Genomic DNA, 121,896 nt, shown 5'->3' with positions numbered 1-121,896 from the left:
GGTGTAATTAATTAACCGTTCCTCCGGTAATTGCCCGGTCCCGCCGCCTGCCCGGGGTCCCCTCAGAGCGCGGAGCCTCCGCGCCGCCAGGGGGCGCGCCCACCGCGCCCTTCCCGCCTTGTGGGCTCTCCAAGATGGCGGCCCCGGGGCCGTGGTTGTGGCCGGGGCCGTGGCCGGCGGTGACGGGCGCTGTGGCGGCTCTGCTGTTTCTGCTGCTGTGGCGGCGGCGGCGGCGGGCGGGCGGCGCGGGCCGGGTGTGCGTGGCCGTGCTGGGCGACCTCGGCCGCAGCCCGCGGATGCAGTACCACGCTTTGGCGCTGGCCCGGCACGGGCGCGAGGTCGCTCTGCTGGGCTACCTCCGTGAGTGAGGGGCGGCCGGGGGGCCGCGGGGCCGGGCGGGGCGGCCGCGCCGCTGACCGGGCTCTCCCCTCGCAGAGACCCGGCCGCACCGGGACGTGCTGCACAGCGAGAACATCCGGCTGGTGCCCGTGGCGGAGCTGCGCGGGCTGCGAGGTGCGTGCGGGCCGGGCCGGGCAGCGGAGGGAGCGGGGGACGATAAAGAGCCCGCAGCGTGTGCGGGTCCAGCCGCGCCGCACGCACAGCTCCACGCTCTTGTCTCCATTTCTCTGTTGAACAGGAGCCGCTGGGATTAAACACCTGCCGGTACATTGCTGCTGTTCATATACAGAGTGAAATGTGGAAATTATTTTCGTTCTACCTCTTCCTCCCCAGCCTTGTGTTTACCCCTGTTGCCCCGAGCAGCTGTGGGCGCCCCATCCCTGGAAGTGTCCAAGGCCGGGTTGGACGGGGCTTGGAGCAACCTGAGATGGTGGAAGGTGTCCCTGCCCATGGCAGGGGTGGAATGAGATGAGCTTTAAGATCCTTTCCAACCCAAACCATTCAATGAGTGTAGGATTTCTTTCCGTACAAAATAGAGAATGAGAATTTACATAGCCTTACAGTGATCATAGAAAAAAATCACAAAGGTTGGAAAAGTCCTCACGGAAGATTGAGTTCAACCATTCCCCCAGCACTGCCAAAGCCATCAGTGACCCGTGTCCCCAGGTGCCACATACACTTTTAAACCCCTCCAGGGATGGTGACTCCACTACTGCCCTGTGCAGCTGTGCCTGTGCCTGATCACCCTTCCCATGAAGAAATTTTCACAATATCCAACCTAAACCTCCCCTGGTACAGCTTTCAGGCCATTTCCGCTTGTCCTGTGGGAGCAGAGCCCGACCCCCCCGGCTGTCCCCTCCTGTCAGGGAGCTGTGCAGAGCCACAAGGTTCCCCCTGAGCCTCCTTTTCTCCAGGCTGAGCCCCTTTCCCAGCTCCCTCAGCCTCTCCTGGTGCTCCAGCCCCTTCCCCAGCTCTGTTCCCTGCCCTGGACACGCTCCAGCCCCTCAATGTCTGCCTTGGAGTGACCCAGCCTGTCCAGATCCCTCTGCAGACCCTTCCTACCCTCAAGCAGATTGACGCTCTCACCCAACTTGGTGCCATCTCCAGACTTGCTGAGGGTGCACTCAATCACTTACCCAGGTCGTTGGTAAAGTTATTAAACAGGTGTCCATTTTCATGTTATTTTCACCCTGTCTCTGCAGAGCTGGCTGGTTCTGATGTTCACATTGCTGTGGGGAGAGCTCTAATATTCTTACTGTTTTTCTGTCGCTTTGCAGTGGGTCCAAAGCTTTTCCAGTATGTCCTCAAGGTGCTTGTGCAGTCAGTGCAGTTACTGTACACGTTGCTGAGGATAGATCAGCCATCCTATATTCTTCTTCAGGTACATTTTGTGTTGGGACTAATTTCAGTAGAAATAAATAGTGCTATATTACAGGATGTTTTTAGGTGGCTCAGACATTGGTCTAATTATTTCACAGCTGAACTGACCCTCATCAATGGTGTAAACCTGTATCGTGGTATTTTTTGGCTCTAAACTTCTTGATTTGTCTGTTAACAAGTCAAGTTTTCTCTTCCCATTAGTTATTTTGCTTTCAAACTTTATTGCCATGGCTAGTAATAAATAATAAATCTTATTGGGAATGTTGATGTGTTTATTGGAGGGGAATTTTGATCTTGATCCAGGGGTTAAATTTGAAGTGCCTGCCGGTGTTTGTAAGTGAATATAGACATTCTCTGTTCATGAAACTCCTTTAAGGGGGTGCATTTTCAATTTTGTTTCTGGTAGTTGCTTTGTGTTTGTCACCTGCTCACAGTTTTTATGCTATTTTGGTTTTGTTTTTGAGCAGAATCCCCCAGGCTTACCCAGTATAGCTGTTGCCTGGGTGGCAGGGCTGTGGTGGGGGAGCAAACTCATCATTGATTGGCACAACTATGGATACACCATCATGAGCCTGAGTCACGGGAGGAGCCACCCACTGGTCCTGATTGCAAAATGGTTTGTACAGTCATTTCTGCTCTTTATAAATGACATGCCTTGGTGGAATTCAGAATGGAGGCCAGTGGGGAGAAGATAATTGGCACAGGGAGGGGTTTCTGGGCTTCGTTGTGTAAAACTGGTTTCTGTTCTGCAGCTGCTTTGTTGAACACGTGGGAGGGGGGTAGCAGGAAGTAGGCAGGTTGGTTTTATGTTCATATGCAAATGTTGATCTTTTTACAGGAATTTCTTTACATTTCCTGGGGTTTTTATTCTCTAATGCTCCTTTACATTCCATCTCTTCTTTGAATAGCTCCTTGCTGAATATAATTGGTTATGTGTAGTTAAAGGCTTTAAAGGCTTTGGAGAATAGGAGTCCCTCAAAAACTGGCAATCAGATTTCCGTTCTGGGGGCAGTTGGGTTTCTTTGGGTTTTGTTTGGCTTTCATCAAGCATGGGCACCGGTTTCTGCAATTGCCTGCCTGTGGTTTCTGACTGACATTTTATTTTTGTCAGGTATGAAAAGCTTTTTGGGCGCTTGTCTGACTATAACCTGTGTGTCACTGATGCCATGAAAAAAGATCTCTGGGTGAATTTCAAGATAAAGTAAGTCAGACAATTTTGTGTGTGTGTGCTAAATAAATGAAAGAATAGTTCTCTGAGGATTCAGGACTCAGAGGGATCTTGCAAAAGCAGCTCTCCTGAGCTCATCTGTCACCGCTGCACGCATCAGCTCAGTTTTGTGATGGGCCAAAGCAGTGTGGGCATTCAGGAATCTCCACTGTCCTTCTAAACTAACACCCATTGACTGAGGTGGCATTCCAGGATCCATAGAAGTTTGCTGCAGGTTTCCTGTGGAGTCAGAGTGGGACAGATATCACTGGGATTTGAGCAATTACTCTGGCCTGCCAGCTTGTCTTGGGGCTTTATGGAGCAAGTTTGAAAACCGGGGCAGTGATGTCTGCAGTTTTTACCAGGTGCATTTCACCCCTAGAATATGCGCACGAGAAAGGGGTTCTTTGTTAATTGTGTCCACCTTGGTGTGTTCCAGCAAACCTCGGGAATCCAGGAAGTTGTAAGAGTCAAAAAATTAATTACTTTCCTGTATTGATTTAGTTATTTTCTTTGTGATTACATTGTTGCAGCCTGCCACTGTACCATGTGCGTGTTGTTACATCTGTATCTTGTTTAAGCTGTGCGTTTTTTTTCTCCCAGGGCTGTAACTTTGTATGACAAACCAGCATCTTATTTTAAGGAAACACCATTAGACCTCCAACACAGCTTGTACATGAAGCTTGCCAAGGACTACGAGCCTTTCAAACCACGGTATGTGCAAGTGCAGCTGCCCGCTACAGTCCTTAACCAAAGGACTTGGAGCTTTGGCGCTTAAGTTACCAGGAATACTTGTGTGGGGTCCTCTGACCCCCAGCAGGCACAGGGGACACTGACTTGCCTTAATTGCCGCTAGGAGAGGCCAGAAGAAGTGGAATTATTGAGCTGTGGTAACACAAGCAGTAGAAGTGTTTTGTTTTTAAAGATGTTGGCATAACCACTGAGGCAATCTGTGATGGGTGTCTAGGGTGGAACTCTGCAGTTGTCTGCTTCCCCCTGACCCACACTGCAGTGGTTGGATGCTTCTTTAATAGCATCCCTTCCTTAATTACTATGGAGAGTCTTCAGGATCTTGGTCCAGGTGTTGAACGCTCACCTCTGGCTGTGCAGGATGTCGCCTGTAGCAGATGTGCCAGGGAGTTTACTTCACTAAACTAAGGCTTGAAAAAGAAGTGAAATCCAGTGTAGGGTGGGGATTTTTTGGAAATGCCCAGCTCGGAATATGTATGTTCTGAGTTTAGTTGAATAAATGTGCTGTTGGCCTCCATGCTGTGCTAAGGGTGAGACAGACTGTGCAAAGGGAGGTGACTCTGCTCAGCTTGGGAAGGAAAACATTCGGTTGGAAAGTGGAATTGTGCCTATAGCAGCAGGAAAGAAGCGAAAATGGCCTGCCCTGTCCTGGTATTTTTGTAATACACTGATTCTGTTTCTAGACAAGTTGAGCAGCAAGCGTGAAGCCAAATGTGTGGAAATTGGTGCCAGTTAAGCAGAGTGTTCCCTGCTGTCGCTGGCTGTGTGTGTAGCTCATGCTCAGGAAGTTGTGTTTCCATAGTACAGAGCTGTCAATCCCAGTGCTGACAGATCGGCCTTCACGGAGAGGGATGGGAAAAGTGGGAACGTGGTGAAGACCAGGGGCCGGCCGGCCCTTCTCATCAGCAGCACCAGCTGGACAGGTTGGGAATCAGTTTTATTTTTCCTATGAAACAGGGCTCTTTGTACTTTCTCACACCTGAAGTTACGCTTGTCCTTTGTTTTCCTGGGAGAATTTGAAGACAAGGTGTGTATGATGCAACTAAATGTTGTGTGACTTACATAATGCTACAAATGAATGATTTTTTAGAAGTTATATTTTAATTATAGAGCTCATCTTTAAGAATGATTAAAAAAGGTTTCCTACTTGTTTTTCTTTAGCTTTCATTCTAGATATACTGTCTTGCATGGTGGTGTAAAACAGATTAAAAACCTCAAATATTTACCTTTACCGAGCACTCTGCACCTGAAGGTGTGTGTGTCTGCCCATGGCAGGGGGCTGGGATGTGAGGAGCTTTAAGGTCCCATCCAACCCAAACCAATTTGTGATTCCATGATTTCTTATGATGTTTATTACATAATCATGTAGATTTTTTACCTCTGTATGAGGAAGGGAACAGAGACTGGAAACAAATCCATTGCCAATAACCATGGGCAGGTTGTCTTTATCTTTAAATAATCAGGACAGTTTTTAGACTTAATTCTCAGTTTTAGAAACTAGAACATTTTAACTTGATAGCTTTGAAGATGTACAGTATTTGTAGTTTGTCTGTCATGTTGCCAACAAGGGAAATAAATGAACAAACACTGTGCATGATTATGCATTTTTATTTATGAAAATAAAAAGGGCTTTTTTAATAGCACATTTTAGTAAATAGTAATTTTTAAGTACAGACTGTGTACTTAACCTTTGAGTTCATGGTCTGTATTTAAATTGTGTAGGTGAAGGTGAGGAAAATCTCAACTGTTATTTAAAGACAAAAATTAACAGTGGTAGAAATATGAGTGTCACTAATAAAGCCTTCTCTTTCAGAGGATGAAGACTTCTCAGTCCTTTTAAGAGCTTTAGAAGGTTGGTATGAAGGAATTCATTTTTTAAAGAGGTCTTCTGGGCATTTAAGGCAGGTTTTGCTAAAGAGCAATGCTTCTATATTCAGATGAAAATGCAGTTGTATTTGATTAATTAGCACTAATTTCTGATTAGTAATTGAAATACAGCTGTGCAACATCTGAATTCAATTAGAGGAGTTGTCAGAGAAAATGAAATCTCTAACAGGCTCCTAAACTGCAGTTTTATTTTCTGAGCTATTACACCTACTCTCCACAGGTATCTGCTAATGAGAAGGGAGGGAATACATTGTCTTATTCTGTACACTTCACAGCTGCAATTCCAAATTGATCTACTGAAGCAGCTGACTGGGGAGCAGATGAAGAAATGCTTCGTGCATAAACAGCCTGATTTATTTCTGTAGAAGTCTTTAAATGTTAACATTGCTGAATTTACTGCTGTGTTACTAATACATGCTTGTAAGGGAATTGCTTGTAGTGGGAAGCTCAATAATTAATGCACTGTCCCCACTCTTCAACCAAGCACCCTGAGATTTGTCAGCTCTGACCAGTGTTTTATCTTCTCCAGATTATGAAAGGTTTATCAAGGAGGGAGCCAAGCTTCCAGCTTTAGTGTGTGTGATAACAGGTAAGAATGTTTGTGCCACAATCCTTTCAGTGCTAACACAAGTTTTAGTTGTCAGGTTTGTTCAGTGGTGACTGTTCTGTTGCTGGTGGGAGGGAGGAGGGACTGTTGCCTTTGTGTCCGGTTATAAGGACAGTGATTTATAGCTGAGTTATTGCACCCTCCACCAGTCATGGCACATCTTTAAAGAGCCTCCCTGACTGCTCCAGCTCTGCATGAAAAACAATCTAAGGTCAATGCTGAGATGATGCTGCAAAAGCAATGTCAGAGGAAGCAGCCCCAAGCTCTGCCAGGGGAGGTTTAGACTGGATATAGGGAGAATTCCTTCATGGACAGAGTGGTCAGGCATTGGCACAGCTGCCCAGGGCACTGGTAGAGTCCCCATCCCTGGGGGAATTTAAAGCCATGTGGATGTGGCACTCAGGGCCTGGGTCAGTGTTGGCCCTGGCGCTGCTGGGGAACAGTTGAACTTGATCTGAGAGGGCTTTTCCAGCCTTAAAAGCTCCATGATTCTACATTGATGGAAAACACATTGAAATAACTGAGTAAGAGAAGTCCAGATGCACATTGCTTCCAGGGGAACTTTTTTCATGTCTTTTTAGGGTACCACAAATGTTGTGTCCTGTTTGTGCGCCTGATCCAACAGGAGCTTGTATTTCACAGACCAAACTGTTTTCAGTCACCTCGATAAAACTTTTTTTTTTTCCTGTTTTAAACAGGTAAAGGACCTCTAAAAGATTACTACAATGGACTGATCCAAAAACTGCACTTGAAGCATATCCAGATCTGTACACCATGGCTGGAAGCTGAGGATTACCCTCTTCTGCTTGGTAAATAGTGGATGATGGAAAAGGCTTGAGGAGGATGTGTGGGAAACAGCTCGGCACAGTTGCAGGGGGCTGATGCAGACTGCACAGGAGCTGGGAGAATATAGTCAGGGATGTTGCTGGTTAGTGACAGGACATTCATGGATTTGACTCATTCCAGCAAAGCTGAAGAATTCCTCTTGGCTGGCTTTTCCCTGTTTTCCCAAGAAGTAGCTGTGTTGCCATTTCAGGCTGTTCTTTGCATTCTTTGTTTCTTCCAGCTGTGCTGAAATACAGGTGCCTGTGTGTGTTCTACTTCACTTTCGGGGTCACTCCAGTAAATGAAATGAAAAAGTCATTGGTTGAGCAACCAAAAGTAGCTGAAATTCCAAATTAACGTGTCACTGGAATGTTACTCCCTCAGCATCTTCATTGCAACAGCATTAACTGGGAGTAATAGAGTTATAAAATACATATTCAATGTGATCTTCATTCTGCAGGGTTAGAGCCTGATGATCTATGTGGCTGTAAAACAGCTTATTTGGTCCTTTTCAAATAATGAACATAATGTCTATAAAATCACACTGTAATTCCTCTGTTTGAGCTGACTTCAACTGGGAGAGGTCACTAGTAAGCCATGCAGTGTATCCTGATTGGATTGTGATGGGATTTTCCTTTACTTACTCATTTTTAGCAGATTAAGAGGCAGAAAGGCTGTTTTAAGATACATAAAACTTCAAAATCCCCTTTCATTTAACATACACTCACTTAGTACTTTTCTAAAACGTAACTAATTTGAGTCCCAAAACACCATGTGCTTTATTTTTTTCCCTGATTGCTTGAAATTGTGTCTGGATAGTTGAAAGTTTCACTTGCACCATCCAAAGCAGCACAGAAATAAAGGTTTCTGGAGCACAGAGGAGCTGCTTTCAGAGAGTTCAGACTGTTTGTGTTGGTTTTTCAGGCTCAGCAGACCTGGGGGTGTGTCTCCATAAATCCTCCAGTGGTTTGGATTTGCCCATGAAGGTGGTGGATATGTTTGGTTGCTGTTTACCTGTGTGTGCAATACATTTTGAATGGTAAGAGCTTATTCTGTTACAGCTCAAGGGAATCACATAAAACAATGTTCCTACAAAGCCAGAGTTCAGCAGCTACTGCAGGAATTCAATGAGATTCCTGTATTACGCCATTTAAAAAAATTCAGTGAGATAGAAATCAAGGTTGTTTTAACTTTTAAACTTAATACTAGTTTCTACAAAATTGTGAGCATTTAATGCAAGCACTTGCCTTAAAAAAATCCCTGTATTCCATTGTTTTCATATTTTTAATTTTAAAAAAAGCTTTCTTCTGCATAGATACATCTGTTCAGTGAAAGGCTGAGTGTATGCATGGGCATTCTTGGAATTTGTGGTCCTTTGGGAAAACAGTAGCTTTATAAAAGAAGATAATTTCTCTGTGAAGATTTCATGATGGATCATGGACAGATTTTCCATGTAGAGAAAAAAAATCTAATTTTAAAGTAGATCATTGCCCTGGTTTTTAATGGATGTCCAGATGAGTGGCACAAAGACAGAATGAGGGCCCTTTGGTACAGTTGTCAGATTTGGTCTGACATAGAAAGGAGAAGAAGTCTTTAACTGTTTAAAACTGCCTATTTAATTCCATTATGTCAGGTGTGGAGCCTGTGACATCTGGAGCCATTACAATGCAGCTGTCCTGGTTTGGTCCCTTTGGATGTCACTGTTCAACACTGGACTTGTCCCACGCACTGCTTTCTGTCTCACTTTTCCTTCCATGACTTTTTTTTCACAGTTTACATGAACTGGTGAAACACAATGAGAACGGTCTGATATTCAGGGACTCGAAGGAACTTGCAGAACAACTGAAGGTAAAGGCTCTGAGTGATTTCTTTCCCCCCCAGAAATAACCCCAGAGGTGCCACTGTGTGGGCAGCCTTTTCAGATCTGAGCATCACCCGTGTGTTTTACGTTCTCACAAGGTACTGCCTGGCCTGGTGAGCACTGTTTGCCTCACTGCTGTTTAAATGTGAACCTGACGCTGGCAAAAGCATTTCCAGTATTGTCCTTGTTCTCTCTTTGTGGGGCCAGACCCCAGAACTGCAGCTGTACTTGAGGGTTAACACTGGGAAGGCTGGAATGAGCCTGAAATGAAACATGATAGTTATTTTTCTGTGGTTTTGCTTTTTAAATTCCAGATGCTTTTCTTGGATTTCACTGCCTTAGAAGGGAAACTTCACAGCTTCCGAGAGAACCTGCGAGCGTCCCGGCAGCTGCGCTGGGACCAGAGCTGGGACCAGATTGTCCTTCCCTTGCTGGGGAACAAGGAATGACTGCGGAAGGAAGGTGTCAAACGTATTCCTGCAGCTGCAGAGATTTGGGAAACAGTGAATAAACACTTTGTATTGTCTGCACTTAGAGTTTCTAAGTCCTTTGTCTTGGGACGGGGCTCTCACACTCTTCCTTTAGTTTCAGCTTCCTGGGTGAGTAAGAGTTGCTGAAGGTGCTGAGGCTGTTTGTTGTCTGAGAACCTGTGCTGCTTGAAGGTCCCTTTTTGGTGAAGTTCCTTTGGTGATAGAAACTATCACCAGCTTTACCTCCTGGACAGTCAGCACTTTAATAGGTGATTTGGGAATGTTTTTTTGACATATGGCAGATGCTTTTCATTGGAGTTGTTTCATTTCAGCTGGTCAATTTGATGGCCAGTTAATTACCCAAGCACTGAATATCCTCCCGTGTGGTTTTATTGGGACAGAACCATTTTGTTCCCAAGTTGTTTCTCCTTTTGACAGCGTGTGCAAGAGTGTGGAAGCACAGCACTGGTGTGTGACAGCTTTCCTGGGCACTTAGAGCAAAGCAGAGCTTGCAGTGAGCGTTCTCCTTGTACTCAATGTGCCCATTTTACTTGGGAAAGAACATAAAATTCATCTCTTCTTGAACAGACGAAGAGAAAAGGGAGAAATAAACCCAAAATATATGAGCAAAGTATATATAACTTAATCAAAAGGCACTTTGTGGGTGCTTACTCAGGTATAGCCTTCAGCGTTTTATTGAGCTCAGTATTCACATGCAAGCCTAATGCTTACAAGATTTTTTAAATCACCTTTTTGATGATAAAATAGATGTCAGTCATTGATAAATGAGCTTGGTTTGGACTTGTTTACTGCTCCTCAGAGCTCCTGCTTCAGGGTGGGAGGTGGACAGTGGGTCCTGCACCAGCAGTTTTAAACCCTGACTGAGCAACTATTGACTATCTGCTTTTGTCAAAAGAGAAAAGGTGAAAATAAGAGTCAGGTTGCTTTACTGCAGGAATTCGGCAAAACCTCCAGCTTATTGATTGAAGAATGATCCATAAAGATTGATTTGCCAATTTTTTAGTGTTTTTTCCCCTTTTCAGTCAAAATCCCGTCTAGGGGGTTGGCCATTTCTATGCACATGGAGGTAAATTAGGCACTTCTCTAATTAAACAGTAATACCAAAAGCTTTAGAGAGGTTTCCTCTTCCTATAACAGATCTTTTTAGATCCAAAATGAGCTCTGCACAGAACTTTTGACTTGAATGCTGAGTAAGGGGAGATAAAGGAGCTCCTGTGTGGGCTGCCAGTTTGTGTTTATTCTGGAAATAACACCTTTGAGTTCATTCTTTTTGGGGACAGGGAACCAGAATCTGGGCCAGGGTTATTTCTGCTTGATCCCAACAGTTCATGATCTCCTTTAGCTTGAAGAGTAAGAAGATTCTTCAGGTTTCAAGTTAGGTATCATCAGTTTTCTCTCCATTACTACAGAAGGAGGAGGTTGAAGTGTTTTCATTTCCTTTTGTTTTTTAATAGAGAAAAGGAAGTCAAAAGAGAAGAATGAGCAGAACTTTGATTTTTCTGCTTCAGGACCCATGCTGCCTGTCAGAATGATTAATGGATGATGGAAAGTTTCAGAGCAGGGGAGCTCAGTCCTTCCTCTTTGCAGGATACCTGGAGCATTGCTATGGAGAGTGATTCCTTTTTCATTCCCAGCCCAGCCTGAGGGGATGAATTCCCAGCAGCCACTGTGGAAGTGGCACTCCTTATGTGAGAGAAAGAGACATCAACTCAGAATTCTCCTCACTGCAGAGTCACCCTGGGACACACCTACAGGTATTACACTGTTTAATTGGGGGTTTTTAACCTAACACAAACTGCAAGTATATACAGACAGAAACAGAAAAGACCAGCGCAGACAATTACAGCTGGTTTTTGTATCAAAACCCATTGATTACTCTGAAACATTGTTTTGCACCTTTGTGTGAGATCCTCATCCTGTGATCCTGCTGGTTGCCCTCAGTACTTACAAATCACAACACACTTGGGAAAACATCCCACTTGAATTCTGTTGTCTTCTCAGAATCTACATGGAGTGTGATTGGGGCTTTTTGGTTTCTGTTGCTCGAGGTTCAGTCACTTCCCAGGGGCAGCAGCTGCCTTGGATCCATGCTGGGAATTACAGAAGGAAGGATGTGTGTCCACATGTCCATGGGTACAGTTGTATCCTCAGAACCTCTTGTTTCCAGAATTCAGGATAATCTTGTTACAAGGCTGAGACAGCTCCTGTTGGTCCCAAAATTCCAGTTCTGTTTGCCAGGCCTATATAAATAGCTGTAGAATAGTTACATCTGGCTGCTCATCGTAGAGAAAATCACAGCTGCTGTGGGCTGGAATCATCTGCCACCTGATGCCAACTTTATCTGTGAGGAGAAACACTGGGAATCATATTTCTGCTTAATCAAACCAAGAGCAAAAGTTGCGTGACAAGTTCTGTAAGAAGAGAACTTTAGCATGCTGTGATCGACAGGGAAATGCTTAGGAGTGTATTTTTAAAAATCCCATTAATGTCTCTGCTGAACTCTCAGTATCACTTTGTGATTTAACCAAAATTTCATAGAATATCCTGATTTGAAGAAACCCACAAAGAATCATCAGGTTCAGTTGGTGAACACCAGCTGAACAGCAAAAAGATTGGAAAAGATAGGCTTTAGAAGTGTGTATGAAGAAAAATCCCCAAATTTTATTTAATCTCTAGTTGGGAGTTTTAACCCTCAAAGAACAGGTAAGATAAGATAAAATAAGATAAGATAAAGGGTTTAGGCTGCATCTCAGGTGTTATCACTGATGGCTCCCTCCTTTAAGCTTAAAGCTTTTTTTTAACTTTCCTACTGGCACCAGACTTACAAATCATCCCTCACAGATGTGAGCAGTGATAGCCAGGATGTACCTAAAGGTGAGTTACAAGCTCCTGATGAAATCCATGTGCAAAAGCCACTGCTCTTAAATCCGGCTCTAGGATACGATCCTGCTCTTGGACAATGCTCCTGCTCCTCTCTACCACAGAACAAGTAATGGGGAAAGAGGCAAAAAGGCAAAAGTATTGAACAGTGGCTGGAACAGGCACCCACCCAGCTCAGCCTGGAACAGCTGATACGTCTCTGGATTTCGGATTGTGGAAGCAATGAACACCTCAGGAGCTTTCCTGTCTGCTCTGGAGGTGGAGAGTTTCCATAGCATCCCAACGAGGGCTGAAATTATCTCAGGATCATACACCACATCTACAAAAGAAAAAAGAAACATACAATATTTATTGAGAATTGAGCAAAAAACCAGAATAAAAACTGCAAAGCAGAAATACAACCTTCACAGTGCAGGAGAATATTGATATTTTATGGGCTATGCCCTCATCACTGAAAATCAGCGCTCCTTTTTGTAAATGGATTGTCAGATATTTTATTTAAGCCCATCCTAAGGGAGGCAGCAGAAGCACTGAGTGTTGGTGCTCCGTTCGCACTGCCCTTGGCAAAACAAAGCTGCCTTGTTAGAAGTGAGTGGTTTAGAGGCTGATGCCAAGGACTTGCGGAGGTTTTCTTCTGGAGTCATTCCCTGGAGAGCAGAAATGGTGGTGAGAGGTCAGTGAACACCAAGGGGAGCGGAATGCTGATGCTCAGAGGGGGCGGGTGTGTGTTTCCTCCCCAGAGGTGTCAGGTGTGCGTACCACTGCAGTTACTCATGCTGCAGGTGCTAAGGGCACATCCTGCTGCAATGAGTAACAGCAAATAGCAAAGAGATGCCAATGCCCCTCAGCTCTTGCCTTCAGAGGGCAGCTGGGGCTGGTTTGGGCACTGAGCAGTGACACTGGCATTAGGAACCACGCAGTGACTTCATTTTATAGAATTCCCGTTCACTGCACCCTGTGATACCTTGGATGCCAAAGTAATTTTTGCACCTGGATTCTCAGGTTTTTCTTTGCAAAGCTCCAAATCAGGGTGTAAGACCTACAGCTGAGACATTCTGCTCTCACTATGTATCACCACTATCATCCTACCGTCACTAGATTTTCCATGGTTGGATTTTTTATAAAACTCCTTCTGAATTTATACACAGACAAGTCCAAAGAAAGCCCGCAGCTGGTTGTCGTTATTCTGTTATTCCTCAAGAGGCTGCCAGGGCTGCTGAGCCCTGCCCATCCCTGCCCCCGGTGTGTGGGTGTGGTACCTGCTGCAATGACAACGTCAGCTCTGAGACCCAGCAGTTGTTTTTCTGTCACTGAGCCCCAGTCAAGCTCAGCAACGATCACTTTTGGGTTTTGGCACCTCTCTCCTTCCACCTCCTGTCCTTGGGACTCTGTTTGGATGCTCCAGGTCGCGTCAGGCTCTGGGATGAAGCCGTTTAGCTGGATGTTTTCTCCCAGCTGTCTGAGAACACGGGGGTGGCAGTCACTAAATATGAATGTCCTGGGTTGGCAGGCCTTGCAGATGGCAATTCCAGTGAAACCAATCCCACTCCCTAATTCCAGGACTGTCCTGAGGGAAACAGAGTAAAAAGTACTATTAGGACTCTACATTGAGTTGGAAACCAAAACATTCTAAATATAATTAAAAGTAAAATCAGTTCCAGATAATTACAATAATTTTTGAGTGAACCATCCACAATCTAACCTTTGTCCCAAGCAACTGGACAGTTGGGAATAACTGAGGGTGGAATTGTCAGCATAAAATTAATTAGCTGAAATGCTGATTTCTGTAAGGCACAAAGCATTCCCACCACAGGGATGAGAGACATTCCCACCTGGCTTCAGCCATCTGCAGCACAGTTGTTTCCACCTGAGCTGGCTCTCCAGTTTTTAGTCAGTGGAGAGAAACACACCCTGGAGCAGCACAGTTCCTTTCTCTGTGAGCTTAATTATTATTAAATAATCTTTCCTCAAAAGTCCTTGCTTGTCTTGACTGCTTATAAATAAAATAGAAATGATGTGATCAGAGCTGCACATTAATCATCTAATATAGACAATCCTTGGTGAATCCCATCATGGAGTGAAGGTCATTAGTTAAATTACTGAAAACTGAACAGGTGACCTCACAGAGCAGGTCAGACTGCACAGTGCAAGCTTTGATCCTAAACCATGTCTTGACACGTCCTCTCCTGGGTTAAAGTTTGGCAGAACAGACAAGAGCAGCGATTACTCAGCAGCAAAAGGATGTAATTTCAGTTATTTTGGGTGTATAGTCTGTTATTAAATTACAGTTGTCTCGCTCACAGTATCAGAGGGCTGGAGCCCCTCTGCTGTGGAGGCAGGCTGGGAGAGCTGGGGGTGCTCACCTGGAGAGGAGAAGGCTCCAGGGAGAGCTCAGAGCCCCTGCCAGGGCCTGAAGGGGCTCCAGGAGAGCTGCAGAGGGGCTGGGGACAAGGGCTGGAGGGACAGGACACAGGGAATGGCTTCCACTGCCAGAGGGCAGGGCTGGATGGGAGACTGGGCAGGAATTGTTCCCTGGGAGGGTGGGCAGGGCCTGGCACAGGGTGCCCAGAGCAGCTGTGGCTGCCCCTGGATCCCTGGAAGTGTCCAAGGCCAGGCTGGACATTGGGGTTTGGAGCAGGCTGGGACGGTGGGAGGTGTCCCTGCCATGGCAGGATATCCCTTCCCAGGCAAATCACTCTGTAACCCTACAGGAATGAACACCTCTGCGCTCCTTAGTCCAGCCCTGCTGCTGCCATACCTGTCCCTGAACAGGCCGGGGTTCTGCAGTGCCCACTGCGCCAGGTGCAGCGCAGCCTCCCACGTGACGAGCCCCGTGGTGCCCCCGGAGATCAGCGCCCTGCTCTCGGAGAGGCTCACACAGTCCCCCGTGGGCTGCAGGACAGGGAAGGCAAAGATGGATCAGCACAGGCCGTGGATTCAGAGCTCACAATCAATAGGAGCACCTCAAAAAGGCAAGAAGCACTCCAGGCCTCAGGGTGGGTGTTTTCAAAGCCAATTTTTGCTTCGTTTGGGTGAGTAAATGTGGTTTAAAACAGTGCGGTGTCAGTTTTTACCAGTAAGTAGTTTTTGTAACAGTGAGTAGATTCTTCTTCTTTTAGAACATCTGCCAGGGCCTCGTAGAGTTCATCCAGGGGTTCAGCTGCTGTGGATTCAAGCTGTGGGGAGGAGAACGGGGCAGCTCTGAGCATCACATTGTCATGAAACAGAAAACAATTGAAGCCCCATTCGAGTACGGTGTATTTACCCTGAATGTTGTAGTTGGTTATTACATGAGCTATTTTCAATGAAAAAAATAAAGAAAAACAAGTGAAAAATAAGCTGAAAAGCAAGAGGTACCTTTTTGATGAGCTCAGTCAGGAAGCACCTCCTGTACTTGGCTGAAGGGGGATATTTCACACACAGAGGGTGAAGAATTGTCTACAATGAGAACAGCCATGGAAACCAATTACCCAGGGCAGGGTTTAGGAAAGGCACTAAGCCCCAGAGAAGGACCATTAATTGGTGCCGGGTGCCAAGAAATACATTGGAATTTAGTCTGTACAAGAGATGCTAAGCCAGAAATGGGACGACTTCTGACAGGTTTGTGAGTTTAACAGATCTGTGGCCACAAACTTCTTACTCTTTGTTGCAATAAAAATCTCACTTTTCAATAGAGTAAAGATGAAAATGGAATGGAAACAATCCAGTTTACTCTCCTCCTTCTTTTGCTCTTCTCTTCCTTCCTTCTGTTCTGGTTTGCTGCCTGATTTATGATCTCCATCTGCAGGGACATTCCCTGTATCCCCGAATATCCAGGAGCGGCTGCGCTGACTGTGCCATCCACCACAACAGTGCTCTCACTTTACATCTAAGGACACCCGAATAAATACCAGGCAGAGGAGGAAATCTGCAGTTCTGCAGGGCCTAACGCAACACTGTGACACCGGGTCACCCATCTCTATTTCCGAGCAATTCCGGCGGCTTTGGGACACGCGCTGGCACCGTCCGTGCACGGTGGTGGCACGGGGGTGACTCCGAGCTGTCCCTCACCTTGTCCAGAATATCCGCCAGCAGCGCAGAGTCCGGCGCAGTCCGCAGGCTTTGTTCGAGTTCCTAAAACAGGATGAATAAATAAATAAACAACGCCGCGGTGCCGCATTCCCCCCGCCCGGCCCACGCCGTACCGGCCAGGGCAGCGAGCGGAGCGGCCGCGCCGCCAGGAACCGGCGCTGGAAGCGCACCGCCAGCCCGGGCCGCGGCTCGGCCATGGCCCCGCAGCGCACGGGCGGACACGCCGCCAGTCCCCGGAGCAGGAACCGCCCGGAGGGAGGAGCGGCACCGCCCGACGGGATCGGAGCGGGGAACGCCCGAGCGGGGATCGAACCCGCAACCCCCGGGACACGGCCGGGCCGGAAGGGGGCGCCACGCCCCCGCTGCGCACTGCCCCGGCTGGGGCCGACCCGAGAGACAGAGCGGGAACGCTGGGAACGGGAAAATAAACACCGGGATCGGGGGAATCACCGGGATCGGGGAAACATGGAATCACTGGAACAATGAATCTTTGGGATCATAAGAATCATGGAAACATTGTAATTATGGAATCGTGGGATCACTGGAAACATGGAAACACAGAATATTGGAATAATGGAATCAGCGGGATCATGGAATGGTTTGGCTTGGAAGGGTGATTAGGGCCCATCCTGTTCCACCCCCTGCCATGGACAGGGACACCTCCCACTGTCCCAGGCTGCTCCAAGCCCCAGTGTCCAACCTGGCCTTGGGCACTGCCAGGGATCCAGGGGCAGCCACAGCTGCTCTGGGCACCCTGTGCCAGGGCCTGCCCACCCTCCCAGGGAACAATTCCTGCCCAATCTCCCATCCAGCCCTGCCCTCTGGCAGTGGAAGCCATTCCCTGTGTCCTGTCCCTCCATGCTGTTGCAAATAGGCTTGCCCCATCTTTCCCGTCCGTTCCCTGCGGGCACTGGAAGAGGCCACAGCTGAGTCACCCCTGAGCTGTTTTTTTCCCCAGACACTCCTGGTTCCCTGAGCCTCCCTCACGGCAGAGCCGCCATAGCCCCGCCACCACCTCGCCTGCAGCGTCACAACTGCGCGCCCGTGACGTCACTGCCGCGCGCCGCGGCGAAGGACACGGCGCCCGAGTGGGGCCGAGCGGGACCGGAGCGGGCCGAGCGGGACCGGAACGAGCCGAGCGAGGCCGAGCGGGACCGGAGCGAGCGGGACCGGGCGGGCTGAGGCGCCATGAGCGGCCCTGTGGAGGATGAGAAGCTGCGGGTGCAGCAGCTCCGCGCCCTGCGGCGCCGCTGGCTGCGGGACCAGGAGCTGAGCCCGCGGGAGCCCGTCCTGCCGCCGCGGAAGCTCGGACCCGTGGCCGCTTTCTGGGAGCGCTTCCTGCAGCCCGGGGACGCCTGGCGGCAGCAGGTGAGCGACGGGACGCGGGCACCGTGCGGCCTTTCCCGGGCCGCTGCCCCAGCCTGACCGTCCCTGTGCCCGCAGGTGCACAAGCTCTACCAGGGCAGCGGCTTCCTCATGCTGCGGGTGCTGCTCCCCGCCTGGGCCGTCACCTACTACGTGAAGTACCACCTCCAGGTGCGTGCGGGGCCCGGGAGGGTTAAAGGGAACCCGGGAAGGGGCGGGGAAACGCTGGAAAAAGCCCAGGGCCGGGGGGATGATGCGAAGAGTGATCCCACACCGGGTGTGTGAATGTGTTGCTTATGTTCGGTTGCAGATGAAGGTTGTTCCCCGTGGCCTGTTCACCACTTGTGTTTCCTTGCTGGGGTAGCACTTATATATAAATTTTGTGTGATACTTCATCACAAGGACTCACCCTTGTAAGACCCCACCTGCAGAGCTGCCTCCAGCCCTGGGGCTGACAGCAGCAGGACGTGGAGCTGCTGGAGAGAGTCCAGAGGAGCCCAAGGAGATGCTCCAGGGGCTGGAGCCAGGCTGGGAGAGCTGGGGGTGCTCACCTGGAGAGGAGAAGGCTCCAGGGAGAGCTCAGAGCCCCTGCCAGGGCCTAAAGAGGGACTGGGGACAAGGGCTGGAGGGACAGGACACAGGGAATGGCTTCCAGTGCCAGAGGGCAGGGCTGGATGGGAGATTGGGCAGGAATTGTTCCCTGGGAGGGTGGGCAGGCCCTGGCACAGGGTGCCCAGAGCAGCTGTGGCTGCCCCTGGATCCCTGGCAGTGTCCAAGGCCAGGTTGGATGGGGCTTGGAGCAGCCTGGGACGGTGGAAGGTGTCCCTGCACATGGCAGGGAGTGGAAGGTTTACGGTCATTTCCAACCAAACCCATGCCATGTTTTATGCTAATGCCCAGCTTTTCCTGTGGTGTGAGCAGAAGAGTTGTGTCTGAATTGTTCCTGTCCTGCAAGAACAGCCCTGGGAATAACCAGAGCAGCTGGGGAGGGAAAAGGGCCAGCCCTGCCCTCCCTGGCAGATGTGACTGTTGTAGCCTGAGGTATTTCTCTAAGTAGTGGAAAGTTTAATAAGACTTGTGCTTAGCACAGTTTGCATTCTGTTATGGAAACGTCACGGTGCCCATTTCCTCCAAGTAACACTGTTCTCTTTGCCCTTTCCCTCTCTTCTCCCTCTGCTTCCAGAAAATGCCGCACGGTGTGGTTGTGTCAAATCCACGGATATTCCCAGTAAGTCTCTTAACAGTTGTTTTACCTTCCAAGCTGTGTCACACAGATGGGAAGGGATTTCCAGGGAGGTTTGTGCAGCATCTGAGAAATATCTAGTGACAACTTTCCGAAGGGCTGTGCTGTGTCCTGTGGGCAGCACAGGGACAGTGGGTTTGGGCACTTTCATCTTGTCCTCAGTCCCTGTTTCAGTTTTACCTCCTCTGTAGCACCTGGCTGTCAGAACTTGGCTGATGCTGCCCATCCTGGGTGGAAAATACAAACACTCCCTTTGGGAATGGGTGTTCAAAGCCCCGGTGAATTCCAACACGTGGAGTGGCTCTGCTTCTCCTCATTGTCAGCACTGAGAATGCTGGTTCTGGCTTGGTTCCAGTTGTCCCTGAAGGTTCCCCGCACTCAGGTGTCCCCAAAGAGTTGTGTCACCTCCCTTTGGGATAAGTTTCATGTAGCAGAGAGTGTGACAATGTTTGGTCTTTCTGTTTTCAGGCTGCTCTGAGCTGTTACTGATTGGTGTAACAAGTCAGAGGGCAAATATTCCCACAGAGGATCAGCTCTGCCCTTCCTGACTGCTGCCCATTTTGGGCATAACACCTCCTAATTGTCCTCTAAAATAAAATTACAAAGTATTCCATCCCAAACAACCACAAAGCAACACACTTAAATTCAAGCTGTTGGCCTCTGTCTTCAGCCTAATTTTTCAGTCGAGTTAGGTCAGCTCAGCCAGCCAGGACTGTGCCTGGAGCTGGAACAAGCGGCACTGGGACAGCAGGTAGATTTTTTGGGATTCCATGGCTCTCTGTGGGCTCTGGGCTGTAGGTTTGGACTCACTGATCACTGCTGGAGGGGGTTATGCAGTGCTATAAGTAATTTTTAAAACAAAATGGGCTCAAAATGTGTTGCTGCTGTTGTGTAGTGAAAACAAGGGGTAAAGCAAGTACAGACTCCAGGTAATTTTGCTGTGACGTTATTCCAGCGTTCTGGGAATGTTGGGTCAATGAGCATGTTCTGAGTGAGTTGTGCTGAGATTGTTGCCTAGGAGTGGGGACAATTGCAGGTTCACTAAAGGACTGGGCTTGGCAGGGGGAGTCTGGATGCCACAGGAAATGCTCACCACACTCTCATCCCACAGGGGGACAGGATTTTAGAGACTGGAGAGATCATGCCTCCCCTGAAAGACGAGCTCCACAAGCACCACTGATGGCCAGGAGCCGATTTCCTCTTTGGGTGAACGTGGCAAGAGCTGCACCTGCTTTGTCTCCTCGATAAAAGAGTCTTTATTCTGCATTGTGTCAGCTCCTCTGTCCTTTACTGTCTCCTTAGTCCATGTCATTCCAGGTGCTCCTTATGTGGGAGTTCATTCTTGCTGGGTCCTGGGGATCCCCCCTACTCACCTTTCAGTGAGACCTGGCAGCTGGACAGTGTGGGCCTTGGGGTGATGAGAGACACTCTGCATCCCAGGGATTTTGGAGCAGGCTGCTCCAAGGAGCAGAGTCACACTGAGCTCCTCACACACACTTGGTTCTCCTCTCCCACTCTACCAAACCCCTTCTACCAACCCGTTCTGACAGACAGCTGTGAAAACAGCTTCCACCTATGTCATCGCACCTCTCTGCCTAGGGAGGGTGGCAGAAGAGGCACTGCTGCCAAAAATCCTTTTTACCACTCTCTCCTCTGCCTTCAGCCCTTTCTAAGGAGAAGTCTTCCAGCCCCCACATACCTGGGGCACTTCGTATTGGGAAAACTGGTCTCCTAAGGAGCAGGGAGCCAGAGGCAGTGATCCCTGTGGTCCAGCTAAAATTAGGGAATGTGAATCCCAGTTCAGTGAATTTCTGACAGGCTGGGAGAGCTGGGGGTGCTCACCTGGAGAGGAGAAGGCTCCAGGGAGAGCTCAGAGCCCCTGGCAGGGCCTAAAGGGGCTCCAGGAGAGCTGCAGAGGGACTGGGGACAAGGGCTGGAGGGACAGGACACAGGGAATGGCTTCCAGTGCCAGAGGGCAGGGCTGGATGGGAGATTGGGCAGGAATTGTTCCCTGGGAGGGTGGGCAGGGCCTGGCACAGGGTGCCCAGAGCAGCTGTGGCTGCCCCTGGATCCCTGGCAGTGCCCAAGGCCAGGCTGGACACTGGGGCTTGGAGCACCCTGGGACAGTGGAAGGTGTCCCTGTCCATGGCAGGGGGCAGAATGAGATGATCTTTAATGTTCCTTCCAACCCAAACCTTCCCACGATTGTAATTCCTAACTGAACACGCTGAAATCATCCACTTTTTAAAATCACTCTCTAACTGGGCAAAGTTTGCTTCATACATTTATTCTCCAAATGATGAGGGCCTGGTGACAATTCCAGCCAGGGCCTCCCTGTCACACCAGAGCTGGGGTCTGTGCCGTGTGGACATTGAAGCCCTCATGAGCTGCAGGGACTCCTCTGCTCTGCTCTCACACTGTTCACACTCATTAATATTCCTGAGCATAACAAAAGGAGCTGAAGCCAGCTCCCCACACATGGGCATGTTTTGGGAGCTTTGAGGAGCCAACTGCTATTCCAAAAGGCTGAAGAGATCAGGGATGAAGACACCCAGCAGGTCTCATGTGACCTGTGGGGCCAGGAACTGGACACCTGAGCATGCCACCAAATGTCCCCAAGTGCCCAAGCTCCACTCCAGTTAATGCTTCATAGCTGGTGACAGATCTTACTGGATACGCCCACCATGGTGGAGTCAGCAGATTCTTTTAAGCCCAAATTCTCCCTTTCCCCAGTGGATCCCGAGAGGTTTTGCCCTACAACGGGCAAGACAGCCCCACTGGCCATGGCAGGATTCCTGGGGATGTCCTGTGTAGGGCCAGCGGTTGGACTTGATGATCCTGGTGGCTCCCTTCCAGCTTGAGATATTCCATGATCCTGTGATTTTGGGAATACCTGCTCTGTGCTTTCCTCAGGCACTGCTGGAGCACTGAGCCCTCAATTTCCCCAGTCCAGGAATCCATCTGTGAGCGAGGGCAGCATGGGGCTGCTTCTCCCCTGGCCCACCCCAAAGAACAGTGGCAGAAATGTGTCTGCAGGCTCTAGAAAAGATCAGTCTGCAAATAAATGTGTTGATACAACTGACAGTCACACCTTACAGAGGGATGAAGGGAAGCCCCAGCCCTTCATAAGCTTTTGATCCCTGCCTTGTCTTACAGAAGGTCTCATGAACATTTCAGCACCCCTCAACTGCCCACAGAGAAAGCCTGGGGTGCCCTTTGGGGAGGGTCGAACAGCCTAAAGAGAACATTTTTCCTCTTTAGCAACTGCCATGTTTCACTTAGCAACCGGTAATCCACCTCCAAGACTGGATTGATGTGCCTGCTGCATCTTAAATGATGTGTCTTCTGCTGGAACAAGGACCATTGATTTCCCATCAGGGTGTGCTGGACCAGCTGGGCGGGGTCCCATGTGGGACCCCCTCCCCGTTTTCACTCGTGGCTCCGGGAGGGAGAAGCCCAGCACGGTGAGTGAGCAGGTGCTGCACGAGCTGCTGCTCCCAGCTCTCATCTCCGTGGGGTGGGAGGGTTTGAAGGTGCTTCTTAACCCGGCCAGTCTGGCCTGGGCTGGGTCTGGACTCCGAGGCGGGGTGGGGGTGCAGGTCGCACCTGCAGCTGCCCGAGGGCCGCGGCCCGGTCCCACTCCCGCCGTCCCACGCCGAAGCTCGGCTGCACATCGCCCGCAGCGCCGAGCAGATCCCTGCCGGCTCCACCTTCGCTTCATGTGCCGCCGGGTCATTAAGAGCTGTAATTACGAGCGGCTTCTGTCCAGGTTGGCTCAGCCGCGGGCTCTGATCCTCACAGGGAACGCCCGGATCCTCCATCCCCTCACGGCGGTACCTTCCAGGGGAGCGGGCGGGGACGCTCAGGGGCGCACGGACCCTCCGTGTGAGGGCTCAGGGCCCCGCACCCGCCTTTTCCAAATCGCGACTCGGGACGAACGGAGCCGCAGGATCCCCGGAACACGCCGAGACCCCGCGGGCCTCTCCAGGACCCTCAGCCCGAGCACGTCCCGCCGCCCCCGAGGGCAGCGCCGCCCGCGCTGCGACCCCCGGCCGGGGGGCGGCGCTCTCCCTCGGGCCGCAAGGCACGCTGGGAGTCGTAGTCCTCGCCTGCCGCAGCGCGCCCGCCGCCCTTCACCGGCCGCTCCGGAGCTCACTGGTCCCTGGGCTCCGAAGCACCGCCGCTGCCCGGGGTCCCGCCGGGCCCGCCCCGGTCCCGAACCGTGTCCCCCAACGGTGCCCGGTTTGGCCGCCGCCTTCCGCTTCCTGCGCGCGGCGCCCCTCGGGGCTGGTAGTCCCGCCGCGCTATTCACGACGGTCCCTGCGCCGTCTCCGCGCCGCACGCCCGCGGCCGGGACGGGGCGCTGCGCCACGGCGGCGGCGTAGGGCGGGCGGGAGGAAGGGCCGGCGGGGCGGCCGGGGCGGGTGCGAGCTGCTCCGCCCGGGGGAACGCGCGGGGCCGGGGGGACAGAGCGGCGGCGCGGCGCCTCCACCCCCAGGTGAGCGGCGACGGGGGCGCGGGGGAGGGAGCGGGGACGGGCCTCCCGCGGCGGGCCGCGGCTCCCGCCCGCGCCGGGGGTCGAGCGGGGCTCTCCCGGCCGGAGGCACCGGCTGGGCCCGGCCGCCCCCGGGCCGGCCCGCACCACCTGTTGCCGGTGGGCCCGAGCGGGGGCTGGAGGCCGTGGCGCGGGGGGGGCGGGCGGTGCCGGGGTCCCGGCTCGGGGCTGTGCGGCGGCCGGGGTGCCTTGCCCCGTGCTTGGGGGGGACCTGAGGGCTGCGGGGGCCCCGCTCGCACCCCAGCCCGGACGCCCGCACAGCCGGAGGGGTTTTAACGGGCTTGAGGGTCGTGCAGCAGCCGTTGGGGACGGGGAGGCTCCGTGGCCGCCCGCGTTAGGCTGTGGAGCCTGACCCGCCTTCCCCCGGTCCTCCCGCGGGCAGGGGAGCCTCGCTTACGGCACCGCCGAGTGCCGGCTCCGGGCTGGAGCACGGCAGAGCCTCCTGCACCCCGGGCTGCCTGTCCTTCAGGTCTTCACTCTCACCTCCGGCTTGGACACCCGTCCTGGGGCTGAGCAGGGTTTTATGCGGAGTTTCTCAAGCCTCTGCGAGTTTGCCCTTTAGAATCAGTTGGCTGGCTCTTACCCTTGGGTCTTGAACATGCTGAGACTGTTGTGTCTCAATGTCTCATCAAGACCCCTGGATTTTGCTGCATGTCGGCTCAGCTGCAGTTGAAGCATCTCAGCCTCCAGGTCCTGGATATAGGAGCCTTAGAGGATGGGATGGAAAAAGCTCTGTATTTGCCAGCCTCTCCATTTACTGAACTCTCTCCTCTCCCTGCTCCTGCTCCAGGGGTATATCCCCCCAAGCGCTAGGAAACAACTGTTCAGGGTGATCATCCGTGAGCCTCTTAGAGGAGATGGGGTAAGGCGTTGTGTTTGAAATGTCATACTGTTTCCTCCAAGCGTTTTTTCAGCTGGGAATCTCACTGAAGCTTGGCGCTCCGTAGGCCTGCAGGCCCAGGATGTGGCTGGGTGGGTTCTCATGGTTGCACAGAAGGTTGTCTGGGAACTGCTCACCGCATGTGGCCTGGGGCAGCGGTGCAGGACAGTGCTGCACTGCTGTGGGTCAGTCAAGAGCTGATGGGAGATGTGTTCGGATGGAGCCAAGGTGGAGGTGAGGGGTGCATATCCCAGACTGTGGCTCTTGTGGCTCTGAGTGCAGAGATCTTGCCATGCTTTCCAAATTGTCACCTAGGGGTGTCACAGGAGCTTGTGCTTCGGGGCTGGGCTCTTCCCTAAACTGGAGTGCAGATCTGCAGTGACAGACTGGCTGCCTGTGACTCTTAGAGTCTGCTGATGGCTTCGGTCTCACTGTTTTTTGAGATCCTGCTGAACAGCCTGACTCTTGCCCCTGAGTGCACCAGAGCAGGGCTGAGCTCTGCCTGAGCACAACCTGTCCGGGGCATGATTCAAATTACCCTGATTTTATGTATGTGGGGATATTACCTGGTTTCAAATTGCATCAGCTTCTGTTTGTGTCCAAGGCTTTAGCAGTTGAAGGCAGAAGGCAAGACCCAACATTGTTCCCTTCCCTGGGAGGGTGTGAATGGCTGGAGAGCCCTTTGAAGGTTTGATGAGACTGGCTGGGTTTACTGAGCCCGATTGCTTTGGCAGGAGGCAGAGCAGCCTCCTCCAGCCTGATGACTTGGTATGTAAGGGAGCTGGAGGTGTGGGCCAGGCACAGTGTCTCCTGAATCAGAATAAATCTTGGAAAACAACCCAAAAGTGCTAAAGTTGCATGTAAAAAAGGTCGGGCTTCGTGCCCAGAGTCAGAGCTGTCTCGTGGTGGTGGAAGGGCTGAGTGAGCCCATAGAGGAGCCTGGATGCCCTCAGCAGATGCACTGATTACCCCTCGCTCTCCTAGCTCACTCCCCCGTTATCTTTGCTCTGGATACCCTTATCTTTGCTTGGAATTCCTTTGGCTTTGCAGAGGCAAGTGGCCACGGCCTTGGTGTTCCCTCAGCCAACTGTGTGCAGTTGGCTTTAACTTGTGGAAAACATGCTGCTTGCTCTCCTGTGTCCCAGAGGTTTTGTGGGAGCTTTCCAAGTTTGCACTGGTTGCATGTGAGATCTAGAGAAAGACTGAGCCTGTGCTATGTGTCCACGGTTGTGTTGATCCCTGCTGGTGGAAACATCATCTGCTCCTAGGTGGAGAAATGCGGTTTTCTTTCCATCTTCCCGCTTAATCTGAATCCAGGCTTGTTTTTTGCTGGCTTCATTCTGACCCTTCCTGTGAGAGAGGCAGGACCTCCTCCTGGGGAGGACCGGGCCCTGTGGCATTTCTCCAAGTGAGGGTTTTTATGAACCAGAGGGAAGCTGGAGTAGCGGACTGTGGCTGCCTGCAGTCAGAGGAGGCAGATTTGGAAAGCCCAGTGTGTCAGCCCAATGTCCTGCCACCATGGCTCTCTCCCAGTGCCCAGAGCTGGGGGGAACCTTGTGAGTTCCCGATTTGCTGGAACTTGGGGCTCTGAGCAAGGTCGCACTCGGTGCAGCCTTGGTGGGAAAGCTGCTTATGCGGGTGGGACAGGTGAGTCAGTGGCTTCCTCCTCATTTTCCGTCATAATCCCACTCTCTGGAGCGAAGTGAGCTGCCTCCCTGCTCCCTGGAAGGAGGGATCTGCGTCCGCCTGTGTTTGACTCAACCTTGCTGATTGTTGTTGGAGCCTTCCTGAGAGGCTCCCTCCACTCCAGACCGGTCACCGAGCTGGGCAGGGAGGAGCAGGCTGCGCCGAATTTCTGTCACATTTGCTGTTTGGAGTGTTGACACTGCTCTTGCATTTAGCAATGGCAGCTGAGGAAGCCAAGAGAGGCAGAGGAGCTGCTGCCTGCTCACGAGAAACATTTAACTCTTGCCCTCACAGCTCCCTTCCCCGCGTGCTGGCAGCTCTCAGGTTGGCTGATAGGAAATGCCGGTGGTGTTCCCAAAATTCATTTGTGTTTGGTTGCTCAAAAGATGAGAGGGTTTTTGTGTGCCATTTCCTCTTGCTCTGGAGGGAAAAAAAACGCTGGTGCCTGGGTAGAATGGAGAAGGGGGAGCCCTGGCAAGGAAATAGGATCCAGAGAAATGTGTCACCAGCAGAAAGAGCAATTGTTTTCCTGCATTTCCATGGCAGATCCTTGTCCTGTTCAGGCAGCCTGTGTTTGACAGCCAAGATAATACATTTATATTGATGTAATTAGCGGGACGTGGAGTTTGCTGAATGGCTCGGGGGCAGCCTGCTTTTCAGACTAACTCCAGCAAATAGATCAGGGAGGATTGGAAAGCTGCCGTGGGTTGCTGGAATTGGCCCGTTGGGTTTCTGGAGGTTGAATACATAACTGCTGATATTTCCTATTGTGCTGTACCCTGCCTATTTGAAAAGAAAATAACTCAAGGGAACATGGGGCTATTTTTGCCAGCTTGAGATGATCAAGTTTGATTTCTAAAAACTGAAGCCGAGTCTTTAGGCTTGCACATTAAAACCAGTGTTGGAACCGTATCTCTGTTCCTCCACAAATGCGTGCCTCCACACTTTGCCGACGGTGTAAACTCTAATGAGTGTTCATAAAAAAAGAAAGAGCTTTTCTGTTCCTGCAGTGCAGCCCCTTTTGTAGGAAATGCTGTGGGCCCGAGCAGGCTCAGCATCACGGACAGTGACAGCGACACTGTCAGGGACTGAGCTGCTGTCCTGCCTCAGCCCTGGCGTGAGCAGCCCTTGCCAAACCTCAGGGTTATCAGTGCATTCACAATTTGGTGAAAGAGAGACAAAGACCTTACAAAAAGGTGTTGTCCCCTCCAGTGATGCTGCCCAGCTGCATTTTTAATGTGATGCTTCCAGTGGTACCAAATTTTCCTCTTCATCGTCTTGTTCCCAGTCCAAGCCCAGGTGATTTCAGTTTACTGAGGATATCACAGCTGTTGGCAGCTTCCCAACTTACGTCCTTCTGCTCCTGTAACAAAAAGGTTTGCAGAGAAAGTTACTCATGGACGGCTTTGCTGACAGCTAATCCCCTCTGTTGTGCTGGTCTGTGGAAGTGGGTGCACAGCACCAGGGTCCTTGTGTGCTGAACTCTGTCCTCTCCTGTGGCCATCCACAAGCCACAGAGGCTGCAGCACTGATGTGGTCAATGTCTTGCTCTCCAGCTTGCCTCTTGTCAGTCTGCTTCCTGCAGACTCTGGCCAGCAGGCAGAGCTCAGGAAGTCCTTGGAATTCCTGCCCAGCCTAGCAGGTCTGTGCTGAGTTGTTTCCCTTCTTATCCTGTGGTATGTGCAAGGGTGTGATGTGGTACCTGGGGGGTGTTGGTCTCGCTCCCTCATCAGCTCTCCTGAATCTCCCACCTTTCCAGTGTGGGAGCAGCTCAGCAAACGCCCTAGGGGTGCTGTGGGCCTGGAATTCCCTGTGTTGCTGCATAGACCCTTGGGCTACAAGGATTAGGGTGATCCTTTTGAACCTGAAGGGTTCCTCAGTCAGTCCCCTATTTACTCATTACTGGTGCCTGAGTGGTGTCCCTTGCCCATTCTGTGCACCCTCCCTCTGCTGCTCTGGGTCTGTTAGCAGCACCTGGCCAGGTGTTCACCACAGGGCAGCTTTTCCTCACTGCCTGGAATTGTCAGTGGTGGGAGTGCTGGAAGCGCTCTTTGTGAGTTCATCATCGCCCAGCCCAGGGGTATCAGCTGCATCTGATGGTGTGGCTGTGGGGATGGTGAGCAAGGTGTGGGGATAGAATGGGGTCTCTTGCTCTGCTCCGAAAGAGGCTCACTGATCACATGGTGCCAGCTGAATCCTTATTTTTGTCTTCCTTCCCCAACCTAAAATAGAGGAAATAAGAGTGCTGGATAGCCAGACACTTATAGACTAGGGTTCTTGTTGCCTCCATCTGCTTAAAAGCCCATCCCAAAGGAGACATCACTTTCCCAATGCAGGAATTTCATTAAAACAGGTTGTTTTGAGAGCAGAGAGTATGAAGGAGGAAGGGGAAATATCTCGGAGGAGGAAGGTTTGCCGAGGCAACTACTCAAACGTCATGGCTTCTGGGGGTGGGATGGGCATGTTTGGCATAATCAGAGGAATTTGTACTTCAGAATCTCCAGGAGATGTAGCTGCTAATGATGTCCTGGCTATGCAGAGTAATTAACATCTGCTTCTGTATTTGAACATTCAGGCAGCGTGCCCCGCCAGACATCGCTGCGTTTCCATCCGGCCCCTCGGGAGATCCTGCCCTGTTGCTAATTGTTGAGAGCTGTCCAGAGTCCTTCTCCAGCCGATCCTGCTGTGCTCCATCCTGCCGTGCTCCCGCGGTGTGGCATTCCCTGCTCTGATGACAGCTCGCACCAGGATGCTGAGCAGCGGCCGCTGGCAGGGAGTGAGGCCAGTGGTGGGCATGGAACTATAAAGTCACAGCCAAAGGTTCTGAGAGCACAAGTGAAGAGTCTGAGCTGACCCAAAAGCTGTCTCCAGGGGGGACCAAGCTCCAGCTGGATGTCGTGGGAAGCACAGAGCCCTCTACAAGCTGGAATTCAAGGGGATACTGATTGAGGGACCAAAAATGTGAGGTTGGTTATCTCTGCTGGTGCCATGCTGACAGGCCTGGAGTCTCAGCTGTCGTTTATTCTTACGTGCCTTTTTTCACTCTCTGTCCAGCAGCTTGGGATAGCAGCTGCTCCTTCCAGGCTTGGTGTGCTCCCAGTGCTTGGTGCAGGGACCTTCTAGCATGCTCCTCCAGCCAGGCCACTCAGCGGGTGCCAGCAGCGGCTGCTCGGGACCAGGGACACCAGGCTGACCCTACACCGACTGGCACTGGACCTGCCAAGCAGGAACTGTGTTGGGTGAGAGGCTTTTCTGACTCAGCTGGGCTGGGCTGGGAGGGGAAGGAAGGAAGGAGACCTTCTCTCCTTTGCTTTGTGAGCACAGTTACCCTGCTTTGTGTCTCTCATGCCTCTCGTTCTTCTCCTTCTTCCTTGTTTGAATTCCTTCTTTGCGTGTTTCCGTGCTGTCTGTGCGAAGGCTATGTGCTCCAGTGGGTAGGGATACCAATGTCCTCTGTTTTTCTCATGGTGAAGAAGCTGTGAGAGTGGAAGAGAAGTTGTGGGGTCTTCCAGCACCTCACAAGCAGTGGAAACTGCATGACTGTGCCAGGGTGTATTTGAGGCAGTGCAAGGGCAGGGCAGTAAGTGAAGAAACCCTTCATAGCTTTGTCTGCAGTAACCACAGAGCTGTGGCAGTTCCCAAGCCACTGGGACAGAGAGGTGACTGTGTTGTGCCTCGTGTGCCTCTGGGCATTCAGAGCCTGGACTGTGGAGGCAGGATGAGGTGGTGGGAAGCCAGTCTGAACTTGGACCTTCAGGATATGTTTGCAGCATGTGATGGTGTTGTCCTGGGATTCAAATGATCCAGGCTGACGTGGCCTCATCTTGGTTGGGGCTTTGGATTAATCAGATGGACAGTAGTGCTTGTTGTGCGTTGGCCCATCTGGTCTGGGTGGATGTTTATGGACTAGCTGGAGTCTTGATGTGTTGCTGATGTCCAGCCACAGCAGAAGGCCTGCAGGAACCTCTCATGGCTTTGGTCAGTGAAGCCAGGCCATGAACACTCTGGTGTTTGAGTGATGACTGTCGTCAGGCAGGTATTGGTCAGATCTCCACCACGGCTTGTTCTCATGGGTGAGAGGGATGAGGTGGCGTTCCTGCTCTTGGAACTGTTTTGATGCAGCTTTGGAATGTCTTCCAAAAGCTACTGCCCTTGTTCCTGTTACCTGACCTTGCCGTGTCTTAGCAAGCAGAGCCTGCAGGAGGGGAGCCTGGGGGTCTGCAGCACCGCACAAGGCTCAGGCAGCTGGATGTGTCTTGCAGGGCAAGTGGGAGTGACTCAGTAACATGATCTCCTCTCCCTCTGCCCTTTTGGTTCAGGATGCAGCCCGCAGCCCTTGGTTAAAGCTCAGCTCCCTCCCCGTGCTGGAGGTACCTCACGTGGCTGACTGGCTTTGCTCCCCCATTAGTCAAACCGTCTGCATTGTGTTTCAGCCCTCTCAGAGTATAACCTTTTCCTCATATGACCATTGTGTTTGTTCAAATGGCTGTTCCCAGAAAATGTTGCTTAAGGTGTGTGCAATTGAGCACATCCTACAATTCCAGCAGTACTGGTGTAGCTGAAGAGGAGCCACTTGTGATGGAGACAGTGAGCCAGTAAAACTACTCTGGTGAGGAGAGGGGAGGGTTGTGGTGGTGTCAGGCACTTTGTTTATGTTTGGTTTGTATCACTTCCTTGTACCAGGTGTTTTCCACACCTATAATTTCAATACAGTATAATCTAACAGAAGCAATGGCATGGCTCTCACATCAGTGTGCAGAAGGATTGATGTGTTTTTCAGGTGTCATCTGGAGGTGGAGGGGGGTCAGCGGTAATGCAGTGCTTTTGCATTAAATGATTGTGCAGAGCTGTGCTTCTCTGAGCCACAACTGTGGCTGCTCCATCCCTGGAAGTGTTCAAGGCCCGATTGGATGGAACTTGGAGCAGCCTGGGCTAGTGGAAGGTGGCAGGGGTGGTAGGAGATGGGCTTTAAGGTTCCCTCCAACCCAAACCGTTGTGTCGTTCTATGATCCTAGATGAGGAACTTCCTCTCTGCCCCCTGAGTCTGTCCCACCTCCTTGCTCTCTCCCTGTGCTCACAGTTCCCTGTGCTCCTGGGGAAGGCAGGAACCTCTTGTGCAGCTCTCAGAAATTCTTGTGCTTTTATCTCTTGGTTGTTTGTGATGGAAATGCCAAATGGCACCGTTGTCTGACAGGCTTCTCCCACCTCTGTGCTTGCCTGAGGCACAGCCAGAGATGTGTTGGCTTAAATCTAGGCCAGTTGGTTGGAAACTGGGATGTGGTGCCTGATGAAAGCCAGGGAAGGCCAAATTGCATTAAAATGGCCAAAGGAGACAGCGGGGGGCTGCTGATTGTGTGGCTTGGGCAGTGCCCTGCAGTGAGGACTGGAGCTATCTCTAGGAAGGGATGCAACTGGATGTGTCTTGGGCAAATGATGAATTTACTGTCTGTCTAATCTGTGTTAGAATTAAAGCTGTGACTGGAGTGTCTGGGAACAGTGTGCTTGGGGGGCGTCTCCACCTCCTGCCTCTGAAACTTTGCTTTCCAAGTCTGTGCCCTGAGCTTTCACCAGCTGTGAGACTGTTTCTTGCTGCAAGTCTCTTCCCCTCCCTTCTGCAGTGGCCAGCCTTTCATCTGCTTATCTGTCAGCTTAGCATGATCTGAAGATACAATCCCTGCTGTCCTTTTGGGAATGACCTCGTGTTTGTGCTGTGTCTGGGCCTCTATGAATTTGGGTTGCTGAGTGACTGGGAGGAAGGAACCTCATGGGTCAGCAAGTCCAGTTCCGTGCTGCTGAAGACGGGTGCTCATCTCATGCAGGTCATGAACTTGTCCAGGAACTAATTGTTGGAACTCACGCTGTGCTTTTTTCCCCAGTGCCTCTGGAGCAGCTGGTCTAGAGATCTGCTCTTGGAAAGGTTAGAAACCCTCCTCACACTTCAGTGTCCACTTTTCCTGGGTTGGTTTGTTGTACCTGTGTCATTGCAGAGTGTCAGCTTGCAGATGAGGTGATGACTTGCACATTTTTTTTCCTTCCTTGGTTCTCTGTAGCCCTTTTGTCCTGCAGCGTTTGTGGCTCTGGATGGAGATTTGTCCTGAGAAATGTGCTGAAGGCTGTTTTGTTTTCCCATTTGGGCAGCTTGGGTTGGCTTGGCCCATTTGTTTTCCTCGTTGTGCTTTTGAGTGTCTCAAGTGCAGGTGGAGCTGTGAGCTGTACAGTTTGTGAATGTTAGTGAGTACAGAAGAGCACTTTTTGTGCTGCTGTCATTTCTGTCTTTTTTAACGTTTGTCCTTGTTACTTGTGCCATCTTGCCCCTTCAGGGGGGAGGCATGTCAGAAACATTTGAATCAAGGTGAACTTGATAAAGCAGTGTATTGAAGAACCAGTGCCTGGCTCTTACTCGTGGCTCTTATTCATGTTTATCTCTAGCTGTGAATGTGCAATAACAACAGTTCTGTTCAGCACAGGCTGGCACAGCCTCAGACAGGAAGATCTGCTGTTTACCAAGCAACACTCTGCTATAAGTGAGAAAGAGGGGAAAAAAGTGGTTTATTGCTGCTGGGTAGCTCAGAGTGTAGTTAAACCTTTCCGAAAAAAGAGGAAACTAAGAGCACATGTGTTACTCAAGATGCATTTTTCCTGGCAAGAGTCCCACGTGTGCGCTCTTCTTGCAAAGCATCCCTGCGTATGCTCCTTCCCATTAAATCCATAGCATATTGGGAGCAGGCAGGCAAGAGCTTCCTGTTTTTATAATGCAACTGGTCTCAGCAGGCAGTCTGTCGAGGTGATTTCTCAGCCTGACATCTCTTGTAGCTGGGACAGCCTGTGAGCTGAGTAGGATGACAGAACTCTGCTGCGAGGATTACAAACACAGGGAGGAAAAGATCTGGAAATAAGATCTGCTGGTAAAGCTTCCCGGGATTGGATGCCGTGGCTTGTGTTGTTTTGTTCCTTCCCCTGCGAGTCTCTCAGTGGCATTTCGTCGCTGCTGGTGCTGGGGGGGCCCTGCACCAGCCCACCCACGCCGTGGTGAGCTCCGGAGCACCCACGACTGGCTGGGAATTGCGGGACACGCGTGGCTCCTTGTGCTTCACTGCAGCAGTGTTATTTGACTTAATAGAGCACCGGGGTCGTAGGGATTTCGTTGTGTGGGTTTTCTGAAACGTGTGTGAGCTCAGACCCTTCTGCAGCAGGGCCCTTGTTGCCATTTTCATGCTTGTTCACAAACTGCTTTGCAGTTGTCAGTGGAGATGAGGTTTGAAGTTCACCTTTGTTTTGAAAAAAACCCTTCCTGCTTCACCTCTTTTTCTCCCTCCAGCTGGTGATTAAGATGCTGGTTGCCCTTTCACATCTGTGTAATCCCGTCTCTCAAAGTGACCAGGATAGATTTCCAGTAGCTCCCTGGATTATCTGTCACTGGTTTACAGTGTCCAGTGCAAGGGAGAAGAGGAAGCTTTGTTTAGACTTTGATGGTAGTTGCTCTGTGGCTAAGCTGCCTCTGCAATGCATCTACTTCTCCTATTAATCTTTCACTTCAGACTTCGGACACCTCTTCCTCTGCCTGCATACTTACTGGGCGTTAAATGCAGTTTAGCCCAAGTCAGCTGCTGTGTTTGAGTTTCTTCTGGGCTAAAGTTGGGCCAAAACCACTTTCAAGGCAGCTGAAAGAAGGTAAAGACCCTCAGGCTTGCCTTTGCATGTTGGTATCTGTGGCCAGAAACATGTGCTGCTGTTCTGGACTTTGTAGCATGGAGCACGAGATCCTGTTCTGTGCTGGTCTAGGGCTCCAGGTTCAATTATCTTGTTACCTCATTAACAGCCCATCTGGAAATCTGCTTCCAGACAGTTCACTTCAGCTAGTGATAGCTCTGCAAGTGGTGCACCGGTCTTATTTCTCACCAAGACCTGGAAAACAGCTCACTTAAAGCTTCCTGTCCCCTCAGTTTCCTGCAAGGCCAGAATATCTGATTCTCTTCCCTCAACCCTCTGCCCCAGCACAAACATTTGGGTGGGTGAGTTTCACCCTTCTCTCCCTTTTCTGTGTTCTCCCACCTGCAGTGCTCACACACTGCCTGTCATCCTCATGCCTTGCCCTGAAGACCCCGTGGCCCTGGCAGGTAAGGCAGAGCTTTCTGAGTCACAGAACCCTGGGCAGCTCTGTGGTGGAGCATGAGGGCTGGAAAAACCTCCCCCATCCCAGCTGAGCATGCCAACCACTGTCCCATCCCTCTGGTTGTACCCCTGCCTTGGTCTGTCCCTGGAGATGCCTTCCCACCCCTCCCTGCTAGAAGCTTTGCAAGGAATTGGAACTCACTGACACCTTCATTTCCTGCCCAGACTGCAGCACTTGGGCTGGCTTGGCAGGTGAGGGCAGGGAGGAAGAACAGCAAAACTTTGTCTTGTCCCCAGCTGTGTGCGTGGCACCTGCTCAGCGCAGGGTGTTCCAGCTCGCTTGCTCCTGCTGCACTTGAGCCGTGGAGCTCTTGTTGGGTCGGTGTTTGCAGCTTGGATTTCAGTGCTGGGTCTGCCTGAGGTGGGTGTCTTGTTGCTTGTCTGCTCCTCCCCTGCTGCCTTGTGGAAAGAGAGGATTTTCACTTCCTCTCCTGGGGCTACTTCTTTTCTCAGGGTCATCTCAGCTTGGTGAATTCCAGCCGTGCTGCTCTTGGTGCTGGTGCCTGGTTTTGCACGTCCTTAGGTCCTTCCGTCCTGCCTGGAGCTGGGGGCTGGCTAGGTCACACAAATGCTTGAGCTCCTTTCTCTTCCTTGGCTAGCATAACCCCATCAGACGCTCCCCTCTGCATTCTTAGCTATCCCAACCTGCTCTGGGACTTCATAACCTTCTTAGGCTGCCACATCTCATGCTGTGCACCTTCCCAGCCCTGCACACCGTTCCCTCTTCCCCTGGCCTACCTGAGCATGTGCCTCCTTCAGGGGAGATCTGCTGTGCATGGAGGCAGGATTGGTGGGGGCTGAGGGTTGGCTATTCCTTCAGGATGTCTGAAGTGGTCTCCTCCAGCTCAGTGCCCCCACACAGCCCCAGCTCCTCCAGCTGCCCCTGAGCTCCTTGGTGTTTAAGGGTGTGGGTCACATCCTGCAGTCTCCAGAGAGGAGGCTGCTCCTCCAGGGCTGTGTGTGGGCACTGGACAGTGAGAGCTCTTCAGGAGCCCTGGTTTCTCCCTGTCAGCAGCAGCTTACGTGGGACTGAAGGCAGAGGGCTTCTCCTTTTTTGCTGGTGATGGTGGTAGCAGGTGCCCAGGGAATGATCATGGCCCCAAGGCTGCCAGAGCTCCACGAGTGTTTGGACAGTGCTCACAGGGTGAGATTGTTAAGGAGTCCTAGTGCAGGGCCAGGAGTTGGACTTACGATCCTTATGGGTCCCTTCCAATACAGGACGTTCTGTGGATCTTAGCCCCCAGGCAGAGGAGCTCGCACAGGAGAGGGAGGAGCAGGGCTGGCACTTCAGCTTCAATCTTAGAAAAAAGTCTCCTGCAGCTTCCGGTGGGCACAGCTTTGAGGGATATATTTCCCTCAGGTACATGCTGAGCCTTCTCCTGGGCCAGCTGCTGGCCCCCACCTGAGACCAGAGCTGTCTGGAGTTCAGTATGTCTGATGGTATTTTCATTCCTGCATCTTCCTGGAGCAAGGGAGTAGCTCAGAATTGACTTGATTTATAGGCTGGGAGAGTGGAGGAATTAATGAAGTGACAAAGTCTTGTCCCTGAGTTTCCAAGGCTGAGGACCAAGAGAGGCTGGAAAATTCAAGCAGGAGCAAAGCCGGCTCATGCCGCATGGATCAATAAATGACTAGGAAAAGGAGTGTGGGGATATCCCATCACAAAGAGGGGCTGCTGCACGTGGGACCAGCTGGGACGAGTCTCCCTCACTGGTTCCCTCAGTGGCTGCAGCAGCTCCAGGCACCTCTGTCTCTTCTTCCTGCTGTGTGCTTGGGGCTGATGCTGGGGAAGGCTGATACTGCAACTTCCTCGATGCATTGCAACACACATGGGCTAGTTCCTTTTTTTTTTTTTTTTTTTTTTTTTTTTTTTTTTTTTTTTTTTTTTTTTTTTTTTTTTTTTTTTTCCCTTTTTTTTTGTGCACTTCACAGCCAAAACCTACTCTGAAACTGGAGGGAAGGAAAGGAGGCTGGGTAGATCCCCACCCTTCCTGCCTGCTCTGCTGTGACACGGGAGCTGGGGCCCAAAGGGTCAGCACTGCTCACTGCTGTGGAGGAATAAGGTTATGTGGAAGCATCCAGGCAGCTGCTTTGCTGTGCTGGCAGCAGGAGGAGCTCCATGGGACAGCTTTGCTGTCCTGCACACGTTGGACATGCCTGCTCAGGGTCTGGTGGAGAATTTGAGGAAGGGTCTGCATCATGTACCACAGATCAGGGCTGCCCAGGCTTGGGGGTGGCGAGATCAAACCTGGTTTTATTTTGGAAGCGATATTTTGGGAGCGGTTACACAGCCTCAGTTCAAACCTGGTAATTATTGCAGCTGCGAGGGGCAGACAACCGAAATCCAAACTCAGCATCTTGCTAAGGTGCTTAACTGTTAATTTCCATGAGTGAGATCCACGCTTCTCAAGACACTTCAATCTGTTCACATTGTTGCTTCCTCTCCAGATTAGATAGGTGGAAGCAGTGCTTTATTAATTAGAGGAAAAATCCTGCTCCCTCCTGCCAAGACAGAGGAACTCTTGGCAGTTTGCTCTCTTTTAGTGACTGAAGCCTCCCCTGTTCAGGCACGTGCTCAGGTCATCTCCTGGGGCATCTCCCTGCCCAGTGGCAGAAATCCTCAAAAATGAGACCGGGTGCTTCCAGGGAGGCTTAGAGGTTTTCTTCTTCTTTAATTGACCCCTTCCCTTGCTGGGGTGCAGTTTCCATTCTCACCTTGACTTCTTGGAGGCTCCTCATTTGCTTAGTGTTGGCCAGAGGAGTTTTGGGGCTCAGCACGGTGAGCACATATGTGCTTTGCATTGGGCTGTAATGCTGCTGCCACTCCTGTTCTCAAACTGGTTCGCCCTCTCCCCACCTTTGGTCAACGCTCCCCCTTCAATATCATTGGCTGCTCTCACCTGGCATGAGGGTGACCCCGAGGAGAAGGATTTACTGCTTTGCCTGGAGAAATCCGATTTCACGCAGCACTCACAGCCAAGCAGCCCGGTTAGACTAGACGGTCTCGGAGATCACTCCGACTTAGCTAGGTTATCCTCCACCTATTTATAGCTCTCTTCCTCTCCCAACTCCACCCACCGTGGGGTTTTACTGCAGGTTTTAAAGCAGGGCTCCCAGCCTTTCCCCTCCCTGTGGAGTGGAGCTGCCTGTTCTGGCTCCCTGGTGCGGAGCTGGTGGAGGAGACAGGCAGGAGAGCAGCATCACATTGGGAGCCAGCAGCGATGCGGGCAGCAGGTGTGTCTGTCTCCTCTTGGGATGAGCTAAAACTGGCGTGGCCATGGGCAGCAGGAGGAAGCAAAGGGTCCTGCTTTACCAGCCAGAGGAAGTGGTCTTGAACCAGGCTGTGGAATTGCTTTATGTGGCGGTTTAACCCAGCTCAAGGGGGGAAAAGGCTACTGATGCTTGGGCATTCTTCCTCTGTTTGGCTCAGCCTGCAGTGAGGGGCTGTTCTACCCATCTTGCCTTTGTTTATCTACTTTATCATGATAGATCTTGAGTATTGAGGTAAGAGGCAATTTGTTCTTCTAGTAGGTGTTAAAGTTGAATCCCCTGTGCCTTTGCTGCTAGGGCCCCTGGGATGGGGCGGAAGAGCCAGAGACGCCTCAGGTTTGGGGTGACTGATGTCTCCTGATAGACTGACTTGATGATGCTTGGAAATGCTCTTCCCCTCACATGGCGTGGCTTTCATTTAGCCAGAAAATCTGATTTGTTACAAATTATCTGCTTGAATGGCCGGAAATGAGAGGGAAGCGTAAGGGACCTACTTTGGTCAGATCTGCAGAAATCAGTGGAACCTTGCTGTCAGGTAGTGGGGGTGTACAGCAGGGCGGCAGCCCAATTAAAACAAGGAGGAGGTAGGGAAAACTGTGTTCTTGGGCTTTTTTCAGATTTATTTGGCTTTGCAGGCTACAGAGACTGTGACAGAGCAGTTAACATTCTCCGGTTAATGACCTAATGCAGGCACATTCTGGTATTGAGTTGTAGCAAAATTACACCTGCTACTTGAGCTGCTGCTTTTGAGTCTATTATCTATCAAGGCCTTTCTTGATCCCTTAGATCAATCCTGGGATTGAAAAGCTGTATTTTAGGACTCCTCATCTCAGCCTTTTTAAGGCAAAAGTAGTTTCTTCGCAAAGGTCTTTCTGTGGTTCATTCATCTCCTTAAATCCTAGTGGGTAATTGAATAAGCTCGGCTGTGCTAATTTTTCCATCTTCCTCGTTTCTTCTTTTTTGCTCTGTTAAGTGTTACCTTGATCCATTGCTCCTGACATGCATCCAGATTGTCGTGCCTTTTCACTTGAAGGAGAGACCTCTGTGTGTTTAAACTTCTTTTAATACAGAGGACATGAAATGTTTCTGGAGTTTAACTGTGAGGATGCTTGAAGAATACATTCCGAAGAGTAGGAAAGAGAGAGGGAGAAAAGGAGGAGCAAAGCCCCAGACCTGCTTCTGTGGGTAGGGGCATGTTCAGGATCAGCTAAAACTTGCCTTGAGCTGAAAGTAAATAGTCACAGAAAATACTTGTGCAGTTCCCCAGTCTGTCCAGTTCCAGTCCTACTGGGGTGTTTGTGGGAAGCAGGAAGAGAGGGACATTTTCTTTTACATGTAAGCACACAAGCTGTCCAGTTTGTAGCTGAGTAACTAAAACTGATGTGCCAGTCAGAGCCCAGACTAACCTGGTGCGTGTGGTCCCCAAGGGCTGCTGGTTTGGGCTCCAGGTGGGCCTGGCTTGTCCCATTTTCTGCTTCTCTTCTGTGTGTGAAGGGCTTTGTGCTGGGCTTTGCTGTGCTTCCCTCTGTCAGTCGGTGCTTCCCTGTGCCTGGGAACCCCTGGTGCTTAATTTGGGGGGAGCCTTTTCTAGAGCCCCCACAGTCCCCATCTCCAGCAGCAGAAGCTGGATTCAGTGACGCAGCCCTTCTCATCCCACCGAGCTCTGGGATGGGGACCCTGATCAGAGCATGCATTGATAGGCTTTAAAACTGGAGGGTTGTTGCTGAAATCGTACCTTATCTTTCTCTCTTTTTCTTTCCTTTTTTCCCCCCTTTCTCTGTGTTTGTTTGTTGTTTTTGTTTTTTTTTCCCCCCAACTCTGATCAGAACCGACCTTCCTTTCTCCAGCGTGCTGGGATCTTTGCAGCAGCCCATGCCGCAGCGCCTCGCCCGTTCCACCCGAGCTGCCCATGCCACTGGCTTGGACCTAACCTAGGCTCAATCTCAGCGTGGCCTGGGCAGGGGGGAACCATGGGGAGCTCTGCCTCATCGCTGGCCGCAGAGACGGAGTCGGACCACGGCTTCGGTAGCTCGCCCTACCCGGGGCACCCGGCCGTGGGCTGGTATAGGAGCAGTCCCGGTGGCCCCGTGTGGGAAAGTGCCCTTATAACGCGGCAGCACCAGCACTTACAGCACCGGCTGCGAAGGTAAGGACGAGGGCAAGGAGCCTGCTCACCCGCTCACCTCAGCTTCAGTCCGGGCGCTGCCTTTGGGACACCTCTTGCTTTGCATCCTGCTCAGTGTTGGGTCCCTTCATTCAGAGGCTCCTCAGGAAGCCAGAGCCAAATTCTCACCTGTTTGAGTGATGCCAAGCCCTGGCTTTACACAGGGTGGCTGATGTCCCCTGAAGAGTGGACTGCAGGACTCATCCCAGCTCTTCCTCGCTCACCTAAATTGTCAAGGTGGCTGCCTGGGAATGGGATCTCAGTTCCTTGTATGCCGTGTTCTCGTGGCTCCTTTTCTTTCTGGCCTCCCAACCACGCTGTAGTGTCACAGGTGGAGGATTGTGTCTCCAGGTTGGGTGGCAATGAGTTGCAAGAGTTTCTGAACTCAGAAGAGCCAGAGAAGCTGTTTTCATGCAAAAGCAGTGAAATGCTTTTGAATAACAGATCCACAGGAATGAAACAAACCAAAACAGATTTACTCTCAAAAACAGATTAGTGTTTCTAGCCCTCAATTCCTATCGCACCTTGATGAAATCAGCACCTCGGATGTGTCTCTGAGCTGTTGCCTCTGCCCCTTCCACATCAGCCACTTGCAGTGAGGAGTTTATCTTGTTTTTGGGGGGCTGGTGTCCTGCATTCAGTCTCTGACAGGTTGAGAGATTTATCAAAAAGCATCCAAAACCCCTCTGCCTGCGGGCTTGGCTACAGAGGCTGCCGTGTTTTGTGCTGATAACGTTTGAGCCTTTGCCTAATGCCTGCTTTGTGTGGACTCCAGCCTGGATGGGTGTCCATACCTGCTTGAATCTGTTTGGAGCTGCTGCTCATTTAGGAATAGCTGCTTGCTCTGAGTGTCCCTGAGCTGTCCTGGCTTTCCCCTGGAGGTATTTGCTGTGATGTTGGTGCAGTATCTGTGGTGCAATCCTCGTTTTCCTGCCTTCCTGCTGCTGCAAGGCCTGGGATGTGCTCTCCAGGCTCTGGTGCATGACTCTAGAGCCTCCCAGCAATGTCAGACTTTGCTCTTTTCAGGCCCTGTCTTGGGTCTTGTTGAGCTGGGAACAGTGTGAAACCAGTAAGTTGTTGTCTTTACTCTGTAGCATAGATTTGAGTACCTTTAAAAAAGATATTTTGTGCAGTTCCCAAATGCTGTTGCTGCGTGTGCCTGTCCTGTGTGGCTGGTCCACAGTGTGATTGGTGATCTGTGCAGTGTGGATTTGTCCCCTCTGGTTTAGAGGGATCCTGCAAACAGAGCTGGGTCCTTCCTGCAGGATCATCCCTTCTGCGCTGCCTGTTTTCCCTGTGTTGCCTTGAGCAGGTGGGAGGGTGTCTCAGCTCACAGATGAACTCCCTGCTATGGCCGTGCCCAGCCAGAACTGAAGTTTAGGAACTTGCAGCGTACACCTGGCCCTGGGCACTAAAAAAGGTGGTGTCTCTGCAGCCTGGTGTGCGGCAGCTGAGGCTGCTCATGACTCCAAGTCTGTATTTGAGGAACTGAGTGAAGTCTTGACATGTGGAAATAAATTTCCTGAAGAACCAGCCTTGGTGGCGGAGCGGATGTTGGGGCAAGAACAGGAACTGCCGGTCTTGGCGCAGATAACGCCGGTGTCCTGTGGGGACAGGAGTGGCTTTTGTGATAATTCCTTATTTCCCCTGCTGAAGGGAGAGCAGAACTCATCCCGACTCAGTGTCGCGCGGTTCCTGGAGATAGGAAAATCAGCGGCCGCGATTCACTGAGCGGAGAGTTGAGTTGCGTGGGAAGAACTCGCTCCAGGCAGTGATTGTGGAAGTGGGTTCAAAAGACCTGAGATCAGCCAGGCTGCCAGGCATCAAAAGGGCCGCCACTCCCAGGGAGCAACAGGGCCAAGGAGCAGCGGATGATTGGTTTCCAGAGAGGAACAGATAAATATATTCTTTGGAAGAATTAAGTAAGTCAATAGAACGAGTCAGGGTAGGTGTCCTGCCTGTGTATGTCCTCGTCCCCAGAGTCGTGTAGTTTAGGAAGGAAGTGGAGTACTGGGGAGTCAATTTGAGGCCAGGCAGGAGTTCTGGGATAGACTTTGCTTTTCCTGCTGATTTTCTGTCCCTGCCTGCAGCTACCTTCAATGCTGATAATGCTTTGGCAGCACAGAGCCAAGCTGCTCTGGGCTGTCTCAGGGATGAACACAAACCTTCCTTGGCAGAAAAACAGGGACACAAATACTTAGCGAGTGACTTTGGTCTGTACTTGATGGGAGAGCTGGGGGAGTCATCCCTCAAGGTGGGATGGGAATAAGGGGAGAAATCAGTCTTTTGAAATTGCTATTTGGCTTTGGAAATTTTAGAACCTGAGAGGAGGCTTCACTGTCTGCTGTTGCCTGGGTGAGGCTGATGGTGTAGAATTCCCTGTCTGCTGAAGACAGGGAGACAAGAGGGAGTAGAAAAAGGGCCTTAGTGGTAGAAGCAGCAGACTTGTGACAACTAGATTTGAATCCCTGGTCTTTTCTGGACAGGGCTGCACTGTCTCTTTCTGTGTGTCAGCATTTAAACAGGAGCCTGTCCCTTTCCCAGCGTGCCAGGAGGACACAGCTACTGAAGGACTGGAAGTACCAGGTATTAGGTGCATGTAGGAGAGATCTGATTGCAGAAACCTCTGCTTAGGGCAAGGATGTTTGGTTTAAATTCACCCCTGGTAGCTGTGTGCAGCCAGACAAATTCTGGCTCAGCTACAAGTTCCCTTTGGGCCCCAGCTTGCTCATGTGCTGGAAGGTGCTGGGCTGTTGTTGGGTGGGAGAGCTCAGCTGAGCCTGGGGATCCATGGTGGCCAAGCTTCCTGACGTGCCAAACCCTTCCTGGAGCTGGGAGCAGGAAGAGGCAGTGGCACAGGCTTGGTGCTGGCAGATTCTTTGGGGGGGAAAAAAACCCCAAAACCTCCTGGTAAAGCATCAGGTGACTGCAGGTGATTGCCTGCTTCTGTTTTCTGTCATCAGGTCTCAGGTCTGGCAGCCTCAGCAGTGCAGGTACCCCAGCAGACCTGGGCTGGGGCAGGCACAGATCCCTGGGTTTTATCAGCAGCCTGCACGGATTTGGGTGTGCTCAGAGTTGATTTTGCACCAGCTGGTCCATCTCCTTTCCTAAGCCTCCATGCAAAGAGCAGAGGTGGCTGTGGGACAGATGGGGATCACCAACACGTGCTCTGACTGTGTATCCAAGAGGAGGGATGAGGAGGGCAAAAGGAGCCACTCATCCAAACCACAAGGGCACTTCCATCAGCTCTCACATTCAGGACATGCCTGCTCATCAGACAGGAGTGAACCTGTGTTCCCCACGCTGCAGTGAGGTGGATGCATCCCTCTGCACGTTGTGCTCCCTCTGGAAGTTGTGTGGAGTTCAGCTGGGATTTGGTGGAGTAAAGATGCTGCAGGATGATGTGGGTACTTGTTTGATGGGAATGTTTGGCTTGTAACTGTTTGCTCACGAGTTCTCACCAGAGCCCGCGGTATCTGGAGCAGTGTCTAGCTCAAGGAGGTGTTGCAGTGGCAAGGAGTTGGCAGCATGGAATGCTGGTTCATCTGCCTGAGGCTCCCAGCCCTGCCCATCCGCTCTCCATGCTGCTCCAGCGGTCACAAAGCCTATTAGTTGTTTAATTAGGGTTATTTATAGCTCTGGAGCCATGGATAACTTGGAGGGTGGTGCAGAGCAGTGGAGACCAGAGTTCTCAATAGATCACTAAACAAACCCTCCCTTTGCTCCCTGTATGTCCTCCAACCTTCCTCATTTCCACATCCCACGAGAGCCATCCTGCCTCAAAGGGGGTCAAATCCAGGGCAGAGGCAGCTGGAGCACGTCCTCATCTTATGTGATTGGCCAAATCTGAGCAGAAATGCCTGACGCCCTTGCCTGGATGTTGCTGTCACAGCATGGAGAGCGCAGCAGAGCTGTCCCTTTGAGAATGCCAGCCTGGAGAAGGAAAAATGCCAGCCTGGAGGAGGGAAAACCTGCTTTGGGGATGCTCCTGTCTACAGGAGCTGAGCACTTTTGCTCCAGGACCATGGGTTCAGGTCGTTCCCCAAGTTTGCAGGTGTTGGGGAGTTTTGCTTTGGACGCTGCATTGCATGAAGTTTAGCACCCAGCTTTGGCTGTGCGTAGATCCAGTCTTCATCTCTTTTGGGAAGAGATGCTGCAGATGCAGTTTTGCTGTGAAGGAAGCTGGTCTCTTGTAAGTGAGAATAAGTGGTTGAGGGCGTGGGAGAGCCCTTTGGTACTCGGTGTTTTTCCAGGTATGTTGGGGGTGGGGAGCAGGACAAATTGGTAGCTTGTGAATTTTGGGGGTTTTTTAAAATTTTTTTAAGAACAGGGAACAGTAAGGGGAGCCAGAGCAGGAATTGTTTTAGTTTTTCTTTCTAGAGTAACCCTTCTGCATTGATTCTTCGGCTTCATAGGGAGGAACGTGATCTCATGTCTCATGGCAAATCACTTGTCCCCCTGAGAGGGGTCACATGTAGCCTGGAGTGGGGAAATGGTCTCAATCCTCTGGCAGAAGCTGGTGGATGGATGTGATGACGGTGGGAAGCTCAGGAGCCTGGCTGAGCTGCTGCAAGGAAGGAGGAAATGTAGGGAAGTGTGTGTTTGGAGGGTTGTTTTTTCTGTCGGGATCAGGATGTGGAAACCGCAAACACATCCCCTAACGGTGTCTGTCCTGGAGGGAGATGGGCCTGCAGTGACCTCATGGTGTGGGCTTGTGAGAGGAGGGGTGGAGGCAGGAATATCCTCCTGCTCTCTGGGTGGGCAGGGAGCTCCCTTCCCTCTCTGCACCCAGCATTCCCTGGGATCACTCCTGAGCTCTTTGCTTCCCTCTCACATTACCAGGTACTGGTTACTGTGAAAGGCACGTGCTGGATTTCTCCAACCAGTAACTTAATCCAGTTTGACATTGGGGCTCTGGGCTGGAGTCTGACTAACAGGAGTCAGAAACAGCGAGGGGGGTGCTCAGAGCTGCACCCATGTCCCTGCAGCCTCTTCCCCTCGTGATCCCCGTGTCCCTGAAAGGCCGCCTTGATCCCAGCGTGGCCGGAGCCTGGTGCTGTGGTGGAGGGGAGGCTGTGCTGAATGAGCCCTCTGCAGGCCTTTGTTCTCTGGGATGAAACAACCCTCGGGCACTGCTGCCAGCAGAAGGGCACAGGGAGGAAAGGGGAGCCCTGCTTGGGTGCTGTTTGCATTTGCCAAGCTGTGCTGCATCTCTCTATTCCTGCCTGGGGACCCACAACCCACCCAGGTGCCTGTCCTTTTTAGCCACTCTCTTCAAACAAACTGCCCTGGGCTTTTCTTTGACTTGGGCACCTTCCCGTGCTTCTCACCGTGCCAGCATTCCTGCTGTGCCTGGCAAGGCACCAGGATCTCAGCCAGCACCCCTTGCCAGCCAGTGCAGCTCACAGCACCCCCAGGCATCACTGAGTCCCTGCGAGGGGCAGGTGCTCCAGGTCACCGTGAGGAGCTGTGAAGAGCTGATCCGAGGAGAAGGAAGCTGCTCCTGCGTTACAGATGGCATTTCTGAGGCTGCAGCAGGACATCCAAACCAGAAGGAAGCTGGAAGTGGAGTGTGAAGGCAGCCTGGAGCCCTTCTGGATGGCGGCAGGACCGGCAGCAGGAGAGCTGGGGCCGTGTGGGGTGGGGAGAGTTCGGGCTGCAGGTGCTTGGAGGCTGCCAAGTCAGCAGCTTGCAGGGAGCTGAAGGGGCCTTGCCTGCCCTTGCCCAGAGCTGTGCAGAGCTCAGCTGGGTCTGCAGACGCTCAGGTTCCAGCCCTGCTGCTCCCTGTGCATCACACACTGGGGCTTGTGCTTGCACAGAGCTGGGCTCTGGCATGTGGGGCGTGGCAGGTTGGCTACAGCAAAAGGGGATTTTGGGAGGCTGGATCTTGCCAGCTTTTGGTGGGAGAGGACAGTGTCTGCACTCTGTGGCCTTCAGCAACTTTCCCCAGCTGTGGAGTGGGGAGAAGGCAGACACAAGCAGGATCTTGTGTCTTCCTTAAAATCTGATTTTAATCTCCCTGCCTTGGAAAAGTGAAGCTATAGCTAGGTAGATGGGTAGATGTGTGTGTATGTATATATACCTGTATTTTCTTCCCCTGCTCCCTTGAGACACCAAGGAGAGGACAGCTTTCATTCAGAGCCCTGGTGTTGGCAGCCACGTGCCCCACGCAGCAGAGGGACATTCCATCAGACCCTTGCCACCTTCTGTGCCCAGGAGCTGGGTCTTCTCCTGCTGCCTTACCCACAGCTGCTGTGTCTGTCCGTGGGTTAGGGACAAACATGGAAGCACTTGGTATTTCTGGAGTGTGGAAAGACTTCTGTTCTGCAGGAGCTTTAGGCTGCAGCCCGTGGCACAGAACGGGCTGATCAGTGTCACTGCTGCTGTCTTGCCCAGCGCTGCCCCTGTGGCACGTGCAGTGACTGGCATTGAGCACTTTGCACACACCCTAGCAAACCTCCAGCAGAGCTTCACCCAGTGACCTGTCTTCCCTGGGTTGTGTTTTCCTACAGGAAATGTGTCTTCTGGGCACACTGGTATGGGCACTGCAGCTGTGGGTTGCTCAGGGCCTGCTGCTGGTGGCAGTGTGGTGGGGAGGGCACAGCAGCTGGCACAACTCTGTGTCTGGTGCAGCATTTCAGTCTCCAGGACACATGTGCTCCTTCCTCCTCTGTCCTGTGCAGGTCAGCGGTGATGTCCTTCAGGGTGTCCTTGAGGAGTCCTTGTGCTGGGCTTACCCAGGGCTGTCTGTGAGCGTGTGTATGACTTGATGAGGTGCAGGAGCTTTAAACAACAGCAGGAGCTGCTCTCCTTGGTAGAAAACACGGTGTTGTGCTGCAGGGAAAGGACACTGAGCTGTTGGCCTTTCTGTGCTGGCAGGATGCTTCCCTCTGGCACGTGGACTCGGGAGGGTTAATGGCACGTGCTCCAGCCAGGAGCATCCTCTAGATTCCAGCTGTCAAAACAGTGAGTTAAGTGTGTGTCGTCTGTACAAGACAGTAAACAGTGCTACAGTCTGAATTACCCAGCCTGGAGGCCTCCAGGGTGCAGTATAACTTGTAAGGGCTTCCCTGGTAATTCCAGCCTGTCTGCCTGCTCCTGGAGTCAACCAGGTGTGTTGCTGGCTCAGTTAAGGTGGCAATAGCTCTAGAGCTTGGGATATGAGCAGAAGGAGCAGGCTGGGATGCTGGGTGGTTGTGTGGCTCAGTCTGCCCCAGCACAGCGTTGTTCTGCTCTGTTCCTGGCCCTTCCATGTAACCCACCAGATCCTCCTCTCTGTCTCCAAGAGCCCATTTGGAAAAGGCACAGTGATGCCAAACTGAATCTGAAATACGGGTTCCTGTGTTGAACCTGTGTTTGATGGAGCATTGAGACTGTGGTGGGCTTCTGGTGTGCTGCAGTGCACCTGTGTCCTCCTGGAGCCTGGTGTTTGCTGATGGGATCCTGGAGGGTGATCTGTGACTGCAGCTGCCTGGGATGGCCTCGAGGCACTGTTGACTTGGTGCTGATGGGGCAGGAGGTGCATGGAAGGGTTTTGTGCTGAGGGAACCCCTGCTGCTGCCTACACAGGATGCTCTGCCAGAAGGTGCACACTGCACAGCCAGAGCTATTTCACCTGTACACTGCCTCTGAATGTGCAGGCCCAGGACTGTCCTAGAAGCCACCAGTGCCAGGAAATGAAAATGCCAAGTAGGCTGTGCATGATGAAGCATTCCCGGTCAAACCACAGGAAAGTCAGTGTGTTTTATCCCACTGAGCCTCTAGGGAACTGTGGCTAATTGTCCCCTCTAAAGTTCAGGCACATGAGGAAGAGGAGTGACCTTTGTAGGTCAGGAGCACACACACAAACAGATCCATTGCTGTTGGTGGGACTCAGCCTGTGCACGGGATCCCATCCTCTCCCATCTCCCTTGCAGGAAGGAGCTGCGTCAGTTGCTGGCTGAGTTGCTGGCTCAAGAATGTCCTTCAGTGGCAGGGCTTGAGAGCTGAACTGAAACCCCCAGCCCAAGGGTGGTTTCTGGAATGAGGAATGAGCCTGGCCTGGCTTTCTGCAGGGATGCCCAGGGGCTGAAACGCCAAAGTCTCCTTGGCTGTTCTTCTGAAATTCCTCCGTGGTTTTGGCAGCACAGGACAGAGGGCTGGCTCAGGGCATGGGGAGTTTCCCTGATGTCAAAGGAAAGCTGTTCTGTTGAAGTTCACTAACTACAAAGGCTTTACTTTTGATTTTTCGAAGATTGTGTGTCGCCCAGTTGTGCAGAGCAGAGCCAGGATTCCCTGGGAGCTGCAGGGTGCTCTGACCCTTCCTTGGCTTCTCAGGGGAGGGGGCAATGGGAGCCTCGGTGGGGGAGCCCACATTGCACGTGCAGGGACATCGATCCATGACTTGACAGCCTTTTCCCTCCAGACCTAGTGTGCAGAGCTGGCCGGTGCCCGGAGGTGCAGGGGATAATTTAGCTCACCCCTGACCTCAGCAGGTAGGGGTGATGTTTAACCAGTGCCAGAATGGGCAGGCAGTGGCTGATGTTTGGGATGGGGGTGTCTCTTCTCCTGTCCTTGGTGGCTGCGCTGGGAAAGTCATGTGAGCAGCCACCAGCCTGCAGATGCCCTGTCCCTTTTGTGCCATTCTCTGCCAGCTGTATTTATTGAGCCTGACAGTTCAGGGGCTGTGGAGATGGACGGATTTCTATTAGCTGTACCTTGTGTGTGCCCCGCTGTGAAGCGAGCCCAGGCATTGGCATTGCAGGGTCTGAGGGCTGGAGCACAGCTGCTGGAAATGCAGAGTGATCGGTTCAATGGAGATGTGAGAGATGGAGCAAACAGCTTTGGAGCCGTGGTGTTGCTCCTGATCCATTTCCCCTCCCTTCTCTTTCATTCTCTCTTTCTCTTCCCCTACCACTCTTCCAATTCTATTTTAACAGCACTACAAATTGCAGCATAAATCTTTAGCTGAGCAGCAATTTGGCTTGGCAAGCACCAGTAAATCTCCTCTTGCAGCCTCCCCGTGTGAGGGGAGTTGCAGTGAGAGGAAGGGGATGTGGGTGAGTCCTGAGTTTACAGGCCCATCAGGTTTTCCTGGCTCTTTCCAGCTGTGGGCCCATAGCCTTAGTCCCACATCTCTCTAGTCCTGGGTAACAGGAAAATTCTTCTCCCATCCCACCCAGCCTTCAGTTCAAACATCAAGTGTGTTGGGAGGTGGTGTGAAACAGCCTCTAACATGGAATTAGAGGGGTACCGGCATAAGTTCCAAATGCTGTTGTTCAGGTGTGATCCTAAAGTTGTTCCCTGTTCTTGAAGACTGTACAGGGTGGTCTTCATCAGAGCAGTGGACTTGTCCCTCCAAACTACCCTGCACACGCAGGTGCTTTTGTTACCTGATACAGAATGCGTGTGTCCTCTGTGCGTTGTGGTGGGAGGAGTGATGGAAAATAGCTCTGGGTGGTGTGTGAAAAGCAAAACTTTGACCCTTTAGTCCATGCAAGGCCTCTGTCTGCAGTCTCACACCAGGGGCTGTTTGTCCCAGCAGATGTTCTCCAGCTGCTGGTTCTGTGTCCTTGGATATGTTCTGCCTGTGTTTGTAGCCTCCTTCCATCCTGTTTGAGCTTGACCACCGTGATGCTAGGAAGGAATTGTTCCCTGTGAGGATGGTGAGCCCCTGGCACAGGGTGCCCAGAGAAGCTGTGGCTGCCCCTGGATCCCTGGAAGTGTCCAAGGCCAGATTTTGGATGAGGTTGGAGCAACCTGGGATAGTGGAAGGTGTCCCATGGAATGAGATGGACTTTGAGGTCCCTTCCAGCCCATTCTGTGGTTCTGTGAATACGAAACCAGGATAAAATACAGACCATGCCTTTGTCTTGGCTTCTTCTTGTCTGAATGTGAAGCTTCAAAGGCATTTTCCATGCTGGAATCTTCAAACACTGGGCAAGTGTTGAAAGACACAGGGAGAACTCTGCCTGTTGTCAACAGCACTTGCTTTTTGTGTGATATACCAGTGAGAAAACCGAGGTGCAAAGGGGAGAGGCACCTGCTGCAGAAGTGTGTTAGAAAACAGAGAGATTCTGGGGCTTTAGAGCAGGGTTTCTTTTTTTGTAGAGAAGCACAAGTCCCTGCAGTGCTGGCTCCAGATGGCCACCTCGCCCCTCTCTGTTCTCTGGGGAGCACAGGCTCTTTGAGGCAGACCACAGACCCTCACTTAAAAAGAAATTCCTTAATTGGCTTAAAGACAGAGAAACGAAAACAGCGAGTAGAGGTTCCTCTTCATCCAGCCAGCTTTCCTCAGGGGTTGCTTTTGAAGTGACTGTTCAAACATACGTCAGGTGTGGGGAGCTAAATGGATGGAAACAAGTGTCCTTTTGTCCCATGAGTCCACCCTCCTTGCTGAAGCTGTCCCAGCACCTCAGATGAGAGAGAAGCTTAATGAGTTCAGCTTCTTTCTCCTTTCCTTGCCTCCTCCCCTTCGTGCTGAGAGCAGGTAAGGCAGCATTGTGAAACGTAACTGTGGGCATCAGCCCCATCAGTAGTTCCCTTCCTCCCCACGTTCTCAGCTGGAAGATCTCCCTTCCTGCATCCCTGTCCTTCCTTCAGAGGGCAGCCTGTGCTACTCTTGAGCCCATTTCGAATGGAACCTGGAGAGAGCTGATCAAAGCTTATTCCAAGGATCTCTGTGCCCACATCTGTGAGCTCCTCCTGTGGTACCCTGGCAGCTGGGGTGAGGGACACAGCAGCAGCTTTCCTTTGGGATCCTCTTCTCTCCCAGGAGAAGCTGGGCTCCTGTGTTGTGGGATCTTTATTCAGCTGTGCTAACCCAGCTCATGCACAGAGCTTTTGTTAGTGGTACTGGGGTGATGGAAACTCTCTATTAGCTCCTGGTCCTGTCCTGAATATTTGGCTTTCATCCTGTTCAGGGGATGACAGCTGTCCTAGAAAGGGGACAGCAGTCCTGAGTATCTCCTGAGCTGGTATAAACCTCCTCACTAGCACTGAAGGACCTGGTGTGATGTAGGTGAGCTGGAAACTCATTCACAGCCCTCTGGCTCTGTTCCTCTGGGGCCAGGCACCGATGCCTGGCTGCTCAAAGGTCCTGGGAGCCCTCTGGATCTCAGGATCAGATTCCCCTCAACATACACACACACCCCCTTCAATAAACCATATGCCCGTGTTACTTAAATAGAATAAATTTAAAAATGGAAAAGCCTCCAGGAGCATCTGGAAGTTCAGCACCTGTGGAAAATGGGCAGCTGAAGGAGCTGTATATGAAGTGAGAGCAGGGAGAAGAGCTCATAAAGGGCTCAGTGGAAAAAGAGGAGTGTTTGGAAGTCTTTCATCTTCCCATTGCAGCGTTCAGATGCGACTCCAGCTGCTTTCTATTCTGGGATGCAGGGAAGTGTGTGCTCCCACATGTGGCTATTGCAGCTCGGAACGAGCAGCACCGGGTTTACCCAAAGGTTGGGAGATTACTCTGCTGTACAGTAAGAGGAGTTCAGAGGATGCTGAATGTGCATTTCCAGGACTTGAGAGATTCACATTGCATTTCTGAATTTGTCTTAGACTTAGTGGTCTGTCAGTGCTTTGGCTGCTGACTAGTCCCCATGCAAGGAGAATCCAAGGCTCTCCAAAACAGCACTGTTTGCTGCAGGGAGGCACAGAGCTGTGCAGGTACGCACAGAGAAGTCTGTGAAGTCATATTCTTTTCGGGTGCTGGTGCTGTTTCTTAGGTTGCAGTGGGAAAATCAGTCCCAGTTCTGTCTGGAACCCCACCAGATACTTTGTGGGAAAAGGGAATGTGGCAGCCAGGCAGGTGTTGCAAGCTGAGGAGGACGCAGCTATCTCTCTGTATTCACTAGAGGCCAAATGGACACTGGAATGCCTTTGCTTCATCAAGGGCTTCTCCCTTTTCTCTCCTGGCTAATTCAGATCACTGGCATCCCAGATTCTCCTTGTTTCAGCTTCCTTAAAAGTTAAGAATGTTATTCCCTGACCTTCTGGACTGTGAACTCTCCACAGTCAACAAGAAATTCCCTTATAAGTGCGAGATGAAGATATGAACATCCCACTTGTGCCCTGTTCCTGTATGCTCCCTAACCCCGTGTCCCATCCCAGACACTTCTGCCCAAAACTTCAACCCCTTTTAGAGGCTGAAGGGCCAAGGCAGGACCCCTCTGGAGCAGGGGACACTGACAGGTGGCAGTTCACAGCCCCGAGAGTGGGGGACTAGCAGTGGTGGCTGGCTGGCTCACACGGTGCTCGCCAGCATCCCAGGGATCTCTTGGTTCTCCTGATGGTTTCCCCCCCAGGAGTGATGCATATCCCACTTGACTGCCAGGCCCTCCCCTTTCCTGGTGTGGTTCACCAGCTTTGACAGGAGGGGCCAACCCCGCTGCAGGCTTTCACCATTTGTCACAATAAATTGCTTCTTCCTCCTGCTGTGTGGGGGAGATGCTGGTTTGTTTGCCCTGAGTTTGAGCAGCACCTGAGGTGGCTTCTCCCACTCCTTGCTCTTCCTCCCCCCGAGCCTCCAAGGAGAGCAGAGCCTGCTGCAGCTGGCAACAGGCTCCCCAAAGCTTGCCTGGTGCAGCAACGAATTTTGTGTGCTCTTGCATTCAGCTGCTTGACCTGACATGACCTGGGATGGGGAGCAGAGCTGGAGAAGGTGCTGATGCTCCAGGAGCAGGAAAGGCAGGAGCTGTCTGTGAGGCTGGTGGGGTTTGCTGCTGTTCATGGTGGTCCCTCTCTAGGGAACCACCTCCAGGTCAGTACAGCAGCTGTACCAGGCCTTGGTGTGTCTTTTCCAGCAGCTGCCAGGGAGTGTGAGTGCATGTGAAAGTTGTGTGTGGAGCCAAGTTCTCAGTGGGGAGTGTGTGAACAAAGCGCAGTACCCCGTTCAACTGGGACTCGGTGCATCTTCACATGGGGTTCCTGATGTAGGAGAGGGGACATCCAGCTTTGCCCTCTGCCTTCTGACCTTCTGTCACCAAAGGAGCTGGTGACGTGCCCAGGCATTCGAGAGCTGGCAGGGTGTGCTGTGGCTGTGGGGGAAGCTCCAGCCTCGCCTGTCCCTCGCTGCTGGGTGATGTCTGTAGCGTAGCCCGGTGGCTTCATTGCTGTGCCCTGATCACTGAACTCCAGGGGTGCTGGGAGCTGCCAGAGTTCCCCTCTCTTCCTCTGGCTCCTGGCAGTCTTTCTTTCTCTCTGCAGATCAGTGCAAAGCTTGTTGGCTGAGATATTAACCGTGAGCTGCTTTCCTGAGGTCCAGGGCTGGCTTAGCTCTTCATTAAGGCCTGTTAATGATGCTGAGGAGCCTGACAGCTGCTGGCCATGGAGCACAGTGCCCTGCTGCCTTCCAGCTCTGCGGGATGGTCCTGCCCGGGGTGCCCAGTGTCGCTGGCAGCCATGGGAAGGGCACTGCCTGCTCTGGCATGGGACAGTGCAACTGCAGAGCTTGGCTTGAGAACTTTCCCCATTTGCAGCAAGAGTTCCCAGCAGCAGCTCTGCCAGGAGCTAGGAGGGTGGCCAAGCTAAATCCCTAGGAGAGGAGGAAGAGAAGGCTGGAGAATCTGCTTCCACCTGCCAGGCTGCAGCCCCAGTCTCCTTAGTCTCAGACCTCATGGAAACATGAGTCTTCCTCTCTCTCTCCATCCCAAATGGTACCAAGCTCTTATTACTGTTGGTTTTTGTATTAATTGCACCCTGGAGCTATGCTTTGATTTATTTTATCGGGGAGAATTTAGGGGAAAAGATGGCTGTTTCTGAAGCAAATAGCAGCCTGCCCCGTGTAGGGCTGGGAGCTGGAGGGACAAAAGGAGAGGGGGGCTTGGCAGTGCCCTCCCACCTCCTCCCTGTGCCACGATAGCCCCAGCACCCCCCAACCCCTGTGGGGCTGTGAGGGGCAGGCAGCCACCTCCACACTCGTGCGGCATCCCCCAGCAGCACAGGCCTCAAAGGCACTGAATGGCTTTGAATTTCCTTCTCAGGCTGGGAGGAAGGGGGTTAATTTACTCTCTGAAGGTACAGGGTGGTGTGTTGGAGCTGAGCTGGTGGTGCTGGCTGTGAGAGGGAGGTGGGGGCGTGGAGCTGCTCACAGAGCATCACCTCAAACCTGTCCCATGCCTCGCTCTCCAGAGATGAGACACCCAAAGAGATGTCCTCTGCTCCATTCCCTCCTGCCTTTTACCTGAAATCCATCCATTCTGAGCTCTTCTGCCCATCCCTCCCACTTCTCCTACTCAAGATTCTGTTGGGTTTTGAAATTAAACCCTGCCATGATTTGAAATGAATTAGTGTAGCAGTAGTATTAGTGAACATCATCTTCCCAGCTGTTCCTTCCCAGCATCTTGCTGGTCCTAGAGCTGGTGCATTGGTCATAAATCCTCTCCCTGCTGTGCTTGATATTCCCTCGTTTCTAAACATCTTATGTTGTGCTAACACCAGAGGAGGCTTGGAGACCTGTGTTCCCATCCCTGTGTGATGTGACCTGCTCACATGTTCAGGGCTTCCTCCGTTTTAAGTGGTCACAAATTTTGCCGGACAAGTTTATTTTACCTGGGAAACTTTCTGCTGAGACCACAGGTGGAGTGGAGTTATAAAAACCGTACAGGGCAGCTGATCCAGATTTCACCAAGCTTTCTAAAAAACAAAACTACATTTCTCAAAGTGTTTTCTTGCTCCAAGTGTGCAAGAAGCTGAAGCTACAAGTATCCAACAGAACTTGGGGCCATCAGTCTTCTAGGATTGACAAAAAAAGATAAAATTCTTGAATTCTTGTGTTGTATTTGCTGGAGGTCTACGTGCTTTTTTTCCCCTGAAAAAGCACCTTTTTTTGGGAGCTGCAAGCACGCTGAAGCACTCACTGAAGTTTTGGCAGAACCAGAGGTCCTTTGTGCTTTCTACACCCAAGTTACACCAATTCCATGCCACTGTGACGAACTCCTATAAAACTGCTGTACCTCCCTTCTGTATTTGCTCTTGAGAGGGTTCAAATACCCATTACATATAGATTTTGGTCAAAGTCAGTGTTATGTAGTCAAAGCAAGGCTGTTCAGTTCATCACCTCCTCGAGCCAAATCAGCATGTTAATAGCCATAGCACGATGCTGGCCTGAGTTAAGGACACGAATTTCCTCCCCCTGCTGTAATATTTGGGTGCAAATGGAGCTCGGTATTTTTTGCTTTTAATTTCCCCAGGCACACAGAGGACTGGGGAAATTAGGTACAGAAAAGGTAAATAAAGTCATTGAGTAAGAGGAATGGTGGCAGCAGTAGCGCTGTGCTAAATTGGTTTCTTTGAAGTGAAGTGTGATTGCAACTGCAGAAATTTCCCCTGCTTGCATGCAGGGAGGCAGGATGAGGTTATTAATTATAACAATGGGCTGGAATTGATCTTAATGAGAAATAGTGCAGGCTTGGGAGGAGCTGAGGCTGTGCTGTTGGCTGTCCCCAGGGCTGGGGCTCCAGAAGGACCATTCTCTGCCAGCCTGCCCCAAAGCCTGTCCCACGATGATCCCGTGCTACTGAGTGCCTCCACCCTGGGTTTTGAAGAAGTCACATTGCTGTTGGCCTTCTCATCTGGGCCCTGCATCTTGACAACCTTGGACAGGTGCAGGAGGTGCTGCTTTAGAGTGAGAGACCTCATCAAAAGCTCATGAAGCCAGAGCCTGCAAAACTTTCGAGCAAAGCTAGAACTTGGACTTTGCTGACCTCCTTGGAATATTCTCAGTCTGCCTCCTCCTTTTGTATCCCCAGGGATTGTAATTGTTGCCCTGGCAGACTTATGGGAAAGCTGCTCATTAGCCAAGGAGCCTTTGGGAATGGTCTTGTCCCAGCGTGCCCGTGCTCTGCCGGCCAAACTGGTTTTCTTCTGGGAGCTCATTTCTTACAACACAGTAGCAATTAAGGTGTATTAAAGGCTAATCATGCCCAGCCTGTTTTTCTCACAAGACAAGCCTTCCAGAGTCTGATTCTGCTTTGATGAAGAATGATGAAAGTCTTGTCTGCTGTCCATCAGTTTAGGGTAATGCTCCCTGTGTCCCTAGGCTGGGAGAGAAGCCAGCGTGAGGCACGCTCCTTCCAGGTGTGTGTCACCTGGCATTCCTGCAGCAACTCCAGTAACTTCACATGGGCAGATCCCTCCAGAAACCCTGCCCCTTCCCTCCCTTTTCCGGAACAAAACCCAGGGATTTCAGCGATTTAGGGGAGTCTGCAAGCCATGACAGTCTCCTCAACTTCCCTTCTCCATCAAAGCCAGGCTTTGGTGTGTGTCACAGGAGCTTTCAGGGTGCTCCTGTCCCAGCTGTGCTTCTGCCCTCCTCCTGTTTCCCAGCACGCTCTGAACACATGCCTTGGTGTCTCTTTGTGGCTGGTGGAGGATAGAGGAGTGTGTTCTCTGTCCCACTTGCATCCCTTGCAAGCACTTGTATTTACAGAGCATTGCCTTGGAATTGCCCAGTGTTCCCAGGCACAGGATGGGATTGTTGGAGTGTCCTGTGCAGGGCCAGGAGTTGGACTCATCATCCTTTGGGTCCCTTCCAGCTCAGGACATTCTGTCACTCTATGAAGTCCTTTCTTGCCTGTCCCACAGCAAGGTGTCCCCTCTGGCCATCACATCTGACTGGCAATCCCTGTTTTTGGGGTGGTGACAAGAGAGTAAATAGGGACAGCTGCAGCTTGAGAGCATGTTCTGTGGCTTTGTTGGCTGCCAGAAAACTCCTGTGCTAAATGTGCTCTGTACAGCTGGGCCAGTGTTTTTCCTCTCAGACCTCTCATTAGCAGAGTTCAGCTTTCCCCTGGGAACTTCTCATTAAAACTCCCAGCTTCTTCTCTCCGTGGCTCTTGGAGCACATCTGAGCTGCCAGAGCTGTGTCCAGTGTGGGAAAAGAGGAAACTAAATAGAAACTGTGCAAGAACCGTCTGGAGGTTTGATGCAATGGGACCAAGAAATTCCCAGGAACTGGAGTGCATCATCGGCTTGGGAAACTCTTGGTGTCTGTCTGAGCCTCTTGGCACCTCTAGAGAGGGTTGTGTGGTGTTTCTGGGTCTTTTATGGCCCCATTCACCATGAAGTGCTCACCCTTGCGTGGTTTCCTGCTGCAGAATTAGACCTTTTATTCCCCTCCCTTCTGCTTTGATGAGGGATTTTTGTCTGCCACCATTGCTTTATTAAACAGGACAAATCTAGTTGTCCTGTTTCAATTAATTGCAGGTTATCACTGGTAGAAAATGCCATTTTCTGCATAAATGTGATTGTCCTGTTCCACTGAATGGTCAGGAGCACTGATACTGGGCAGGGAGGAGGGAACCTCCAGAAAGAAGGGATGTCCTGGCCACAGGAGAGTTTGTCATGGAAGGGGACCAGGCTGGTCCCTTGGCTGCTCTTCCATCCCTGACCTAAGCTGTGTTTCTGGGAACTCGTTGACAGTTTGTCCTGGATTGACACTGAAGAGCTAGAGCAGATATAAATATATAATAAATCTCTGGGGTGCTCAAAAATTAATATTTCAGGATCAAGAAGTCTGTATTTCCTCAAATGCTTCAACAAAAGGAGGAATTTGTGTAGTTGTGGTTCCCTTCCACCAACTGAAGGAACAAAGGGAGCTCAGAGCAAGGCCCCAGCTCTGGTCCTGGCTGAAGGGGATGCCTGCTGTCAGAGGTTGTGTGAAGAGAGTGGTGACCTTTTTGGAGCTGGTTTTGGTGTTGAGGCTCTAAGGTGATCAGGGTGCTGGAGTGTGAGTCCATCAAAGAGAGGGTGAGGGAGCTGGGCTCCGTCAAGAATTCAACACAAGAAAGAAGTTGCCTTGCTGGAGTGAGCCCAGAGGGGCCCTCTGAGTTGATCACTTAGAGATGGAGCCCCTGTGCTCTGGAGCCAGGCTGGGAGAGCTGGGGGTGCTCCCCTGGAGAGGAGAAGGCTCCAGGGAGAGCTCAGAGCCCCTGCCAGGGCCTAAAGGGGCTCCAGGAGAGCTGAAGAGGGACTGGGGACAAGGGCTGGAGGGACAGGACACAGGGAATGGCTTCCACTGCCAGAGGGCAGGGCTGGATGGGAGATTGGGCAGGAATTGTTCCCTGGCAGGGTGGGCAGGGCCTGGCACAGGGTGCCCAGAGCAGCTGTGGCTGCCCCTGGATCCCTGGCAGTGTCCAAGGCCAGGTTGGATGGGTTTGGAGCAGCCTGGGATAGTGAAGGTGTCCCTGCCCATGGCAGGGAGTGGGAACTGGATGATCCTTAAGGTCTCTTCCAACTCAAACTATTCCATGATTCCATGGTTAGTTCCAGCTGGAGAGAAAGCATTGCAGGAGCTCTAGCAATACTACAGACATCATCCAGAGGCCAGAGCCAGGCTCTTCACAGAGCCCCCCATGGTGGGAGGGCAGGAAACAATGAACATAGGATGAAACAGCAGAGTATCAGACTAATATATAAGGATATAAGAGAAGGTATAGATATAAGATATCTGATGTAAAGAGAAGCATTTCTGCTCAAGGACAGTCAGTTAGTTGAGGCTGCTGCCCAGAGAGGTTGTGAAGTCTCTGTGCTTGGAGGTTTTTGAGACCAGGCTGTCTAAACCTGCTGCAATCCCTTTAAGAGATGTAGCTTGAAGCAGGAGTTTGGGCTGGAGACCACGCTGAGGTCTCTTCTGACCTGAGTCACCCTGGGATCCTCCATGCTTGCTCTTGTGGAAGTAGGGTGCTGTTTTGCACACACGTGGAGAGGTGCAGCCTCTGGTTCTTGGGACTGTTTGTGGCATTGCAGTGGCACTACCTGGCACAGCCTGACAAGGATGCTTTGATGCAGTGCTCCAGGAAAGCCTGGCTGAGTTGTGGGAGGGTCTCTTTGCTGTCTCTTCCCATGCTCAGCAGATCTGGGAGAAAAGGGCAAAGAGCCAGGTCCCTTCTGGTGCTTTATTTTTGTCCATGTTTCTCCAAGACAGAATATCCTGAGCTGGAAGGGTCCTGGAAGGATGGGGTGAAGGTCACTGGTATTAAAACCTGTTTTATTATCTTGTTTTACTTTGGACGTAGGATTTGGAAGTGGTTATGCAACCTGCCCTGTTTGGCTGATGCCAGCACGGACCTGGCAACACTTTTCTTTATAGCCTTGGGGGTTCAGAAGTGGGAATCAGAGGCTGTTTGTCTCCACTGATGCTCCTATAGAAACTTGAACCAAGTGGAAAGTCCCAGCTCCCCGTGTTTCTGTGTTGCTCTGCCAGTATATCTGCTGCAACCTTCCAGGTCCAGCCTCCCAGCCCTTGCCTGGCTCTGCAAGAGTGAGTCAGCTCAGCCAACAGCATCTCCTCACCCAGCCTTCATGATCCCAACCCACGTGTGCTCCTAACAGTGCACTGCCAGCGGGATTCCGAGTGGATCCTGACCTCCTGCGCCCCTTCCTGCTGGGCACAGGTGCCTTCTGCTCCTGCGGGCTCTGGAGATGTGGTAGGTTCATGTGGGAGAAGGCTCAGCAGTCCTCTCTTAGGTCAGGGTCCGCAGTGCTACTGAAAGAAAATTAAATGGGAAATATTAAATAGAAAGCATGGGGTTGAGGGGAAGGGATTCACAGCTCGCAGGCATTGAGGCAGGATTTGTTTAGTGGGTTTTTTGGTGATTTTTCTTTTCTTCCACAAAATTCTAGTGCTTTTTCTTGTATTTGTCAGTGAGGATTTTGCTGGGATGCATTGTGTGTCAGAGAGCTCGGGGTTTGTGTTGCTGGCTGGAACAATTGATTTTTATTTATTTGTTTATTTACTGCGGGAGAGAAATGAAGCCGTAAGTCTTAAGACTTTAGCTGCTCTGGCAGAGTTTTATTTAGAGAAACAGGCTGATTGTGTTGCTGTGTGTGATTGACACAAGCTCCTCTAATCCTGTTGCCAGCGTGGGTTCTGCTGCTGGGATCTCTCACTCCAGTGTCCAGCTCACCTCGAGCTGTTCTCCGGCAGTCCAGGGTGCTTCTGCCCGGGGCTGGGTGCTGTCTCCTGCCCTGGAGCTCAGCTGCACATCTCACAGCCCTGGCACACCACCAGCTCCCTGCCAGCAGGAAAGATGCAAACTGCAGCTTTTTGGGCACTTCGCGATTTCCTACCCTGCCTTGTTCCTTCCTGTTTTGCCCGCTTCAGAGACTCTTGGGTCCCAGATGGTGCCCAGAGATGGTGGCCATCCCTGGACAGTTTGGTGGCTGTGTAGGAGCCAGGGCTCTGCAGCAGCTGGACACACAGGGCTCAGCAAACATATCGCTCAGCAGAGCCCGGGGCGGGGGTATCACTGCCCTGAAGTGGTTTTGGAAGGTGACCAGCTGGAGCCTTCTTAATCCCTGGAGCAGTGAGGTTCCCTGGGACCTGATCAGTGTGTTGAAAGCTGCCTGCTTAGTTGAGTACCTTCTATATTATTTTTTAAGCATGATAATTACACTGCTGCAGTTGCCAAGGCAGGGGCACTCCTGCCAGCACGGTGGTGCCTCCTGCCAGCTGATGTCTCCTGCCTTGGCTGGGGAGAGCTGCTGTGGTGGGAAGCACAGCCAGGTGGATCCAGCCCCCTGCATGGTGCTGGAGGTGCGGGGTTGTAGCCTCTTACCCTTTCCTTGCAGCCCAAGCTGCCCTTTCTTTGTGCACCCCAAAAGAGCCTCCAGCAGCTCCCTGCTGCCGGGCTGCGGAGCCCTGCGTCACCGTGCTCCCTGTGAAGTGTCCCCCAGGAAAGCCCTCCCGTGGGTGGGTGCTGCCAGGTCCCTGGTTCAGAGGAGCTCCTCTCCACAGGAAGGTGGCAGGCAGTGTTTATCTCAGTTGTGTTTGCTGGGGCTGGAGAGTGACTGTGTTAACACGCAGCAGATGGGCCTGGTGAATAGGTGCTGGAGATAACCCTGTTTCCTCACGGAGTCTTGCTGCCTGTTGGGAAAGGAGCCAGCCAGGCTGTTTAAGGAGAAGTGTGGAGCTTGGTCAGGCTGAGGATGGATTTGTCCTTCAGCTGGTTCGGTTTTGGGAGGAGGTTGTTGCTGTGGGGCAGAAGCTGCTGCCATAACTCACCGTGTTCTGGTGTGGGTTGGACCAGGTAAAGGCAGGTTCCAGCCTGGTGCCTGCTGGGATCTTTGGACCCTAAATTTGATTCCATTCCAGGCAGGGACTGGAGCTGTCCATCAGTCCTAGGCAGGGGTGTGGGGGAAGCAGGCTGGTGTTCTGCCGGTCGCCAAGGCTAGAGGATTGGTGGCTGGGAACCTGGAGCTGTGGGGCACAGCTGAAGGTTCGTGTCCCGTGTCCTCTGCCGTGCTGCGCGTCTCCCACTCACTTTCTGGGAAAACCGTGTGGCTGCTGGGCACCACGATGTACGACGGAAGGCAGGGAGGTCTCCTGCCAAAGCTTGTCATACTGGTGGCCCTGCCACTGCAGGACCTTTGAGAGATGAGCTGATGGTCCTTTTGGAAGGCTTTTTGGTTTTCCTGAGAAAGTCAAGTAGGTGGAAATCCCAGCAGCAGTTGGACAGTGTTAGGGGCCGACTCCTGTAGCATGGGACAACAAGATGGGACCAGGAGGGAGACAGTGTGACCAGAGAATGTCACAGCTCCCCAGGGCCATCCCAGGACACTGCAGTGTCCTGGCTTCCACCTCCCTTCCAGCCCTGGAGTGGATCTCCTGCCCAGCCGAGTGAAATGGTGCTGCCCTCCCTGAGCCTGCAGCTTGTTGCTGATGCCGCATCAAGCAGGTCTGGTGATGTGGCTCATCCCAGCGTCCCCTCGTGTGGTACTTCTGTCTTTTAGATTACCTTGGGTTTTCTCCTCTCTGTGGGAAGGGACAGGGTGATTCCTTCCACGGTCCCGTGGTGGCATTGCTGGAAGCCTTTGCCTGCTGGGTGGGACCATGGGTGTGTGAGGGATGTGCAGGAGGAAGACTGATGGCTGCATGTCCCAATCCACAGAAAGAACTGCGGCATCCACATTTCGGGGTGGGTTTTTTGGAGCCAATGCTCTCCTGCACAATATACACGGAGTAACAGCGTGGAACACTGCGGGAGGATGCAGGTGGATGGCACCTGCATTTTGCTGATGCCTGTGGTTTGATGAGCCTCACCCGGTAAGACAAATGGATGTGACAGGATCATGGTGCCCTTCATGGTCCCATTCACTGCCAGAGCAGGGCAGCAGCTCTTTCCCTTCCTCTGCCTGAGGAGTGATCTCCCTTTCAGATGCTGTGGACATGGTGCTGCCACAGGGGAGAGGGATGTACAGTGGCTCCCAGCTGTAGGACTTGAGGCAGAAAAATCAATGTTTATATTTCTCTTAGCTGGGAATAACTCCAGTAAATAAACACCTCGCGGGGTTCAAACGATGCAGGCACCGTATACAAACCAGAATGAATTTTCAAACTCTCTCTTGCAATAAAATGGATTTCTTGATTTCAAGCTTTGTTTAGAGAAATATTTGATTTAAGAAGGGAGTTGAAGGTTATATCTGATCTCTGTGAGATGGAGCTGCTCTTCCAGTGGCTGTGGAGCATGGTGTGGAAATGTGGTTGAATTGCTGCTGCTGCTGGAGTGTTCCCAGGAGAGTTTCTCACGTACCAGCCAAAGGGAGGGTCACTTCCCTCCTCTCCAGGGGGGTTCTGGCTGCATGCTCTGCCCCACCAGACCTCTCTGCTGCATTGCAGTCTGCTCAGAGTCTTGGGAAGCTGCATGTGCAGGTGCTGCTGCTTGGGATTCTGGAGGCCAGCCAGGATCCGGTTCCTTCCACGGGCTGCACCGGCATCTCAGAGCTGTCTGTGCCTGCCCTTTATGGGATCCAACACCCTCCTTCCCTTTGTTCCAGCCAGTGTGGTGCTTGAACTTGGTTGTTGAAGGGGTGCTGGAGAGATGAGTGGTGAGCTCACTGAGGTGCAGCTCCCATGTCTTAGGCTGCTCTTGGTCTCTGGAGGTCTGACTTGCTGTTCCTGGGAAGAGCTGAGGGCATGGGATGGACTTGAAGGCTTCTTCTTCTGCACAGTTCTGTGGTCTCAGGCAAGCAGAGCAGGGTGGAAGGGCTTGGAAAGGCCCTGCTCTGTTGGTGAGAGGCACAGCTGACCTGGAGCTGGGGTTCAAGATTGGTTTTAAGACTTGGCCATCTTATCTGGGAGCAGGAGTGTGTAGAGGGAGGGCTCCAGGCTCCTGGTGCATGTTTAACGAAGAGAGAGCTGGTTTGTCCTTGTGTGAAGAAGGAGGAAGCAGGAAACCCTGCTTTAGCCCCACCTTTGCTCCAAGCTGCAGAAAATGACCCTGAGCAGGGGACAAAGGGCACCATGCAGGGCTGGGGTTTGTTCTCAGTGTGAGTGCACACATGGCATCCTGAAAGCACTGGGAGGGCTGCACCGGGGGAAGACTGCTCCGGCAACCCAGGGATCACCGTGGTCCGTGGAGCTGGTGCTGCTGCTGCACTTTCTGAAAACTGAACCTGCCTGGAAAACGTAATTATGACTTCCTGCCCTGGGACGAGATGTCGTGTGTTGGACCCGTTCTTCCAGGGTTTCAGGGTTTCAGGCATTCCCAGGCAACGCTGGAGGTTGAGACCAAGGGCGGGTGCAGCCAGAAGGGCATTGTGGCCTCTCTACTTCACAGATAAGTGGGGAAGCAGCTGGAGCTGGGACCTGGTACCCCTCTCTGCTGAGCTTGGAAGCTGCTGGTGGGCTGTCCTGGCACTGGTGCACCATGGAGCTGCTGCTCCCAGGCTGGCTGGGCCAGGCTTCTGGCCCCAAAACTTACAGCCATGTACAAGCACCTCTGCACACCAAAGCCTGCTTTCCTTGCCTTGGTGGTGTCTGCTGTGTGGATAAGTGGTGTGGAGCTGAAAGGAGAGGAGGGAAACTGGAACAGAAAGTGAGAAAGGGGTGGGGTGGAGTAGAGATGGAGAAAAGAATTAATGCTGGAACAGCAAGAAGGCAGAGCAGGGTGCCACGTCCTCCAAAGAGTTCCAAACGACCTGCAGACACACAAAGTTGCCAGGGCTGGGCACAGAGATGGTGTGTTTGCTCACCAGAGCACAACCCCACTGTGTGAATGGGGTCAGTGGATGCAGGGCTGCTGCTTTTGCCCTTCCTGGAACGTTTTGGATGGAAGCCAATGCATTGCCATGCGCTTGGAGAACTTGTCAGTGCCAGAGGAGCAAGTGCCTGTAGAGCAGGATTGATGGTTGTTCCCTTCCTGGAAGCAAGGTCCTGACCATGCCAGCCCAGGAAACACGTGGTACCGCTGCCTATTGGGCGGCCTTGGCCTCAGCCTCACGCTGTGTCTTCTTTCTTGCAGCCACTCCCATTCTCCCGGCTCCATGGCTGCAGTCCGTGAGTGGTCCTGCACGCGCTGCACCTTCCTGAACCCCGTGGGCCAGCGGCAGTGCTCCATCTGTGAGGCTCCACGCCAGAAGCCCGACCTCAACCACATCCTGCGGCTCAGCGTGGAGGAACAGAAATGGGCCTGTGCCCGCTGCACCTTCAGGAACTTTCTGGGCAAGGAAACCTGTGAGGTGTGTGGCTTCACCCCGGAGCCGGGACCCAGTGGCTCCCCCTTGCCCGTCATCAACGGCATCTTGCCCAAGCCCGCCGTGCTGGTGGAGCCCAAGGGCACGTCCAAGGAGGAGGCCGCCAAGGCGGAAAGCAGCAGCGAGGACTCGGAGGGGAAGAGCCCCGACGAAGCAGAGCTGGAGAACGGCTGGGCTTGCCAACGCTGCACCCTGCACAACACGCCCGTGGCCAACTCCTGCTCCGCCTGCGGTGGCCCACGCAAGCTCTCCCTGCCCAAGATCCCACCAGAGGCGCTGGTCGTCCCTGAAGTCATCGCCCCGGCCGGATTCCACGTGGCCCCCTCCACCCCGCAGCCTTTAGTCTCCGCAGAGATCTCTGACGGTGATGCCGCGGCCACCCACGGCCCCGTGGCTATGGAACAGGAGGCCCAGAAGATACCGGCCTTCGGCCCCTTCTCCCCGGGGCTGCAGAACAACCCTGTGCCCCGGAGCCGGCGGGAGGTGCCCCCGCAGCTGCAGATGCCGGGCCCCGAAGGCTCCCAGCCCGCGGCTGTGGGCGCCGTGGGGCAGAAGGGCTCTCCCCAAGGTCAGGCCAGGGCTGCCCCTGCCGCACGCTTCCCGGACCTGCTGTCCAACAAACGGCTGAGCGTGCTGGAGGAGGAGATGGAGGTCAGCCCGTCCCACTGGAAGTGCAGCTCCTGCTCCCTGCTCAACTCCGCCGGGGCCGGCAAGTGCGAGGTTTGCAGCACCCAGAAGGGCAGCGACACCATCAACCTGGTGGGGGACTCTGTGAGGTTCACCCCGTGCAGCCCCTCCAGCCCTGACTTCACCACCTGGTCCTGTTCCAAGTGCACCCTCAAGAACCCCACGCAGGCCCAGAAGTGCAAGGTGTGCGGCTCCTCCAAGCTGCACGGCTTCCAGGAGCACGGGGCGCCGGGCGAGCCGGCCCCGCGCTGCCCCGACTGCGGCGCCTGCGACCGGGCCGGCTGCTCCTGCGGCGCCAAGGCCCCGTCCGCCCGCAAGGTCGCCCGGCTCTTCCCGGCCCCGCTGCCCGGCGGGCAGGAGAGGCCGGGCCAGTGGGCCTGTCCCGCCTGCACCCTGCTGAACGAGGTGAAGGCCAAGCACTGCGCCGCCTGCCACACCCCGCAGCAGTACGTGGCCCAGCACAAGGGCCTCAAGCCCCTCAAGAGGAGGGAGAGCATGCACGTGGAGAAGAGGAGGCAGACGGATGAGGGCGAGGCCAAAGCCCTGTGGGAAAACATCGTCACCTTCTGCCGGGAGGTGAGTGCTTGCTTGTTCCTGCTTCCCTTTCTGCCTCCCCCGTGGCTCTGGAGCAGCGCCCTCCACGCCTTGCGTTCCAGGGATCTTGCCTTGTGGCGGCTGGACGCTGATTGTTAGCGCTGAAATGTCGCATTTCGGTGCAGAATGATCTGCGGGGTGAAGACAGCCCATACAGCCGCTCCTGGTGCAGGGGTGAGGGAGTCTAAAAGCTAGTGCTAAACCTGTTAACTCTTTTAGCCAGTGGTGTTTTAAATCAGTGAGAGAGAACTTCTGGGATGAAGGGGACATCCTCAGGTGGTCAGTCCACCTCCTTCCAGTGTCTGGTGGTGGGAAAGGCAAGGGAGTGTGTCCAGGCTTGCTGGTGGCACTGCTCTGTGGATGCAGGAAATCTGGGATGCAATGAGCAGAGGCTCAGGATGAGTGAAGGCAGAGGAGCTGCTGCCACTGCCAGCAACTGCCGGTGTTTCAGAGCCACGGGCTGGGCCTTGGCATTCTTGGTTTGGGTATTGCAAATGCAGAGGTGCAACACAAATGGCTCCCCTGGCAGGCCGGCTGAGCTGTAGCTGTACCCTGGCTCTAGCTGAAGGTCTCAGGAGCATGTGTCAGCACCCACCTTCCCACTGTGAGGTGTCTGCTCCAGTCAGCTGGGTTTCAGCCTCAAACACCGCTCCGGTGGCCTCGTTTTTTTCCCTGTATGGCATTAAAAGCTTCTGTGAATGCTGCTTTCTCTGGCCTCCTTCTGGGGGAAGCCTCCAGCTCTTCTGGACCAGATGGAAAGGGAGTTGCAGTCCCATTTTGACGTACAGACCTGCTCTGAGGATCATGTCCATTCCTATGCCTCCACTGCACAGTCCAAGGAACAGAGATGTTTGGCTCAGAGGGGAAGCTCTGAGAATGATCTTGTTTGGGCTTGTGGTTTTTATAAATTGCTTCATGTCCTTCCTAACAGGCGTGGGTGTCTTTATAGCAGAGACCCAGATTCTGCTTATCCCCGTCTTTTAAGCAAGTGAATAGCCTCTTTTGTAGGCAGGGAACATCTGTTACATCAGGAATCAGGCCTGGAGGATGAATCATGATGATGGCCAGGCTGAATTAGCAGCGTGGCACTGCCAGGAAGGGCAGCCTGCCTTGCCCCATCCCGCAGTGCTGGGTCGGAGCCTTGGCTGAGCCTGTTGTGCTCCTTAAGGCACCAGTAATGGGCTGTGAGATCCGCCCGGGCCGTGTCCCAGAATCCCGCCACACGCCAGGCTCAGCTGTGCTCTGACACGCTTTAGGTGCGAGGTTAGGCCTGGCAGCAGCAGAGGGGCGATGCTGCTCCCGTCCTTGTGCCCGCCCTGCTCTCGGTGTCCCTGCCGGTGCTCGTGGTCAGGCTGGCATGTGAGGCAGCCTCCAAGCTCCCTGCTGCCCGAGCATTTCCCAGGCTGTTGAGCCTTCCCCTGGAGGAGTCAGGCTGGCCAAGTTCTCTTCCGTCTGTTGTCCCCTGCCCCACGTCATGTGGAGCAGCCCCTTTTGCTGCTCCCTGCCAGCATTTCTGCTCAAGCTCCTGCTGTGGGTTTTCCTTCCTCTGCTATTCCAGAGATGCCTTTTCCAACTCTTCTCAGTGTGTGGTCCCTATTTTAGCTTTACCCTTTCTCTTCTGTTGGGGAGCAGCGCAGAGCTGACCTCTTCCACTGCAATCACGGAATCAGAATGGTTTGGGTTGGAGGGGACCGTAAAGCTCGTCTCGTTCCAACCCTGCCATCCCACCTCACCTTCCACCAGACCAGGTTACTCCAGCCCAGCCCAGCCTTGAACATTTCCACAGATGGGGCAGCCGCAGCTTCCCTGGGCAGCCTGTGCCAGGGCCTCCCCACCCTCACAGGGAAGAATTTTCCCCCAGTATCCTATCTAAATTTCTCCCCTTTTAGTTTAAAACTTTCCCCTGGTCCCATCGCTGCTTGTCCATGTGAAAAATTGCTTTCCCTCTTATTAATAAGCCCCCTTTAGGCACTGGAAGGGGTTCTAAGGTCTCCATGGAGCCTTCTCCAGGTGAACACCCCCAGCTCTCCCAGCCTGGCTCCAGAGCAGAGGGGATCCTGCCCACGGCCATCTCCATGCTGGACCCTTTCTAACAGATTCGCATCTTTCTTGTGCCGAGTCCTCCAGAGATGGACAAAACTGGGGTCTCCCAAGGGCAGAGAAAAGGGGAGAATCCCCTGCCTCGTGTCCTTGTGGCCCTGCAGAGCCCAGAGATGCATGTGCAGGGATGGGTCACAGCCAGGTCCCCAGCCGGGATGTGACTGAGGCTGCTGGAATGGTGGCTGCTCCTCAGCTGCACGGGGCAGATGCTCCCCTGAGAGAGCAGGACTGCTATTAGCTGAAGAACACCAGCCTGCAAAAGAGGAGCTGGAGGTGCTAATTGAAGCACCACAAAGGAAACATTCAGGTAGGATTACCACAAAAGAGGAGGTCAACTACTAGTTCACTGTGCATAAAGCTAATTTAAGTCAGAGCCAGCTTTTGCTGCAAGAATTTAATTTAATTAACAATAACAAAGAAACACCTGTTCTCATTTCACCCTGTGTTAGACTGAAAAAGCCACCCTGCTCCACTTGGTGAAGTTCTTGCTTCCATCCACGTGGTTAATGCCTGTGGGATTACCTGCCCTTCCACCCATCCTATTTATTTATTTATTACGCAGCAGCTGTTGTAGGAGGGCTGGGACGTGGGATACCCTCACTCTGGAATTGCTTGTCTGGTTGTGGTGAGGCTGAATGCAATTGCAAAAGCTGCCCCTCCCATCCCCCATGGATATGCCAGGGGGTGGCACAGGGCTGCCAAGCCCAGCCTGTCCCCTCCGGGGCAGGGACAGGGCTCGCACTGAGGTGTGTTTGTGTGCCAGGTGGCTCCTCGCAGCCTTGCTGTTTGCAGGCTTTGCTGCTTCTGGCGGCAGCCAAGGCTCCCCACAGCCCAGCTTTTAGCACCAGCACAAAAGTGTGAGACGGTCCCTGCCCGGGGAGGCTCCTGTGAAACAGAAAAAGGCAGATTGGAGTCACAGCCCTGAGCTTGGGGCCGGAGAGGTGAGCCCGAGGCAAGGCTGAATGCTGGACCTGAAGCACAAAAGGCATCTCTGCTGCTGCCAGCAGACACCAGCCTGGTCCTGCCCCCTTGCAGGGCTGGGAAGGGACTGCCTGGGCCAGGCAGGAGGCCGGGGACTCTGCTTTCTCTTGGAGGGACAGTGGAAGGCTCTCCAGGCCCCTCAGTCCCAAGCGGCTCCAACTGATGCTCTCGTTGCCTTTTGCTCTGACAGAACAAAGTCAATTTTGTAGACGACAGTTTCCCCCCTGGGCCCAAGTCGGTGGGGTTCCCGGAAGGTGACAGCGTGCAGCAGCGGGTGAAGCAGTGGCTGCGGCCCCACGAGATCAACTGCAGCATCTTCAAGGACCGCTCAGTGAAGTGGTCAGTGTTCCGCACGCCCCGGCCCTCGGACATCCTGCAGGGACTGCTGGGAAACTGCTGGTAAGGGCGACCGGGCCGAGTGACACCTTCCCACCCCTTCCCTCTTTCCCCCCTCTCCCTCCAGCTGCAGCTCGGCCCCCTCAGCCCCGCTCAAACCCGTTTATGCCCCCAGGCTGTAGCCCATGCTCTGCCTCACCCCCTCCCAGCGCTGCGTGGCCGGGCAGCTGGTGCTGCCCTCCCGTGCCCCGCTGAGGCCGCCCCGCCTGCCCGGCAGGTTCCTGAGCGCCCTGGCCGTGCTGGCCGAGCGGCCCGAGCTGGTGGAGAGGGTGATGATCACCAGGACGCTGTGCCCCGAGGGCGCCTACCAGGTGCGGCTGTGCAAGGACGGCACGTGGACCACGGTGCTGGTGGATGACATGCTGCCCTGCGACGAGTGCGGCTACCTGCTCTTCTCCCAGGTCAGTGCCACGGGGAGACGGGTGGGCAGTGCTCCGGGGGTCGGGGGGCTTGTCCCGGGCTCTGCCAGCAGAGGCACTGCTGGGGGTCGTGTGAGGCCCCCACTTCACGCTGCGTTTGGAGTCTTAGAGTCACTAAGGTTGGAGAAGGCCCCAAAGGTCATCAAGTCCAGCCACTGATCAAATACCCCCTGCCCACTAAACCATGCCACAAAGCACCACATGGACTTGCGTTTTGAACGCTTCCAGGGATGGTGATGGCACCGCTGCTCTGGACAGCCCATTCCAATGCCTGACCATCTTTCATTAAGGAATTTTCCCAATACCCAACCTAAACCTCCCCTGGTACAACTTGAGGCCGTTTCCCCTTGTCCTGTCCCTGTTCCCTGGGAGCAGAGCCCGACCCCCTCTGGCTGTCCCCTCCTGTCAGGGAGCTGTGCAGAGCCACAAGGGCCCCCTGAGCCTCCTTTTCTCCAGGCTCAGCCCCTTCCCCAGCTCCCTCAGCCTTTCCTGGTCCTCCAGCCCCTTTCCCAGCTCTGTTCCCTGCCCTGGACACGCTCCAACCCCTCAGCATCCTTCCTGTTGAGCCAAATGCCATTGACCTTCTTGCCCGCCTGGACACATCTGACTTGTGCTCAGCTGCTGCCAAGCAGCGCTCCCAGGTCCTTTCCCAGTGGGTACTTCCCAGCTGCCCCAAGCCTGGAGCTGCTGGGGTTTGCTGTGACACAAATGGAAGATCCGGCACTCTTTGCAGCTCTTTGCTGTGTCCTCAAGACATCTGGACTCTTGAGGCCATAATATCCCTCTATTTAGACCCCTTTTGGCATTCCCTAGGCTGCAGGGAAGAAGTTTCATTTACAGTTGCTTTTCCCTCACCCCTCCTTGCACCAGAGCCGTTTCACTTGCAGGGAAAGCCGCCCTCTTCCTGTAAGAGGAGAACATTTTAACCTGTGTTTTGCGTTGCGAGGGACTGAGGGAAAACTGTTTCTTTCCTCTGCGGGGAGGTCTGTCAGCTTGGCTGTGCCAGGGAGGGACTGTGAGAAGCAGGGGCTGGCACATGGAGCAGCCTGTTCCGAGCCAGTGCCCAGTTGCTCTGAGCACACTGGGGTGGCATCTGCTCGGATCAGTGGAGCTCCCTCAGCCCCTCCAGGACATCGCTCTGCCCTGCCCTGCCTGCCAGCCCCAGGGGCTCTTGCTGGGATCATGTCCATGAAGGAGACTCAGAACATCTCTATTGAAACTCAGGGGGCAAAATCTGCCAAAGAAAACAGAGTACCACTGTCAGGAGGAGACAGGGACTGGGACTGCTGGCTTGGATTTCATTCTGCAAATCCAGTCCTGGGTTTTGACACACAGCCGAGTCAGGACAGGACTCAAACTTCAGAGAAGGGAAGAAGAAGGAGTTTGTGTCTGCATTCTGCCTCTCAGTAGACAGAGGATAGAGATGCATTTCTTTATTTCAGCATTAGATTTACCTGTCTTGGTTTTTGCCTTTTCCTCCCTTCTTTCGTGAATTTCAAGTCTGCTTTTGGAGTTGTTTTAAAATTGGAGGTTTTCACATGGGCTGGACTTGCCTCTGTTTCCAGGGGCATCTGAATCATGATGAGATTTTTCTGCTGAGTGTTCAGCTGTAGGAGCAGGAGGTGGGGGATAAAAAAGGAAAATCAGAGTTTTAAAAATAAAAGAAAATCAAGCTCTTATATGAGCTCCCTGGCTGTGGTTCAGGCAGAAATAAACAACGTGGATTTTGTTGAGCGAGGGACCCAAAAACCAGCAAAAAGCACTTTTAAGCTCTCTTTATCCATCAGAAGGAAATCTTCACTGCCCTCCTTTCCTCTGCCAGCTCTTGGCTGCCACCTGTGAGTCACACAGGCACAATGTACCAGTGATTTTCCCTGCTGCTCTCCAAGCACCGGATATCAAACCCCATTTGCTGGGAAAAAACTTGCATCCTGTAATTAGGCCTTGTAGTTACTCCCTGTGCTGGGGTAGAGGACTTTGCCAGTCCAAGTTCTTGGAGCTTGTCCTTGAAGCAGTGTCTGTGTTCCCTGGGTGGAATCCAGTCAGTCCCACGGCCGTGTGTGCTCTGAGAAACCTGCCAGAGGAGAGTTTGGGTTTGCAGACACGTGTGAGTTAAAGGCAGCTGTTCCCGAAGTGCTCCACATTACAGAATCCTAGAATGTCCTGAGTGGGAAGGGACCCCCAAGGAGCATGAGTCCAGCTCCTGGCGCTGCACAGGACACTCCAGCAATCCCACCTTGTGCCTGAGAGTGTTGTCCAAACGCTCCTTGAACTCTGGCAGCCTTGGTATCTTATTCTATTATTAAATGGTTCTAAGTTCAGGTTGAAGTGGACAGAAGGAGCTCAGGGTGGGCACCCACCCTGCCAGCCTGATTGCTGGACACCCCAGAGTGCAGCTGTGTCAGCATCCAGGCCTCTTGGGTGTTCATTCCAGGACTTCATCCCAAGGGGAGTTGAACTCTGCAGACAAAACACTGAGCAAAGAGCGAACAGGTCACCCACGGCCAAGGGGACAAGCTCCTGGCGTGGCCTTGCTGCTCCTGCCTCTCGAGCCCCAGGACGGGCTGGGTGTGAGGGGCTTTCCCACCTCCTGCCCAGGGTGGTGACGTGTCCCTCCCTCTCTCTGCAGGCCCAGAGGAAGCAGCTGTGGGTGGCCCTCATTGAGAAGGCTCTGGCCAAGCTGCACGGTTCGTACTTCGCCCTCCAGGCCGGGCGTGCCATCGAAGGCCTGGCCACGCTCACGGGGGCCCCCTGCGAGAGCCTGATGCTGCAGGTCAGCTCCACTAACCCTCGCGAGGAGCCCATTGACACTGACCTCATCTGGGCCAAAATGCTGAGTTCTAAGGAGGCTGGGTAAGACGAGGCAGGAGCAGGGAGGCTGGAGAGGGGGGTGAGGGGAACATTCTTGTCTTTAGAGGCTCAGGAGAGGGGTTACTGCATTAGCTGGGGCGGATTCCACCACCCTTGCCGCTCATCTGGAGCATTGGTGGAGCTCCCACTCGAAGCTCTAAGAAATTATTTCTCCTGTGAGTAATTCTCATATGAAATGAAGAGCCTGGTGAGCTTCCCCTGCACGTCACTGCTGTCTTGCAGGAGTTAGGAAGTGGCACTGACTCTGCTTGCTTTGCTTTGTGCTTTTCTGTTGTGTGAATGCTTGACCTTGCCCACGTCTCCCAACTGTACGTGACACCTTTGCTAATGACACCTGGCTCGTGCTGGTCTAGAGGGGCACAGCCAAAGCAGAGGGCTCCTGCTCATCACTTGGGCAGGAGGGCAGCTGGGTTGGCTGAAGGCTGGGGTATGGGGCCACATGGATGGATAGCTCCCAGCACAGGGTGTCCCTCTAAACACGGGTGATGCAGGCCTCCTGCCCCAAACAGTGTCCTCACCCCTGCCAGCTTGTCCAGCTGATGGACCACCTGCCTTTCTCCACCTGCCTTCCTCCGTGGCTTTCTGCCAGCCAGCAGAAGTGGGCAGGGCCTCAGGGCCTGGCAGAAATCGGGGCAGGTTTGGGGCAAAGCTCCCCAGTGCAAAGCAGCTCTCCTTGGAGCCTGGGCTCAGCCTGCATGTGGGCAAGGGAAGGGAGCTCTGGCCAGCAGGGCTGGGCACTGCCGGGGGAGTGTTGTTGTTCCCAAGGGTGTTGTTGCAGAGAGGGAACATCCAGGAGCCTCCTGGGAGGAAGCTGCCCCATGCATTGTGTGATAGGGGTGAGCTTCCCCCACGGCAGGCCTGGCAGGACCCCGAGGGTTTGCTGTCCCCTGCAGGTTCCTCATGGGCGCGTCCTGTGGCGGAGGCAACATGAAGGTGGATGACGTGGCCTACGAGAGCATGGGGCTCCGACCCCGGCACGCCTACTCCATCCTGGACGTGAGGGATGTGCAGGGCTTCAGGTGAGCTCGGGCTGGAGCCTGCCATGGCACTGCTCCTGCCAGCAGAAACCCTGGGGACAGATACCTGAGGGAATGCTGGACAGGACCCTGGGGACTCTTTGGTGTCCATCCTCGTGGCCAGTAAGGATGACACCACCCTAGGGTGTCATGTAAATGCCGTTGTCATATAAGTTATCCTTACCTGGTGCTGGCTCTGTGTCCGGGGGTAGAATGTTTCACCTGCTCACACAAGACACAGAGGATTGAGTTGAGTTCTCACCTCAGTGAGGTGCTCAGAGCGCATTGCTTACCTTTGAATGGAGAGGGGTAGAAATGTGTGCCACCCTGACAGCAGGGCTGCTGGAGGAAGCTGTATTTTCAGCCATGGCACTCTCAGCAGCCTCTCCCCTGCTGAGCCCCTTCCCCACAGCGCCTGGCTGAGCCCCTTTGGGCGGGGAAGGGCAGGTGAAGAACCACAGGACTGGGACATCTGGGGCCACAGTGTGGGTGACATGTTAGTTCTGAGGTGCTGTCAGGGCTTTGGAAGGCAGGAGTGATGGGGTGTCCTTTGTTGGGAGCAGGCTGGGTCTCTCCTCCCTGCCGAGTCTCTGACACTTTGCTCTTCCCCCAGGTTGCTGCGTCTCCGGAATCCCTGGGGCCGCTTCTCCTGGAACGGCAGCTGGTCGGACGAGTGGCCGCACTGGCCGCTCCCCCTGCGCCACGACCTGATGCCCCATGGCAGCAGCGAGGGCGTCTTCTGGATGGAGTACAGCGACTTCATCAAGTATGGCACTGCCAGAGGCAGAGCTGTGGGACAGGGAACAGGGCGGGGATGGAAAAGGGGACACGGGGCCACGATGGGGCGGGCGGGACCGGTCATCCCTAGGGAATGTGGGTGTCCCGCAGCATGCAGTGTGCCCCACGGGACTGAGCCCAGCTTCCCCACAGGTACTTTGACTCCGTGGATATCTGCAAGCTCCATTCGGACTGGCACGAGGTGCGTGTGCAGGGCATGTTCCCCAACAAGGCCAACGGGCCGGTGACGGTGACGTCGCTGACGGTGTTGGAGCGTGCGGCTCTGGAATTTGCTCTCTTCCAGGAGGGCAGCAGGTGAGCTGGGCAGGGCAGAAAAACTGCGGGGGCTCAGCTTGGAGAAAAGGAGGCTCAGAGGGGATCTTCAGGCTCTGCACAGCTCCCTGACGGGAGGGGGCAGCCAGGTGGGGGTCAGGCTCTGCTTTCAGACAGGATGAGGGTAATAAACAGCCTCAAGTTGCACCAGGAGAGGTTTAGATGGGATACTGGGGAAGATTTCTTCATGGAAAGGGTGGTCAGGCCCTGGCACAGCTGCCCAGGGTAGTGATGGAGTCACCATCCCTGGAAGGATTTAAAAACCTTATGGATGTGGCACTTAATGACATGGGTTAGTGGTGACCTTGGCAGTGCTCCATTAATGGTTAGACTTGATCTTAGAGGACTTTCCCAACATCTATGATTCCACAATTCTGCGATTTTGTGGGCCCAGAAGAAATCCAAACACACTGACATCTCACCACATGGCATCCCCCGGGGTCACAGAGCTCAGGGGTGGGCCCCCATCACCATCTCTCCAAACCTTGGCAGCTGCTCGTGTTTGGCTGGAACCCAACTCCTGAGTGCAGGGCTGGCTCCTGGGACTGGATACTTGGGGCAGTGGAATAGCTCTTCCCTGAACCTGCTGCCTGTGTCCTGGGTGACATTGACCCTTCCTTCCTGGCACAGGAGGTCAGACACGGTGGACAGCCACCTGCTGGACCTGTGCATCATGGTTTTCCGGGCCACCTTCACCAGTGGGAACAAGCTGAGCCTGGGCCGGCTGATGGCCCACAGCAAACGAGCCGTCAAGAAGTTCGTCAACTGCGACGTGATGCTGGAGCCGGGCGAATACGCCGTCGTGTGCTGTGCCTTCAACCACTGGAGCGCTGCCCTGGCCGGCCCAGCTGCCCAGGGTGAGGGGATGGAGGGGCCCCGGGGGAGGGAGAGGTGCCAGAGCCCTTGGTCCTCATCCTGGGGACTTGCTTGAGGATGGAGGTTGCCTGTGACGTGTTGCACATGCATCAGCCCAGCAGCACCGTGCTCAGATTGTGTGCCAGTTCCCTGATCCCCCTTCCTGCGGGTGTCTCTGCAGCTTCCAGTCCCACCAGCAGCCGACCAGCCACTGATTATTCCAGCTACATCCTGGCCATCTACAGCTCCCGCCTGGTGATGGTGGAGCAGGTGGAGGCGCAGCCCACCACGCTGGCAGATGCCATCATCCTGCTGACCGAGAACAAGGGCGAGCGCCACGAGGTGGGTGGGGGGCACAGGGCGGGGGCTGCAGTGGGGAGGGGGTGATGCCAGAGGGACGCTGGAGCTGTGGAGTCCTCAGGCAGGGGTTGGGCGGGGCTGTGCCAGCTCTGGCTGCCACCCCTGGATGCCCACCCCCTTTTCTCCGTGGAGCCGCGTGTGGCGCCCCGGCAGATGGGCAGCCCTTGGCTAGAGTGCAAAATGCCAGTGCAGGGGTTTTGATTCCGGGACGAGGTGCCCAGAGGCTTCATCCCCTTCCCTGCTGTCTGCCCCAGGGCCGTGAGGGGATGACCTGCTACTACCTGACCCACGGCTGGGCGGGGCTCATCGTGGTGGTGGAGAACCGGCACCCCAAGTCCTACCTGCACGTTCAGTGCGACTGCACCGACAGCTTCAACGTGGTGTCCACGCGCGGCAGCCTCAAGACGCAGGACAGCGTCCCCCCCCTGCACAGGTCCGGGGTAGGCAGGGGTGGGTCACGGGGGCTGCCGTGGGGCTGGCAGGAGGCTGGAAGAAAGGCAGAGCCAGGGCTGGCAGGGAGGCACGGACAGGGTGGGATTGTTGAGACGGAGGTGGGGTTGCCAGGACAGAGATGGGATTCCTGAGGCAGAGGTGGGATTGCCAGGGTAGAGGCTGCTGCCCTGAGCCCCTGGCTCTCTCCACAGGCAGGTGTTGGTGATCCTGTCCCAGCTGGAGGGTAACGCCGGCTTCTCCATCACGCACCGCCTGGCGCACCGCAAAGCCACCCAGGCCTTCCTCAATGACTGGATGCTGACGAAGGGCACCCACAACCCGCTGCTCACGCCCGAGGTCGCTGGGCTGCACGGCCCCCGGCCCCTATGACAAAGAGCCTCTCCCTCCCCGCTGCCCCGTTCCCGTCACCGAGCCTCTGGCCGAGGGTGCTCCCCCGAGCCACCAGCGCTGACCTGTGGGGCAGAGCCAGGGTGGCACCCCCAGCGCTCTGCCCCACGCCGCGGGGCCGGGGCGAGTTCTCAGGGCCGGCACCAGCTCTGTTCGCTGCCCCCGCCCTGGCACCGCTGCCTCCCACGCACTTTACGAGGAGCAGTTGGGGGCACGGGGCCATCTCAGGATCCCACCTGCCCCGTTCCTGCGCCGGGCCTGGTGCCCTCTGCCCGCCCCGGGGGCTGTGGGAGAGGGAGGGGCTGGAGGTTGCTGTCAAGATCCTTCCCAGGCACCACGCTCAGGACTCTGCCCCTTCCCGTGGCGCCGGGGCACTGGCGCTGCAAAAAGAAGAATATACCTCTGATGTCTGTCCGTCTGTGTGACCTTCCGTCTGTCCCCGGGCCCCTCCCGCTGTCTTGTTGTTCCCTTCGTCTGCTGCCGGGACCAGCGTGGTGCTGAGGTTGGGCTGGGGGGTGCCAGGATCGTGGTGCTGCCCATGGCAGGGTGCCCCCCACCCATCCTGGGTGCTGAGGCTGAGGGGGAGAGGGCACAGGGTTGTTGCAGATTGCTGCTGCTGAGGGGGTTTTGCTGTAACTGGGGTGAAACTCCAAGGTCTCACCTCCTCCTCGGCTCGGGGTGGGGAGCGAGGCCTCGGGGTGCTGCTGGCGCAGGCTGCGGTGCCGGGGCCCCTCTCCCTGTCACACAAGTGTTACTATGCAAAGGCGGCCGGTGGGAGCAGTGCCTGGAGAGAAGCCATGGCCCCAGCTGGGCTCAGCCCCCCGGCACTGCCCTCTGGGCCCCCCCGTGCCCCATGGAGGGAAGGTGGGCAGCAGGTACAGACCTGAGGTCAGGGAGCAGTTCTGGAGTTACCACGAGTCCGTGTGCTGGGGAGAAGGTGGATTTGGAGGGGAAGCGGAGAGCCCCCTCCTCCAGAGCCCGAGTGCTGTGGGAGGCAGCGAGCACAAGTCGAGGGCTGCACCCCAGGGTGCTGCTGGCCCTGTGGGTGCTCCGAGGTGGGGGCCGATCCTGGGGGGAGCTCCACTCCACGTTTTCAGGGCATTGTGGCTCTCTGACTTGACCTGTATGTGTGTGTGTGTGTGTGTGTGTTGGGGTCTCCCCTGTGCACCATCTCCTTCCTGAGCTGTTGGACTTACAGCTGAGGGGGGCGATGGGCAGTGCTGGACTCTGTTCTGGCAGAGACCTTGCAGGGGGGTCCTGCACCCCAAATCCTGCACCCCAAACTCTGCAGCAGCAGCTGGGCTGGGTACAGGTGTGGGGGGCTCTGCCTGCCTGTCTCTCTGTGTCCCCCGGGCGTTGGGGGGTGGTGTGGGGGGTGGGCTGCCCTGGCACCCGCCCAGCCCCCCCAGCCGGGGCTGCTGAGCCAAGCTCTGTCCGTATTTCTGTTTGTTGATCTGTTTTCTCTCTTTCCAGCTCCTTCCTCCTTGGGATGATTTGTCCTTCACTTTTTTTCTCCTCTCTCTGTCTTTCTGAGCTGTGAATATTTTTAACCCTGTAAATACTGTCCAGCTCTTCAGAATCATAGGATATTTTATCAATTGTAAATCAGATCAGTAATCCCTGTATGATACGAATTATCCATGGGTGGTTTTCAAACTCAGGTTCTGACGGACCAAATAAAGTTTTGTTTTTTACTGAAGCTGCCTGGTTTTGCTGTGGAAGAGATGAAAGGGATGAGTGGGCTGATTTGGGGGTCTTGAAGGCATTTCCATGGAGCGGTGACAGTCTGTGCTGGTGGGAGAGCTGAGCACCAAAAAAAGGGTAACTCGAAGTCGTTCAGCTGCACTTCGGGGTGCGGAAGCGCAGAAAGGGGTGGAAATAAAGCAAAACAAAAGCAAAATCCAGAAGTTCCCATAAAATGCGCCGTGCTGCCTCGCAGGGCCGAGCAGGGCCGTGCCGTGGCCGGGAGAGGGCAGCCACCCTCCGCCCGGATGCTCTCCCGCTCCTGCCTCAGTTTCCCCGCCGTTCCACGCCGTGCCCGCCGCATTCCCGGCGCCGTGCATCCGGGCTGGGGATGCAGGAGCAGCTCTCCCTCCTCGCAGCCCCCAGGGCAGCACCCCTGCTCCTGCCGTGCCTTTGTCCGGCGGCGGGGCCGCCTGGCGCGGGGAGAACTTTCCGGCTGAGCGGAGGCGGCCGGCTGCCAGCCCGCTCTCGCCCGGGGTGGGCACCTTGAGACCAGTAGGGAGAGACAGAAGGAGAGGATTTCGGTCTTTCTTACAGCAACTTGTAATAGATTTTTTTTTTTTTTTTCCGGGCGAAACATGTTTGCATTCAGAAGGCCCTGTCACAAGCCATCAGCCTCAGCCGGGAAGAAACAGATGGAGAGTTAATTTTGGTGGGGAGGGCAGTGCCACGCTCCCTCCTCTCCCTCAGTCTGTTCAGGGAGAGGAGCCGGGTTTAACCCTCGCGGCCGTGCAGCCCCTCGCTGCCGGCGATCCCGGGGGGTTTGGGGGCCACCCCCGGGTCCCCCCGCTCCGCTCTGTGCTGCTCAGTGCCGTGACCCGGGGGTGACTCTTGTGATGGCAAGCCAGGGTGGGTGATCGTGTCCCGCCTTCCCACGGCCACGGCTGCGCGTCCTGGTGAGCCCTGTGCATGCCAAGGCACCGGGAGGAAATCCTGCCGTGCCGGGAGCTTGGCACGGCAGTGCCCGCTGCGGCCGGGGACGCTCGGGTGCGCTGGTGGTGGAGGGGACAGCAGCTCCCAGGAGAAGGCAGGTGCGTGGCAGTGGAGGGCAGCGATTCTGTCTGGACACTTTGGGAGCCCTGAGAACACCCCCAGCATCACGGACCGCGCTGAGAGCTGCGGTATGGCCGTGGAAGGGGTGGAGGTGAAATCAAGCCCTAATTGTGCCCAATTCCCAGGGGCTGAGGCAGCGTTAACTGCTTTATAATTACAAATAATTGTGTGGCAAAAGATAAAATTGTGTTTGACACATCGGCTCTGGAGGAGGGTGTTGCTTCATCAGGAAATTTGTCATCCCTTGGCTCCGTCAGTTTTAAGCCTGAGGTCTGAAGGAGATGGGGATGAGGATGGCGGAGGGAGCAGCGGGCCAAGGGAAGGATGGACAGAAGGAAGGACGGACAGCAGGACGCTGTGGAGGGGAGATGGAGAGGGAGTGCTGTGGTACCGAGCCGTGTGAAGAGCAGAGGCACAGGTGTGACAGCTGAGGCAGGGAGCAGGCAGGGGCTGTTCCACTGCCCTGGCACGGCTGTGACACCTCACCCAAGAGGCAGGGACTGCAAAAATGACAGCACGAGTCACCCCAGGGGTGTCCACATACCAGCTCATCTGGTGGGACAGTGTGAGCAGGGCAGGCTGCCAGGGCCATGTGAGGCCACCCCGCCGCTGCTGCTGTCCCCTGGTCCCCTCCACCCGCAGGGCTGGTGCCGCTCCCCCCTGGGCATACACGAGGATGCTCGGGCAGAAAAAGGGGAAGGGTGGGCAGGCCCTGGCACAGGGTGCCCAGAGCAGCTGTGGCTGCCCCTGGATCCCTGGGAGTGTCCAAGGCCAGGATGGACATGGCTTGGAGCAGCCTGGGATAGGGGAAGGTGTCCCTGCCCATGGCAGGGGGTGAAACAGGATGGGCTTTAAGGTCCCTTCCACCCCAAACCAGTCTGGGATTCTCTGAGGCATCAGCACGGTCACCACCCCCTGACCTGCTGAGAAATATCTCCCGGGGGCAGAGGTGGGAATGCGGGTCCTCGCTGTGGGATCCGGCCGGGCTCTGGCCGCTCGTCAGGCCCTGGCACCGCCCGGCCCCCCCGGCTGCTCGGGGAGGGGGCACGTCAAGGAGCGAGGGCTGGAGCGCTCTCTGTGATTCACTCTGACTATAATGGGAGCTGCTGGTGAATATTTTATGGCTCCCACAGGGCAGATAGAACATATTGTGCATTTTACGCCACAAATCTCCGCCTGGAGACAGAGGGAAGCTTAAAAAAGAGCAGCACCAGCTCTGCGCTGGTTGAGGGGGGCAGAGCTGCAGCGCCGGTGCCAGCGTGAGCGCCGCAAGGGTGCTGTCATCCCCGGTATCGCCCTCCCCAGGGGTGCCGATGGGTGCCCCGAGCCCAGCACCGGCCCGGGCACGGGGGATGCTCCGCGGCCGCAGGACCGGGCTGCGGTGGGCGGCTGCGGCGGCTGCGGCCGCTGCCCCAGGCCAGGCCCGGCAGCTCTGCGGCTCTGCGGCGCAGGCGAAGTGCTTTGCCCGGGGCTGAGCCCCGCAGGAGGGTCCCTGCCTGCTCCCCGGCCTGCCTTCCCCTTCGTCAATAATGCAGCCGCTGCCCCGGGCGCCCGCCGCGCTGCCCGCAATAATGGATGGGGATGCGAGCGGCCCCTCCTCACCCTCCGCTGCGTACCGCGCTCTGCCGGGAGCCGGCGAGCCACGGAGGAGCCTTCACCTTCACCTTCACCTTCACCTTCATCTTCACCTTCACCTTCACCTTCACCTTCACCTTCATCTTCACCTTCACCTTCATCTTCACCTTCACCTTCACCTGCACCGGCACCGGCCTCGGCCGCTGCCCAGCGGCAGGCACAGGGAGCGGGGTTCCCTGCGGCAGCCCCATCCCCAGCCCGGCACCCCCGGGGGCAGCGGGGACCGCAGATCCCGGCTGGGAAGGACACGGGGCACTCAGGAAGGACACGGGGCACGCTCATCACCGGCACCGTGTGCCAGGAGGGAGCTCAGGCTGGGACCCCCAGCCTTGCTGAGGGGCCGGGAGCGCACGGTGAGCTCTGGGTGCCAGGGTGCTCATCCTGCTCCCATCGAGCACATTCCAGGGCCAGGCAGGGAAACAGAACCTGGAGCTGCCTGCACCCACCTGGGCTGGGCCGGAGCGGGGGGACGTTCCTCGGAGCACGGCAGCAGCGGAAAAGAGGAGGAGGAGGATACAGGCACGGGCACCAGTGGGTCAGGGCCAGCCGCTGTAGGTGGTGAGCGGCCCTTTATCCTCCCACCCCGGGGAGCCCGAGCTCTCCCCCAGCCACCACGCAGTGGGATGAGGACCCGATGCGTGGGGTCAGTTTCTTCCCCCCTCAGATGGGGGAGAAACCCCCTGAGACCTGGGTCAGGCCCGGACTATCTAGAGAGCAGTCCCAGTGCCCCGACACGGCCCTGCAGGGCACAAGGGAGGGCACAAGCAGCCACCAGAGAGGAGCAGCCCGTGCCCCAGTGGCATCACAGACCCTGCACCTCCCACGGCCTCTGCGGGGTGAGCAGAGCCCTCCAACATCTCCCCACTTCCGAATGGGGGTGCGGCAGAGCTGCAGAGGGCAGGGGTGGGGCTGCTCTGGGTGCTCACCTGGGGGTCACGGTGGCACACGGCCGGGTGGCCACACAGCAGGGCTGCCAGGGCACCCTAGGGTGCCCGCTGTCCCACGGCTGGGCTCGCCCAGGGACGAGGCTCAGGGGGTCACCCAGACAGACAGGAGGAAGGAGAAGACTCTGCCGGGATGAAGAGGAATACTCCATCCCAGGACGGCTCCTCTCTTCCTCCTCCTCCCGGGCTCCATCCGAGGGCAGCGGGCGCGCAGGGTCCGGGCCGGCACAGCCGGGGCCGGGCTGTCACGGGCTGGGCTATCGAATCTGAAAGCAATTAAAGCCATCACCAGCGCTCGCTCGGGGCTGGCTCCAGGCTGCAGGGAACCTGCCACAACAGATCATGCGCTCGATGCTGCTGGCCCGAGGACCCGATCCCACCCGCGCCCGGCGCGCAGCGGAGCCGGCCCCGCTCGGGGGAGGACGGGCCCGGGCAGGGCGTGCGGCCACCGCGAGCAGCCACAAGATAGCCCCGGCAGCCACCTCGCTCCCGCCTCCTCTCCACGGGCTTCTGCTGCCCAGGGGCTCGGCACAGGGGCTCGGCCACCGGCTTCGGTCTCGGCCGCTGGTGACGAGGAGCCGGCGGTGCTGCGCCGGCTCGGGGGGTTCCCGTGGGTCCGGGGAGGGTTCGCACCCTGCTGCTCTGCCCTGGGCACGGTGGGGCTGGGGTGGGTACAGCTGGCAGCTGCCCGCACCCGTGGATTTTCCCGGCAGAGTGGCCATAGCTCGTGACCCACGGCTTGTCCCAGGCGGTGACAACGCGGACAGCCCCAGCAGCCCCCGAGCTGGGCAGCGTGGGTGACAGAGGGGCGCTGTGGAGGGGCAGCGCCCCTCTATCGGGGGGTGAGGAGGAGGCTGTCACCAAGCCCTTCCCCCCTGTCATTCCCTTTTCCCGACGGGGAAGGGTGCCCTCCCCTCCCTACCCCCCCTCCACCATTCTGGGCAATCTGCGGCCGCCTGCCCCCTGGCACGGCTCGGCCCGATCCGGCCTTCCAGGAGCATCTCCCGGGGCTAAACCCATCCCGGTCTCCCGGCGGGGCGGGGGGTCCCCCCTCCTCGGGCACCGCACAGTTAAGCAGAAGTTTGCTGGTACGGAAGTTGCACATTGTCTTGAGGCACATTTTCTGTTTTTTCACTTGTGAAATATTTCTGTCAGAACCAGTTAATGTACAAATTAGCAGCGGTGGTCTCTCTTACGTCTTCTGACTCACTAATTTGACAGGGGGTGTTTCGGTGGCGGAGCTCGCTCTTGACAGGCAAACGGGAGGTCAGGGACCCGCAGGGGGAGGAGGCACCGAGCCGCAGCTTCCCGGGGGTCTTCTCCTTCCCAGCCCACCCCAGCGCTCCCGTTCACTCAGCCCTGGCTGCAGCAGCTAAGCTCGGGTTTGGTGCTTTTTTTCCCTCCAACAAAATTGTCCCCAGAGAAGGGATTTGGGTAGGTGGGGTTCAGGGGGTGGGGGAATTGTGCTTTTGGTGTCCTACAGGCAAACGCAAGGGATCCAGCGTGAGGAGGGAACGCAGACATGGAAAGAGTTCCCTGCACCACGGCCGCATCTTTCAGCTCCTCCAGCCCGGGAATTCAGCTCGGCATTTCAGGACACCCCCCACTCCCTCAAGAGCCCCCATCTTCCTCCCGCCATTAGAGAGAAGCTAACTGATGTTCCTGTTCTCTGTGCACACCGTAATCCCTCCACCCCGGGTTATCCACGGGCCAAGGGGCCGCACAGCTCCCTTTTACCGCTCCATCTGCATCCCTGGGATATTGCTCGGGCGGGGGGGCAGCGCTGCTGGAGGGGCGGGGGGCAGCGGCTGCGCAGGGAGCGCGCAGGGCTGCCCGTGCCCGGGGGATGCGGCCCCAGCGCCGAGCGATGCTCTGGCCCGTGGCGCTCAAGCTGTCCCTGGGCCAGGGGCTGCTGTGACAGATGGGCCCGGCGCCGCGCCCGGGGGTCAGCGCCTCTCCGGGCCCTGCGCTAAAAACCAGCAGCCTCTGCCCGCGCCACCCTCCTCTGGCACGCGGGCACCGCAGGCAGCCGGCCCGGGATGGAGCTGGATGGAGAGGGCACCTCCTGGAGCCGGGGAAGGAGCTCCATCCCCAGCCCTGATGTCCCGGCCGTGCCCCTGCCAGGGGCTGGAGACGAGCCCGGGAGGGTGACCCTGGCTGTGGGAAGGGCAGCTTCAGGGCACTTGGGTGCAGCCTTCTTCTCCTCACATCCCGTCTTTCTACTGGTGTTTGCTGAGAGCTCTCTGAGGGTTGAGGGCTCATGCTCATTGAATTTATTTCTTAAGAAATAACCTGCCCTGGATGTTGGTGCTGCATCCTGTGACCAGCAGCCACCTGTGCAAACAGATCCCTGCAAAATCCCCCCTCTTTGGGTCAGGCAGGGTGCCTGGGTGACCAGATTTGGTATTTTATCCTGAAGGGTTCTGAGCTGAGGTCTCAAACCAGCCCAACCATGGTCCCCACCTCCCACAAGGCTCAGCTCTGGTTTCAGAGATCCTGTACCCAAACCAGACCCCTGAGATGTTGTCCTGTACCAGCAAGACACCAGCAGTAGTGAGAAAAGTGTTTTTATATCCCACTGTATAGAAACACTGCCTTGGTCCAGCCTCTTCCAGGAGTCCCTGGGCAGCAGCAGCAGATCTGGAAAGGAACGGGAAACTCCTGCTTCCCCATTCTCTATGGAAAATGGAAGTTTGCTTTCCAGGGGTGAATCCATGCCCAGCTGGCAGATGAACCAGGCTGCGGTGATGCTGGCAAGGATGCCCAGCTGTTTGCTACACAGCCCTGCACCGCACATGGAGGGGATCATGACCCTTGAAGGAGCTCAGCTCCAGCATCGGACCTTCCTTGTCACAACAAGGGCAGTATCAGCGCGATTCACCCACCCCAACACCTGTTGGCAGCTCTGTGGGGATATCCCACTTCCTCCCATACCCGAGAAATCCCCACATGGACTGGCATGGCAGCCACCATGCCTCCAACAGGGACAGCTGCCCGCTGCCTCTGCCCCTTCCTGGCTCACTTTTGTCAGGAGGATTGGACAGAGGACTGGGACAGAGCTTTGGAGTGAGGCAGCAGCTTTCCCTCTCAGCCTGAGCCTGGCCACCTTGGGGCCCCCTGAGAGGTCACATCACGCCAGGGTGTCAGCGCAACGGAGACTCCCTGAGGGCAGGGTGACATTGGATAGTAGAGAAAAATCCATCCCCCGGGGTGGTGAAGCCCTGGCACAGGGTGCCCAGAGAAGCTGTGGCTGCCCCGTCCCTGGGGGACTTGGAGCACCCTGGGCTAGTGGAAGGTGTCCCTGCTCATGAGGGTGGAACAAGATGAGCTTTGAGGTCCTTTCCAGCCCAGACCGTTCCAGGACCCCACCAAAGGCTGCGCAGTGGCTCAGGGGGGGGTCTGTACAGGACTTGTGGTGGCTTTTAGGGGCTCCAGTGGGGAATAACCCACCTTCAGGAAAGCCCGGTGTGGTTGGAAAGCAGAGTTAGCTCAGAGCTGATGGATAACCCAGGGCTGCTGCAGAGACCTCCCCAAACGCAGCCCCTGCCGGGGAGGGTGTCCGGCTCTGTCCGGGGTTCCCCAGGGCTTCTGCATCCCAAGGCGCTCCCGTCGCATCCATCGCAGCGCCTCTGGCACGTCCGGCTCTGTTCACATCCCCAGCACGGCCAGCAGGGCCCGGGAGGGACCGCGGCTGCCGCACCCCGGCCCCGGCACGGGGGGATGCGGAGCAGCGAGCGCCGAGCGCCGGCCCCGCCGCTGCCTGCCGGGGAGCTGCCGGATGCAGAGGCGGCCGGGGCGAAACAGCTCAGGCAGCACAAATCGACTGTGACAGCCCCAGAAAGGCTGAGCCCGGGGGTGCGGAAAAATACAAGTTAGTTTCCTTTTCCTTACCATATGCTCCCCTTCAGCTGTGGGCGGCACGGTAATTACTGCCATCCACCATGCTGGTCCGGCTTGTCACACAGGCTGCTCCGCGGCGAGGGCTGAGCCCGGCGCCGCCTCCCCGGCCCCGCGTGTGCGAGACGCTGGGATTCGCCCTCCTCGGCCGCAGGTTCGGCTCTTCCCGGCACCAGGGACGCCAGCTCGAAAGCAGCGAGGTGGGGAGAGAGACGCAGCCGTGTCACCTCGCTGGTGGCTTTGGTGTTTGTACCTCTCCTCCAGTGATCCCCGGCCGCGCTGCAGCCACATGAGGACACCGCTGTCCCTCTCCACGGGATGCTGCTGGGATTGTCCCGTGCCACATCCCGCGCCCGGCTGCCAGGGCACCTCTGCTCGGGCAGATTAGAAGACGAGATCAGCGGGGCACCCCAAAGGTCGGGGGTGGGGGGGTAGGCTGCGAGCAGGGGATAGGACCAGAACATCTCCAGGAGCCCTTCCAAGCCCCAGGAGTGCTGGGGCTCTGTGGGGGTGCAGGGGGGGCACCACGGGCCGATGGATGTGCTGTCACCCCGGCATGTGCAGGGCACAAATCGGGGCACCCTCCTCCAGGGCACCCTTGTGCCCGGCAGGAGCAGGCTGGGGGTTGGCAGGGGACAGCTCCGTGCCTGGACAGCCCCCAGACCCCGGTCCATAAAAATGGGATGGAGCTCTGCTACAGCCCCTGTACAAACACCCACGGCTGTGTCCTGCAGGACAGCCTAGACCAGAAACCTTGAATCATGGCTGGTTCCTGGTACCCTCAGAGATCTCTCTCTGGGTCAGGGACAGCTTTGTCTTGCTCATCACCCTCCCTGGATCTTCATTTCCCAGTTAATGCCTGGCTGGAACATAAACTGCTCCCGTGTCTTCATTCAGGTAGAGAAGGATGAAGTTGTGGCTGCCCCTGGATCCCTGGAAGTGTTCAAGGCCAGCTTGGACAGGGCTTGGAGCAACTTGATCAAGTGGAAGGTGTCCCTGCCCATGGCAGGGGGTGGAATGAGATGAGCTTTGAGGTCCCCTCCAAACTGTTCCAAGATTCTTTGAGGTGCCTTGGCACACACTCAGCATCTTGCAGGACTTGTTTCTCACTATGGACAAGGGGACCTGGATGAGGACACGGTGCCACAAATCGCTGTGGTCCTTCCAGCCTGCCACAGCAGCCTCTGCCAGCCACAGGCTGCGCTTCCATCCCTGCAGCAGCTCCTTCTGGGGCTCCTCTGGTGCCAACAACGTCACAGCCCCACTCCTGAGCCCCATCCATCGTGTCTTTGGACAGCACATGTACCCAAGCACCTGGACCCTGCCTCAGTTTCCCCATCCTATCAGATCCCTCTCCTTGGCCACAGCAGCATCCTAAAGGAGCTGGACAACTGCAACCAAAACACTGGGAGATGCAACAGCTGAAAGAAACCAACCCATGCTCTGGCAACTTCCCCGGGATCCCCTTGGAGGCTGTGATGAGAGCAGAACGGATCTGGCCCCTGGCTGAGGCCTCCTCTCCCAGAGCCCCCAGGGCTCCGATTTGCCGGGAACACACTCTGTAAAATATTTAGGAGACCTGAGATGCCGCGGGCTCTGCACCTCCTGGACAGCTTACGTGGAAGATGAACTTTCCAGCACACCGAGAAGTGTTCTCGTCCCTTTGCACATGTGAAAAGGAGAAAATCCCCGAGCCCATCTCCCCGGCCTGCCCCATCCCTGGGAGGTGCCCGTGCCCGGCGGTGCCCGGCCACCCCTGGCTCTGCCCAGCCGCTTGAGTGAGTCGCTGACTCTTTAACCGGTTCTGCGGCGAAGGACCTTAATCGAGTCACGGCGCCGGGGCCGGGAGCTGATGCGATGTGACAGCCGCCCGCACACCTCCCGGCCGCGGCGCCCGGGGCCACGGCCAGCGCCGCTCCCGCTGCCGGGGCTCTCGGGGCGGGGGGCACCCACCCGGGGAGGGCTGGGGGGCTCGGGGCCGAGGGGGGCTGGGGAATCCTTCGCCATCCCCCGAGCGACCCCTGACGTCACTGGAAGGCGGTTTAATATCCGTCAATCGCACGGAAAATCGCATGTTTGGCCCCAGAGCCCTCCTCCCCACGCTCCCCCCCAGCCGCCTGTCCTATTTTGAAGGGCTCATTTTCCCGGCGCTAATGAAAGCGACAGCCGTGCAGGGCTGGTATTTGGTGTTATCGGTGAGAATATTAATGGTGCTGCTCGGCGTTAACCCTTTGAGAGGCCGGGGGTGGGCAGCGGCCGTCACTGAGCCCGGCCACAGCAGAGCCCAGACTCCTCGGTACCAGAGCCGGGAGTGGGGATGGGAGCCCCACTCACACGAGGTTTAACTGATTTAATCCTTCCTGAGCCCCGGCGAGGGGAATGAGCCAGCTGCCTCCTGCTGAAGAGGCCGAAGGGACGCTGGTGGGTGCTGTTCCCTGGGGCAGCAGCGAGGCTCGGGGCAGAGGGGGAGGATGGGACCTCCCCGGGGGAAAGGCAGGTGCCAGAGGTGACCTGTCACGGGCAGGACGCGGGCAGGGAGAAGGGATGAACTCACCTTGCGCAGGAGGACTCCGTTCGTGTTTGGCTGGAGACGTTCGTGGTTGACTGGAATGCAGAGCTCCCCATGAGGGCTCTGCAAACAGCTGTGTGCAGATGTTAAAGAACAAACACATCCCAGAAAACATCCCAAACACTCATGGCACAGAGAGGAGCCCCTCAGCAAGGCCTGTTGTTATATGATGGAGGGTGATGTTTTAAACTGAAAGGGGAGATTTAGGTAGGATATAAATAAGTTTTTTACAGTGAGGGTGGTGAGGCCACGGCACAGGCTGCCCCATCCCTGAAAGTGTTCAAGGCCAGGTTGGAGGGGCTTGAAGGAGCCTGGTCTAGTAGAAGGTGTCCCCGTCCCTTACAGGAAGGAGTGGAACTGGCTGGGCTTTAAAAGATCCTCTCCAGCCCAAACCTTTGTGTGGTTCTGTCATTCACATCCTCACTTCCTTGGCCTCTTATTTGGTTTCAAGGTAACTCAGGTCACTCCCATGCCAGAGGAGGTTCCTTGTGAAGTCTCCAAGCCACTGCCTTTCAGTGGCACCTCAGGGTGGCTTCTCCCTGTGGATTCTGTTGGGCACGAGCTCGGTGGAGCGGTGTGGGAGTGCTTGTGGTGGCAGCCCTCAGTCACAGCCTGCAGAGGAATTCATGAAGGGCAGGAATGTCCCTCCTTGGACTCCCTGAGGAGATAGATATCCTTAGGAATAAAGGATCTCCTCGGGCTGGATCTCAGCAACAGATATCAAAGAACCATAGAATATCCTGAGCTGGAAGGGACCAACTCAGTACAAGGATCTTCAAGTCCAGCTCCTTGATGGTGGTCACGGTGAGAATTGGCACATCAGCCTGTCACACGCAGCAGAACCTGACAGTGGGGAAGGGACTCTGGAGTCCTGCTTTGTCCAAAGGCACCAGGCAGCAGCTCCCTTGGAGATCCAGGGCTGCTGAAAACTGGAGCAAACCCTGATTTTACCCCAGCATCTACCCAAGCTTTGAGTACAACAGCATTCCCTGGCAGGTTTCTTGGACAAAAAACCAGGCAGGATGCTGTGAATGCCACCAGGGCCACAGCAGTGACAGGTCCCACCGAGGAGAGGCTGGTGTTTGCCAGGGGGAGAACAACTCCCCTCCAGCCACTGGTGAGGACACGAGGGCCGGCAGCAGCCCCTGCACTCAGGAGCTGCCGGCTCGTCTCTGAAGCCCCCTCTAATTGGATGCATTTAAGGATGCCTCCTGAGCTGTCTGTGTCTCCAGCAGGACACACATCCCTAAAATGACACCAGCTAATTAAGGCCGTGGAAGCCCAAGGACTCTTCTGTGCCTTGTTTGTTATCCAGGAGCCTGAGGCAACGCTGAGGCCAGTAGGACCCTGACAGGCAGCTGGAGAAACCTGGTAATGACAGGGCCACCAAACCAGTCAGGGAGAAAGAGGCAGGAGAGCACAGAAATCAGCAGTGACAATAACAACCGTCCACGCTGACGGTGCCGAGACGCCTCCTGTGCCTTGGAGAGATGGGATCAATGAACCAGAGAGCTCCTCACCCTCTTCCAGGCACCTCCAGGCCAAATGGGACGGAGCGTGGGGGCGGCAGTGGTGGGGCCCTGGGGATGGAGCCTGCTGCTTGAAGGTCAAGACACAAGTCTCTTATCAGACTGTTCTCGTGATTTCTGGGAAAACACAGCAGCACCCTTCTAGTTTGGCTGGAGAACCATCTGACTGCCCAGGATGATAACCTGGAACCCCTTCCTGCTGGCCTTCAGCATCCAGAAACCAGGGCAGACGGTTTAACATGCACAGGAGCAAGGCCAGACCTGAGAGAGCAGCTCGTGAGAGGACATCACCTGCCTCCCTTGCCTTCAGTATGTCCTCTGGCTGTTCTTCACCCTCTGCTTCTACATTCTGGGACAAAACCCCTCCTGCAGCATCCTGGAGCCCATTTCCCCCTCCCTCACCCTGCACTGCTCACAAAAGGTTGGACCAGGCTTCCCAGGGCAGCGGTGAGTCCCCATTGCTGGGGGGATTAAAAAGCCATGTAGATATGGGGCAGTTCTGGGTTAATGGTGGTACTCAGTGATCTCAGATGGCTTTTCCAGCCTAAACGAGTCTGTGGTTCTACGAGATCTCCTTCACAGGGTGTGTGTCCACTCCACTGCTCCCTTCCTCTGACACACCATATCAGAGAGAAGAGGAGATGACCCTCGTGTCACCATGGCTGCAGCTCCTGAGCAGACACCAGGAGAGCAGCACCACACCGTGGTTGATGGGTAGGGGTCTGCTTGTCCCTCTGGCTGTGCTCTGGTGCCAGAGGAGCTGCTGGGGCTGTTCCAGATTTTGATTTGAGCTATTCTGAAACAAAACCAGGGAGATATGTTCGGAGAGGGCTTTCAGCCTTTCAAACAAGGTTTCCCCAGCAGCATCTCACGGTCAAGAGAATCCCACACAATTCCATGATTTTTATGTTTTTCTCCATGTTTTGACCTCCTCAGGTCTCCTTTAGACAGGTGATGGTGGGTGAGACAGTGACCTACCCGAACAAAGGTACCTGGTAAGCACTTTGGGGGATAAGATAGCTTCAGAGCAAGAGCAGAATTCATTTTACCCAATTTCAGATGCCTGGGTGGTGCTCACAGTCCATGGTGTAGTTCTAGGTGGCCCTCTGAGGAGCAGGGAGTTGCATTTGATGATCCTTATGGGCCCCTTCCCACTGGAGATGCTCCACAATTCCGTGGTTCTGGGTGTACCCAGCATTTCCCTGTCTGTGGTCAGGGCAAGGAGCAGCCTCGGGCTTGGTACTGCTGCCAAGAGCTGTTTCCAGTGAGAGGTGTCTGTCCCAGTTTCTCTGGTGTGAATGATTATTTGTGTCCATGGCTGGACCATCAAACTCAGCACTGACCCCTAACAGAAATACCCAGCTTGCACCTGAGTGGGGTGACCTTGAAATAAAGGAGACACTCAAGGATCAGAACCAGCAGAGAACCTTTTTGCCATGAAATCCATCCATTCGTTAGAATAATAAAAAAATGAAATCAATTTTGGCTGTTAACGATGACTTTTTCCGCCAGCAGTGAGCAAGTGGGAGGAAATGGATGTGCTCAGCTCAGAGGGGTCAGTGGCTGTCTCAGCTCTGCGTGTGAGTGCCGCGTTCCAGAGAGGCTCTGGGGAGCCTGCAGCTCTCCCAGGGACCATGTTACATTTTGCCTTCCTTCTTCCAGTTACTTATGATTCTCTGAACATCCAAAGCCTGCAGTTTACAATAAATGACAGAGCAAAAATGTCCTATGGGCAAGGGGCTAGGGAATCACACAAATAGCAATTTACTGATTTCATGCTGCCCGTAGAAATCCTAAGGGCCTGGGGGCCCGGGGATGGGATGTGAAGCTTTTTTCTTTTGGGGCAATTAGCTTCAATCCAGCCTTTCTAATGACTGAAGGTTCTTGCTCGCCTGAGGGGACTTCAGAGGCCTGAAGGAAAAGGGTCAGGGTCTCTGTGTATCTCAGGTCTCCAGATCATCAAACCCACCTCTACACATTGGGCTGTCATGGGCCAAGTCAACAAGGTTCCACCCTTTAGGATGGTGAAAAGATTCATAATAAAGAGGGAGCACGTAGACAAAGGTGTGGAGAAGCCTCAGCTTTCTACATTTCCCTGGAAATTGTGGTCCTGAGTGAGACTGCACAGAAAGCTCCTGGCTTGGCTGCAGGGTCTCTACACTCATTTTTGTCTGGTCTTGGCCAGACACAACCAGACTCCGCATCCCATTGCACAGCAACAGGGATTCACCAAACACAGGAGCAGGTTCTGCTCTGAGCTGGTGCCCCCAGGGTGCTGAGCTCCCCTGGCCAGAGCCTGAGAGCCCAAGCCTCGTGGAGCAGGAGCTTGTTGCTCCCTGGATTTTGCTGAGGAAGGCGAGCAGCAGGTCCCAGCCTGCTGTTTGTTTTGTTCTTATGGAGGTGACCTTCACGGGATGTGCTTTGGGTATATATTTTATCCCATGCCAGTGATGGATAAAAGTTTGCCTGAATAAAGATGTGGTAAGGACTTCAGGATCCCCAGAGAAGATTTGAAGCATTTTGGGGAGTTGTCTGACATGGGTGTGACCTGGGAATTTTGGTCAGGGAACCGTTCCCATGTGAAGCTGAGAGAAGACCCTTGGAAAAGGCAGTTGGAACCTAAAGACACTTAAGGTCCCTTCCAACCCAAACTATTCTGTGATTTTGTGAATCTTTTACAGAGATCTGTTGTGGCACAGAAGGACCTTCTTTCTCTTGTCTCAGCATCTCCCAGAGCAGCAGCTCTTGCTCTTCACCACGAGTCCCAGAGAAAAGGTCATTTTCTGGGGATCATTTCAGCTGTCATTGCCCCAGAACAGGACCTTTCCCGCAGGGAGCAAAGGTGACCACGATCCCATGGCAGTAACAGGACGATCCCACACCCCTCACTCAGCTCCATGCACTTTCACTGGGTTGGCTCCTGCAGGAACTTCTCCTGGGGCTTTTCCGAGGGCTGGGGATGCTGCAGGGGTGCTCTGAGCAGCCCAGCTCAGCTCCAGTTGCAGCGAACCCGCCCCAGCTCCGGCTGGCAGCTGCAGAGAGCCGTTCCCATCTGTTGCTGTCCCCAGCCGCTGGCTGCCCTCCCCCGCGCTGTCACAGCGCTGACGCTGAGCTGAGGGCAGGAGGGAGGATCCCGCACCGAGACGGGATTTTAGCTTCTTGTCCTTGCCGGGGTTGCTGGGAGGCCGAGCCGTGAGTGGGTGAATTTGCTGACCGCCACGCTCGGCTCCTTACAGCTGGAAGCACCTTTTCTTCCGGAGCCCCCGGCCCAGACGAGGCAGGTGCTTCGAATGAGGAGCGAAGGGGAGCGGCCGGGCTGTGGGACACCGGGAGAGCCCCGAGCCGGACTCGCCGGGAGCCCAGGTGTCCTGGAGAGACACGGCCTTTGGGCCCCTGCGGCTGCACCACCAGGGAAGCGTCCCGCAGGCCAACGCTGCCCATCCCCACACAGGACACAGACCCTGCCGGCTCCGCCTCGCCCCCTCCTCCTCCTCCAAGCCCCTCTCGTCTCACCTCTCAAACCCGGGGCGTCCCCTGCCCTCAGGGAGCCTGTCCCAGCCCCACGCGTGGCGAGGAGCCGCCACCCCCCCCGTGTCCCCCCGCCGCCGCCGCTCCGCCCGTGCCCGTCAGCGCTGATGGGCCCTGACAGCGCTGCTCTTTCGCTCTTTCTCTCTTTTTCTCACGCTCGCACCGGGCCCGGGGGAGGGCGCGTCGCACCGAGCAGCTGTTCCCCATCGCTTCGCGTCGCGCTCCCCGCGCCGATGGGACGCGGCAGCGCCGGCGCCTGGCCGGGAGCCGCGGAGAGCGGCGGGCTGGGATGGTTCCGGGCGGGATGGACCCGCCGGGGACGGGGCTGACTGCCGGGGACCCGGGGCAGGGCTCCGCGCAGCGCGGCAGGGTTCGCCCTCGCTGCGCCGACCCGACACACCGGTCCCGGCTGTCTGCCGTCCCTCACCCACGCCCCGCCAAACTCTCCTCTCTCCTCTTCACCTGCCACCTCCAGAGATGCATCCAAGCAGGCTGTGCCTTTTCTTTGCTATTCCTGGCTCGTCCAACCTACGGTCAGTTCTGGCCGGGAGCGTTTTGCTGCTGAAGATGGAGGGTGCCCTGCGCTCCTCCGCTTTGCATCCGAGCCTGCTCCTTTTCCCTGTGGAGAGCAGCCAGCCTTGCAAAGCTGCTGGTGGCTTCAGCCCGGATGCAGTAGCCCCTAAAATGTGTGGGGCACAAGCCCGGTGTCATGTATAGAGGGGTAGAAGATGAGGGGTAGAGATCAGATCCAGATCCTGGACACAAATAAAACAGAGCAAAGGGACCTGTGCAGGTCCTGCAGCCCAGTGTGGCTGCACAGCAGTGATGTCCACGCCGCTTCCCCGAGCTCAGGCTTACTCCTCCTGGCCTCCCTTGGGCAGCAGAAGTTCCCATTCCTGGTGCTTGCAGGAGTTCTGCAGCCTCACTGCACAGCTTATCCATTTTTAATGAGCACACCTCATAAATACTTTGTAAAGCACCTTCTAGCCAAAGTGCTTTTTTTGATTATTTTTTCTTCCCCGGCTGCTTGAAAGAGCTGCTCGCCCTCCCATTTCTCTCTGGTCTGCAGCTCCTGCTGTTGTCTTGCACCCATTCGCTACTCTGAAGTTACACGGCTCTGCCTCCAACACCTGTGGTGGGTCACAGTGAAGGATCACAGTGCTCCCCGTTGCTCCCCACACCATTCCCAGCACCCTGCAGACACCCTGGTGCCTCCATCGACCCTCCTGAGCACTGGGAGCAGCCCAGGCGGGCTCCTGCAGACCCTCACCCACACCTTCCTCACCATGTCTGTCCCACAGGGCCTCCTTCCCTGCTGTCCACCTTGGGGTCTGCTCAGGACTGGAGAGGAGGATCTGCCCTCCTCCTTCCCCGTGGCTCTCACATCTTCCCAGTTGCCTCCAGCTCTGCCATTTTTCCGTGGATTTCCATCTTAGTTAAAGAAGCAGGTGGGTGGTGGTGGCGCAGGAGAAATGACACCCCAAACACAACTTGCCAGAGCTGACCCCCTGCCTGGGAGATGTTCCCAAGCCAGGACCTGGCTTGTTCCATGTGCAGCAGGGTATTCTTATCTTTCCCTCTCTTCTCAATCAGTGTGCTGCTTCCAAGGCAACTGGCCACAGAGCTGTGCTGTCACTGGCCAAGCTTCATCCTCTCCAAAAACCTGTCAGAGCAGCTGAGGGAAGCCAGTTTGTGTCAACTGACACGGACGTGTCTCTGATTCCTCATTATACGGCTCCAGCAACCCTTGAGCTCGCCAGGTGCTGGTGTCCAGTGAGCAGCCCAGCAGCACCAGTTCATCCCTGTTCCCTGCTCCCAGCTCCTTCCCATCCTGCTCCCTCTCACAGTTTGAGTGTAGTGCTGGGGGTGCAGCCTGCTGGATGCAGTTCACACGCTGGCTGTCCCAGCCTCACCCTCCCTAAGTGTGTGGCCCCATTTCAACTGAATTGGACAAGATAGTCAAAAATCTGAAAAGTGCTAAGAATTTTTGTGAAGTTTCTTGGGCTTAGTCCAGTAAAAGACCCAAATTTCTGAGGAAATGCTGCCATGTGAAGTCACCAGGACCTCCAAGAAGCACCACCAGGCCAATCAGTGTGTGCACGGCCGCCCAACCAGCACCAGGGCTCCAGGAGATCCTGCCCCAGGTCCTGCAAGGTAGGATATGACAGGGGACAGGAATGGGAAGGTCTCATTAGAGCTGGGGAAGTGGGTGAATGGAGTGGGTCACGGGACAGAGAGCACAAACTGGGGTGGGAAGAGATTGGGATATAAACCTAGGAAAGCTGCTCCTGTCGTGGCTTTTTCCACCCTTTAGAATCTCTTTTGCTGGCCTCTGAACCTGATTTCCCCTTCCCTGGGTGGTAAAAGTGTGCCAGACAGGTTGCAGGGGGTTTTGTCACTTTTTCTCCTGCTGATTTTTAATTTTGTCATTATTTTTCAGCTGTGAAAGCCTCACTCTTGTCCAGCACCCGTTTCGTGCAGGTTTTGGACCCGCGGCCCTGCGAGGACAACTGGAGAGCCTTTTGCTGCCGCTCTCTCCCTGCCTCGGTGTTACTGGCTCTGGAAGGCAGGCGGAGCCCATCGGGCAGCGCGGAGGGAGCCGAGCACGGAGCGGACACGGCCCGTGCGGGGTCAGCCCCGCCGCTGTCACCGCCAGACCCCGCGGGGCCGTGCGGGACCAGGGGCTGTGCCGGCTGCTCGGGGCTCGGGTGGGTTTCTGCCTCGCTGCTGGCCAGGGGCGCGTTTGTGGTGCCGGAGTTTTGGGTGGAGATCCCGCATCTGGCAGGAGCCAGACACGGCCGGGAAACTGGGACCTGGGCACAGGGGGCACAGGGGGCATAGGGGGCATAGGGGGCACAGGGGGCATAGGGGGCATAGGGGGCACAGCGGGCACAGGGGGCATAGGGGGCACAGCGGGCACAGGGGGCACAGGGGGCACAGGGGGCATAGGGGGCACAGGGGGCACAGGGGGCACAGGGGGCACAGGGGGCACAGGGGGATGAGTCTGCAGCTGGCAGGTGGCACGGATCTTCCCGATTCGGTTGGATGGAAGGGGTGGCGGAGGTGCAAGCCCTCATTTGGCTTCTCTTGTGGCTTGGAGATTGACGAGTCCCTGGGAGGGGCTGGAAATCAGCCCGCGGAATAGTTCCCTGTGTGACTTTGGGGGCCAGCAAGGACGCTTCTTGCCAGGAAGGGAGATGACGCTCCAAACACAGAGAGGAAAGGCAAGGTGAAGGAGAACACTTTTTAAAGGAGTCTGGGTATTTACTGGGCTGGTGAAAAGCCCTTTCCCAACAGAGCAAAAGTGTGGTGAGATCCACAAGGCAGGAGTGTGCCCGTGAGCGCTGCTCCTCAGGGCGAACACTGGGAGCACCCCAACAGGAAAACAGCAGGATCAGCTCTGTCTGCAGCCAGACTCCTGCACACCGGTGGCTCCACTGAATTGTGGAATTGTTTGGGCTGGAAGTTGTTGGAGTCCAGGGCATTCCTTTGGTTGCCCTGGAGGGTCAGGGACCTGGGCAGGGGGGTCTGGGACCCCAGCCCAGAGCTCAGAGAGACACCGGCTTTGATTTCAGTCCATGGGAAAAACTTCCTACACTGAGAGAAGGTTTACAGGCCACAAGAATGTGAGAAATAGTAGTTTAGCTTATCACAGAATGAGAAAATAGTAGTTTTAGGTTCCTAGCATTGAAGTGAATGGGGACAAGATGGAGAATCTGGGGCATTGTCTCCTTCTTCTTCTCCTTCTCCTTCCCTCACTCCATTGCTGCATTGACGTGGCACAAAGTAGTTAGTGAGGATTGGGTCAAAGTAAAGATGACCTTTTTAGTATTAGTGATAGACATTGGTAAGAAATAGTAAACAAGAAATACGTAGTAATTAGTATAAAAGATAAGGACAGCCCAGCTCGGGGGGAGACGTGAGGAATCCATGCAGCTGCGAACATCTTGTCGGACTCCGAGAAAATTGTAAGATAAGAAACAATAAACGAAGTATGCAACATTGAAAAATCTAAACCTGAGAACTCCGTCTCTTCCTTCAGCTCAGCTCGGAGCTGTGCAGGGGAGCAAGGACCCTGAAACCACCTCAATGTTGGGGTAAGCCCCCGACAGGAAGTGACCTTATAGATCATCCCATTCCACCCCCTGCCATGGCAGGGACACCTCCCACTGTCCCAGGCTGCTCCAAGCCCCAGTGTCCAACCTGGCCTGGGACACTGCCAGGGATCCAGGGGCAGTAACAGCTTCTCTGGGTACCCTGTGCCAGGGTCTCTCCATCCTCACAGGGAAGAATTTCTCCTTATTAACTAATCAAATCTTGCCCTCTGTCAGTTTAAATCTCTCCCAACTGCCAAGAAAATGGCCAGGCCACCAAACACTGACCACAGCTGAGTCCTGGGAGAGTTTTGAGGAGGAAGGATCAGTAAGCAGTGGAAGGACCTGACACGGGGAGCGTTATTGGTATGCAAGTCACATGTCCCCATGAAATGCTGCCAACCAACGACCTGTGGCAACCAGGACATCTGTGAAAGCATTTTACAGTGATGAAACAGAAGATCAGATGGGTGAAAAAGCTCCCAGTCTCTCTGTCCAGCCTAATCTTCTGGAAGACATGGCAGAAGAGATGATGCACCAGGTGAGCTGCACAGGGAAGGTGCTGACTGACTGTGCAAAGCCTCTCACAGCTCCTGTGCTCCTGGGGGGGTGTAGAGATCAATCCCTGCAAAGAAAAGCAAAGCCAGTTCCTTTCTCTGAGTCACTGAACATTTCTTTACCCATCCTGTTACTGCATTTTCCGGGCAAGTGCACATTCTCTGGTGGTCTCAGTTGCCCAGATTTAATATGAAATACCTCTGGGTACATGTCTGATCCAGGCTCAAGATAGAGGAGCTTCACACTGACAGAATGGAGACTTTAGCTTTCCACTTTGTCTTACTGAGATCATTGTTTCAGCCAGCTTTGCTCAATTTGGAACTGAGGACACCTTGATCAGAGCACTTCTTCCTTTACTGAATTACTGGAATTACATTCCCCTTGAACGCTGCTACGCTCATTCCTCCGTTCTTCAGGGCTCCACACCCAAATTAAGATGCCCCTTGCTGCTGTTTTGGAAGCCCCTCACAGATCTGCACATCCGCTCTTTGGAGCACCTTTGGAAGCTGCCTGAAGAGCAGGAGCCTCCTGCTGCTCTGACCCAGCCCGCCTGTGCTCTGCCCCTCATGTGATCGTTTGCACATGTTCAAAACAAACACAGGCTGGGGGTGAAGGGCTCAGCATCCCAGCGCCAGCACGGCAATCAGAGAAGCTGCAGTTTTAATGATATGGAGGAGGTCACTCTTTTAGAGCCTGATTCGTGAGGCTCTATTATCTGTGACAGCTGATGCTGGGACTATATTTGCTTCTGCTCTCACCTTCCCACGTTCCTGGGATCATTTTCATTCCACAGATTACTTTAACTCATCTGCCCTGGTTCCCGATGGTCCTTAATTGGTTAAGAAATACAGAATTAATCCTTCTATAAATTGTTTCACATTTCCAACACTTTCATCCCCTCTGTCCATAAGCAGAGAACTCACCTCTGCCAGACCAATGTGGCTTTTGGTAACTCAGGCACTGAACTTTCTGATTTATTTTTTATGCATCTATCCCTCCAACCACCCTGGGTGTTGGAAACCAGCTGGGAATTACCTGCATGTCTTTTCCATGTTTTCCCTGTGGAAACACCTTTCACTGGCTTTGTTGGCTGACAGGTTGCTGTCTCCCGGGTGAGGTTTTAGCTGTGTTCACTGCTCAGTTCGGTGCTAAATGGTGTTATAAATAAGCACTACTAGAGGGATTATCATTCAAACCCAAAGGGAGGAGGAATATGTTGCTTACTCTGGGATTTAAACTGTAATTAGCTCTGATTGCATAGAGTTTTTGGCATGAAAAATGGTTGAGATCATTAATCTTCTCCACGACTCTCCCTTTTCCCGGCTGGTGGACTCCTCTCCCAGCCGCCTCCTCCCCGTCCCGCTGGCTCCACTCCTCTGCTCCCATGAGGATTCCCAGCCCCCTGCACGGAGCTGCCAACATGGAAATGTCACTGCCTGTGCTTTGGGGACCTCCTCTGATGGAGATGTCCATCTTGTCCTAGCCAGTGCCAGGGATTTCATGCCTCCTTTGTTGGAAAGTTTTCCTTGCAACTCCAGTGAATTCAGAGGAAACGAGAGCTCTGTCTTTCTGTAATTCCCAGCTCCAGATGCTAAATGTTTGAAAAGACTACGGTTGGGCTAGATGGTCACTGTTGGTCTCTGCCAACTGAACTATCCCATCCCATCACTTCTCATCCCATTCCACCCCATCCCCATCCCATCCCATCCCATTCCACCCCATCCCATCCCATCCCATCCCATTCCACCCCATCCCATCCCATCCCATCCCATCCCATCCCATCCCATCCCATCCCATCCCATCCCATCCCATCCCATCCCATCCCATATCCCATCCCATCCCATCCCATCCATCCCATGCCATGCCATCCCATCCCATCCCATCCCATATCCCATTCCATATCCCATCCCATCCCATTATCCCATCCCATTATCCCATCCCATCCCATTATCCCATCCCATTATCCCATCCCATCCCATCCCATCCCATTATCCCATCCCATTATCCCATCCCATCCCATCCCATCCCATCCCATCCCATCCCATCCCATATCCTATCCCCATCCCATCCCATCCCAGCAGCGCTCTGAGTCAGGAAATGCTCCCAGGTTTGGGGAGATGTCTGGCCCTGTTTGGGATCTGGGGCAGGAAACTGGTGTTTTGTCATTGCAGAACCCATCCAAGGGTGTTGGTCAAGTTTCCTCTCTTCAGTGGGTGTGTCCTGCTGCAAAACTTAAGGCTGGAAATTAAATTGTCCCTGTGGCCCGCCCGTGACCAGAAACAACCCAGTTTACCACTGCCAGCTGGAATCTGGAGTTTAGCTGAGACCATAAAACAGAAATATCTACAGAGACCCAGACCCTGACCTCCTCTGCACCTTCTTTTAACTCTGTCCTCCAGCCTCCACAGGAACAAAGTAAGGCTCTCCCCTTCCAAACAGTGCTTCTGTTCAAGAATGGAGACTGGGCTTTCAGCTGCTGTCCACTGTCAGGGCTGAGCTGGTGACAAGGAGCTTGTGTCACCGACGGCTGGAGCCTGGAGCTCCCAGCTCCTTGGTCTCTGGGAATACATAGAGAGTACTCCAAGCAGCTTTCCATTGGAAAGGCTCCAGTTCATGCATAATTTAGTTGGTACCTCCCCAGAGCTGGTACAACAGTTCCAAGGTTTGCTCATGCCAGTGGTAAATTCGTGGTAGAGGATCTCAAAAGGTATTACTGGAAAAGCATCAAAAACACAGGCCAGGTGAGGGGGCTGAACTTTTTGGGATTCATCTGAACAAGGAGCGAGTGGTTTGTAAGTACCAAGTTTTTTCCAGCCCAAGCACATTTGAACAGGATGAGTGAAGACATTCAAGGGAAGAGAGTCTCCACCACCTCTTCCCTGTTAACCATGTGGACCTGCTTCAGAAGCATGGTAAAACAAATGCAGTTCCCGTGGCTGTGATGTCCCACAGCACCAAATTCAGCCAGGATGAAGAATTCAGTGTGGTGCAAAGAGCAGGAGGGGAGAGGAGAAAAGGGGGAGGTGATATCCATCAGAGGAGAAGAGACAGGTTGTCCCAGCATGGCCCCAGTGCCCAACCCATTCCTTGGTCGTGAGCAGCATCAGCAGCTGGGGTGGTGCTGGGACTTCTGCGTCCCCTCCCAGGTCTGCTGCACCTCCAGCCATGGCCTTGGACAATCCCTGCTGTCCTCCTCCCTCCAGTGTGGCACCGATGACACCACCCTGTGTGACAGCTTCATGGCATCGTTAATGTTTATAGTCTACAGCTCCTTGGGTCGGGAGAGCAAAGGGCTGCTGTTTAATGGGCATCTCCACCCAGCACTGGAGGTGCCACCACACAGCAGCCCTTTGTTCCAAGACCGTCCAGGACCCTTGGCCTTGCCGGGTTAACGTGTTGCTGGTCGTGGCCCCTGTCGCTGCTGCGTTTTCCCCGCTCTCCCTCGCCCTCACTCCCCCTCTCTCTCCTCCTCCTCTCCCGGCTCCGTAGCAGTTTCCTCGGGAGTGTTCAGCTAGCTGACACATTTGCCACAGATGGATGGTGCACACGGAGACAGCTGTCACTCCCGATTTGCGGTCCACTGCGTGACAGCGGGACTGATGCCTTCTGAAAGGCCGTCTCGCGGAGCACATGCACTCTGACATTCTTCGAGATGAGCCCTACAGACACCTCTCAGTGGACCTCAGGAGAAGCTGGCAAGCGAACCCTTCCCGCTCCCCCTCCCCGGAGCAGCCTGCAGGCTGGAAGAAAGCAGCCGCCGCGGTGCGCGCACACACGGGCACGGCCGGCGTCCTCGGGTGGTTCTGTGCCACTGCTGGTCTGCCAGGTCCCAGCCCGGCTGTTTGCTCCTGATGCTGGGGAATGAAGTGAGGCGGGCTGAGATTTGCGGGAGGGAAAGGTCACCGGCGAAGCTGCTCTCTTCCCCTTTTCCGCCTTTTTAATTGCGGGAGGGAGGGATATGGGCTCCAGATTCATCCTGTCACAGCAGCTGCCTCCAGCCTCTTGAGTTCCTCTGTCACAGCAGAAGCTGACGGACTTTGCAGCCGCAGCCCCTTCAGGCTCTCTGTGTTCTCCATCACCTGCGATGGTCTCATCACCACTTCTGAACCGCACAGCAAAATGGAAATCCCCCCTCTTGGCAGGGGATTCCTCCCCGCCTCCACCCCAGCGCTGCACAGGGCACTGGGGCAGCTGCCCCAACAGCTCCCAGGGAGTTCCTGTGACCAGCCCCAGGTAGCTGCAGAGCCAAGGCTGACCTGGGCAAGGCTGGTTCCTTGCAGGACAAGGCTCCCTGCCCTTCACCAGGTAAGGCTCGTCATTTCAGGCCCCAACCACAGACACCTGTCCTAGGCACTGACGTGTAGACACCTGAGTTTTCAATTCTGATACCTTCAGCAAAACTCTTCTGGTGGGACATTCGGCTGAATAGACAAAGCAAAACAGAGGAAACTGTCTTTAGTTCTGGGCAGAAGAACAAAACCTCCAGATACAAGACTGTGAAAATGGGAACTGGTCCTTCCTTTGGTCCTCAGGGAAACAAATTCCTTCCAGAAAACAGAAATGCACAACTGTTAACTGTCCATTTGATTTGTCAAAGATTATAATCAAGGGAATAGGTCTTCCTGAAAGGGAAAACTTGAACTAATTCTAGAGAATATCATCTGTGTCCCTCTGAAACTGGCCCGAGAACTTCCCCATCTTCTTCAGTGTCGGAGCCCATCACAGGGGACACAAGAAGCTGGTGGCTGCACAAGGTCATGAAAAAAGTCCTTCCAGCAAGGTCTCTGGTGGTGCTCAACAGTGGAAAGGGGAGAGGACACAGGCAGCGCAAACTCACAGGAGACTTCTCTTGGGCACTCTCCAAGCTTCCTACTGGTCAAAGCTGGGGGACTTTATGAACCAGGTGTGATTTCTCCACATTCAGTGGCTCCTGCTGGAGCTCCCACCTCAGCAGCGCCTGGCTAGATCTGCCCACCCCTCCTGTTCCAGAGTCCTTGTGAGCTGTTCAGTTCCTGAACATTCACGAGTACAGAACCACCAGGACATCAGTTATCCTGGCTGCTTTCACCCTGTGACTCCTGTCCCCATCCCCTGGGAGCGGGCTGAGCCTGTTAGCAGGAGCCTGCTCAGCAAGGACAAGGTGTGATTTGCACCAGGACTCAGATTCTCTGGATCCTGCAGCAACAGGAACAGCATCTCCCGCCAGGGTCTGAGCTGCGTTGCCTTTGAGCTTCCCAGCTGGATGCAGCTCTGTTATCTGAGCAGGGACACCTCCAGCCTGGTGGGAGGGCATGTCAAAGTGGCATCAGCACGAGAGGAAGGTGTTCAGTGGGATGGGGATCCTGCAGGGGGGATGGGGCCCTTACCCAGCCCCAAAGCTGGGGAAGTGTGTTTGTGTATGGCAAAACACCAAGACAAGTGTGGATCCTGTAAGAAATTCCACGATCAGAACCACGAGTTCAAGATTGCTGGAAGTCACTGAGAACCTCAGGAAGAGGCTGGAGTGGAACCCAAGAGAAGTTCAAACTAAAGGGAAAGAAGCAGTGCCATTTCCCTCCTGATGAGAGCACCCGGAAAGAGAGAGCACCTGCTCTGCCTCTGGAATGATTTCCCTGTACTGGTCCATCAGGCCATCCCTAAAGAAGGTGGGACTGCCCTGCTCTGAAGATCACAGCTGCGGCTGAGAGGAAGAGTCCCAACAGGGGACTGTGCTCCTCGTCTGGGAGGAGTTTTGTGAGCTCTCACAAAGCCTCAGCAGGTTCTGGTCTGACACACGGCAGAGTAGCCCTGGCGATGGAGATCCAGGGAGACATCCTTTGCTCTGACACAGCTATTTTAACTGAGGTTGGGAAGAGCAGACCTGCTGGCATTGCCATGGGCCCCTCTACAGCAACACCACAAAGCTCCAGAGCACACAGAGACACCAGAAGCAATCATGCTGTGAGAAGATGGCACTCTGAGGAAATCCTGGTCCATCTGGACAAGACATGCTCAGACCAGGCATTGGCCTCCCCAGGACTTCGCCTCCAAGATCCTCAGAAGGGTGGGAACTGGTGAGGCTGAGCTTCAGCAGGATGGGGGTGTGAGCTCCAAGGGAGGAGAGCTCAGCTCAGCCCAGCTCTGGTGAACCAAAGGCAGTAGACACAACCCCAGCTGGAGTCCTGGGGGCTGGTTTGGGGGACCGCAGCATAAAAAATATCTAAATCTATTAAAGAGCCAGCAGAAGAGGGCCATGAGGGTGGTATAGAGGGGAATAAAGCCAGGTGAGGAGTGGCTGAAGTCACTTGGTTTGAAAAGAGGAGACTGAGGGGAGATTCACTGGGGGCTGCAGCTCCTCCTGAGGGGCAGCTCTAATCTCTGTTCTGTGACCAGGGACAGGACTCAAGAGAAGGGTGGAGCTGTGCCAGGGGAGGGTTAGGTTGGATATCAGGGAAAGGTTCTTCCCCAGAGGGTGCTGGCACTGCCCAGGCTCCCCAGGGAATGGGCACAGCCCCGAGGCTGCCAGAGCTCCAGGAGTGTTTGGACAATGCTCCAGGCACAGGGTGGGATTGTTGGGTGTCTGTGAAAGGACAGGAGTTGGACACATGATTATTTTGGGTCCCTCCCTGTGGAGTCCCTGTTTGAGGAGGCTGAAATCTGATCTTACTCTCCTTGTGTTATCTCCTCCCTTGACCCAAACCCTAAAAGCCCACCCCTATAATATCCTATAAAACCCACGACCCTGCCCCTTCTCACTCTCTTCGTCTTCACCCCTCTTTGTCTTCAGCCCCCTCCCTGGCCCGGGGTAGGGGGGAATAAATGGATTCTCGTGCTTAACAACAAAGACTTGTCTCATCTGTTTCCTGCCGGTGGTTGTAACCTCCCTGGACACAATGGTCACTGTTGCCACACAACACAACACCTTCCTGCTCAGGATATTCCATGGTTCCATGATTCCAGGTGCCTTCTGCCCAGAAAGACCCTTCAATGCAGACACATCGCCAGCCTGACCCTTGGCCCTTCAGCTCCTGAGGTGTTACAAGGAAATCTTTGCTTGTGACCTCATGGGGCTCAGCTCCTGGTGTCCTGTATTTAGATGGTCCTGTCAGATACCACCTCAAATCCCCGTGTTTGTGCCATCCGAAGATGGGAAACCCTCATCCAGGTTCAGCTGTGAGCCTACCCAAGGTTCCAGAACTGTTTCAATTAAGAGGTGTAACACAAAATTATTTTCCCCCAATGTTTCTGAAAAGGTTGAAATGCAGTTCAGAAGAAGGTGCAGGTTTGTGGGCAGGGTCTGGGCCCTTGGGAGCGCATTGTCAGCTCAGCCAAGGTTGGGATGTTTGGGAAGGGAACAAATGATATTTTTGATGAAGAATTCTTAGGTTTTGAACCTTAACAAAATACAAATTAGAACATTATGTAAAGCACCCACCATGTTCATAATTAAAACAGGAACCCATCATTATGGACAGAGGAATGACCCATCTGTGCTGTATGTGACCAAGTGCACCAGAAGACATCAGGCTCCAAGGATGACTCTGGGTTTGGGAGGGGCATCACACCTCGTGTCCCCTTTCTGAGGACAGGGAGGCCAAGGCTTTCCCAGAGAAGCTCCAGCCAGGAATGCCCTGCCCCAAACAGGAGAGGGATGTGCCCTGCTCGGTTCCCAGCCGAGTGGGAAAGCAGGACCTGCACCTTGCCCTCGGGAGCTGTGGAGTGGTGGCAGTGGATGGAGAAGCCACCAGGTAAAATTTGAAACTGGTTGAAACTGGGATTTCTGCAGCCTCTGCTCTGCGCAACTGGCTGAGCACCCCTGCTGGGGAGGCGAGACAGGGAAAAGGGAGAAACTCCTGCTTCTTCTGGAGAGATGTCCTCACACCATTAGCACATCTGGCAGGACAGGAGGTGCAGCAGCCTCCTGCCTATCCTTCCTGTCCCCACCGCAGTGTGTTCAGGCTGCTCCTGCCTGACTGTGCAGGAGCTCCCCATCCGCCCCTTTCCCTCGGGCGGGTGAGGGCAGCAGCCCCCGTTCCAAGCACCACCGGAGCTTTCCTGGCCAGCACCCCGCTCCAGGAGGTGCTATCTCAGTAACTTTGCACCCGTGTGATGCCCCAGGGGGTGTTTGGGGCAGGATGGATGGGAAGCCCCGGGAGCGCCCCATCCCTGCCCTGCCCGGGGGCACGGCTGGGCAGGGATGTATCTTTAGTGCTGGAGAGGGGCAGGTGGCCGGCAGCACTCGGCAGAAGCTGCAGCCCCTCACCTGCTCGGAGGTGAGGCAGGAGAGTGATCAAGGTGAAGGCGCCTTCACATCTCCCGGCCTTGAGCAGCAGATGAAAGGGGCACTGCGAGCCAGGGATAACAAAAGGAGAGCAGGGAAAGTTCAGGTCAGGCAGGGATTTCTGGCTGGTGGGTTTTCCACTGAGAGATTCTCCCTGCCTCTTTCATGGTGATGAAGATCCTTTTAATTTTTTTTTTTTTTTTTTTCCCCTTTCTCCTCTCCTTCTTCTTTTCCTCTTTCGCCAGGCGGATAGCTGGGAGCCGCGGAGCATGTGATGCATCTTCCATATAGGGGCAGGAGCAAAGCAAGACCAACTGATGGACGCCCTAGGGCCAGACTTGCAGACAATATATAACCTACTGCAGGATCTAAAACGCTTCCCACTTCCACAGAGCGAACATCAGGCAGAGCCGAGCCGCGGCGAGGGCAGAGGAGTCCTGCGTGCAGGTGAGTGCCCCTCGTCTCCTGCTCCCGGAGGGTGTCCCAGGGAGGGGGAAGGTGCCAGGGACCTGATCCGTGCCCGGCTGCCGCGCAGGTGGGATGGGGCAGTGGTTGCTCTTATCAGTGGGGATTTTTAAAGTCTTTTTGGTACCAGCGGAGTTCAGGACAGTGGTGGAGAGAGCGGGAGATGGAATCTGGCAGAGCCCAGCCTCAGCCTGTGTCCCTGCAAACACGGACACCACGAGAGGGAGAGCATCCCGGGCCAGCCGACGTTCCTTTACTCGCATTAATTGCAGTCGAGGTCCGCCTGGGCTGCGGGAAGCGCCTGGCTCCTGCCGGGCTGCTCTCGGGCATCTTCCGCCCATCGCTGTCCCGTCCCAGCCGAGCCCGTTGGGGGTCCCTTTGCATTTGACAGAGCAGCAAAAGGAATCGTCAACTAACTTTAAAAAGCACTTCTGCTCAGCCCGCCGCCTCCGGCGCCTGCCCGCCTGCCTTCACCTTCCTGCGCTGGAATTTCCTTTGCAAGGGAAACCGTTCCCAGCTGGGACCGAAGGGGGAACGCGGGCTGGAGGCAACGCGGTGGCGAAACACAAACCAAAGTGTGCAGGCGAGGGTGCGTGTGGCTGGGGGGGTCTGTGCAGCCCCGCAGCTGCCGCGTCCCGGTGCCACGCAGCGGCCCCGCGGAGGGGACCGGGCTCCGTGCGGGGATGGTTTGTGTCCTGCCGAATGGAAAATCATCCTAGCAACAGCTCCGCGCTCCGCGGGGCCTCGCCGAGTTTACGGCAGGGAGGGGTTTGTTTGCTTTGGGGTATCCACCGCGCCTGCTGGCGATGTGGGGCTTGAGGAGCCCCGGCTGTGTTTGGGGCGGGGGAACCTCCACGAATTGCCAGAGTCTTGGACAAGCGTTGGCAGTCCCAGGCAAAAGGGACTCTGTAACTGTAATCGGGTTAAATATGGACAAAAACATTAAAATGAATGCTGGGGGCGTTTGGGGTTATACACCCCAGCAAGCGCAGAGGCGATAAAACTGCTCTGTGGGTGCAAGGCTGAGGATGTTCCCTTGCCCTGTGCCTCAGTTTCCCCATCTCTGCTCTTCCCTTCCCTGGGTCCCTGGGTCAGCGCTCGGCGCAGTGTCCCAGAACACGTAGGAAGGGTCAACCCAGGGGAGCATCAGAACTCGGCCTCTGAGTGTAATTAAGATTGTATTTAGATAAGGGCGCTCAGAGAACCTGCAACAGTCGGAGGCACCTCTGCGGGCAGAGCCAGCCCTGCAGGAGGGGACGGCAGCGTCCCCACCACCCACACTGGCACAGGGGTCACCCGGCAGCGCCCTGCTCCCCGCGGCGGGCACCGGGGCTGCGGGCACGGCTGGAGATGCCCGTCCTGCAGGCGATCAGGTGCGATCAGGTTGGGTTACGGACCCAGGGTCTGCCAGGCGGGGCCGGGGACGGGCAGGGGGTGGGCAGGGGGTGGAGGGTCCGTGCCGGGCACCCCGCGTGGGGCCGGCGATTCGGGACAAGCTCTCTCTCTGCTGCCATGAGCTTTTCCTGCTTGAGGGGTGGAAATCTGAGGGCTCTCGGTAGCTCACTCAGCACGGCCGGGATCAGGCAGCACAGAAAGAGCTGGCGGGGGCTCAGGGAGTGCCCTGCCCTCGGCTCGGACCACAGCGGGTGAGAGAACACCGAACACCTCACCCCCTTGGCTCCGGACCTCTGAAAATCCTTCCTGCCGGCAAATGCTCTCAGATTTCCATACTGAAATGAGGACAGCTCAACCCCTCTCCAGCTTTTTTGAGCCCCCTTGGTTGTGTTCACCCCCCAAAATCCCAGCTGTGGGCAGGACGCCGAGCCGCTCCCCCCGGGTGCACAGGAACCGAGCAAAATCTCAGCTAAATCAGGCCGAGCTGGAGCTGCTGGGTGCCACATCCTGGTGCCACTGGAAAAGCAGGAGCTCCCCAATGCCACACACTAGTGCCCAGCCAGAGGGAGAAGCCAAGATGTCAGCGATTTTCCCCCCCTCATGGGGTAAGATAATCCCTTTCCCCCACCGCTTTTCTCCTCGCTGTTTTTCTTCTCTCCCACCCTTCCCAAATCTCAAATTTGGGACAAATTTCAGGGCACTTTCAGCCAAGGTGATGCCTAAAATCAGCCCTTCTGGTTCTCCCAGGCTCCTGGGTTTGATGGGGGAGACATCGACAGCATGAAGCATCCACTCCAGCGCCATTTCTTGATGTTCCCATCTCGATGAGCACCATCTGGAGAAGGTTTTAGCTCTGCAGTGCCTTACCCTGATCCAGGGATTGTATCCTGGGTTTCTCAGTGACACAGCTGCGAGGGCACTGCCTGTAGGAACCACAGACCCTGCTAGGAGCACCAGCTCTGTCGGGGCCTGACAAAGCACAGCTCCTATGCTCAGAGCAGGACCTGTGTCCCTGATCTCCTGCCAGCACCAGCTCTTGCTGGACCTGGGGATGCCTCAGCTTGCTCTTTTTGCTCCCAGAGGGGCTGGGCTGCCCATCTTTGTGCTTGGTTTCCTGCCTTGGAGCCCACCCTCAAACTTGGGCTGTGTCCGTGTTTGCATCAGGCTCAGGATCATTATTATTTGCAATTATTATTATTATTATTAGTTCTGAATCAAGTGGTACAGAAGTGTGGGGTGCCCAGGAGAGTTGATAGGCACAGAGGGCAGAGCTGTTGCTGTTCCACAGATTCTCCTTATGGTCCCGTGGAGCCTGGAAGGAGAATCCTTTGGATGTGGGGGCAAAGGGGCTGACCCCATTTCTGCCGTGCCGTACGGCAAGGGGCGAGCTGTGAGTCCCGACGGAGGGAGCCGCACACAGGGCAGGGATCGCAGAGGATCCGATCGCTCTGCGGGATCGGGGCAGTTTCCTGACACTGAATCCCAAAGCCGGGGCAGGCACCAGGCCTGGCACTGCTGGAAAGGGCTGGCAGAGGCATCTGATCCCTGCAGCACGGGGATCCTCTCCGGGATCCAGGGGCTTTCCTGGGCACAGCATCAGGCGGCCCACCCCAAACTCAGGGCAGGCACCGAGCCCGGCACCGTGAGCGCCGGGAAGGGCTGGCAGAGGCAGCAAGGCTGGCACAGCTGTGTGGCTTTCAGAGATGTTTGATCGATAGCTCCTTCCTCCCACTCCCCCCGCTCCCCCAATCCCCACATGCATTTTTCATGCTAACCCCTCCTGGGCAAAGACTGTCTGCATAGGAAAAGAAACAGAAAAAACCACAAAACACAACAAACCGCAACCAAAATCTACGCTTGTTTCTCTGTTCCCCGGTGATTGTTGTAGTTTAAGGGCCAATCCATAGATTCAGGGCTGGGAATATCTTTGCTCAATGAACAAAGAGGGATGAAAAAGCTCCCCGGGGCTTTTCTCCACCTTCTTCAGGTTGGTCCAGAGCTGGAAAAGGCTCTGTGCTGTGAGGGGTGCAACTCTGCATGGGCAATCTGGGGAGGCTGGAAAGGGGAGCTGGGCTCCTCTGCAGCTCCTCCTGGCTTCACAGCCCACTCAGGATGCTGTGAGGAGTAATGGGGGTCCCTCACTGGGGTACAAAGGATCTCCAGGGCTCCTTGTGCGGCTGAAAGTCAACCCATGCATGCAGAGCTGGGTCCAGGGTGATCCCAGGCCACAGAGGCTGAGAAGGCTGGTCGATCCCCGGGCTGATCCTGCCTGGCAGGAAGAGCTCAGATGAAGGGTTGGGTATTTCTCAGAGTTAGGAAAAAAATTGCAGGGTTTGGCAAAGGGCAGTTTTCAGGGTGAATCCCCTTTTTCAGTCTCCTGTTGTCAGTGAGGGGCGTTCCCGTTTTGCTCCCCACTTTTGGGTGGCAGCAGTAAGAGCCGGGAGCATTGCACAGCCCTTGTTTCCCCAGTGCTGGAATGCTCCCGTGGCTCTCCTTCCCATCACCGGCGCCTGCCCAGCCTGCTCAGGGAAGCTGAGCTGACCGTGTGTGTGCGCTGAAGGACCGACCCCGGGTGGGTTCCCGGGATGTCTCCACACCCACACATCGCCGCCGCATCCCGGGCACGCCTCTCCGGGCACAGCACCGACTGCTGCAGCCGCGGGACCTCGGGAGTGGCAGCGCCTGTGACACGCGGGGCCGGACCCGCCTCCTCCGGGTTGGTACCACGGTGATCCCTGTAGCATCCCCGAATTTCCATTATTTCCCTGCGAAGCCGATGGCACACGGCTCTCCCCGCCCTGCAGCGGTTTCTCTGGCCCGTGAAGAGCCCGGGCGGCGTGGGCAGGCACGGAGCATCCTCCCCGTAGCGCTCCCGCCGCCCCCGGGGCCCCGGGGACGCGGCCGCACCGAGACGGAGTGTCCGGGGTCCAGGGCACGGAGCGCTGCCCGTCTGACGGCGAAAGGGCACGGGCCAGAAATAGAAGGGGGAGGAGGACGCCGTGACCTTTCCAGCAGCCGGTGACGAATAAAACTTTCCGGCTACCTGTAGGAAAGCGCAGGGCAGGCTCCGTTATCGGCTCATCAAAGGACGACGTCCTCTGTGAGCAGGACAGCCGCAGCCACGGCTCCCGGGGGCATTCCCGGGATGAGCCTGCCGGCTCCAGCGGGTGTAGGGCTGCCCACACGCGGTGAGCTCCGGCCACGGCCGGGAGCTCTCAGGATGCTCCTGCAGCTGAGCAGGGAGGCAGGAGAGGATGGTGGCTGCCACCAGCGCGAGCAGGAGGGCACAGACGTCTCTCTGTCACACGCTCCCAGGGGTCCTTTGGCTGCTGGGACAGGAGGGGATGGGATGACCCTGTGCTCAGCCGTGTGCTCAGTGCAAGGGGGTCCGGATTCACGACGTCCCCAAAGACCCACCCGGGATCCACCTCTGCGTCCCTGCGCCAGGGGACGCCCAGAGGGAGCAGGGAGGGGATGCTGCAGCCAGCCAGGGTGGCCGGGGTGCACACTGTCCCCACTAAAGGGCTCAGAAATATCCCCGCAAGCCCGGCGGCAGCAGATCCCGGGAGCAACCTGCGGCGGGGCTGCCCCCATCCCCTCCTCTTCCCCTCCCCGGGATGCGGTGGCATCCACCCGGACGGAGCGAGGCAGGCGCGCTGCTCCCGCCCCAGTTGTCCCCTCGCTTGCTGACCCGGGCGGGGGGATGGCAGCAGCCCCCCGGCCCGCCCCTGGCAGATGGCATGGGCAGCCAGCACAGGTGGCCCTGTGCCACGGCAGATTGGGGCCGGCTGCCTGCGGAGTGCCCGGGAAGGGCTGTGTCCCTGCCACGCTTCGGGGACCAGAGCAGAGCCAGGGCCCTCCCGTGGCACAGGGGGGCAGAGCCGAGGGGGGCCCCACACTGCTGCGCCCAGTGCTGGATCCAGCGCTTCAGCACCGACACCAGAGCCCTGTAAAATAACAAAGTTCTATTATTTAAGGTGCCGGTGGGTCAAGTGTGAGGGGGACACAAGGTGTCCTCTCACGGCCCCAAGGAGATAAGCTCGCCCAGAGCATCAGGAGGTTTTGGAAGGGTCCAGTTGTCAGGAACTGCATTAAACAATGCCATGCAAGGACAGCCCAATGCAGATGTCTGGACTGGATCCAACATCTTGTGAGGAGATTCTCGGGATACAGCTTCCCCCAGTCCTTCCAACCAGGGCAAACACCCACGTAAATACCTGACACCCCAACTGGATGATCTGAGACTCACTTCTCCGGGAGAAGGACCTGCAAGGGGAGAAGGGAAGCACCCGAGCTCCAAATCACCCCCACGTGCAGCTTCTGTCTCTCTCCATGGCTGGTGGTGCTCAGCCCAGGGTGGGCACCACATGGCAGTGACAGTATCGGCTCCAGGGTGGCATCGTGGGACTGTCCCAGCCCGAGGGGACCCGTCTCGTGGCAGAGAGGGGGATCTTGAACCGGAGATGTGGTGCGGGAGCTGTCAGGGCAAGGGTGATGGCTGGAGCAGGTAAATCATTAATGTCGGAGAAAACCAGGCTGGCATCCTGCCCGTCGCTCGTCGATAGGAAAAGTTGATGTTGGAAGGGGAATTTTCACATGTAACCTTCCCCTCCCTTCTTTGCCTTCCCTCCGGGGGCAGAGGGCTGGAGCTAGGAGCCAGCCCGGAGCTACGCACGCACCCAGCCCCAAACCAGCCTCTTGCCGAGCACGTTCTCTTCCAGCCCAGCTGGTTTTGCTCCCAGCCTGCTCCGTCTGTGCACATTAAAGCTTTTTCTAGGTCTGAACTGCTTTTGGCAAGCCAGGCTCCTGTTGGTCCCCACCACCCTCCCCATGGCTTCTCCCCCCGATCCGTTCCCCGTCTGGCTCCCGCTCCCCCTCCCCGGTCGAAGCCCTGCCAGGGACACGGCAAATCAGCGCGAAGCCTGCGGGGCAAATCGGTACAAATGAGACCGAGCAAGAGGGTGGGGAGGGACGGCGAGGGGGGGCGATGACTCCTGGGTTGGCGCTTCTGTTCCCGAGTTTGATGTTTCCTGCAAACAACCCTGTAAATGCTCAGGAGTGGCTTCGGACATCACCCGCGCCCCGCCTCGGCGGGGTTTGGGGATCCCGGCTCCCGGACGGGGGGCACAGCCCTCGCCCCGCTCCCGCAGCCTCCCCGCAGCCTCCCGGCCCTGAGCAGGGACCCAGCCGGGACGGGGGCCGAGCTGTAAGTCCTGACATTTCAATCTGTTTTCGGGAGGGATGGCGTGGGAGGAGGGTGGAAGGTGCTGGAGGCAGCCGAGGGACTCACTGCGGGTCCGGGCAGAGAACAAAACCCACCAAGGACCTGGAGCGGAAAACAATCCCCCGCTAAAGCTGCCCGCTCCTGCCAGTTTTCCACTCTCCCAAATAAATTTCCAGGCATCCGGCGGTGCCACAGGCAGGGGCTCTGGCGGGAGCAGGAGCCGGTACCCGGAGCGGGGATGTGCAAACCCGCTGGGAGCAGGGAGCCGGCTGCTCCCGAGTGACGCTTTTGATCCCGCTCTCCGGTGTCTTTGCAAGCCGTGTAAATCCTGATTATTAAAGGCACTCGGCACCGGGGAGGTCATATGGGGCCTTTCTGCTTGGGTTGCTCTCCTAATGACACGTCCGACTGCCTTCACCGGGGATCTGCTCACGCGAGTCCCTGACAATAGAAAGTTTGTGGAGGATTTTGGAAGCTTTCCCCGTGACTGTGTGGGGATTGCGGAGGTCTGACTGATTCCCTCACTGAAAAATGAAAGGATACGTCAGGAAAAGGGAACCAGCCTGAGAGGACTGGTTAATTTTAACATATTTACCTCTCCGTGTTTGGGTAATTATAAAAAAGATCAATGTTTTTTTCTGCAGGTTTGGAGGTGTGATGAGTACTTGCAATTGTGAAAAAATATAAACAGGGGAAGGGGGAAATTTAACAGTAAGACACTATTATCCTTGTTACCCGTATTTTTTTCCCCTCTAAATCCTTCTTAAAGGAAGTGGAAACTAAACTGAGCTGTTGAATTGCCAGAGGAGGTGAGTTACTGAGATGCTTAATGGTGTCAACTAGGAATATACTTCCTCACGCCAGGGAATGCGTGTTTGTAGGAATTTTGGCAATTAAATCAAAAGGTCACATAACAAGGAATAGTTCACAGCAGCCAGGGGTTTCTTGAAAAGAGGTGAGGAAATCAGGTCAGCGAGGCCCAGCTGTGCATCAGGGTGGTGGCAAATCTGGGACTGGCACCGGGAGAAGTTTCTGGCACCCACTGGATGCTGCTGCCCTGCTCCTCCTCCATGGCAAGGATTTGGGTTCCTCTCCGTGAAAATTTGGGACAGGAGGTTGTGGATGTGCCACCCCCGACTCCCTTAGGTCTTCTCACTCTTTCCTGGAGATCCCAAGGAATTTCAGAGCTCTGCCCCACCCACAGGCAGCGGGGGGACCCCGGTTTGGAAGTGGGGTGCAGACAGCCCCCCTCCTGCACATGCATCCCGGGGACTGGCACAGCGGCTCCTGGCCCCGTGCGAGTACCCGGGAGCCGCAGGAACGCGGCTGCACGGCCACTGCGGCTCGTCCTGCGGCACAGCGCAGGTTAACGAGCTGCATTCCCGCTTCCCGCACCAGCTAATCACATCCCTGCCTCCTCCCGGTGGCTTTGCCTCGGGCCCTCCTTACTCCTCCTGGTCATCCCTTGGCCAGCACAGACCTCGCCGGGCAATTTGATGGCCAAGCGCTACCTGCCCGCCCGGCGCCCCTGCCTCCAGTCAGCAGCATCCCTCGGCTCCCTGCCCAGGGCTCTGCCCACCGTGCGGGGCCAGGGGCTGAGCAGCTCAGCCCATTTTGGAGCTGGAAACACAGGGAGGATCCCAGCAGGCAGCACCACCCTTGATCTGCATTGAAAGCCCAACCAAACATCACCACCAAGTACCGGCAGAAGGTAGAGAGGTGCCTGCTGCCCACAGGTCAGCCCACAGCACTGCAGAGGTTCCTGCCCGAGAATAAATACTTACATAATAATAATAATAATAATAATAATAATAATAATAATAATAATAGATTTGAATTAAAACGTGTTTTGGAGAGAATTCTGCCTGCAAAGAGCCTGCAAAGAGGTGTAACGTGCTCAGGGTGTGATGTGCTCCGTGTCCCTGCAGAACAGCCCCCTCCCTCCTCTCTGCTGGAAGCAGGGTATCCCCCAGGAACAATCTGAGCCCCTCTCCTGAAGGGTTTAGGGGTGTCCTCGTGTGCTGGTGCTGTGCCAGTGTGTCCCATCCCTGTGAGAAGGAGTTCTGCCTGGCAGAGCTCCTGCACATTCCCTGGAGTCCGTCCCAACCAGCTTTTCTGCTCTGCAACAGCAGGGATGCTGTTCCCAAGCTCTCCCAACCAGCACTGGACCGTTTCCCCTTTAGATTTCTATTTAGCAGGTGTGGTTGTTTGTGCTCCTCTAAGGATGGGGAGCGAGAAGCAGGGGATGTTCCTACTCAGGACCATTTCAAAAAGGGTTTTACAGTGGGCTGGATTTCCTGGATGTGGTCACAAAACTGCTGCCAGATCAGGACATCAAGCCCCCTCTCCCCAGTTTATTTTATTGGCTTTAACCTGAAACACACCAAGTCCTTTAGCAGGTGGCAATTCCTTGGTGGCTGGTTAGACCTTGTCATGATTTAAATGGCTCCATCCCAGAACTGGTGGCTGGAGCCAGTGCTGGGAGCTGGCAGGCAGGAGCAGGGATAAGCCCATGTCCTCCTGGGTGAAGCCCCAGCATTGCAACAGCCCCCCTTTTCTAGGAGTGGCTGAAATCATGGCCCCATCTTGGCCATGTTTTGCTAGAAAGAGACCTGCCCTGTAACTTAGGGGAGGGGAGATCTTGGGGATTACCCTGGGAGAACAATATCCCAGCCAAGAAAATGAAAGGCTGTACTGTGTGTGAGGCAAGGTCTGTTCCCTGTGACCTGTGGTCCCCTCTCCTGCCTCCCCCTGCCCACCTGAGCTGGCAGGAGAGTCCGTGAGGAGCGAGGCGGTGACTGAGTGTGTCTGCTGGCAGGTCTGTATCCTGAGGGTGCACTGAGCACCGTTCTTTGGCTGTGTGGGGTGATCCCAAATGAGGGCTGGGTGGCTGCCACCAGCAACGCTCTGCTTTGCAAGCCCCTGGGGACACTGACCCAAGCGAGAAAGGCCCAAGAGGGCCAACTGTGGGCACTGCTAGCTCCATCCCAGTCTCTGCTGAGATGTGCAGAGGTCCCTGCAGGGACACAACGGCCCCTGGCCCTGCAGCACACACAGCTCAGATCCACCAGGGAGCACCCAGAGCGAGCCAGACATAATCCTGGTCTCAGGGACAGCTGTGAGCCCTCCTTGAAGTCCCTTCCATCTTCAAGGATGGAAAGAAGGTGCCAGGGTGAATTTACTGGGGGAAAATCTTGCCAGAGCAGCACAGCCACTCGTGGTGAGAAGAGGGCTGGCTGCCGGAACAAGAGAGGGAGAGAAAGGGATCCTGCTTAAGTGACCTTAGCATGGCCCCTGACACGGTCTCCTGCAGTGTCCTCATGGCCAAACTGGAAATGTAAAGGCAAGGTGGGTCAAAAACTGGCTGGATTGCCAGGCTCCACGGGCTGTGCAAGGTGCAGCTCCCAGCTGGAGAAAGGGAATGGCAAAGTCCTGCATTTGGGATGCAGCAACCCCTGCAGCAGGGCATGTCCTGGCAAACGGGCTAAAAAGCAGCTTTGCAGGAAAGGAGCCACATGCAAGACACGAGCAGAGCCAGAGTCTTGGCTGCCAGGAGCTGGACCAAGAGAGGGCAGGATGGGAAAGGCTCTGAAGATAGCAGGAGGAATGGAGCAGGGGAGGGTGAGGGAAGTGCTTGGGATGTCTTTGTGTGAAGCTCCTCTCCTGTAGCGAAGGATAAGTGAGGACACAGCGTTGGACACAGCCAGGAGCAGGAGAGGGCTGGGCTGCAAGGCAGGAGGGGGGCAGGCAGGGGAGGGGTGAAGACTCTGCTCCTGTCCCCAGAGGATATCGGGCAGATTTGAACTGCAAGAAGGTGCATCTTCTGGTGGGAAGATGGAGAGTGATTCTGTGGGGCAGGACACCTGAGCAGCAAATACAAGAACAGTAGGTGGGAGAGAGCTCAGGGTGTGGGTAAGGTTGTGTCAATACAGGAACTTTTGGCCATCTTTGGTGTGTCCTAGGAGACACAAAAAGAGCTGGGCTCTGCCAAGCCAGGAAAAACAAAGCAAAGGAGATCTTCCTTTCTTATCATTCCCATCCCCAGGGCATTTATGGAATGTGAACAGTCTAAGGATAAATATAAAATGGAGGAAAACATTTCTAGTATGAGGAACTGGGCTGCAGAAATTTGGGGAGCCTCAGGGAACCTTTGAGTTGGTCAAGGGGTGACTAAATGCACCTCAGTGTATGACAAAGCTCATTGCTTTGCAGGGAAGGTGGCAGAGGAGGTGGAATCTTGTCCATCCCGACTGGGGATCTGTGCTTGTGTGGGCAGAGAGATGATCTAACCTCTGTGTCCACACTGAGGACACTCACGTGGTTTGGAGAAGTGGATTTTGGTAATCAGAGCAGAGTTGAGCTCCTTATTGCCAGTCTTGGATGGCTGCTGGTGTTCCACAGCATACAGAAGGGACAGGTGCCAGTGAGCAGAAAGGGCTTCTGGAGACTGCCACCATCCCCAGAGGTCCCCCAGGTGAAAGGCTGAAAGGGAACCTCCCAGTGCAGGTGGGCACAGGCAGTGGGATACATCCTCAGCTGTCACACCAGCAGGAAAAGGAGAAACGTGTGGGGAAAGGAATTTCAGAAGTCATAGAAACTGGAAGAAGATATGGAAGATTTTTCTGGAAACCGGAAAGCCCTGCACATTACAAGTGTGACACAGACTTTAGCACAAAGGATGGCAGACCTACATTCCTCTTCCAGCTGCACACACTTCTTCAGCACCCCAAGTTCCCTCCAGCTGTCCATCATCTTCCCATGCTCACCATGCCAGCCTGGACACCACCTCCTCTGCACATCCCTTCCACAGTGCCAACCGCACTGTTGATCCTCCTGAGGCGCACAGACACCTTCCCCTCTGTCCAGCTGCCCATTTCCATTCAGACACTGATGATGTCTTAAAAAATCGGGAGATCATTTTGCCGGTGAGCTGCTGACTCCATGGCTGGGAGCCTGTGGTCTCCTGAGGCTCCATTAGCAGGTAGAGGGAGGTGGAGGAAGATGTAGGGAGCTCCCACAGTGGGGCCGAGGCAGAAGCTTTGCGGTGGTTGATATAATGAGGAGAGACAGTCTTGTATCTCCTCACCAGGACCTGCCTCTTCCCCCGAAGGGTTTGCAGCAGGAAAGGCTGTGGGAGGAAAGCCTTTTGCGGTGGAGGACCCTCACGTCTCTGGAGAGTAGCCTGGAGGCTGTGACGGCCTGATCTCATCTCTCAAGGAGCCTGTGAGTTGTGCTGTGAGTGTCACAGGCAGACGATGATGACTCCAGCCCATTGCCACTTGGTTGAATGCTTTTCACGGGGTGTTGGGGTTGCCACAGGGAGCCTTCAGGCCAACTTTTTGTGGGTGGAAGCTAGAGGAGAGGTCAGAGACATAGCAACACTTCTTGAGCAAGTGCACAAATGGGAAAAGTTTTGACCCCAAATGAGGGAAAACTTTACACGTGGAGGTGCTGTGACTACAGGGAGTACATTCATCATCTGGCTGAAGGGCACCCCAAGGCCAGGCAGGAGATACCAGGCAGCCTGCACATCCAAAGGCAAAGGTGGACCCACACCAGGTCTGGGCTGGGGTTTGGGTCTCACCAAAATCCACGAGCTAAGCTTCCCCATCCAGAAATTCAGGTCCCTCCAAACGCTGGAAACCCAAAGGCTGGGAAACCAAATGCTGTCAGATTTGTAGACCATGACTGTGACTTTGTCTTGCCCCTGGGATGTGAAGCACCTGGCTTGGTGAGCACACGTATGGAGACACAGAAGGGGTGATGAGGAACCCTGCAAGGAGCAGAGCCGTGCTGAGTTACAGGATGTGGGCCACAGCCTCTGGCCTTGGACACGAAGAGGTGGTGGGTGGGCAGACACGGAAAGATTGGCGTTTTGGAGGAGACAGGAAACCTCAGCTCTTCTAAAGACGTGATTTTGGGACCAGAAGAGGTTTTGGTGCAACAATGGAGATCAAGCAGGCACAGCTCGAGGTGGGAATAGTTTCAAAACTGCTGATGTAAGGACCCAGAGGCAGAGGTGGTGGGATGGTCTCACACAGGCACTCAGTGTCCTGGCAGCAGTACAGAATCAGGCTGGGGAGGTGCGGAGCTCGCAGCCCCACCAGCCCCGCGTCCCCCTTCCCTCCGAGTGCCTGCCGCTTTGCCATGGCGAATTGCCTTCATCCCAGCTCCGATAAACGCTTAAAAGCTCAAATCACACAACTCCAGGCTATGAAAACGAAAAGGGACCCGATAGCCGCTAATAGCCGAGCAGCCCCTGCGGCAAAAGCGTGTAGTGTAGGGAAAGTGGTTTCCATTGATCGGTGGCTCCCGCCCCAGCCGCTCCCCTCCCGCTGCTGCCCGGCTGCTCCAGCCACCGAGCTGGGAAAAGCGGGATAAAACCCCTCGGGAATTTCCAGAGTCCGGGTAATGGCAGCAGCAGCAAGGTTTGTGGGGTGTGAGATCCCACCAAAGAGCCTTCTGCTCCACGCTGTCCTGTCCTGGCACAGTCACCAGGGCAACACATCCCTGGATGACAAACAGCAGTGCCAGGGCAACGCAGTCTGGAATGATGATGAGCCCCGGGAAATGAGTGGCCTGGACAGCCTGGAAGGAAGCAACCGGTGCATGTAGGAGCAGGGAAAGGGTTGTGCTGTGGCTGGTGTTGGGTGTGCGGGACACCACCAATGAAATCCCACCTGTGGAGAGTAGGACCAGCTTGTAAGAGACCACAGGAGTCCTCAGCCGCAGGACGAGGTGCAAGGCAGAAGGTTCATCACAACAACACTGACTGGAGAAGAACATCAGTGCCTTTCTTGAGCCCATTCCTCCATGCCATGTCCTACAGCCATCTGGGAAGCGTTGAGGGCAGCCAATTTCCATGGGAGCGTTGCAGCTCCCTGGCAGCTTCCCAGTGGGCACCGGAGCACTTGGAGGTCAGCAGCAAAGAAAGGACGCCAGTTTGAGAGATAGGGTCCTTGTTCCAGTCAGAAAAGCTCTTGGGAGTCTGCAAAAGCAGATCAGGGAACGTTCCCATGCCCACCTACGGATGGAGGGGGTTTGTGTTGGTACAGAAAACCCACTGGACTGAGCCCCTTCCTGCAAGTGGCTGCCACAGACCCAGCAGCAGGCTCAGGGAAGAGGATGGGATCTGGAAGGGTTTGGCCCTGTGTCCAGCTTCAGCCTGGAAAGGAGATGGTGGAGCAGGGGTGTGGTGGTGAACCCTGCGTCTGGAGGGTGGACAGGGACAATGGTTGCTGTTTCTACCAGTCAAAGACTTGGGGGGCATCAAATGAGACTTGTGGGGACAAGCTGGGGGATGAAGCTCTGGGTGGCACGCCAAGAACTCCCTGCTGCAGTGTGCTTCAGGGGCTAAACATTTCCACAGCTTCCAGAGAAGCTCCTGCAGATTCAGAGTGGGGATGTGCATTCTCTGCTGCATCCAGTGGCACCCAGTCTGCCGGGATGGTTCATGGATTAGGAAAACTGGAGCAGTATCACAGATGCTTGTCCTACATCCTGGAGATGGAGCTTTGGCTGTTATTTGAGACATGAGCTGGATGGACCACTGAGGTGCTGTGGCTCAGCTACCCCAATGGCTGTGTGCCCTCCCCTGCATCCCGGTGCCTGGAGACCACGCCGGGATTTCTTAAGTACTGGAGCACCAGGGACCGCAGATCTCTTTCGTGGGCATCTCTCCCTTCTTCCTTCCCTTTGTCTCTCCTTCTCTGTCTTCTCCCCTTGCCATGGGCTCCCTCCATCGGAGCGTGCCCCTCTCCCCTCGGCACTCCCGGGGAGGAGAGCGGGGATGCTGCAATTCCCAGGCACAGGTGCGCGGTGCCCGCCGCGCGCTGCCCCCAGGCACGGCCCCCGCCGCCGCAGCTGACAGCCCACTGGAAATAATGTGTTGTGGCAGAGAGAGACTCAGCAGACCACGAAGATCTGCTGGTGCGGGAACTGCTCAGCAACCAGGAGCCGCAACGCCTGTCTCCCGGCTCCGCAGGGCCTGGGCCGGCTCTGGGGATGCCTCCGCTCTGCCGGAGCCTGCCTGCCTCACACGCAGGGCACCTCCCCACTCTCTCCCATTCTTTCTCTTTGCTCTTTCCCCTTTTCCTCCCTCGCCGTTCCTCTCTGCAGCGTTGAGGATGTGGAAGCAGCCAAGCTGCCTGTCCCTACACGGGACATCTCTCTGCCACCCTCCGCACGGCCAGGCACAGGAGGGGAACAAACGGCTCTCGCAGCAGCCGAGGAGGAGCAGGATCAGGTGTGCAGGAATGGAACAACCAGTTCCAGTCTTCCAGCAAAGATGTAATCTGCCTCTGGCATATAAACAGCAAATGTTTGTTCAACTGACCTGCAAACAGGCGACGTGCATCGCAGCGGGGCCAAGGCGCCCCGCTCCCCGCTCCGCCACTCCTGCTTTCTTGCCCTCTGTCAGGGTGACATGGAGCAGGGGACCAGGGACAGGCAGGTCCAGCACGCTCGGGGCACCTCAGACTCAGTGGCTGGAGCCAGGGAGTGATGCTTGGAGGAGCCCCATCCTGCCCAGCTGCTGCTGCATCCCCTCTGCTCCCCTGGGCAGTGCAGCGTGTGTGGAGCTCTCACAGCTCACGGGCGTGACGAACACGCAGCGCGGCTGA

The 121,896-nt window shown here is 55.0% G+C and overlaps 4 protein-coding genes across 12 annotated transcripts; 3 read left to right on the top strand and 1 right to left on the bottom strand.

Moving 5' to 3' along the window:
* The first annotated feature begins 281 nt into the window (after positions 1 to 281).
* Positions 282 to 9,442, top strand: ALG1 (ALG1 chitobiosyldiphosphodolichol beta-mannosyltransferase). The gene is made up of 13 exons (XM_040079300.1): positions 282 to 360; positions 436 to 513; positions 1,677 to 1,780; positions 2,247 to 2,395; positions 2,891 to 2,980; positions 3,590 to 3,700; positions 4,544 to 4,659; positions 5,550 to 5,588; positions 6,153 to 6,212; positions 6,929 to 7,039; positions 7,980 to 8,094; positions 8,828 to 8,903; positions 9,231 to 9,442. The coding sequence occupies exons 1-13, from the start codon at positions 297 to 299 to the stop codon at positions 9,363 to 9,365; spliced, it is 1,248 nt and encodes a 415-aa protein (XP_039935234.1). The 5' UTR covers positions 282 to 296; the 3' UTR covers positions 9,366 to 9,442.
* Positions 9,443 to 11,254: 1,812 nt separating this feature from the next.
* EEF2KMT (eukaryotic elongation factor 2 lysine methyltransferase) lies at positions 11,255 to 16,555 on the bottom strand. Its single transcript, XM_040079299.1, has 8 exons — positions 16,472 to 16,555; positions 16,338 to 16,400; positions 15,645 to 15,725; positions 15,362 to 15,463; positions 15,046 to 15,179; positions 13,547 to 13,854; positions 12,457 to 12,606; positions 11,255 to 11,748 (listed from the first exon to the last, which is right to left on the bottom strand). The coding sequence occupies exons 1-8, from the start codon at positions 16,553 to 16,555 to the stop codon at positions 11,648 to 11,650; spliced, it is 1,023 nt and encodes a 340-aa protein (XP_039935233.1). The 3' UTR covers positions 11,255 to 11,647.
* An 854-nt stretch (positions 16,556 to 17,409) lies between these two features.
* On the top strand, positions 17,410 to 20,232 carry NDUFB6 (NADH:ubiquinone oxidoreductase subunit B6). The gene is made up of 4 exons (XM_040079170.2): positions 17,410 to 17,726; positions 17,802 to 17,894; positions 18,907 to 18,951; positions 20,078 to 20,232. The coding sequence occupies exons 1-4, from the start codon at positions 17,547 to 17,549 to the stop codon at positions 20,144 to 20,146; spliced, it is 387 nt and encodes a 128-aa protein (XP_039935104.1). The 5' UTR covers positions 17,410 to 17,546; the 3' UTR covers positions 20,147 to 20,232.
* A 3,150-nt stretch (positions 20,233 to 23,382) lies between these two features.
* CAPN15 (calpain 15) lies at positions 23,383 to 78,048 on the top strand. 9 transcript variants are annotated; one of them, XM_058422573.1, is made up of 17 exons: positions 23,383 to 23,464; positions 28,663 to 29,053; positions 29,142 to 29,326; positions 31,964 to 32,004; positions 34,146 to 34,204; positions 39,356 to 39,675; positions 63,921 to 65,415; positions 68,705 to 68,913; positions 69,128 to 69,311; positions 71,959 to 72,182; positions 73,094 to 73,219; positions 73,830 to 73,982; positions 74,147 to 74,308; positions 74,957 to 75,183; positions 75,363 to 75,523; positions 75,796 to 75,974; positions 76,186 to 78,048. In XM_058422573.1, the coding sequence occupies exons 6-17, from the start codon at positions 39,500 to 39,502 to the stop codon at positions 76,361 to 76,363; spliced, it is 3,474 nt and encodes a 1,157-aa protein (XP_058278556.1). In that variant the 5' UTR covers positions 23,383 to 23,464; positions 28,663 to 29,053; positions 29,142 to 29,326; positions 31,964 to 32,004; positions 34,146 to 34,204; positions 39,356 to 39,499; the 3' UTR covers positions 76,364 to 78,048. The 9 variants fall into 9 exon arrangements, with proteins under 9 accessions (XP_058278556.1, XP_039934933.1, XP_039934929.1 ...); XM_040078999.2 differs by lacking the exon at positions 34,146 to 34,204 and having other exon boundaries at positions 39,377 to 39,675; XM_040078995.2 differs by lacking the exon at positions 34,146 to 34,204.
* Positions 78,049 to 121,896: the final 43,848 nt, after the last annotated feature.

The sequence above is a fragment of the Hirundo rustica genome, chromosome 15 (assembly GCF_015227805.2).
Source record: "Hirundo rustica isolate bHirRus1 chromosome 15, bHirRus1.pri.v3, whole genome shotgun sequence".
Classification (NCBI taxonomy): domain Eukaryota; kingdom Metazoa; phylum Chordata; class Aves; order Passeriformes; family Hirundinidae; genus Hirundo; species Hirundo rustica.
This window is presented reverse-complemented; position numbering and strand designations above follow the sequence as displayed.

Coding starts and splice junctions, on each gene's coding strand:
- NDUFB6 (XM_040079170.2), top strand. CDS start 17,547: ATGAGCGGCCCTGTGGAGGATGAGAAGCTGCGGGTGCAGCAGCTCCGC. Junction 17,727..17,801: donor GGGACGCCTGGCGGCAGCAG/GTGAGCGACGGG, acceptor CTGTGCCCGCAG/GTGCACAAGCTCTACCAGGG. Junction 17,895..18,906: donor ACGTGAAGTACCACCTCCAG/GTGCGTGCGGGG, acceptor CTCTGCTTCCAG/AAAATGCCGCACGGTGTGGT.
- ALG1 (XM_040079300.1), top strand. CDS start 297: ATGCAGTACCACGCTTTGGCGCTGGCCCGGCACGGGCGCGAGGTCGCT. Junction 1,781..2,246: donor CATCCTATATTCTTCTTCAG/GTACATTTTGTG, acceptor GTTTTTGAGCAG/AATCCCCCAGGCTTACCCAG. Junction 7,040..7,979: donor GGATTACCCTCTTCTGCTTG/GTAAATAGTGGA, acceptor TTGGTTTTTCAG/GCTCAGCAGACCTGGGGGTG.
- CAPN15 (XM_040078994.2), top strand. CDS start 39,500: ATGGGGAGCTCTGCCTCATCGCTGGCCGCAGAGACGGAGTCGGACCAC. Junction 69,312..71,958: donor GCTACCTGCTCTTCTCCCAG/GTCAGTGCCACG, acceptor CTCTCTCTGCAG/GCCCAGAGGAAGCAGCTGTG. Junction 75,184..75,362: donor GGCCGGCCCAGCTGCCCAGG/GTGAGGGGATGG, acceptor GTGTCTCTGCAG/CTTCCAGTCCCACCAGCAGC.
- EEF2KMT (XM_040079299.1), bottom strand. CDS start 16,555: ATGGCCGAGCCGCGGCCCGGGCTGGCGGTGCGCTTCCAGCGCCGGTTC. Junction 15,726..16,337: donor TGGCGGATATTCTGGACAAG/GTGAGGGACAGC, acceptor TTCTCATTGTAG/ACAATTCTTCACCCTCTGTG. Junction 15,180..15,361: donor GTTACAAAAACTACTTACTG/GTAAAAACTGAC, acceptor CCTGTCCTGCAG/CCCACGGGGGACTGTGTGAG.